At 42.8% G+C, this 144,179-nt stretch overlaps 1 protein-coding gene across 1 annotated transcript; it reads right to left on the bottom strand.

The window, feature by feature from the left end:
* Window positions 1-53,133: 53,133 nt before the first annotated feature.
* RAB18 (RAB18, member RAS oncogene family) lies at window positions 53,134-110,560 on the bottom strand. The gene is made up of 7 exons (XM_077491032.1): window positions 110,348-110,560; window positions 79,628-79,683; window positions 78,242-78,303; window positions 64,365-64,437; window positions 61,178-61,296; window positions 60,054-60,120; window positions 53,134-56,782 (listed from the first exon to the last, which is right to left on the bottom strand). The coding sequence occupies exons 1-7, from the start codon at window positions 110,413-110,415 to the stop codon at window positions 56,610-56,612; spliced, it is 618 nt and encodes a 205-aa protein (XP_077347158.1). The 5' UTR covers window positions 110,416-110,560; the 3' UTR covers window positions 53,134-56,609.
* Window positions 110,561-144,179: the final 33,619 nt, after the last annotated feature.

Genomic DNA, 144,179 nt, shown 5'->3' with positions numbered 1-144,179 from the left:
ATACTCTTTCCATTTTCGAATGATGGATTGAACAGTGCTCTGTGAGATGTTCAAAGCTTGGGATATTTTTTTATAACCTAACCTTGATTTAAACTTCTCCACAACGTTATCCCTGACTTTTCTGGTGTTTTCTTTGGCCTTCATGATGCTTTTTGTTCACTAAGGTTCTCTTACAAACCTCTGAAGGCTTCACAGAACAGCTGTATTGATACTGAGATGAAATTACACACAGGTGGACATAATTTACTAATTAGATGACTTCTGAAGGCAATTAGTTCTACTAGATTTTAGTTAGGCGTATCAGAGTAAAGAGGGCTGAATACAAATGCACGCCACACTTTTTACATATTTATTTGTAAAACATTTTGAAAAACATTCATCATTTTCCTTCCCCTTCACAATTATGTGCCCCTATGTGTTGGTCTATCACATAAAATCCCAATAAAATACAACGTTTTTAAAATAAAATTTACGTTTTTTGTTGTAAGCTGACAAAATGTGGAAAATTTCAAGGGGTATGAATACTTTTTCAAGGCACTGTATCAGATCACCCTTGTGTGGCATGCAAATCCCCTCCCATGAATCATATATGCCCACCTCCAGACATTGACCAAATCTGAAATCAGGGTCATACACGTGTGTGCCCCTTCATGAACTAGACACCCAATGGCTCCTGGTTTCTAGTACATCGGCTCCCAGAATAGCTCCTTCACTCCTCCTCTCTCCTCATGCATAGATATGCAAAAGGAATAAAACCCAACAGTGCTCTCCGTACAATTCAACACATTTATTAAAAGCTAAAACAGAACAATGCACACAATGTGCCAGGATCTGCACATTGTACATATATAGGCAGCTTCTTTACACCACCCGGGAACTGCTAGATACTGTGTTGGCATGGTCCCGTCCTATACGCGTTACACCTCTGTATTAGGCTTCCTCAGTAGCCTCACTAGCATGTATAGCCTACTGATTACCCAAGATGGCTTGTAACTTAACCAATATAAAGTGACATTACTACGGCAGGAAGCACAAAGTGCTCCAGAGAATTATTTGAATCTTCATTTACAGTGTCATGAAAAGTTGTTTTTGCCCTTACATTATGAAATTCAAATGACCTCACTTGTTTTGCCTTCCTCTGGATCTACAGTATTATAAAGAATAATATAATAACATGGTGAGTTTTTGGTGTGTCTCTGTACTCTTAGTGAACTTCTTTCACAGGTAACCAGTTTAAAAATCATTAGTAGCATAAAGTATATCCACAGAGAACAAGAACAAAAATAAAGATTCATCTTAAATTCAATTATTCCATGCCCCCCACGTCATAAAATACAATAAAATTGTTTAGCCTAAAACACTATCCAAAAGATGTCATCAAAAGGGAAAAGACAAAAGTAACAAACATAAAAATGGGCCAAGGTTTAGCGAATACAGATGTGCTTGCTTCCTTTTCTCAGTATCAAAGCCACATCTTCAATGTGGATTTTATTAATGCTTGAAAGACAACACAGAGATAGTTACAAGTTCAAGATGTTATTGGAAAAGTCTCTCCACATTTTTTGTTTACCATTTGTTTTAAGTTTTGAAACCTTACATAAACACTGCTTATCCTTCAGGTGGCACATTTAGATTTGAAATATTTTTATTTTAGATTACGGAAGGCTCCAAGAGCGCGGAGCGAGGCATGGGCTAAGCTGTAACGCATATCAAATCGTTTTTTCTTGGGCAGAGATATCATATCAACGGCTGCTGGGGTCAACCAAGTCATTGGGGGTCAGACAATAGCCTCAGTTAACATTTGCAAAACAATGGAAAATCCTAATCCCAATTATACACTGCTGGCAATGCTTCCTTCACGGACATGGACGCCAGCTTCTTTGAAACCATGGCTTAAATATTAAGCTAAACGTGCATCATTTCTACATTACGCTTTGCTTTTTTGTTCATGGGAAGATTAATTATTTAGTCTGAGCAGCTAGCAACAAACAAAACGTTATGTTTTTCAAGCTTGTTAGGGGTGGGAATGGCATGCTTGTCTGAAGTCATCTAAATGTTTTGATCATACATAGTGCTGTACTGCAAGTATTGTACAATAACTGTGTACAAGATGATTACAACCAATGGTATCATGATTATAATTACTATGGTAATATTTTTTCTTTCTAGAAAAATATTCCATCTGCCTTTTGGCATTAAGAAGGATGGGTTTTTTTTCCCGATGTAAAGGAAAAGGACCAAGGACAGCTGAAATGAGAGGAAGGTTGAACTTTAGGAATTTTATTTGTTCAACTAGATTGATTTCAGGGCTGTTTGTTGTGTCAAAATGCTGTCTATAAAAGACCACCATAACCATAAATTGACTAGACTTTTTTTTTACTTGGATATATTAGATCAGCCATTCCCACTCAGGGTTCTGTGGAGCCCTATGGTTTCTTCAGAGGTTTCTAGGGGTCACTGGAGCTGTGGCTGATTGACTACCCACCTGATAGTGCTTGCATGGTTCTGGGTCCAACACTACTTGGCATGGACACCTACATGACACAAATGCTTTTTAGTTGTCTGTAAGTGTGAGATTCTGACCACCAGCATTAAGGGGTATTCTACCCACTGTCCCCCGATGCAAAAAGCATTCTTCCTACTGACCCTTGATTTTTTTTTTTTTTTTTTTTACTGAAAATTTTAGAGCATGCCCCATATGTGTGAAGCATGTGGCCTCAGGCTGTGGATAGCTTTATATTAAAGTCAATGGAAACTACAGTATGTACACACACAGGTATTGCTCTGAAGCATTCTGAAAATTTCAGACATTAACAAAGTTATAGGGTAGGTTTTGACATACTTCGAAAAAGCTAGTGTGGGGAGGTGAAAAAAAAAAAAGAGAAGAGCACTAACGGTGCACTTACCCTTTAAATCTGATGGGTGGCCTCATTGACCAATGGGGTTCAGTGGTCTCTAAACTGCAGTCCAGGGGGCCAGAAGCGGCCCATTGTTTGCCTCAATCCAGCCCTTGGAGCACTATTCCTCTCACTGATATGAAACAATATTCCTCCCACTGACACCAATAATAAAGCATAATTCCTGCCGCTGACACCAACAATGGGGCACGATTCCTCTTCTTAATACCAAAGATGGGACATTGTTTACTCCCACTGACACCAGAACATTTACTCCCACTGGCCACAGTCCAGCCCCCTAAAGTCTGATAAAAAGTAAACCGCACCTTTGTTTAGAAAGGCTGCAGTTCCGTGCTCTACATCATCTGCTTGTGTTGACAAATGAATCTCACTAAAGGCAATCCTTGCTGGTCCAGGTTTTAGTGCTTAGTATGAATTAGCCAGGTTAGTGACAGGTTGGCTTAAACAACAGATAGATAAAATGCCATTATAAACATGAGGGACTAGAAATGTTATTTTTTTAGACACATTTAATGCTCAGCACAGATAATATGGACATAGCTTGGCCTATCTGGAAAATCAAATTTAACATTTTATGGCTAAGCCATTAATTATATGGACATTGCGGGACATCACTGTAACATAAGATTTGATTCATGTGCTAAAGCTGTAACCTAATCTAAGATAGCAATAAAAATGTTAAAACTTAATAATGTACAGGATTAAAATAAATACTTTGAGATATTACGGTCATCTACATTGCTCTAACAGTGTTAATATGTGGGTATTCTAATAGAGTTGTAATAGGAAAAGTATTTTCGGGCTATCGTGTTCATTTAGATGACAGGTCTGAGCACTGATGATCCACACTATATAAAGAAATCGACTTCATGCTCATGAAAAAGAATAATGATGATGTTTCTAGCCCCAGGAAGCCAGGCAGCCGCCCATGGTGCCAGCAGGACTTTTATTCTTAAATTTTTTGCAGGTAGGTAGATTTTTAATATGGTCTTCCCTTGTCAGACCTCAGCTGCTACAATGACAATGATCTGCCAATGAATGTCTGCCGACTCCTCCAAGTTCACGAGTTGTTTTCATTAATTTGAAGGTTGCTGCAGTGTCAGCTAAAGACTGACCATATGCTATACAATCTGATTGTACAATTTCCTTTAGATCTACCATTGAGGGAGGACAAGGAAAGGTATTATCCGTGTACAGCTTTAACTCATGTGTTCTATTTTCTACTATACAAGAAAAAAACGTTCATATAAAAGAACATTTTCCCAGAACACTATTGCCCCGTACAAATGATCGGACTTTCTGCCAACAAAACCGTGGAATTTTGTCCAAAGGGTGTTGGCTCAAACTTGTCTTGCATACACACGGTCACACAAATGTTGGCCAACAATTACGAACGTAGTGACGTACTAGACGTACTATGTGTTTTTTCAGCTCTTTAGCGCCACCCTTTGGTCTCCTTCTGCTAGTTTCGTGTTAGTAGAAGTTTGGTGAGTGTTGATTTGCGCTTTTCTTTTCACGATTTTCATTTATCGCTTTTTGTTTTGTGCTTTTCAGTTCGTTTCCGAACGGCCGTTCATCAACCAGACATGTTTCAGAATCGCAGGAGATAACGTGTTATTCATTATTGGCCTTGGAATTATTGCTTTGACATTATTTTTTGGGTTGAATAATGATTTGATTTGGTAAATTTTCTATATTTTTGAATGCATAGAATGCACTTTTTGGTTATTTTTTATTTTTTTTGGCTGATAGCATGTCTTTTTTTTTTTTCTGTTAATGCACAAGAACAAAATTGTGGAGAATAATACTTGGCTGTTTTACTTAAAATTACAGTTTGGGGGTAGGCAGTTACATTTTAAAAAATAAAATGTAAAATTGACAAGGGACACCAACATAGTTGTATCTTTGTTCTTAAAAACTACGGGATAATGGTGTTGTGGTAACTTGCACAAATAAAAAAAAAAAATAATAATAATAATATTATTCTTGATATCACTAGAAAAAAAAGCCTTTGAAAATTTGTTTGCAATAACTTCATTAGAATCACCAGCAAAGCAGCTTCATTATTATCCCATTAAAGAAGAGCTTGTGCGCTGCATTTGGTGATTTCATAATTTGCCATGTCACGAATGCTAATTCTCAATTACAAACGCTAGTTTACAAGTCTGGCCCCTTCTGTTTCCAAGCTTGCGTGTTTGTACTTTTGACTTTTGTCCGACAGACTTGTGTACACATGATTGGAAAGTCCGACAACACACATTTGTTGGTGGAAAATTTGAGAACATGTTAGCCAACATTTGTTTTTGTTTTTTTCATTAACTTTATTGTCTGCCTATGTTGTCCCAAGCATGTTTGAAACCATTAACTGTTGTCTGTTGAACGACAAGTATCAACCACCCTTTCAGTAAAATAATACTTTCTACTCTCCTCCAGTTAGTTTGAGGTCATGTCCCTGTGTTCTTGATTTTGGTTTCATATTGAAAAAACTGCCATCCTGAACCTTATTCTCCCCCTAAATGTATTTAAAGGTTTCAATCATGTCTCCCCTTTCCCTTCTTTCCTCCAGACTGTACATATTAAGTTCCTGAAGTCGCTCTCGATATGTCTTATCCCCCAAACCTTTCACCATTTTTGTTACCTGTCTCTGGACTTATTCTATTTTATCAATGCTTTTCTGTAAGTGAGGTCTCCTGGACTGGACGCAGTATGCTAAATGAGGTCTCACTAAACATCTATGTAGGAAAATCAGAACCTCCTTCCTCCTGCTGGTGACCCCTCTAGTTATACAGCCTAGAATTCTAGAAATCTTTTTCTTTTATAGTTCTGGCCAACACTGTATCCCCAATGATGTACTCTCTTGGGGGATTCTTTTTCCCTAGGTGCATTATTTTACATTTAGAAACATTGAACTGCAGTCTCCACTGCTTTAACCAATGTGTTAGCCAGGCAGTCCAAAGTTCAGGGTGGACAATAGCTTTCGGCCTTGCTGCACTCCAGGATAGGGATATCCTAGCAATCAGACAAAAAAACTGAAAAAAAGGATGCACCAGTCTTGAGCATTATCCTTTGATACATTTATTAAGAAGAAAACATAATTAAAAACTACTCACAAAGTTAGAGAGAAAATCACACTTGTAACGTTCTTTGGCTTGTGACAGTCCGTGTACTGATGGCAGTCTCCAGATCCTGAAGAGAGGACGTAAGAACCACTACTGGCTGACGTGTTTCAAAGGTTAGCCTTCTTCCTCAGAGCCTAGCAATGCTATCTCTTACAGCTACTTATATACATGTGTTGATCTAAGAAGTACATCCCAAATTACCTCCGATGCCCCTCCCCCACTTGCAAGTCTGCCCTAAATATTTATCAACCCCTCCTGCTCTCATCACTGGGTTAAGCCCTCACTGATTTGCAACTCTCTTATACTGGCTTTAGATTATGAGTTTTTTTCAATCAGCCAGCTGGTTCATCGAAAAAAAAATCAACAGATTTCTCCATCTACACAAGCGAGGTGGATAGAGGAATCCTCCCCACTGAGACTATTGGATTGATTTACTAAAGGCAAATCCACTCTGCACTACAAGTGCACTTGGAAGTGCAGTCACTGTAAATTTGGGGGGGTGATCTGAAATCAGGGGAAACTTTGCTGATTTGATCATCCAATCATGTACAAGCAAAATTGCAGTTTTTAATATTCCTTGCATGTCCCCCACGGATCTACAGTGACTGAACTTCCAAGTGCACTTTCAAGTGAACTTGCAGTGCACTTGTAGTGCAAAGTGGATTTGCCTTTAGTAAATCAACCCCATTGTATTCAGACAGCAGGGACTTTCCACTGTCAGAATATACTGATCAGAGGCTGCAGTCGTTGATTGAGGAAACTTTTCCAACATTCCCGTTCAGCAGACGTTAATTATTAAATCAACCTCTTTGGAGCAGCAGGGTCACACATGGATCCAAGTTTGATCCATCTATTGCCAAACTTCTGAACCTCTGAGTCATTCTGTTGTGGATTTCAACAGCCTAAAGTATATTTGAATCTAAAATTTCTAAAATTAAGTAGGGAATGGTTAAAACCCCTGTCAGTTTTTTTTTTTTGTCATTGCAATCATATTCAAAGAGTTCCCCTCTATTCTTGTCCCAGTGACTAATGTAAAATATTGGGTGTCCCATCACGTGTTCTGATGGCAATGGTCACCAGTGCAAATAGAGGGCTAACTTTACCAAATGGGACACAGACAATAAAAACCTTACAGAATTTTTAACACTCTATCCAAAACAGGAAATAAGTTTAGCTTTTACATACACTTTAAGTTCAGAATGTGCTCATGCCTCTTCACAGAAGGTGTGTTCATAAAGTTTACACTAATGCCAGCCATAGATAGAGCTAGAGGCTATAATAGTCACTAGCAATAGTCGCATCTAAAATTAGACAAGCTGGTTGTAACCAAGTTGATCATTTGATCAACTTGGGTACACATTCAGCCTGCCCACACCTGGTTCGAATCTTGGCTGATCCCTCCTGAACTTGCCAAGATTTGAACCGTCTTAATTCAGCATTGAATCCCAGAGTCATTACTGAATTACCGTACTCACAAACTTAACCCCTTCATGCCTAAGCCTTTTTCTGACACTTGTTGCTTACAGTGTCAGAAATTCAGTATTTTTTGCTAGAAAAATTACTTAGAACCCCCAAACATTATAGAATTTTTTTTAGCACAGACCCTACAGAATAAAATGGTGATAATTGCAATATTTTATTTCACACTGTATTCTTTCAAATGCAATTTGTTTGGGAGAAATACACTTTCATGAATTAAAAAAAAAAGCATTAAAGTTAGCCCAATTTTTTTGTATAATGTGAAAGATGATGTTACACCAAGTAAATAGATACCTAACATGTCATGCTTTAAAATTGCGCACACGCGTGGAATGGCGACAAACTAGGGTACTTAAAAATCTCCATAGGTGGCATTTTAAAATGTTATACAGGTTACCTCTTTAGGGTTACAGAGGAGGTCTTACACAAGAATTATTGCTCTCGCTCTAACGATCGTGGCGATACCTCACATGTGTGGTTTGAACACTGTTTACAATTGTGGTAGTAACTTACGTATATGTTCGCTTCTGCGCTCAAGCATGGAGGGATGGGGCGCTTAACTTTTTTTTTTCTTATTTAATTAATAATTTTTTTATACTGTCCCCTTAATTTTTAATTTTTTTTTATCACTTTTATTGCTATCACAAGGAATGTAAACATCCCTTGTGACAGTAATAGGCGGTGGCAGGTACTATTTATGGAGAGATCCCTCCTTTGCACTTAAAAGCATTCAAAACGCCAAATTTGGCTGTTTTGAATACTATAATTTTTTTAAATCTGGAACCTTTAAGTCTTCAGTAAACCAGAAGTGATGTCATGACATCACTTCCGGGTTACTATATCGGAGACCCGATCAAAGCCAATTCCGGCATCGTTCGAGTCTCCAGCCAGCCGGCAGAGGTGCTGGCTGGTAGTTAGGGTCCCCCCCCCCGGTGGTGGTAATAACAGCTGAACGTCTCATTAGCTGCATTGGTTGTTATTACAAGAAAGCCGACGGTTGGTTTTAATAAATGGTACCGGTGTGATGTCTGCAGCAACTCCTTAACCACTTCAATACAGGGCACTTTCGCACCTTCCTGCCCAGGCCAATTTTCAGCTTTCAGTGCTGTCACTTTTTAAATGACAATTGCGCGGTCATGCTACACTGTACCCAAACAAAATTTTTATCATTTTGTTCCCACAAATAGAGCTTTCTTTTGGTGGTATTTGATCACCTCTGCGGTTTTTATTTTTTGCTGAACTAATAAAAGAAAACCAAAAATTTTGGAAATAATGTTTTTCTTTGTTTTTGTTTTCCCTGATGGCCATTCATAGGTGGCACTGATGGGCGACACTGATGGGCTCAGAAAGGTGCACTGATGGGTACTTATGGGTGGCACTGATAGACAGCACTGTTGTGCACTGGTAGGTGGCACTGATGGGCACTGAAAGGCAGCACCGATGGGCACTGATGGCTGCCACTGGCACTGGATTTCACTGATAGGCATCACTGGCAGGCATTTTTCAATGGCACTGATTGGAAGCTGCTTGGGCACTGATTGGCAGCTGCCTGGGCACTGATTGGCATTTCCCTGGTGGTCTATGGTGGCATACCTGGTGGTCCAGTGTGGTGGACATCCCTGGGAGGTATCCTGGTGGTTATGGGTGGGCATCCGAGGGGGGGCTGCACTGATAAACAATCAGCACAGACCTCCCTGTCAGGAGAGCAGCCAATCGGCTCTCCTCTACACGCGTCTCTCAGACGTGAATGAGGAAAAAACGATCAACGCCTCCACCTGTATACATCGTGATCAGCCGTGATTGGACATGGCTAATCACGTGGTAAAGAGTCTCTGTCAGAGACTCTTTACTTAGGGGGCGTGCAGCAGCTTGATGTCCTGGCAACATCATATGCGACGTCCAGTTAGGACATAACAACCACTTTGCCAACGTCATTTTGCTATATGGCGGGCGGCAAGTGGTTAAAGCCGTGGGCCACATATTTGCGATATGTCGTTGTCAAGGGTTTAAAACTTTAGTCTTGATTTGCATGCTTTTCTTGGTTCACGATGTAAATATGCTGTGGTATCAGTCATTGAAAGCTGGTATCACCTCTACCAGTATGTAGAAAACAAAAGATTTATACATTATTATACAGAGGGGTTTTATCAACACCTTCATTCTGTTTTATGTACAGAATGTTATTTAGCACAGGGAACTTCTTTAATGAGACACTGTCATCTCCCTATTCCAGGGAAAGGTATACACACTGATTCATACCTGCTCGCAGCTTCCTTGCTGCAGAAGTCAATCCTGACTGAGTAAGCTTCATTGCCAGAGGTTTTAGAAGCTTGTACAGGTAGATGATATGAGAAAGCTTTGAGCCTGGCAACTGACCGCTGAGGCCCAAACACTCTCACATGAGGAAGGTGACATGATTTCCCATACCCAGAATCCCTTCTGTTAAAGCCAAGAAGCAAAGGTATTGACTGAGCAAAAGGTATTGAAGGAGCACAGATGAGTAATCCTTGCTTGGGCAAGGAGCTACTGGAGGCACAGCCACTTCTGCTCTGAATAGGCAAAGTGTCAGTGTCTCTTTAAGTTTGGTGAGTTTGAGTTCAAATGAAAGCACTCTCATAAACTCTTCTTTGTTCATATTACCCGGCTCTATAAATGACAGTTAAGTATGGAATCATTTAAGCTTATTTTGTTACATTTCTAAGCTATGTGAATCACAAAGGATTTAAGACAAATATATTTGCTCTTGACCTGACCTACAAATGTTCTCTAGCTTCAGTTTTTTTGATCACGCCAGCCAATGTTTGGTGTTTTAACCCAACTATTTGTTTGAAAGAGAATCTGAACATGCTGTATTGTTTAGGTAAAATATGATATAACAAAAACATAAGCCAAAAGGCATTATAAAAAGTTAAAAATATATATTTAAGCAGTACCTGCTATGGAGGAGAGACCTCAGACTTACAGCCAAACTTTAAATTATTTCCCTGCGAAAATGATTGTGCATCTCTCTGCCAACTACAGAATCACGTCTGCCAGTAGTGCCAATTTTAATTGTAACTCACTGGCCCGGAGTCTGATATTTCAGAAGCAGCAACTGGGGAGGGAGAAAAAGGGGCTGAGATGTCAGAACCATTATTCCTTAATGTGCAAAAGAACAAAAGATAAACTATTCTGTCAGGATTCTGCCCACAAGAGACATTGACTTTTTCACTTCAAGTTTCTGTGCTAACATGAATATACATCAGGTTGAGTCTGTTCGTTATCTGTAAGAATTATTCAGCAGAAAGGCTCATAAAGAATTCCCCCAAGTACTATTTACCTCTAGACTGGTCACATTATTCCAATGCTTTCTGTTTATGCGTTCCATTTATGCATTCCTCTAGTAGTCAGTTATTTGAAGGCGATATTCAAAATGTTAGAGTGTGTATTTCTGCTACTTCTGAGCCAGCTGGCCAGATACAGGGGATAAAAGCTTAGCCCCCAATAGCTATTTCCTAGTCTGAAGTGGCGGCTCCAACCCCCCCCAGTCGGTTGGTCACCACCCCCACACTTACACTAGGTGGCCAATAGGATTGCTTCTCCTTTTTGGCCAGGACAAGACTGAGGAACACAATAGTGATTATTAATTCGCTATTATCACATAACTGCGTCCCGAGTCCAGCCTTTTTTGAAGCCTATTAGTGCCTCTGGCTCTAATCACAGGCTTAAAAAAAAAAACCCATTGGAATCCATGCGTCCGATGACCCGCATGTAGATTAGGGGGCTGGATGCATGGATAGGGTGGCAATCCCCCTTCACCCTGCATTACAGCCCGTCACTGCTAAACTGCACTGTCAAACTGTTTCAGTTTTCCTGGGTGCCAAATACTAAAGTGTTATATCAAGTAGTGATTTGTCATATTAAACTGAACTTGTTCTGTAATGCTAAAGACATTATGCAGTTTATAAAAATAGTTTCTTCAGTTCTGATCAGTGTCTGTGTAGCCAAGCCCCGGATCTCTCCAGGCCTAATGGTGACTTCCAAAGTTAGGGACAGCTGACATCCTTCAGTGTAGAGTGGGTTAAAAGGCACGGTGAGTGTAATGTAAGAAAGATTCAAGGGTGCCAGACACTTCTTGAATGCAAAGAGATTTATTGACTCTTAAATAGAACTGTGGGCGAGAAGTTTAGGGCCAGGACACCCTTTAGTGTTGCAATGTTATTTAGCAGACTCTGAGACTTCTATAGGTAGACAGCCATGCAGGGAAAGGCATCCAGCAAGACACCACATCTGCATGGGTAGGACCGCTGTCTACTATGGCAACAATCTTGAAACAGTTTCTAACAAAGGTTATAATGAACTTCTTCTACAATCTCCTATTGTAGATCTTCACTCAACTGAGCTCCCAGTCTTTCACTAGACTTGCTGATCCACTGCCATTGGATCCCCTGATCTCTTCCAATCTTCTCATTCAGTGTCTTCCTCAAGCGTCACCCACGTGTCCCTGCTGTGTCTCTAGCTTGGCACTCACCTTTACTCCTCCAGCGTCACCCTACAAAGCCTGCTTGGTCCCTGGCTTGGCACACAATATTGCTCTGCAAGCGTCACCTCCACTAGCTGGGGCCCTGGCTTGACATCTGCTGAAGTTTCCCAATTCTTCACCGTTCCCGGTTGGTGAGAATACTGCACTGGTACTTGCTTCAACTACTCACAGTGACCCTGGTAGTAAGATGGATGGTCCCTTAGTGGCTACAGCTTCCCCTCTACCTCTGACCATGACAGGTTCTCCAGCCGGCAGAACTGTCACTTCTGGTTGGACTGCAAGTTGCAATCCCATCCCTATGCTGCTCTCTTGCTTCTGGATAGGCCCTCAGACAGCCTAGCAGCCAGCCCGGGGAGGCACAACACACGTCCACCCAAACAGCCATCCAGGTGGTAAAGAACCTTGATCACCTGACCTCACCCAAATAAATATGCTCTCCCAGCAGGCCAAGGGACCCAAGAAAATCCACGCCCATTGGCTGAGACACCCCATTCATTCCTAATCTGTCCCTGTGATGCCCTTGTCTTATCTAATGCCACCAGATACCCAACCATCTAGTGGCAGAAGAGAGAAGTGCAGTAATTCCACAATTAGGGTGAAATCAATTGACCTCCTATGAATTGGCCAAGGCAACTATCACTTGGCAAATAAATTTACTAGCAACCCAGCCTAAACATCAGGGTGCTACATCTGTAGAAAACATCAGCATTTATAGCCACTCAGGTAATTCAGTTATCTAAATTCAGTCATCCTGGAGTGTGTCAAGGCTGATGCTGATTGTCCAAGAATAGGATGACTTAGCACCCTCCTAAATAGGTACTAGGATTAGGTAGATCTAGTGCTGGCTTACTGAGTTCAGTGGAACAGTGTGTGTATTTTTCAGGTAAATTTAGCTGTGCTCACTGTAACCAGTGCAGCTGCCTATGATTAGACCTGTTCAGTGTTTCAGCTGTTGCTAGTTTGACTGCTTCCTTTACTTTCCAGAGAACTGTAGAATTTTCTGGAACATAAGTGTGGGGAAATGCAAATGGCATAAATATTTATACAGCCCTGGCCAATCCCAGGGAGGATGGCAATGAAAGCTTCTGGGAGTCTGTACAAATACTCTGGGCACACTGAGCTTGGGGTCTTTTTATTGCAGAGGATCAGTCTAGCCTAGAAGGCTTCTGCCCTCCATGGCACCACTGCCATATACTTGCTGTTCGTGAGGCGTCAGGTGTGTGACCTGGGGCCCTGGATGCTGAGATCTACAGATCTACAGATCTCTCACAGCAGTCTGTACTGACAAATGTCCAAGGATAGTTGGTTGCCTCCTTCCAACATCCATGCAACACCTTTCTCCTGTGATACCAGACCAGGCCTTCAGCAGGCAGCCCCTCAGTCAACTCTCTGTATCCTCAGCATCCAGGGCCCCAGGTCACACATCGGAGGCCTCTGTAGCAGAGTGTCTCAGAGGGAGCTTGGAAAAGCTCTGTTGGGGGTTTACATGTCTCCTAGGCTCCTCTCTTTTAGTGATCTCTGGTCTTTGCCCCGGTTTGGATTTTACTCCTCTCCCCTGTGTCAAATTAGACTCACCTGGATCATGCAGTCGGTGTTCAGAGCCTGGGAAACAGACAGATTGTGTCTGTTAGGCCTGATACATACAATGAGATTATCGGAAGAATGATCTTTTTTTTTTTGCATGCTAGTCTCATATCAAAAAACAGAGGTTACTAAAGTTACAAAAATTATCGTATGACAGAATAGAGAAATCGGAAGTGACATGTTTTGTATTGGTATTGTATTTTCAGATGACAACTGTACTGATTAAATGAAAATGCTACGATCTGGTATCGTACGAGGAAAATTTTCATGCTTGCACCATTGGATAATATCGGATGAACTGTCATGATCGGCTATTGAAAGCTGTGCACTAACGATCAGATTATCATACGATCACTTAGACAGCGGTATTTTTGTACAATTATCGAATTGTGTGTACGGGTCATTAGAGCTGCAAGTTTGGTTGGTGAAAAGCAAACAAGCTTTGTATGAGGAGGCTGGCAAGCGTTAGGCTTGGTTAACCTGATATTCAGGGTTGTGATTTGAGTAGTTAATGCCAGGACACGGCTAGGATTTTGTTTTGTATGTTTTTTAACAATATCTCTGTTTACCTCACTGTACAGCACTTGTATATAGCACCAATAAACATACCACTGTTTGCTACTACTCCATCAGACTGGTATCTGTGCATGAAAGTGTGCACACCCCAGGGAGCGTTTGCATCTGCTGCCTATCCTCAGCTCACAACATATATATATATATATATATATATATATATATATATATATATATATATATATATATATATATATACACATACATATATACATATACATACATATATACACACACATATATACAACACCAGCTTGTTGTCCAGAAAGAAATGTTGCCCAATAATACAATAAATATAGTTTGGCAAGTACCAGCAAGAGTTTGTAATAATCAGCAAGGCATTGTGACTGAGTCTAAAATATCCAGGTGCACCCCTAACTGGAGTGATCAAAACCTCTTTAGGCATCATTGACCCATAACATATACAGAAAATGGAGACAAATGTTTAAAATGTCCAGGGAAGGCATAGTCAATACAAATCTTGTTTATCTCACTGTTATCTGCCTTAATACAGTCATCTCATAGCTAGGAAGGCACAAAAGAATATCCACAAAGTAACTATTAGGGGTGCACCAATACTGTTTTTTAAGACCAAGGACAAGTACCAATACTTTTTTCTCATGTACTCACTGATACCAATTACTCATTTGCTATTTGCTGTGCCTCTGCCCCGGTGATGTAGTGGTAGGCCAGCAAACATACAGTACGATCAACCATTCATTGCCCTTGGATGCATCTTTTTTTTTTTACACAACGCCCAGCTCACCTGCCTCTGCCCCGGTGGTGTAGCGGAAGAGCACTTGCCAGAGCTTCTGCGGTCCAGGTGTCATGTCTCACACTGCTATGCCCTCATGCAATATTTTTCTGCATCTCTCTTCATAAAGGCAGCAGTTACAGTCTGCAGACTTGACAGTATAAATTTTAGTATTGCAGCATTTGCATAAGTACAAGTACTTGTGCAAATGCTAAAGCCCCATATACACTATCAGATTTTCTCCTGATTTTTTCCTTCAGATTTACCAAAACCATATAATATGAGGTCAAACCTTAGGAGTTTCAATGTGTATGCAATCAGGTAGGCCCTTGCACTACATGGTTTTGCTAAATCTGAAGACAAAAATCAGCAGAAAATCTGATAGTTTGTATGGGGCTTTAGTATCAGCACAGATACCAGTTTGTGCAAAGCTAGCAATTATGTAGATACAAAGCTGGTTAATAAGGCAGGCAACCCCACATTAGCAAGTACCACCACTGTATTGTAGTCAAAGTATGGGAGTGTTTTAAAGCTTTGTTGAATGCAGCTCAGTGCCATACAAGCACTTTATATGTTGCCAGGAGCTTTTAGAGTCATTGTGCAAGAAGTTCACCATCACCTAGATCTACTGCATAAGAAAAATAGGGAATACGCTAGTGGGAGACTTAAGTGAGGAACATTTGCAATGGTAGAGCCTTTAATGGACTAACAGATGCTTAATTTCAGGAATCTTTAAAATATATGGAACTCTCAGGTCTGAACAGTGGGCGGGAATCTATATAATACTCAGTATGTCACTCACTACAATTCCTGCATCTAAAGATGTTGGAATGGGGTTACTATCCTAACCAATATTGTTTGTACTGGGCCCCCTGTCCTCCTGCCTCCCAAATCCCAGTCTGCCACTGATGGGACTTGGAGTTCACATGGTGTACAAGGCAGGAAGCACATTGACAGGTTAGAATAGCCTTTATCAACCAGTGTTCTATGGAAAGCTATTGTTCTTCCAGAGGTTGCTAGTATTTCCTAGAGGAGTTAGCAATTTTGCCACCCAGATATGTAACCAATGACATCAATGATTTTATTTTAGCTATCTGTAAGGGTGCATTCTTCCCACTGACCACAAATGTACAGTGAGCTCACTGTACATTTGTAGTCAGTGAGCAGAATGCCTACTTACAGATAGCTAAAATAAAATAATTGATGTGGTTACAAGTTAAAATCATTTTTTTTTCTAGAAAATTACTTAGAACCCCCAAACATAAAAAAAAAAATTCTAACATCCTACAGCAGGGATATGCAATTAACGGACCTCCAGCTGTTGCGCTGTCTGCGCGCGAGCTGAGGGAGACAGGGCGCTTTACAAAATGTTTTTATTATTTATTTTATTTTTTTATTTTGACACTGTCTTTTAAAAAAAAAATTTTAGGTCACTTTTATTCCTATTACAAGGAATGTAAACATCCCTTGTAATAGAACAAATGCATGACAGGACCTCTTAAATATGAGATCTGGGGTCAAAAAGACCTCAGATCTCATATTTACACAAAAATGCAACAAAAAAAAAAGAGTACTTTGAAAAAAAAAAAAAAAAAAATTCTCCTTTAAGAGCATTGGGCGGAAGTGACGTTTGACATCGCTTCCGCCAGTCAATGCTATGGGGCCGAGTGGGGGCCCTCTTCCCCTCACTCGGCAGCCAGCCAAACAGGAGAGAGGACCCAATTGTCTGGCGGCTCTGGTAAACAGCAGAGACCACCTGAGCGTGGCAGAAGGGGGGGCTCTCTCCCACTCCCGATAAAAGGTGATCTCGCCGCAAATCCGCCGCCGAGACCACTTTTATCTGAGACCTTCCTTTGAAGAAGAGGATACCAGGGTTATCAGGGTTATCTGCTGCCATAACAACGGTATACTTCTTCAAACAGCCATCGTATAACGATGGCGGGCGGTCCGCAAGTGGTCAAGGGGGTTGTTTAAAACAAAAATGTCGAACCTGCTCTGTGCAAGGGTTTTGCACAGAGCAGCCCCAATCCTCCTCTTCTGGGGTCCCTCAGCAGCGCTTCTGGCTCCTCCTCTTCTCATGTGCCCCCACAGAGAGTCACATTCTATGGGGGCACTCACGGGGGTGGGCTCCCAAGTCTTGCTGCTGCATCCATTGACACAAACAGCAGGACTCGGCCCCACCCCCATTTCACTTGATTTGATTGACAGCAGCGGGGGCCAATGGCTCCCGCTGCTATCGATATATACAATGAGAACCCGAGACAGAGGCTGGAGCTGCTGTGCTCGTCCCTGTCGCTGCAATGACCAGCTTCATATAAGTAAAAGGGGGGCTCTGGGGGGCTGCTGCACTACAGAAGGTTTTTCACCTTAATGAATAGAATGCATTAAGGTGAAAAACCTTGAGGGCTTACCACCCCTTTAAAGTATACCTCCCAGATTTCTGAAATGATAAAGAGGGACACCTTTTTAGCACAGTACTGTGAGGGAAGGTAATTGATCCCCTGCTGATTTTGTATGTTTGCCTACTGACAAAGAAATGATCAGTCTATAATTGTAATTGTAGGTTTATTTTAACAGCGAGAGACAGAATAATATCAAAAATATCCAGAAAAACGCATTTCTAAAAAGTTATAAATAGATTTGCATTTTAATGAGTGAAATAAGTATTTGACCCCTTTGCATGACTTAGTACTCGGTGGCAAAACCCTTGTTGGCAATCACAGAGGTCAGACGTTTCTTGTAGTTGGCCACCAGGTTTGCACTTATCTCAGTAGGGACTTTGCAGATCCTCTCCAAATCCTTAAGGTTTCAAGGCCATTTGGTAACTCGAACCTTCAGCTCCCTCTGCATTTTTCCTATGGGATTAAGGTCTGGAGACTGGCTAGGCCACTCCAGGACCATAATGTGCTTTTCTTAAGCCACTCCTTTGTTGCCTTGGCAGTGTGTTGGGTCATTGTCATGCTGGAATATCCATCCATGACCCATTTTCAAAACCCTGGCTGAGGGAAAGAGGTTCTCAACCAGGATTTGACTGTACATGGTGCCATCCATCGTCCCTTTGATGCGGTGAAGTTGTCCTGTCCCCTTAGCAGATAAGCACCCCCAGAGCAAAATGTTTCCACCTCCATGTTTCACGGTGGGGATGCTCTTCTTGGGGTCATAGGCAGCATTACTCCTCCTCAAAACACGGCGAGTTGACTTGATGCCAAAGAGCTCAATTTTGGTCTCATCTGACCATAACACTTTCATCCAGTTCTCCTCTGAATCATTCAGATATTCATTAGCAATCTTCAGACGGCCTATACATGTGATCTCGGAGCAGGGGCACCTTGTGGTTCCAGGATTTCAGCCCTTCACGGCGTAGTGTGTTACAAATTGTTTTCTTGGTGACTATGGTTCCAGCTACCTTGAAATCATTGACAAGATTCTGCCATGTAATTCTGGGTTCATTCCTCACCGTTCACATGATCACTGAAACTCCACGAGGTGAGATCTTGCATGGAACCCCAGACTTTGGGAGATTGACAGTAATTTAGCGTTTCTTCCATTTGCAAATAATTGCACCAACTGTTGTCACCCTCTCACCAAGCTGCTTTGCAATAGTCTTGTAGCCCATTCCAGCCTTGTGTAGGTCTACAATCTTGTCCCTGACATCCTTGGACAGCTTTTTGGTCTTGGCCATGGTGGGGAGATTGGAATCTGATTTTATTGCTTCTGTGGGCAGTGTCTTTATACAGGTAACAAGCTGAGATTAAAAGCACTCCCTTTAAGAGAGTGCTCCTAATCTCGGCTCGTTACCTGTATAGAAGACAACTGGGAGCCAGAAATCTTGTTGACTGATAGGAGATAAAATACTTATTTCACTTATTAACCACTTGACCACTGGGCACTTAAACACCGTTAATAACCAGACCAATTTTCAGCTTTCGGTGCTCTCACATTTTGAATGACAATTACTCAGTCATGCAACACTGGACCTATATGAAATTTTAGTCCTTTTTTTCATACAAATGGAGCTTTCTTTTGGTGGTATTTAATCACCGCTCGATTTTTTATTTTTTGTGCTATAAAAGAAAAAATACAGAAAATTCTGTAAAAAAATGAATTTTTCTTTGTTTCTGTTATAAAATTTAGCAGATTAGTAATTTTTTCTTCATAAATTTTGGCCAAAATGTATACTACTACATATCTTTGGTAAAAATAAGTACAAATTGGTGGATATTATTTGGTCTTTGTGAAAGTTATAGAGTCCACAAGCTATGGTGCCAATATCTGAAAATTGATCACACCTGAAGTACTGATGGCCTATTTCAATTCTTGAGACCCTAACATGCCAGAAAAAGTACAAATACCCCCCAAATGACCCCTTTTTGGAAAGAAGACATTCCAAGGCATTTAGTAAGAGGCATGATGAGTTTTTTGAAGTTGTAATTTTTTCCCACAATTTTTTGCAAAATCAAGATTTTTTTTACTTTTTTTTTCACAAAATTGTCATATTATCAGTTTATTTCTCACATAGCATATGCATACCACAAATTACACCCCAAAACACATTCTGCTATTACTCCCGAGTATGGCGATACCACATGTGTGAGACTTTTACACAGTGTGGCCACATACAGAGGCCCAACATGCAGGGAGCACCATCAGGCGTTCTGGAGCACCCAGGACAATTCTGACATTTCTCTCCTACATGTAAAAATCATCATTTATTTGCTAGAAAATGACATAGAATCCCAAAACATTATATATGTTTTTTTAGCAAAGACCCTGGAGAATACAATGGTGGTCGTTGCACCTTTTTATCTCGCATGGTATTTGCGCAGCAATTTTTCGAATGCTTTTTTTTGGAAAAAAAACTGTTTTGTGCTTAAAAAAAAAAAAAAAACACAGTAAAGTTAGCCCAATTTTTGCATAATGTGAAAGATGAAGTTACACCGAGTAAATAGATACCTAACATGTCACTCTTCAAAATTGCACAGGCTCGTGGAATGGCGGCAACCGTCGCTACTTAAAAATCCCCATAGGCGACGATTTAATTTTTTTTTACTGGTTATATATGTTTTGAGTTACAGAGGAGGTCTAGGGCTAGAATTATTGCTCTCGCTCTAACGTTCGCAGCGATACCTCACATGTGTGGTTTGAACACCGTTTTCATATGTGGGCGGGACTTACGTATGCGTTCGCTTCTGCATGCGAGCACATGGGGACAGGGGCGCTTTAAAAAAAAAAAAAAATTTATTGTTCATTTTACTTTATTTATTTTAGTTTGTCATTTTTTTTCCCCAAAACTACATTTTTTGATCACTTTTATTCCTATTACAAGGAATGTAAACATCCCTTGTAATAGGAATATGGCATGACAGGTCCTCTTTACAGTGAGATATGGGGTCAATAAGACCCCGCATCTCACCTCTAAGCTGGGAAGCCTAGAAAAAAAAAAAAGATTCTGGATTTGATCATATTGGCGAGTCGGTAGAAGCACCGGAGGGCGGCGGGAGGGGAGTATTGCAGAGTATTGCAGGGTATTGCAGGGTAATGCAGAGTATTGCAGGGTATTGCAGGGTAATGCAGGGTATTGCAGGGTAATGCAGGGTATTGCAGGGTAATGCAGAGTATTGCAGGGTATTGCAGAGTAATGCAGAGTAATGCAGAGTAATGCAGGGTATTGCAGAGTATTGGCAGGGAATTGAGGGGTTAATTTTCGGTGAGCAGTGATGTGGGCACTGCAGATGCAGCCCACATCGCTGCTGACACCGATCTCTTCCCCCTCCGCTGTTCCGATCGGTACAGAGAGGGGGAGGGAGGAACCATTGCAGAGTGTTGCAGGGTATTGGTGGGTGTTGCAGAGCATTGCAGAGTGTTGCAGAGCATTGCAGAGTGTTGCAGGGTATTGGCGGGTGTTGCAGAGCATTGCAGAGCGTTGCAGGGTATTGCAGAGTGTTGCAGGGTATTGCAGAGTGTTGCAGGGTGTTGCAGAGTATTGCATCGTAATGCAGAGTATTGCAGGGTAATGCAGAGTATTGCAGGGTAATGCAGAGTATTGCAGAGTATTGCAGTGTAATGCAGAGTATTGCAGAGTAATGCAGAGTATTGCAGAGCAATGCAGGGTATTGCAGAGTATTGGCAGGGAATTGAGGGGTTACTTTTTGGTGAGCAGTGATGTGGGCACTGCAGATGCAGCCCACATCGTGCTGACACCGATCTCTACCCCCTCCGCTGTTCCGATCGGTACAGAGAGGGGGAAGGAGGAACCGGCGTCATAACATGACGCCGGTTTGTTTACAAGTGATCACTCCGTCATTTGACGGAGCGATCACGTGGTAAACGGCCGCTATGAGCGGCCATTTACCGTGATCTGTGATGCGCCGGGTCCACAGGTCATGGATGCTCTCAAGTGCGCGCCCCAGGGGAGGACGTCATATGAAACCGCCCTGTAGCCTTCATTCGGCTATAGGGCGGTTGTTAAGTGGTTAAAATGCAAATCAATTTATAATTTTTTTGAAATGTGTTTTTCTGGATATTTTCGTTGTTATTCTGTCTCTCACTCTTAAAATAAGCCTACCATTAAAATTATAGACTGATCATTTCTTTGTCATTGGATAAATGTACAAAATCAGTAGGGGATCATATACTATTTCCCCTATTTCCCCTCCTGGTACATAGGGAAAGGAAATGGCCCCAGTTACATGAACCATAAAGATCTAATATGCTAAAAATGATTGGCTAAACCGTACAAATGCTTTTCTGAACTTTATATTGGCTTTTCAAAAGAACAAATGCAGTAATATAGAGTTTGGATAAAACGTTTTGTACAGCATAAAATCTTTGGTAGTAAAGTAGTACATTTTGTATAGAGATGTACATATCAAACCAAAAAGGACAACTAAGGCTGCATAAGGTACAAAGGAATTTGGTCTCCAAATTAGACAGTTGGGAGATATAGTAATCATTAGCAGAGGCTTCCTGGTACCAAAAAGTCATTTTAAAGGTTCGTCTTTGTTAAAAGGTTGAAAAAGGCTGGATTAGAAGGCTGGTTACTATCAGATTTTATTGTAACCTGGAAACCATCTGAAGAATACAAGTCACTCTACCCCTAGAACACACATACAACCATAAATTAAAGCATTTGGCAGGATTATTTTGTCAAACATTCCGGTTACTTTTTTCAAAACACAAATTTGTTTAATCAAATTGGTACTTTACTGCACATGAAGAGTAAAACATTCTTCCTGGAAGTTTAATTACGATTTACAATAACTGCAACTTGCACAAAAAATGAAAGTGTAACAAAGAAAGGAAACATTCTTCATTTTAATCTAGGTACAAAATGAACCTGTACAATCAATATAAAGAGATCAAAATGACTCTCTGCATCAACTGTTGCAGTGAACAACACATTCCTTCTCTCTGTCCTTTGCATCTTTCATTCTGTAACAGTTTTTGAGAGCGACAGAGAAGAGGGCCTTGTTCCTTCCTGCCATTACTGGGACTTGTGGGTCAGAGCATGGCGTGGGGAATCAGGTACACAATAAAGGCACCCTGCGTTGTTTTCAGATCTTTTTTTTTTGTCTTCAATGAGACCAGAAAACCAAAGAAACTTACCATCTTCTGTACTACAAATAATTGGAAAAGCTTCACTTCTCATCTCCAAACTCTTTTCAAGCTAGAGAACTAGAGATCAGAGAAAAATATACAGAAGATCAAAGTCTATGCAATTCTAATTTTATGGTCCCATTTAAAAAAAAAAAAAAACCCTAAAAAAGCAGCAGTCTTCATTGTTATTCCTGCTAACTCAAGCTTATTAAAATGAAAATGTAAAAAAAGGATAAGCATTTGTTATACCTATCAGGACATAAACTTTATATGTTGCTTTTTGCATACAAATGGAAGCATAATAGTTTATTTACACATACCTACCAACTGTTCCTAAATTTGAGAGAATTTTAATCTAGGTACAAAAAAGAAAAAGGATGGATCCTTTTTCTTTTACATACACTCACCATTCAGTGTCCCTAATGGCTGCCACCCCAGAAACAGTGTCCCTTATCACTAGATATTGTCCCTAATCACAGCCACACCACTGTGTCTATTGTCCTGGTGCTCCAGGGCTTAAGTGTGATAGGTAATCCAGAAAGTAGATGTGTAATTTATGCCCCTAGAACGTCCAAAGGTGCTCCTTGGATTTTGGGCCACTCTATGCGGCTAGGCTGTGAAAAACTCTCACACATGTGGTATCCCCATGCCTATGCTGTGTGTCAGAAACAAAATGACAACTTTGTGACAAAAATATAATTTTTTAATTTTCCAAATTGTAACAACAATAAAAAAAACACACCAGGACTCTTACTAAATACCTTGGATTATCTAATTTCCAAAATAGATTCATTTGGGGAGTATTTATCCTGTCCTGGTATTTTAGGGCCTCATGAAAACTCAAACTTTTACATAGCCTAAATAATGTACAATGGTGTGGTTTTCATTAAATTAAATTGTCATTAAAGAAATGTAGAAGAATACATTTTGGCCTACATTTATGAAAAAAATATTTTTTATTTGCAAAATATTATAAGAGAAACTAAGAAAAACTTTTTTTTTTTTGTTCTTTTTTTTGTTTTATAAAGCAAAAAATAAAAAAAACGCAGTGATGATTAAATACCACCAAACAAAAGCTCCACATGTCTCAAAAAATTATAAAAATCTAATTTGGGTACAGTGTTGCATGCCTGAAAGCTATAAATTGGCCTGCACTTGAGGTGGTTAATATTATTGATTAATGCGACACATACAATAACTGGGGATGCGGCAGATGGTGTGTTCTTTTCCTACATACCTTGTGTTATATGTTGTCCTTCTATCCAAACTCAGAAATTTGTGAGGTTTGATTTACATAACAAGGACTGGGGTGGCAAGTTGTGAGCAAAAACTCTCGAACCCTGGAATTCTTTTTACACAGTGCCCCCCAAAAAGAGAAACGATTATTTTTATTGTTTTTAAACAGAACTATCACAATACGGAACAAAAAGAACTTGCACAGTAATGTGAACTGCTCCCTCTACTAGTTCTTTGAATATCAAGAATGCTGATTACCTGTCTTGCTAAAGTGAGCCTGTTTTAATTTAAAGTGATATTAAACAATATCTGTATTCTCCAAAATGAATCCATGCACATCCACTACCTAATGGCCATGTCATGTTTTTCCTCCAAGAGCTTCCAAACCTCACCTTTTTCTGCCATACTTACAAAAAAAATGAATTTGGAGATTTGAGAGAAATAGAAGGTACTGTTTGTCAATAATTGTTGTGTAAGGCCCTATATATATATATACAGCCACAATCCAGGTATTGTTTTTTAGAGCTGGTGATTGGCTTTTACGTAAAAAAAAGGGATCCAAGCAGCTCTACAGTCGTCTAATCACTTTTACAGGGGAAGGAAAGGGGCCTCACCTTCCCATCGCTGCAAACCACCAGGCTCTCATATTTCTGTTGCACGTAGGTCCCACACGCATATGGAAACAGTGATTGTAACACACGTGAAGTATCACTGCAAACCTAAAATTGAGAATAATAATTCTAGTTCCTGAGCTCACGTTTAACTCTAAATCTGTAAAGACTTTTCAAGTGTTGCCTATGGATACTTTTAGGTACCCTGGTTTGTTGCCATTTCACAAGGCTTATGGTCTACTATGTCAGTGTGTGAAATAGATATTAAATGGTAAAGAGATACTAAATAATATTGCATCTTAGTAGCAAAGGATCTCCTTTTTCAGTGCAATCAACTGAAGCAAACGCCTTATTTCCTGGCATTCAGTCATTGCCCCGGAAGCACTGGCAACACAAGTGATGGTAATACATTTGTAATTTTGATCCATCTCTCCTTCCCATCCCCTTGTAGCCCATCCTGCAGGTGTTATGCTCTGCTTACCTGGTGAAGGCAATTATACTCTCCAAGTACCCCCATCCAGGTCACTTTTTACCACAGTTCCCACCTGTGGGGATTGCTAATCTTGTACCACACATTAACCCTCATCGGCAGCTCCCCTTCACTCCTCTTGGCCCAACATTAGTCCTCTTCTGGATCCTGAGGGAGCCCCTTCTGCTGTCTGGCCAAAGGGAATTGTGCATGTCACCCAGAAGAAGGACCCCTCCAGGAAGAAAATAGAGAGAGGGACCAGACGTTGGATGATCACATGACCACAGCTTAAGCTAAGTGAAAAATGCAGATTTACTGAGCTTTTTTTTTTAAACCCAGCAGTCAGATAGAGGGGGTGGGAGGAGAGTTAATTTTATCCTAGAGTTGGGCTTTAAGGCTTATCTATCTGCTGGCAACTGGCTAAACATGCACACTTGGCATGTGGCGGTAAGATGAAAAGCAGTTACCAGACACCTTTGAGGCTGACTTATCAAGGGGTAGGATCAAGAGCAGTTGTTCTAACAGGAATGATCAGTATTTTCCCCCAGATGTGTTGCCCAGAGGTAATCGGCAGCATCTGCTGCTGTCCATAGAGATAGGAATGATGCTCCATCTAGCCGAATCAGGCAAATGCCATGTCACATTTATGGTTATTGCTAGTTTAGTTGTTTGTATATAAATAAAACAGACAAATTAGGCTTACAGGCAGTTAACAGCCAACATCAAACTTGTTTCCAATTTTTAATGGTGTTGATTGAAGATGCTTAAACTTTAAAAAAATAAAAATAAATTCCTTTCAGAAAAAGTGTATTTTTTCTTTATACCCGTCTCCGTAGACCTAACAGATCCCACTCTCCCCATCCACAGATGTATACTTGCTGAGAGCCAGTGGCCTCAGCCTCCTGTGTTTGTTGCCACCCTGCATCGAGAGCCCTCTTCCTGGCTGTGCCTGCACAATAAAGCCACATGGAAGTCTATGGGGCTTATCTTTCTACCAGGACAGTGGGGTGATAGATGAGCCCTACAAAAAGGCTATGGGGATCTACTGTGCAGGTATAGCCGGGGGGAAATGCTTGCAGAACTGGATGTCAAACACAGGAGGCTCTAGGCATCGCATCTTGGAGTATGCATCTGTGGAAGGCAATAGTGCAAGTAAAAAGCCCTCTCTCTGTGAAGAGCGCTTATTTTTAAAGCTAGCTATACATACATAGATTTTTCTTGTTCAGCCCATGGGCTGAACAAGAGAAATCAAACTGAGCCCCCATCCATGCTAAAAAGCCTGAATGGAGGAATCTCTCCTGCTATTTATTGTATCCAGACAGTCAGTACCGGCAGATATCTGAATACCTGAGCAGTGACTGCACCTGATTGGATGCAGTCACTGTTCAGCTGACAATATTCCGAGAGTCAGGGTCACCCCTGGCACAAATGATCAGCCCATTCAGCAGGAATCCTCCAAAATTGGAGCCCTGTCTGCCCAGCTTTATGCACAAATCTAGTTCGCCATGTGGGAAGAAAACATTTATAGCATGCATTCTTCAATCAAGCAATTCAAACTTTATTGACAAAACATGTCCAATGCAACATCTGTTAGCCAATACCCATAACGCAGACATCTTCATAGCAATAATTTTCAACAGAAAGACCCTGTGCTAATTGTGGAAATATCCACCGCATATAATTGTCACAAAACTTAAGTGTTTAAGTTGTAGATACTTGACCTCATGAAATGTATATGTCCTATCAATCTGGATTTTGTAGAGCTCAGCTAATTTTGTGCTCTCTAACATTTGCTCCTGAATTATAGCTATACACCAGTGCTTAATCTGATTTACAAAGCAGTTTATTGCTTTTACGTTCTCCAAATGCCTTTATCCAGGTTCTTTAGTATCCACACTGACAATGAAGCCAAGAGGTTTCTACTCGTTATCATTTTTAGAATGTTCCTCATGTGGACAAATATGGTTTTAATTTTTCAGACATTTAGGATGCTGTATTTCTTTTCTACAGGTTATAGTGTCATTCGGAGTTATATGTACATCACAGTACAAAAAAAGCTCTCAAATGTAATCCAGCCATGGAGCCAGGGATAGCATGTGGTTCTGATAACATGTCCAACACAACATGGTTAGGTGCATAGGCATAAAACAGACAATGCAGAAAATAATTCCAAATCATTCACAGTTCAGGAATCATTGCAGGTATACTCCATCAAATTCTAAATATGGTAAAACCCTCTGCAACCCTTTATATAGTGCATACACACTAATACATCAGATGTATATTGATATTTAAAGTGGTTGGTTATAAAGCTTTAATTTTTTTTTTTTGGTAAAATAACAAACATATTATACTGACCTGCCCTGTGTGCAATGGTATTGCACAGAGCAGCCTCGATCCTCCTGTTCTGGGTCCCTTACTGGTTCTCTCAGCTCATGCTTTTGTTTTGGCGGAGCCACTTCCTATGATGATACACCAGCAGGCTCCCTCCTGAACCAGGCTGTGTGTGTCTATTGACAAGCACAGTGCGGCTCAACGTGCACTCTGCCCCCCCAGCTCTCTGATTGCTGCATTTGCTTGACAACAGCAGGAGGCAATGCCTCTGACTGCTACTAGTGAGAGAGGAGAGAGCTGCTGCAGATGGGCACAGTGCTGGATTGATACAGAACTCAGTTAAGTATTTGACATTAAAGTGGTTCTAAAGGCAGAAAGTTTTTTATGCATTAAGCTAAAAAGACCTTCTGCATGCTGCATGTCCCCCATCCCTTATACTTAACTGAGCCCGATCTCAATCCAACAATGTGCATAAGAGCAGAGGCTCTGTCTGCTCTCTTCCTCCTCTGGCTCAGAGACAGCAATTGGAGCCATTGGCTCCTGCTACTGTCATTCACAGACAGTGAGTGGGAGCAGGGTGGGGAAGATGGCAAGGCTCAGGATCGTTCTCACGAATGCCCTCATAGCAAACTGCTATGAATCAAGAAGACCCAAGAAGAGGAGCATCAGGGATGTTCTGTGCAAAACTATTTGCAAAGGTAAGTCCATGTTTATTATGTTGAAGAACAGATAGTTATTATAATCAGTTTAATGCAGGGAAAGCATTAAGGTAAAAAAAATGCTTTGCCTTTAGAACCACTTTAAGGGGAGATAAAGCATATCTGTCCATAAGGGGTTCACGGGCCACACCCCGCTATCCATGCATCCAGCCCCTAATCTACAGGCAGGGCACCAGATGCATGGATTAAAATGGGGGGAGGGAGGATTTGAAGTGCGTGATTAGAGCCATATGCTCTAATAGGCTTCAAAATAGGGTGGCCTTGGGGCGCAGAGCACTGAACTCTGAGCCCACCCAGTTGAGTGTTAAATTCGCTAGTGTCACACGAATTCACCTCCCAGCCAATCAGGAAGCGGGTCTGAGATCCGGTTCCTGACTGGCCAAAAGTAGAAGCTACGCTGGCCACTGGGAGGAGGGAGGAAAGCCCAGGATAAGTGTTGCGGGCAGGTGACTGATTGACCGGGGGGGGCTGGCTGTGCACTGTTTGTGTTTTAGATTACCAGTTCTTGGATGAAGTGGTTATATTTGTTTTTTTCCAAGTTTTACATAGAAATTTGATGGCAGAAAAAAAAGTGGTCCATCAAGTCTGCCTCTCTCCCTTTTTATAACCACCTTTCATCTCAAGTGTGTTTGAATTTACCTTCTGTTGACCCACTCACTACCTTTGCTTGAAGTCTATTCCAAGCATAAACCACACTTTCAGGAAAATACATTCTAAGGTTAGTTTTGAACTTTGCTTATTAGATCATTTTGAAAACACTGAAACTCAGAACAGGCCTCGGCATGGTCGACCAAAGAAGTTGCGTGCGTGTGCTTAGCGTCATATCCAGAGTTTAACTTTGGGAAATAGACGTATGAGTGCTGCCAGCATTGCTGCAGAGGTTGAAGGGGTGGGGGATCAGCCTGTTAGAGGCCATATGCTGCACACTGCATCAAATTGATCTGCATTGCTGTCATCCTAGAAGGAAACCTCTTCTAAAGATGATGCACAAGAAAGCCCGCAGTTTGCTAAAGACAAGCAGAGTAAGGACATTGATTACTGGAACCATGTCCTGGGGTCTGATAAGACCAAGATAAACTCATTTGGTTCAGATGGTGTCAAGCATGTGTGGTGAAAACCAGGTGAGGCATACAGACAAGTGTGTCTTGCCTACAGTCAAGCATGGTGGTGGGTGTATCATTGTCTGGGGCTGCATGAGTGCTGCTGGCACTGGGGAGCTACAGTTCCTTGAGGTAGCCATGAATGCCAATGTGTACTGTGACATACAGAAGCAGAATATGAACCCCTCCCTTTGGAGACTGGCCTGCAGGGAAGTATTCCAACATGATAAAGACCCCAAACACACCTCCAAGATGACCACTGCCTTGCTAAAGAAGCTGAGGGTAAAGGTGATGGACTGGCCAAGCAAGTCTCCAGACCTAAACCCTATTGAGCATCTGTGGGGCATCCTCAAATGGAAGGTGGAAAAGCGCAAGGTTTCTAACATCCACCAGCTCCGTGATGTCGTCATGGAGGAGTGGAAGAGGACTCCAGTGGCAACGTGTGAAGCTCTGGTGAACTCCATGCCCAAGAGGGTTAAGGCAGTGCTGGAAAATAATGGGGGCCACACAAAATATTGACACTTTGGGCCCAATTTGGACATTTTCACTTAGGGGTGTACTCACTTTTGTTGCCAGGTGTTTAGACATTAATGGCTATGTGTTGAATTATTTTGAGGGGGCAGCAAATTTACACTGTTATACAAGTTGTACACTCACTACTTTACATTGTAACAAAGTGTCATTTCTTCAGTGTTGTCACATGAAAAGATATAATAAAATATTTACAAAAATATTCGGGGTGTACTCACTTTTGTCAGATACTGTACATGGAGGGGTATTCGCAATAAAAGCAAAAGAGAACAAAACAAAAAGAGGAGGGGGGGGGGGGAACAAAGGAGGGCATGTGTGCCCCACGAGAGGGAGAAAAATGTAAACCTCAGTAAGTAAAACAAGAGAGCAGTTCTCTGGTCCGTTCACTTAGGCCATCACATGCTTGTTAACTTGAGCATTACCTGCTCTCCATACAGAACTGTTCTGCCTGCTGCCTGTGGCTGTGCTATGAGGCGGATAGCAATGATGGCTGGGGGGGATCACCTCCTAAGTGACGCAATAGTAGTGGGCTGGATGGGACAGTTACTCGTCTATCATTTAATGATGTTTGCTTTATGCAAACGAGTGGCCCATACACAAGATCCGAATATCATAAAACCTTTTTCGCTTAATAGTCGCAAGTAGAAATTGAATAGGTAACTAAAGTCACGATAATTCTTGACAAAAAAAAAAAAAATCGGAAGTCATATCATGTGTTGTAATGTATGTGTATTGAAGAAAACTATACTGACTAAATGAAAATTTTTACGATCTGGTATCATACGAGGAAACTTTTTGTGCAATCGAATAATAATCGGATGAACGGTCGCGATCGGCTATCGAAAGTAGTTTACACATGATCCGAAAATCATACGATTCTTCCTCGGACGGCAGTTTTCGTACGCTATTCAGATCATGTGTACGGGCCATTAGTCTACTGATACCCAACAAGCTATAGAACGTTTCCACTTTTCTTAATATTATCAAACCAGACTATTAACTAATGACCCTCCAACTGATCTTTCATCCCCTCAGCTAAACTATATTTTATGATCTATTAACTAATCCTTTTCTCCAGTTACTTGATAACAGACCACCACCCTCCACCCAACACTCACGGCTTAGTGTCCACTACTGGACTTAGTACTGTTTGTGATTTAGTTAGTGTTACCATCAGAAAGCATACTGTTATTCTGCCATCATTATATTGGCCAAATGGTGTAGCCACTTGTTAACTGTATGCACATGCCAAAAATATAAACGTAGTAGTTTTAAAAATTTCTTGACTATAAATACTTTATTATAGTACTATACAAAACTCTGGTTCGGCCACATCTTGAATATGAAGTCAAGTTTTGGCATCTCATTTTCAGGAAGGATGTCCTTGAACTGGAGAGAATCAAGAGAAGGGCAACAACACGAATAAGGGGGCTGGAGGGACTCAACATACAACACACACAGGAGTTGATTTCCTAAAACTGAAGAGTGTAAAATCTGGTGCAGCTCTGCATAGAAACCAATCAGCTTCCAGGGTTTATTGTCAAAACTTAATTGAACAAGCTGAAGTTAGAAGCTGGTTGGCTACAATGCAATGCTGCAGCAGATTTTTCACTTTCCAGTTTTAGTAAATCAACCCCACATGTTGAACTGGGTGGCCTAGTGTCTTTATTTAACCTATGTACATACATATTAGGTTCCTGCAGTGTCTCCTGACATGTTCTATCCCTTTGACATTTTACCATTTTTGATGTGCATCTCTGGACTCTTATTTTAATTTTTTTATTTGAATGCAGTCCCCAGAATCAAATGGAGTAGTCTAAACAAGGTATAAGTAAAACATTAATATAATGGAATCTGTGGTGATCCCTCTAGTGATCCCTTTAGTGATGTGCCCCAAAATTCTGTCTGTTCCTCTAGCTGTCTGGTCCCACTTATCGCATTCTGTAAGCGATTGACATAAGGAGCCCAATGCTTTTTTTTTTCTGTAGTTCTGACCAAAACGGTACCCCCAATATTGTAAAAAATGCAATAATTTACATTTATAAACTCAACTATAGTTTCCACTGCTTTGATGAATCTTACAGCAATGCTATGTTCGATGTTGCAAATAGGTTGAATAGAACAGGACTTACCTTGTGGTACACTACTAGGGACTAGGGTTTATTCCCAATGATCCCAATTCATAACCACACGAAATGCATCCTTTAGGTAACTAAACCAAGGGTAAAGCCCACATTTGTTCCATTGTTTGATTTTCTTAAATATATCCTGCCAGTACCACACAATGGTGAGAGTGCTTACTGTATCTATGGAGAAAAAGCAGTAGAGTACTGTCAGTCTAGAACAGAAGGCATGTTAGGTCTAATGGACATCGCTCCTCACCTTATAGGAGTGATTTTCTATAATCCACAATGACTGCGGGTCAAGAACTCAGTGTAATTTTGGCAAGGTCAAAATGTATTTTTGTGCTTACTGAGCAGTACTTAAACACTATCAAATGTTTTTAGCAAACCAAACAGGGTGAAACCAAGAAGTAAATGGTTACAGTTCACATACACTTGAAGCATTTCAACAGTGGGGTTGATGTACTAAAGGCAAATAAGACAAGGGAATTTGCTCCAGAGCTTAGTGAATGTTGTGAAGTTTTACTTTGCATAGAATACCCAAGCATGGGGCGTGGCCTGGACATGGCTGAGTGAAGCTGTGTTTTACAAGAGCTCCCAGCCAGAACCCTCAGACCCTGGCATAAAACACTCTTACACCGGTATGAGCTCTGCCAAGAAATACAGGACCAGAGCAGCAATGAGGGGGACCCCCCTGGGCAAGTTTCCACGTGGGATCCACCGGTATTTCAGGCACCTTCAGGAGAAATCCCCAGGCGCTAGTGCGACAGCAGCACGAGGCCCAGCGCTGCACAGACAGCACATGCATCAGACTCCTGCACATCCCCACCCGCCACCGAATTGCTCCCTTGACATCTCCGTGGAACCTGTGCGGACCATGTCATCAGGGAGATGTTGCAAGGTCTCCCTACCCAGTCCGCCATAGAAGCGCTGATTCTCCGCCTGGAGGAGATTCACAGGAGGGACATGCAAGAGGTTAGAGGGGAAGTGTCCAACCTGGCAGACCATGTGACCACGGGGGAGTCGTCTGTGTCCTCTCTGGAGGTCCACGTAACAGCTTTGAAACAATCCCGCGACCAACACCGAGACGCCACGGTCACTCTCCAGCTGCATTTAGAGGACATCGAGGACCGGAGCCGCCATAACAACCTACGGCTCCAGGGCATCCCATGGCCAGCTGGATTGGAGGATGTCGGAGAGGTGGTGAGGAACATATTCCGATCTGTGCTCGAGGATCAGGAAGCTGAAATACTCCTTGATAGAGCTCATAGAGCCTTGGGACCCAAGCCTACCGACCCGGACAGACCGCGTGACATCATTTGTAGGCTCCATCGCTACACCCAAAAGGAGAATATCCTGAGGCGCCTGGGAGCGGGGGGACATGGAGGTAGACAGCTTGCGGGTTAGAATACTTCAGGACCTGTCAAGATCCACATTAAGACGCAGAGCCCTCCTGCGCCCACTCTTTGACCTGGCCAAGCAGCTCGGCTTCACGTAACGATGGAGGTATCCCTTCTCGGTGACCTTTCGCAAGGAGTCAGGAGCCTTCACTCTACAAACCGCTGCAGATCTACCAACGCTCTTTTGTTTTTTGGGTACGGAGCCATTACCAGTGCCAGACTGGCTGCAGCTACTGCCTCTCCAGCTGGGAAGATCAGGCGCCTCAGCAAACCGTGGTCCCCTTCCGCCCCGCCAATACCATGGAAGACGGAGGCAATGGTCAGTATCTGGAGGAGCGCCATGTGAGTAGGCCCTGGGCCACCCATCCCTGACATTTATTCCCCCCTATTACCCAATTCCCCAGCCCGTGTAGATAAAAAATACGGTTTGCCCAACCCCAGATGTCTGGGTCATTTAGCATTGGATCTGATGCCCGGTGGCTGTGGCCCTCCTTACCTCTCCGGCAGTGTCTTCCTGTCCTCTTGTAGGTGCCTACTGGGCAGCCTCTGCTGACATTTCACCGCAGGAACCACTTGAGACAGTTCCACAGGTTGGCCGCCCTGACAACCCCCGATGCTGCTTAGTAGCCGGTCAACGAACACCGGTTCCCCAAGGAGCAGCTGTCCTGCTTTCCCCTGATTTTTTGCATAGCGTTTGGGGATGGACCCCGTAGTGTTACCCCACACGCTGCTCGTAGGGGTGTGGATGGGGGAGGACCGCTGCATTATCAGGACACTGAGCGATACACGGCCGTGACGGTGTATACACCTCAGCACATGGGAGGTGACACCCAGGGACTTCCACCCACACAAGGAGGCTGTATGAATCTGGATACCAATGCTCATCTCCCTGAGGGCCTGCTGGTAAATGAACTCATCCACTCCGGTCTATAAACTTCACTTGCAATACCCAGGAGGGAGAACTACCAGTCTATCCAGTGCTGCATGGGTCCTCAACCCTTTTGCAAGCTTGCTGCAACACGGCAACAGAAGAGGGGGAGGGTGGGTTCATGTTTTTTTTCTTTGTTCTTTATATTTTTCTTAAGTATTTTTTTCTCCTTCTGGGATGGGGAATGAGTCTCATTTATCATTGACACTGCGTTCCTGTCTTGCTGCATCATGTTACTAATTGCACTGTTATATTTTCTTATTTTTTACTACAGTTAAACATAGAGCTTTAAAATTGAAAAGTTTATTGTCTGTCTAGTCATATAAGGACGTGATGGTCCACTTACTTTACTTTGCTATATTGGTACTTATCTAATCTTTTACTGTAACTTGCTGGGGGTGTGTGGGGAGAGCCAGGGGGCTCACTTCCTGGCTCTGTCTACCCACTTAGGACTGCGCTCCTTATTCAGAGTTCTCTCTGACGAGCGCCCTAGCCAATAAAGCTATAATAGACACCCTTCTAGAGCTGCACACCCTCGTGACAGCTTCCTAACCTCCCCGGTTCACCACGGCCCCCACACTCATTTTTCAATCAGTCATTCACTGGGGACCCCCACTTTGTTTCACTGTTATCACTTTTATCACATCTCCAGGCACCCTCTTTGGTTTTCAGCCTTCTTTCCCAGCATCCTGTCATCATTAGCTCACTCCCATTCCGTGGTCACTTTTGTGTCACTTTTCCCACTTTCAATCGGTTTCTACTTTTTCACAGGGTTGCCCTGGTTCTCATATAAGGGATGGAAACGCATGACCTTACCAGGTCATGATTTCATTTAAAGTCCCAAGGGATGGAAATACATGACCTTACCAGGTTTTGGCTTCCCTAAAGTCCCTAACACTTTTGTTCTCGTTTTTTCTCAACATAATTAGGGATGGAATTACATGGTTTTGCTCTATAAGAAATTCAGATTTTATAATTTCTGCACATAATGACCATATGTTTAGCCTCCCCTGTTCTACTAGTCCTATTAAGTTACAATTTTTTATCTTTTTATCTGACATTATGGCTATGGACAAATTTTGTTTGTTTGGGGCATGTTTTGGTCTAGCCTCCCCGGCTTCCAGCTTGGTCTTCTCACCTGGGGGCCGTGACGTGCCCCCGCCTCTTTAGATGACTGGGGGGACGCTTTGTCAATGCGCGTCACCGTCACGTCATCCACACTGAGCGCGCAGCATCTTAATTGCCGCCGTTACGTTCATGCTGCTGGCTTTCCATCTTGTGAGCAACGGGGGAGTTCTTAGATGCCGTCCGACCGGAGACTATCTCCAGCTGGCGGTGTCCTCCCCCCATTATTTGCCACACGGCGTGACGTTGGTGGGCAGTCCTGTGATGGCCTATAACTGGACGTATCCCCGGGCTGGTCTGTTACTCAAGGCACACTCTCTCTGTCACTCCAAATGCACATGGAATACTCTCCTTCCGAGCTGGTCACTTCGTTCTATTGAACTAGTTTTCCTCCTTTCGGTTCACCACGCCCCCCACACTCATTTTTCAGTCATTCACTGGGGACCCCCACTTTGTTTCACTGTTATCACATCTCCAGGCACCCTCTTTGGTTTTCAGACTTCTTTCCCAGCATCCTATCATCATTAGCTCACTCCTATTCCATGGTCACTTTTCCCACTTTCAATCGGTTTCTACTTTTTCACAGGGTTGCCCTGGTTCTCAGGCCCGCCGGGTGGTCGCCCATGTGGGTTGTTTCTGGAACCTGCCCGCCTTAGCTCCCAGGTGGAGATGTCTCCGGATGCCTGTCTTGCCTGACCATTACATCACCAAACACATCTACCATAATTAGTAAGTATGCACCTCGGTGCAGGGGGCTGTATACTCCACCCCCCCCCCCTATACCCTTACTAACGATTTACATAATATGTTTATCTTAGATAAATCACGTGCATGCTCCTGATGAGTGGCGTGGAAGCCACGAAACGCATCAAGCTATCCGATGCCGTGCACCTCAACCTTTATACATCTTTTCCAATTATTGAATTTCATGCAACCTCAATCTGTACAGATTTAGGGAGGCCTTAGGTCCTGCAGATACTATTGTTAATATTACTGCAATTAACTCCAATTTCTGGTGACTCCTGGAATTTATTACAAATCTGATTATATGAATCTCTTATTATCATTATTATTAATGATCTTATCCATATTTATTGTTTATTTATGGTAATGATTATATTGTGCGACTGCATGTTATCATTGTATTTATTGGCAATGGTTACATTGTAGGATTCTACGCTACTATCATGTTTATTGTGAATATTATGTTTATTGTTTTTCCTAATATCAATTTTGTTTGTATATTTTATCCAAATACATACCCAGTGTTCACCTATTTGCAACCATGTTCTTCATATAAAGTCCCACCCTCTGTGCTCTCTTCTTTTGACTCAAATAAGGGATGGAAACGCATGAACTTACCAGGGCATGATTTAATTTAAAGTCCCAAGGGATGGAAATACATGACCTTACCAGGTTTTAGCTTCCCTAAAGTCCCTAACACTTTTGTTCTTGTTTTTTCTATACCTGAAAGGGTTGATCGGGGACACAAAGGTCACCCTGGCAAATCTATACTCGCCCAATGATCGCCAGGACACATTTCTCAAGAAGCGACTGCCACTTTTATTCCTTTTACAAGGAATGTAAACATCCCTTGTAATAGAAAAAAAAACCATGACAGGACCTCTTAAATATGAGATCTAGGGTCAAAAAGACCTCAGATCTCATATTTACATTAAAATGCAATAAAAAAAAAAAGGCCCTTTAAGAGCTATGGGCAGAAGCAACTTTTGACATAGCTTCCACCCTGCAGTGATATAGAGATGGGTAGGGCCGATCTTCACTTCACTTGTCTCCATACCCAGGCAGGGGTCAGACGCGATCTCCTTCGCCGATGGCTCCGGAGCGTGGCGGGAGGGGGGCCCCTCACCTGCTGCTGACAAAAGTGATCTGGCAGCGAATCTGCCACAATCACTTTCATCTTAAACTGGACCACTAGCTGCTGCCCTAACAACGATATCCTCCTTCAAAAGTACAACAATGGTGGGCAGTCTGGAAGTGGCTAGAATTGTCACTTGGTATCTCATTACAAAGATGTATGTATGGCCACAATTCTTGGAAAGCACCCATTGGAATCACTCCAGTGTTACAATTTAGCTTTGTTTGTTTTTTCCGGAATAGAAAGGAATGGTAACTTTCGGGAAGCGTTTACCTTAAAAGTGATTATTTAAAAATAATAAAACAGGAAGGTTTACAAACATGTCATACTTACCTCCACTGTGCAGTTAGTTTTGCACAGAGTGGATTCGATCAGCCTCATATAAATATACCAGCCCATATACCCACAGTTGATCCAGAGGAAGGCAAAAAAAACCCCCAGCAGAGCATGATCCAATTTGCTAAAGCAGGGGAAAAAATTCCTTCCTGATCCCCCGAGAGGCAATCGGATTTTCCCCGGATCAACTTTACCTATAAATTTTAGTACCCAGTTATATTACGTACACTTAGGAAATAATCCAGGCCTTTCTTAAAGCAATCCACTGAGCTGGCCATAACCACCTCTGCAGGGAGTCCATTCCACATTTTCACAGCTCTTACTGTGAAGAAACCTTTCCGTATTTGGAGATGAAATCTCTTCTCCTCTAGACGTAAAGAGTGCCCCCTTGTCCTCTTTGTTGATTTCAAAGTGAATAACTCGACACCAAGTTCCCTATATGGACCCCTTATATATTTGTACATGTTGATCAAATCCCCCCTTAATCTCCTCTTATCAAGAGTGAATAAATTCAGTTCCTCTAATCTTTCCTCATAGCTGAGTTGCTCCATGCCTCTTATCAGTTTGGTTGCCCTTCTCTGCACTTTCTCCAGTTCCCCGATATCCTTTTTGAGAACTGGTGCCCAAAACTGAACGGCATATTCCAGATGAGGTCTTACTAATGATTTGAACAGGGGCAAAATGATATCTCTCTCTCTGGAGTACATACCTCTCTTAATACAGGAACGGACTTTGCTCGCTTTGGAAACCGCAGCTTGGCATTGCATGCTATTATTGAGCTTATGATCGACCAAAACCCCCAGATCCTTCTCCACTATGGATTCCCCCAGTTGTACTCCCCCTAGCGTGTATGATGCATGCATATTCTTAGCCCCCAAGTGCATAACCTTACATTTCTCAACATTAAACCTCATCTGCCACATAGTCGCCCAATTAGACAGAGCATTGAGGTCGGCTTGTAAATTGGTGACATCCTGTAAGGACGTTATTGCACTGCATAGCTTGGTGTCATCTGCAAAGACGGAAATGTTACTCTTGATCCCAGACCCAATATCATTTATAAAGATATTAAAAAGCAAGGGTCCCAGCACTGAACCTTGGGGTACACCACTCATAACCTTAGACCATTCAGAGTAAGAATCATTAACCACTACTCTCTGAATTCTGTCTTTTAGCCAGTTTTCTATCCATCTACAAACTGATGTTTCCAAACCTGTAGACTTTACCTTACACATGAGCCGTGTGTGCGGAACTGTATCGAACGCTTTTGCAAAATCCAAATATATCACGTCCACCGCCACCCCTCTGTCCAAGGTTTTACTTACCACCTCATAAAAAGAAATCAGGTTTGTCTGACAACTCCTGTCTTTCATGAATCCATGCTGTCTGTTGCTCAAAATATTTTTTTCCTGCAAGAACTCGTCTATGTGGTCTTTTATTAATCCCTCCAGTATCTTCCCAACTATAGAAGTTAAACTAACGGGTCTATAATTACTTGGTAAAGACTTTGTTCCCTTTTTAAATATAGGCACCACATTGGCCCTGCGCCAATCCAGTGGTACTATTCCTGTCATTAATGAGTCCCTAAAAATTTGATACAATGGCTTTGAAATTACAGAGCTCAATTCTTTTAGGATCCGTGGGTGGATGCCATCGGGTCCAGGTGCTTTATCCACCTTTATTCTGTCCAAATATTTCTGGACCATATCACTTATGAGCCATTGTGGATTAGGGGGCTGCGTCAGTACCACCCCCATTGTGGACATGAGCTCCCCCATGCTCCTTTGTATACACAGAGCTGAAGAAAGTATTTAATAAGTTAGCTTTCTCTTTGTCCCCAGTCACCCACTCCAGATTATTTTGCAAAGGGCCTACATGCTCAGACTTAAGTGAAGAGCTCTCCCGGGGGAAGTTTGGAGTTACCGTGCGGATGTGCTCCCGAGTACAGCATTTACATCCATAGACACGAATCTGGACTTGACCCCACCCCCGCATCATTGGATTTGATCGACAGCAGCGGGAGCCAAGGGCTGCGCTGCTATCAATCTATCCAATCATGAGCCAGGAAGCCGTACAGAGAGGGATAGCGCGTCTGTGCCAAGGGAATTACGGGGGTCAGGTAAGTAAAATGGGGTGGTTGGGGGGCCAGTCACTGCCAGAATATCTTCACCTTAACCACTTGCCTACTGGGCACTTAAACACCCCTCCTGCCCAGACCAATTTTTAGCTTTCGGTGCTCTCACATTTTGAATGACAATTATTCAGTCATGCAACACTGTAGCCAAATGAATTTTTTGTCCTTTTTTTCCCCACAAATAGAGCTTTCTTTTGGTGGTATTTGATCACCTCTGTGGTTTTTATTTTTTGCGCTATAAATGAAAAAAGACCGAAAATTTTGAAAAAAAATCATTTTTTTTGTTTCTGTGATAACATTTTTCAAAGTATTCATTTTTCTTCATAAATTTTGGCCACAATTTATACTACTACATATCTTTGGTAAAAATAACCAAATGAGCGGATATTATTTGGTCTTTGTGAAAGTTAAGCCCCATACACACTATCAGATTGTCTGCTGATTTTTTCCATCAGATTTACCAAAACCATATAATATGAGGTCAAACCTTAGGGGTTTCAATGTGTATGCAATCAGGCAGGCCCTTGTACTACATGGTTTTGGTAAACCTGAAGGAAAAAAAAAAAAAAAAAGCAAACAATCTGATAGTGTGTATGGGGCTTTAGAGAGTCTACAAGCTGTGGTGTGAATCGCACAAAATTGATCACATCTGATGTACTTGTGGTCTATCTCATTTCTTGTGACCCGAACAAGCCAGAAAGAAAATACCCCCCAAATTACCACTTTTTTGAAAGTAGACATTCAAAGGTATTTAGTAAGAGGCATAGTGAGCTTTTTGATGTTATTTTTTTCCCACAATTCTTTGCAAAATGAAGATTTTTTATTTTATTTTAATTTTTTCCACAAAATTGTTATTGTAATAGGTTATTTCTCTCACGTGGCATGTGTATACCACAAATAATGCCCCAAAATAAATTCTGCTACTCCTCCTGAGTATTACAATACCACATGTGTGGGACTTTTCCACAGCCTGACCACATAGAGAGGCCCAACATGCAGGGAGCACCGTCACGTGTTCTAGGAGCATAAATTACACATCTAACTTGTTGACTACCTATTACACTTTTGAAGGCCCTGGAGGACCAGGACAATGGCACGTAATACCGACGTGGCACTGATGACAGATGGCATTTATACGTGGCACTGATGACACATGGCACTAATATGTTGCACTGATGACACGTGGCACCGATACCTTGCATTGATGACACGTGACACTGATAACAGATGGCACTAATATGTGGCACTGATGACAGGTGGCAGTGGGGGGCAGATGACAGTGGAGGCAGTGGGGACAGATGGGCACTATTTACCTTTATTTAGTTATTTTTTTACACTAACCGCTGTGAGATCTCACAGCGGTTCATTTCTCCCTCCTCACACGCTGTCTGTGTGAGGAGGGAGAGCGGCGATGAGAGATGATCTCATATGTTTATATATGAGATCATTTCTCATTGGGCATGCCGATCGCACTATAAACGGCTGCTGTGATTGGCCGTTTACAGCGATCTGTGAGTGGCTGCGTCCGGGGGACATGGCCAGCACAGAACTTCCCCGAAGCGCGCCCACGGCGGTGGGCAGAGGGGAAGTAAACAGGAGGACATCCAGGGACGGCCTCCTGGCAGTTAGCGTCTGCTCTGTAGCCGTCTTTCAGCTATAGGGCGGGCAGGAAGTGGTTAATGCATGGGATGAATTAACGTAAAAATATTAAAAAGAAACACAAAGGGATAACAACTCCTTTAACCTTTTACAAAGTCCAAAAGTTAAAATTGTATTATTGTGCCTGGTGCTTTCCGTACCAACCCCCAATCCACAAGAGACAAGTATCAACTTCCTGGAAAGATACCTTAACCGCTTTTGGACTGCCCACCGCACATATACTGTGGCAGGGTAGCCCAGTTGCGTGAAACAGAGTACCTGTGTGTATTCTCTGGGGCATGGGCACACGCGCCGGAGACCCACCCCCTTTGTGAATTGGATACAACAGGAGCCAATCAGCAGGTCCCGAGGCTATGATGGGCGCCGGAACCCGCCGGTCGTTCGCTGAAGAGACAGAATGGTCTGCCTATGTAAACAAAGTCGACCGTCGTTCTGTCAGACAGTGAGAGAGAGAGAAATGGTGTTCCTGCTAATCAGGAACACAGAGGTCTCTCTTCCTCTAATCAGTCCATCCCCCACAGAGGTAGAAAGCATTTCCTAGGAGCACGTTTAACCTTTTGATAGCCCAGATGTTAACCTCTTCCCTGCCAGTGTAATTTATACAGTGCATTTTTTTTCCAGCACTGTAATAGTGTCACTAGTGAACAAAAAGTATTAGTGTCCAATTTGTCCGCTGCAATGTCGCAGTTCCCCTAAAAAATTGCTAATCACCGCCATTACTAGTATAAATAAAAATGCCATAAAAATATCCCATACATTGTAGACGCAATAGCATATTGATTGGTTTATGCCAAAGTTAATTGGGTTTTTATACCAAAAATATGTATATATTGGCCTAAACTGATGAAGAAATTCGATTTTTTATTTTTAAATTGAATGTGTATTACAGCAGAAAGTAAAAAATTGTAATCAAATACCACCAAAAGAAACCATTCATAAAGAAGAAGAAAAAAAAAATATATAATATATATATATATATATATATATATAACTTGCATGACCACGCAACTGTCAGTTAAAGTAACGCAGTGTTGTATCACAAAAAATAGTAGTTATAAACACAGCTTACCTGTAAAATCCTTTTCTTTGAAGTACATCAGGGGACAGAGTTATAGTAGTTACTCTGTGGGTTATAGGCCACCTTCAGGTGATAGACACTGGCACACCCTAAGACAAAAAAAATGCACTCCCTATATAACCCCTCACACTTTTGGGAGTACCTCAGTATTGTAGCAAAGCCAAAAAAGTGTATACCCAGAAGGGAGGGACCTCTGTGGCCCCTGATGTACTTCAAAGAAAAGGATGTTACAGGTAAGCCGTTTTAAAAATCCTATTTTCTTTTCATACATCAGGGGACACAGAGCCAAATGAGTTACTATGTGGGATGTCCCAGAGCAATGTCAACTGAAGGGAGGGAGACACAACAAAAGTAGGGCACCAAGAGACTAGAGTACACTGCGCCCAAAGGCGATATCCTTTTTACATTTACTTGACAGAATCTGGTAAATGTATGAATTGAAGACCAAGTTGCGGTCTTGCAGATCCAAGCCATGGAGGCTTGGTGATGCACTGCCCAAGAAGCACTAACAGCCCTGGTGGAGTGCGCTTTAATATGAAAAGGAGGAATTTTCCTCTTTAAACCATAAGCTTGAACAATCAATCACTTGGCAAATCTATTTAGAAAATGGTAGATTTCAACGCCGCCTGTACTCTTTCAGGATCGTCTGGCAACACAAACAAAAATCTGTTTTACGAATCGGAGCAGTCGCTTTTATATAGACCTTGACCAGTCTCACCATATCAAGAGAACGTAGTGACTTTTCTTGCACAGAACGAGGTTCTGGAAAAAATTAAGGCAGAACAATATCCTGGTTTAAATGAAAACCTAACACTACCTTCGGTATAAAATTAGGTAGAGGTCGCAATACAACCTTATCCTTATGAATCATCAAATATGGCTCTTTGCAGGAAAGAGCAGCCAACTCTGATACTCTCCTTGCAGAAGATATGGCAACCAAGAAAACGATTTCACTCGTCAAGAGGATCAAGGGAATATCTTGAATCGGTTCAAAAAATAGGATTTTTAAAACAGCTTACCTGTAAAATCCTTTTCTTGGAGTACATCATAGGACACAGAGTCTCAAGTAATTACTTGGTGGGTTATAGGCCTACCTTCAGATGTTGACACTGGTATAACCAATACAGGAAGTTGACTCCCCTATATAACCCCTCCTCCTTCCAGGAGCACTCAGATTTTGTAGCCAAGCAATATACTCTCACCCCATAAAACAGAGGGGCGGGGGCTCTGTGTCCTATGATGCAAGAAAAGGATTTTACAGGTAAGCTGTTTTAAAAATCCCATTTTCTTTATCGTACATCATAGGACACAGAGTCAAGTAATTACTTGGTGGGATGTCCCATAGCAATGCTACTTGAGGGGAGGGAGACACAACCCGTAGGATAACCCCCAGACCTGCAGCACACTGCACCCGAAGGCGATATCCTCATTCCATCTTACATGCACTTGATAAAATTTTGCAAATGTATGTACTGAAGGCCAAGTCGTGGCCTTGCAGATTTGAGACCTGGTGCGCACTGCCCAAAAAGCACCAACCGCTCTGGTAGAGTGCGCCTTAACTTGAAAAGGGGGAATCTTTCCCTTTAAATCATAAGTTTGAATTATAACTTGCCAAATGCACTTAGCGACAGTGGATTTTGACGCTGCCTGTCCCTTCTTAGGACCCTCTGGCAGAAGAAATAAGACATCAGTCTTACGAATCGGAGCAGTTTTCTTAAATACATTTTCACTACTCTCACTATATCAAGACAATGTAGTGACCTTTCTTCCCTGGAACAAGGTCTTGGGAAAAAACCTTGGCAGGACAATATCTTCATTCAGATGAAAGCCTGAAACCCCTTTTAGCAAAAAAACCTGAACGAGGGCGTAACACCACTCTGTCCTCATGAATAATCAAATATGACTCCTTAGAAGAAAGAGCAGCCAATTCTGAAATCCTCCTTGCTGAGGATATAGCAAAAGAAAATATCAGCTTCCTAGTCAGAAGGACTAAGGGAACATGCTGCAACGGTTCGAATGGCTGTTTTTGTAACACTGACAAACTAAAATTTAAGTCCCAAGGGCTTAAGAGTGATTTAACTGGCGGATTAATCCGCAGCACTCCTTGCATGAAACCCTGGACTAAAGAATGCATAGCAAGCAGTCTTTGAAATAAAAATTGATAAGGCCGAGACTTGGCCCTTAATAGTACTCAGGGCCAACTTCATCTCTACGCTTAATTGTAGAAAGGTAAGAATTCTGCCTATGATATATCTCTGAGGGTACCAACCCTTGGACTCACACCAGGAAACAGAAGCTTTCCAGGCTCTATAATATATAGCTCTAGAAGCTGGCTTCCTAGAATTAATCAAAGTAGAGATAACTGACCTGGAAAGCCCACGTTTATTCAGAATGTGGGTCTCAATAGCCAAGCCATTAAATTTAGCGTTTGTAAATTAGGTTGGAATATCGGCCCCTGAGATAGCAGGTCTGGCCTTAGTGGGAAGAGCCCTGGACCCTCCACTGCCATCCTTACGATCTCTGCGTACCATGACCTTCTGGGCCATGCTGGTGCCACCAGTATTACCGATTTTCTTTCTAGCTTGATCCTGCAAAGAACTTGAGGTAGCAACTGAATTGGGGAAAAGTGCATAGATCAGTAAAAACTGATCCCACGGGGTCGCAAAAAGGCATCTGTTCCGTATGCAAGTGGGTCCCCTGTCCTGGATGCAAAGTTGACTAGCTTAGTTTTGAATCTGGGCGCTAGAAGGTTCTACGTCCAGAGTCCCCCATCTTTGGCAAACAGCCTGAAACACCTTGGGGTGAAGAGACCATTCTCCTGGGAATATAACTGCCGGCGACTTAGATAGTCCACCTGCCAATTCTCTACTCCTGGAATGAAAGCAGCCGATGGACAGAAGGGAATGTCCCATGCCTAAGTTAGAATCTGGTTCACCTCTCTCTGAGCTGAGACTCTTGGTGACCCCTTGTGATTGATATATGCCACAGTCATGGCATTGTTGGACTGGATCCTGGCAGGACAATTCTTTAACCTGGGAGGTCCAGGTTTCTAGAGCCTGATACACTGCCGAAATCTCTAGGATGTCGATGGGCAAGGCTCCTACTCCCCAGCCTGAAAAGGCTGGCATCTGTCGTTACTATCTTCCAGATAATTGATCTGAAGGACTTTGCCCTCAGCAGGTTCCAAGATAGTAACCAACTGAGGCTTTGGGACACTCATGGGGACAGCCACATTGGCAAGTCCAAAGCTTGAATCGTTTTGTTCCAAGCAGACAGAATACTGCTTTCAGTTTTGAATGGAATTGAGCATAGGGGACTGCTTTGAATGAAGCTACCATCTTCCCTAACAACCTCATGCAAAGGCAAATTGAAGGATTTCTTTTCGACCTGATCATCCTCATCAGCTCCTGTATGGAGCTGATCCTTGCGGGAGGCAAGAACACCCCTTTTGTGGGCTGTGTCTATGATCAGGCCCAGATACTCCAGCCTTCTTAGTGGCTTTAAGGAGGATTTCTTTAGGTTGAGAATCCAACCCAAACCTTCCAGGTAACTGCTTGGGAGGGCTACACCTTGCTTCAAGCAAGCCACTGACTGGTCTATTAACAATAGATCATCTAAGTAAGCCAAGACAGTTATGCCCTGTGCCCTTAACCTGGCTAGAGGTGGGGCTAATACCTTAGTGAATACCCGAGGTGCTGTAGCAAGCCCGAAGGGCAAGGCTATTAACTGAAAATGCTTCTGTTCTACTTTGAACCACAGAAACCTCTGGTGAGGAGGAAATATATGGACAAGCAGCTATGCATCTCTGATGTCAATGGACGCCAGAAGTTTTTCTCCTTGCAGGACAGAAACGACTTGATTGACTCCATGCAAATGGAGTGGATTTTCAGGAACCGATTTAGGATTACGTAGATCTAGACTTGGTCTGATATCCCCATTTGGCTTTGGCACCATAATTAGGTTTGAGTAAAACCTCAAACCTTGCTCTTGTTTGGGAATCTGTCTGATCACCCCTTGAGCCAATAATCGGTCTAATGCTTGCAACAGGTATTGCCTTTTCCCTGGATCCTTGGGAACGTTTGATCTCAGAAAACAAGATGGTGGAAACTCTCAAAGCTCTAGCTTGTATGCTAGAGACACTGTGGAGAGAGTCCATTTGTCCTGAATCTCCCTTTGCCAGACTTCTGAGTACATCAGAAGTCTCTCCCCTCCCCCCGCCCCACCTTGGTGAGGGGAGATGCCTCTTCATAAGAAGGTCTTGTATTCTGCTTTGCAGACTTGTAGCCCCAGGTCTTCCTTTATGCTTGGTCTGATGGCAGAGGCTGAACAGTTTAAATGAAAGATGCTTATATTTTCTTTTGACTGGCAAAAGAGTATTTATCCAAACTATCGTCAAATAATCGTTCTCCCTTATAGGGGAAACTAGTTAGAAGGTTCTTACAAGGCGCCTCAGCTGACCAACCCTTTAACTAAAGGGTCCTTCGCATATGTACAAGTACAAACACAAGGCGTGATGCCTGGTGAATAGAATCCTTCATAGCGTCTACATGCTTTAGGTAGCTCGGCTAGTTTTTTTTTTTTTTAAACCACAGAAGCATAGAGCGTTTCCCAATGTTACTAGGTGGAAGTGCCGGGTTGTAATTAAACCATGCAGCTAAAGCAGCTGCGTCAACCAATCAGCCACCACCCATATAGAAGTTTATACACATCTCTGTATTAGCAACTGCTGTATTTTTTACCAAATCCCACAAGATCTATAGTAAGAACCCCCTCTGCCGCTGGGACCACACATGTTCTGAGACAGAGCTGCACCAAGACATCATAGGTAGTGTAATTTACTCCTTATAGAGGAGACATTTATAAGGCATATAAGGTATACAAGGTATATTGAAGGAAAAAACAAAGCTTCTTCCCTTACATTGTCCTCGCTGCAGGATACTGCTGATTTAACAGATTTCAGACAGATCCAACTTTCCACATCCAACTTTCACGGCGGGCTGCGTTTAAACACACTCAAAGACTGGGGCCCTTTTAAAAGGGGTTCCGCTCTTTTGGGCTTTGTATAGCACCCCTCAGGACAACTTTAGGAAATGTAGCAAGACCAAAAAGCTTCCTGGTTCCTAGGGTCCAGCTCTCAAAGAAGGATTACAGGCAAAACCTCGTTCTTGCAACGAGGTCCAGGTACCACATCCTATGGCCTCAGTGGTGAGGATGGATCTGATTGTGGAGGTTTCTTTAAATCCAGCATGGATTCCTCCTGGAGCTCCGCAGAGCACATCTTCACTCGTGACCAACACCTTAGACACTGGCGAAAAAACTGAGTGCTCCTGGAAGGAGGAGGGGTTATATAGGGGAGTCAACTTCCTGTATTGGTTATACCAGTGTCAACACCTGAAGATAGGCCTATAAACCATCAAGTAATTACTTGAGACTCTGTGTCCTATGATGTACGATAAAGAAAGGCTGTTTTTGTAAAGCCGACAGGACTAAATTTAAGTCCCAAGGGTTCAGGGCTGACTTAACTGGGGGATTAATCCACGTTACCCCCTGGATAAGGTTACGAACCAGAGAGTGTGAAGCAATTGGTCATTGAAAAAACACAGATAAGGCTGACACCTGGCCCTTGATAGTGCTCAAGGCCAGCTTCATTACTGATCCCATCTGTAGGAACTCAAGGATCCTACCTATGATATATTTCCTGGGGTGCCAACCCCTGGATTCACACCAGGAGACATATGCCTTCCAGACTCTACAATATATGATTCTGGAGGCCGGCCTCCTAGCATTAACCAAGGTAGAAACTACTGAAGTTGACAGCCCATGGTCCTTTAGAATATGGGTCTCAATAGCCAAACCGCTAAATTTAGCGTTGGTAAGGTAGGATGGAACGCTGGACCTTGTGAGAGAAGGTCTGGCCACAGGGGCAGGGTCCAAGGGTCCCCTATCGCCATCCTTATGATCTCGGCAAACCAAGATCTCCTGGGCCATGCTGGGGACACCAGAATCACCTCCTTTCCCCTCTTGCTTGATCCTGCATAGGAGACACGGAAGCAGAACAGGAGGGAATGCATAGATCAGTGAAAACTGATCCCATGGAAAGACCAAGGCACCTGTTTCGTATGCCATTGGGTCCCTTGTCCTTGACACAAAGTTGTCAATCTTGTTGAATCTGGACACAAACAGATCCACTTCCGGAAATCCCCATTTTTGGCATATTGACGAAAGACGTAGTGAAGGGACCATTTTCCTGGGAACAATTGTTGGCTACTCAAGTAGTCCACCTGCCAATTCCCAATCCCTGGAATGAAAACTGCTGATAAGCAAGGGATGTTCTCTGCCCAAGACAGAATACGATTCACCTCTCTCTGGGCCACACAGCTTCTTGTGCCTCCACTGTGATCGATATAAGCCACAGCTGTTGTATTGTCAGATTGGATCCTGACAGGATAATTCTGTAGTCTGAGTGTCCAGGCTTTTAGGGCCAGATGTACTACCCGAATCTCTAGAATATTGAAGGGCAAGGTCAACTCTGATTTGGATCACTTCCTTTGGACAGATTCTTCTTACAGGACTGCTCCCCAGCCCAAAAGGCTGGCATCTGTTACTACTTTCCAAGTAACCAGTAGAAAGGATTTTTCTTTTTGAAAGTTTTTGGATATTGACCACCAATTGAGGCTCTGACACACGTTGGCAGATAAACGCATTGGGAAGTCCAGAGTTTGGACCTTCTTGTTCCAAGTTGACAGGATACGGTTTTGCAGCAGTCTTGAATGAATGAAACTGCGCATAAGGAACTGCCTCAAAAGAAGCCATTTTTCACAATAAACTCATGCAAAGATGAATAGAAGGATTCTTGTTTGTCATAAAATTTTGCTAATTAGTAATTTTTCTTCATACATTTTGGCTAAAATTTATACTGCTACATATCTTTGGTAAAAAAATAAACCAAATTAGTGTATATTATTTGGTCTTTGTGACAGTTATAGAGTCTACAAATCAGTGCCAATCACTGAAAATTGATCACATTTGATCAGGATTTCAGTACCGCGACCGGACTCACAGGGGTCCCGACCGGCAGGGCGGCAAATGCAAATGGACGTACCTGTACGCCAGTTTGCCTGCCCATGCCATTCTGCGTGGGTCGGAAAGCGGTTAAAAAAAAAAACAAACTCACCATGCAACTTAATACCTTGGAATGTCTACTTTCTAAAAAGGGGTCATTTGGGGGGGTATTTGTACTTTGACTTGTGTCTCAAGAAATGAGATACAGCTGATGTTCTGAAGGCCTGATCAGATGTGATCAATTTTCAGTGATTGGCACTGATTTGTAGACTCTAACTTTCACAAAGACCAAATAATATACACTAATTTGGTTTATTTTTACCAAAGATATGTAGCAGTATAAATTTTGGCCAAAATTTATGAAGAAAAATTACTAATTAGCAAAATTTACCCACAAAATGACTCCATTTTGGAAAGCAAACACCCCAACATATATTCTATGAGGTATGGGCTGCAAATAGGTACTCGGTACTCTGATGGGGTGGTGGAGGAGGATGGAGAGGGGAAAAAAAAAAAAAGGCGACTGGAACTCTTGGAACTTCAGCTTGTACCTTGGAGCTATTGAGGAAGTCTCCTATTGATCTTCCGGTCAGATCCTTGAGAACTGCAGAAGGTGTCAGTATCTTGGAGGTTTCCTCCCCGACGACCTCTTTTTAAATCTGAGGATTATATTTTGAACCGAACAATGGAAGCCATCGTGACTGCCTGGAGGCGGATGCCCCTGCCACAAAAGAAGGAGCTTTAAAAATGAAAATATATTTACTCCTTACTTAAAAATGGTAAGAGGGGGTACTTTTCCCACTAGAATTTCTTTGGATGAATTATCCAAACATTCTCAAATAGCTGTTTCACTGGAAAAGGAAGACTAGCCAGGAGCTTCTGCAAGGTGAAAGGAAGTTTATCCACCACTGATGTGCTTTCCTGCACTCATGCGTTTAGCTGTTGTGTTAGCAACAATGTGCACAGAACAGTGTAAAGAACATGTTATTCCCAGGCGGTCTCCCATACAGATACTAACCAGGCCTGATCCTGCTTTAGCCTCTGACAGCAGATGAGATTGGGCGCTTTCAGGGTGATGTGGCTGTAGGTTGTAGCAGTTGCGCGTTTGGCTAGTTTATAAGCAAGCACCTGCATGAGAACCTTGTGGAGGTTCTACAATAGAAACTCACAAAGCAATTATTGCAAACATAAAGCTGCCAGATCCTGGGCCTGCTGAGCAGGATACCTGAACATCTGTTAAACTGGCCTCACGATGATTAAGCAATTATTGTCAGCGCATGCTGCTGAATCTGCCAGAGAGAAAAAAAAAAAAAAAGTGTTTTTATTTTATTTTTTTTAACAGGAATTCCAACATTTTATACGTTGGATGCCTAAGCATTTGAGCATTGTCTGATGAACAAAAGCTCTTAGTCACAGATGATGTAGCATCATTAATTGCTGGTACACAGTGAATTTCCTCCACCATAGGATAAAGTGTAAAAAATAGTTTTTAGGAGGAAAAAAATTTGTTTTTTTTGTATCTGAGAGATAAACTTTTCCAACAATAAATGGACAGGTAAAGGCATGCACAGTTTGAGGAGGCTTTAGTGAACCCAAACACTCAGTTAAGGGAGCATAAATGTGGAGCGGACCAAACAAGAAATTGCACTATCAATCTTAAGATTGAAACCAGCTGATTCTCCCACATTTGGCACCTCGTATGAAGAGTCATCAGCCTCACCATGATCCCCTGAGAGGATTTAGTCTTCTCCCACCCCTAGATTCTCAGTTTAAAGGTCCCGGGGCAATTAAAGTCACTAAACTTTTTTTTTTTTTTTTTTATAAAAACCCATCATGGCTGAGGGAAAAAAAAAAAAAAAACATCTTTTGTTAAAATACACAGGGACAGCAGTTTTGAAAACAGTTGCAAACATTTCATGGCCCCGATGCTCATTCTGACCAGCCACTCCCTCTCAGGGAAGGATGGCATTTTTAGAGACGAGTAGGCTTTCCAGAGCTTGAGGGGAACCCTTTTAGCTCTATATTGGGGGTGTTTTAAACCCCCTTCTGACCTTAGCCTGAGGCACAAAGCAGAGGTACTATCAGAAAGAAAAAAAAAATCACATCCACTGCTTGAGCAATAGTCCAGCCACTCCTGCTGCTATTAAAGCTCAGTCTCATGCAAATAGTAAATGTGTTAAGCAGGAAATGCCTGTGTCACAAAAACCTCTTTCATTGCTCCCATGTCTCTGTGATAATTTTTCACACCTGCGTTGGAGGACGCCAACGCCACACTAAGCCTCGCCCCCACCTCGCATTGCGCCCCCCTCCTTTCTCTTTCAAAAACAGTTTTCCCGCGCAAGCATGGGCCGCCGATCCGACGGTATCGGCATGTGAGGGAGGGAGGGATGGGGTGAAGGAGACCTGGAAGCTGCCTCGTGTAGGGGCGGTGAAAAAAAAAACAGCATTGCCGATTGTCTCTGTTCTCCCTTATACTCCGCATCATGAAGAGGGGAAGAGTTCAGCCCAGGTGGGGGTGTCTGGAGAAAGCAAAAAAAAAAAAAAAAGAACTTACCGGAGGTCTGTCTGCTGGCTGGAGAAAAAGAGTCTGCTGCTTTTGTGACAAAGTGTGATCTCCGAGCAAAGCATGAGAAGGTAGGTGCTCCATACAGCCCCCAGTGGTGACACATATGCATAACAACATTTACGTTAAAGGAGACAATTCTAAATAAAATTTTAAAAATTTCTAAGAAAAACTCCTCACTTTTCTCGCCGCAGGGTTTTCTGTAGTAAACCAACAGACCCGATCTTCACCCTTCACGTGGGTTCCCTTAAACCTTCAGGAGCTGGGGATCCTTGAGGAAACCCACAATCCTGGAACTGCAATAGCACACTGGCAGTAAACTTTGTGGCCTTAAAATACCAAAAAATACTAGATTCCAGGGTCCAGCTCTCAAAAGAGAAGCATTCACATGCAAAAACCTTGTTTCCTCAGAGACGAGGCCCGGGTACCATTCAATTCAGCCAGAAAGACACCTTGAATGGATCCATCTGCATAGCTAGCCCCAGCAAGGATTGTTCCAGAGGAGCTCAGATCAGCACATCTTTACTCCGCGACCAACACCTAGACACTGGAGAAAAAAAAACTGAGGTACTCCCAGGAGTGGGACAGGTTATATAGGGAGTGCACTTTTTGTCTTAGGGCGCTGCCAGTGTCCATCACCTGAAGGTGGCCTATAACCCACATAGTAACTACTATGGCTCTGTGTTACCTAATGTATGAAAGGAAAACGGCCTGTTCATTAAAGGGGGTAAAACCTTCTGGGGCTGAAGTGGTTAACCAGGATTTTTTTTTTTTTACCAGAACACAGAACCAAACACCCCACACCTCCTCCCTACCTTTATATTTCTGTCTGTCTATATGAGAGGAAGTGAGAGCCATACTAGAGCATAAGACAAAGTGGGAGATGATCTCCCACTTCCTGTCTGACAGGTGTCAGAACAGAAAGTGAAGCAAAACCCCTCAAAAGTGTGACACACAGCATAAAAATGTTTTCTAGAAGTATGCAGAAAGTTAGAGACCTCTGGACCGAATGTAAATACTGCATGTGTTACAATAAAGGAAGAAGATTTCCCTTCACTCCTTCCCAGGTAACATGTCAAAACAGAAAAAAAAAAAAAAAAAAAAAAACACAAGGACACACCAACAGCATACTGTACAAAACATGCCAAGTTCTAACCCTTAAATGTTACATAAAGTTGGCCTTTAAAGCTATCTTTAGGCACAAAAACAAAAAAAGCACACATTTTCAATTCAAAAGGTTATTCATACTTAAGGATTATTGAGGATGTGTACCATCACAGCAATATAAAGCACATCCACACTTGTATTTAAAAGTCTTTTTATACACAATATGAACAGAAATCTTGTATCTACAAAGTTTTCCCACAGTAGGCCACATGCTAACTTAGTAGATAAATGAAGAGAATCAATATAAACATGCTACATATTAAATGAGCAGCCAAAAAGAGAAAAGCAAAGCCAGCGCATAAACAGTTTAGAAATTCATATTGTTTTATCTGAAGTTTTATTCATAAATGCAAATAAGTTAGAATGTGCTTTCAGTAAATGGAATAAGTCTTATTAAGGTGAAGGCAATCCTAGGTCCATTGTAAGTCTTAAATGGTGTAAACATTTTCAGCAAGACAAATGGAGTGAAGCTTTTGGTATTAAATAAAAAAAAACGCAAGTCCATATGATTGTTATAAAAACGCTCCTATCCAACCAGATCAAAAACTACCAATAACTGGGAGTTTTTTTTTTTTTTTTAACACAGTGCTTTCACCTTGCAACAATATTGTTAGTGAAAATATTAGCATGTTCTTGATATGGCAGGGTTACAAGCCTTAAAAAAAAGGTTTTCCCTATAACCATTGTCTACATTTATTGTAATAAGACTGTAAACCACGCAAAGTGGAGGAGAGATACTTTTCACAACATGCAATATAAAGATATCATTCAATTTAGTGCTACAGTAACATAAAGAAGCATTTTTCAGTAGACCTATAATTTTCTGAAAAAAAAAAAAAAAGTTACTAATGACACAAATTATTTGGTATTCCCATAGCTATGCATAACACGCAAAATAAAAAGTAGAGACACTTGCTTAGAAATATTTCAGTGTGAGAAGAGATTTTCTCTTAGGATTAGAACATTTCATTTAAAAAGGGACACGAGTATCATGGAAATCTCCCATTTGTTTGTCATACTGCAAATAGGTAATATGCAGAGGAAAAAACTCGTTCCGCTGTCAAATACAGTCCTCAAAGAAATACTTTTGCCTGGCTACCATAAACATATTTATATTTTAAACCACAGAAGGCACTACGTCAATTTTCACCAGCGAGTAGCACTGAATATAAAGATTGGAATTACAACTTTTCATCTTGGTAAACCATGAGAGTTAAGAGAGGAGAGGGAGAACCTTTCTAGGTCAACAAACAGAATGGGCAAATCCAGAGATTTACATAAAATTTAGGACTACAGCCAAATTGATATGGATTGAGCAGAGATTTGTTTTGCTGTGGAGGATATTTCCCCACTTCTGCACCTCACAGTCCTCAAGAGCACATCTTTCAGATGAACTTTGTTTACCTTCTATAGAATGCATTCTCCATAAATGTCTTCAGAGAATCCACTGAGGAACCAAAAATATCCATCAGTCCCTAGTGAAATCTTCTAATACATAAAGAATATACTCCAGTGATGAAGGAAAACAAAGTCTGGTTCACAGCAATGCCTGGAGATTCCTATGAGACAAAGTGACATCACCTTAAGGGGACAGAGGCACCTAAATAACACTTTCACGCGCTATTCAAAGCGTAAAGTGGTTGTAAACCCTTACATATACCCAGTAAAGTGACTACACAGGGATGAAACAAATCCTACATAAGTTGCCCTTGTTTATCTACAGCCATTTGCCCTGTACAGCCTTACACAACACACAGGTGAAAGGATTTTTTTCTCAGCAGCACAAAGCAGGTGGCAGGAAGCAGATATCACACAGTGCCAAGTGTAATCTGTGAGCTGATTGGAGGAAAGTGAAATGTGTTCCTCTTCACACACTCAGAGAAACAGAGCTGAGGGTATCTGCTGTGTGGGGGGAGTGGGCATCTCCTGGGAGGCTATAGCGTTGGCTTAATCTATTAGGAGTGAGTCATGCAGATATACAGAGGAACCACACTCAATGCTTAGGATTTAAGTTAGTACACACTATAGTGGATGTGTTTATTAATTTTTCATTTCTGAGGTGAACCATCCCTTTAAAGTGGAACTTCCACTCATCGGAACCCTCTCCCCCTTCGGTGTCACATTTGGCAACTTTCAGGGGGGGGGGGGGGGGTGCAGATACCTGTCTAAGACAAGTATTTACACAAACTTCCGGGCATAGACTCCCACGGGAGTTTATGCCTCTTCCTGTCCCGATGCGCTGTCTGCTGGGACACACATGGGTCCCAGAGACAGCGCGGACCATGCGCATTATGCTGCGCGACTCGCACATGCACAGTAGGGAACCGAGAAGTGAAACCGCAACGCTTCACTTCCCGATTCCCTCACCGAGAATGGTGGTGGCAGCAGCCGAGAGAGCGATCGGCCGCCGACATCGCTGGACCCCAGGAAAGGCAAGTGTCCATTTATCAAAAGTCAGCAGCTGTAGTATTTATAGTTGCTGGCTTTTAATATATATTTTTTCGGGTGGACTCCCTCTTTAAGTGTTGGGATTCTCTTGAGACAAGTGCATTTGATTTTGTGAATGTCACTTATTGCTCTTCTACATGAACCAAAAAGTAAAGTAGGTTTACTGGCCCTTACAGATTGACACGATAGAAATGGCTTTGATAGAACTCCTTCAATCATTTTAACTTTTTACTCAGGAGACAAGCGCAAAGGTGACAAATTCTCAAGAAATCAGTGTGTCGAGTACAAGCATTTATATGCTACAACATAAGTCATTTATCAAAAAGAGATTGTGATTTTTTTTTGTCAATATAATAGAAATTTGCTCAAACATTCTTTTATGTGCATCTAGAAACAGGAGGAGGTTTGGCTCAGCAATAGTCTCGAGTATTTAAAGAGAAACTTCACAGCCCCTTTTCTTTTCTTTATCCCCTTTTATGCAGTATTGTCTTCATAAAAACATACTTGCCCAGAAATCTAGTGCTATCCTGCTGTTATCTGCTTCCAAAAGCCACGCCCTGCAACTCAACCTATCCTTCATCAGGAGATATCGGTTTCTTCCAGGTGGTTGCATCAGGCCCCCAATGACACATTGCCAGGTCCACCCTCCAACCACTGCATGTCCCTGCTCCATAGCCTCCTTAGGATATGGCAGGGAGAGCAGAACTCATCCATCTCACCTAGGCAAGAATGGAGGATTGGGGGAGGGGGTTCATCTTGTTTGTGTTTTGTTGAAGAGTGGAAAAAAAATACATTTTGGGACTGAAGGTGGTCTGCTTTTAAGAAGCTAAAACAGATAAAGACAGCCAATGCGTAGAGGGGAGAAAAAAAGAAGACATAGAACACAAAGCTTCGAATGGTGCAGTAATGTATAAGTGTTAAAAAGTACATGAACAGGTGGCACTGCAAATGATGCACTGGCTAATGCAGCTGGCCACAAATAAAAATTCAAAAAGTTGTGTGTTTGACTGCAAACTTGCTGGACAATATTCTACAAATATCTGCCTCATGATACAAATATGTGCACACTGAAAAGGTCCCTAGATTAGCCATGAATGAGTTTATATATACAGGAAACTGGTATGACTAGATTCAGATTAAATAGAAGGAAAGTACAACTAGTTTATAGCATGGAGCAATATCCGCCGCATGTTCCTCCTCGGCCTCCAGCTTCATCGGACAATCTGACGCCTTTGTTATGGGACTCGCTTTCCCAAAGTCCTGGAGTTTGTATAATCTTTTCAACAAGTTCTTCGAAGGCACACTGTACACCATCTCTGGTTTTTGCACTGGCCTCTAAAACAAGAGACAAAACAATTATTAGGACAGCAATAGGTTGTTCCAGCTTCATACAGCAAAGTGATCAGTCTATAAAGCAGTTACATACCATATAAAGCAATCCAAACACAATCTTTGAGGCAATAAAAATGCTTAATTGACAATGTTAAATATTTTCAGGTGAAAATCTTTTGATTATGTTGACTTAATCAGGCGTAGAGCTGACTTTGTACTAAATCTGCACACAAGTGGAAGGCAAAAGGCAGGTTCCCGAAGACGAAAAAAGCTGCTTTCAATAATCAAAAGAAAACACATTAGATATCGTTAAAATTTACAGCTACAGTTTCTGGGGGTCAGCATTGTGATTCTTGGCATAGGGCGGAACACATTTGGCATCAAACATGAAACCATGAAAAATGGGTGCTGGACCTGGAGGTTAAGAGCCTGACCTAAAGAATTCGGAATAGGTATGAGAAAGGTGTTTTGCTTTGGCTAGCATAAGAGTCTTGTTTCTGGTAACTCAGTCATACGATGAATGATGGGGTTTAACAATAAAGTAAGCTAAGGAATTACAAATAGCAGCCGATACTGTGCCAAATCACAGACTGTATGTAGGCAAAAAAAAAAAAAAAAAGAAGAGTACAAACAAAGCGGAAAATTATAGGAGATGTTTAACAGCCCACCAAATGAACCTGAGGGAAGACAGACCAAGACAAACCACTGCATTATTTGCATGAAACTAATCCCAGCTACAGACCAAGATTGTGAACACTGCAACAACAAAGGAGTGAATCATATAAGAGATCTAAGAATCAGTCCTAAGTGTGATGTCATGCCCAACTTTGGCCAGCATTGCCCCAGGAAAAAGGATATCAAAACACACAAGGCTCAGGAAGTGAGTCTATTCTTGGAAAAGGTGAACTTACATTGTGTCAAAACCATTACACAAATAATGTCTTTAGGGAGCTGTAGGCACCAATATGAGTTATGTGCATGTTTCTCAAAAGACAATCAATAACATATTGTCTTCTCCAGATGCTGTCCAACAACAGAAAAGATGATCAAATGAGGATGTAGAACATACAAAATTGCTGTGGGTAATTCAATTTTTTAGTTTTCCATTATAAATGAAAAAAGGTTTTACAGTCTGGAGATCCTATTTGAAAAATATTACATTTTTTTTTTTAAGGCCCTTTTCCAGTTAAAGCACACATCTCTCCAGACTGTGACCAATAGGTTTTACCTTTAAATGTGCACAGCCATCTGCAAGTGAAATCTGGAATTAAAAGCACCAGTTCTGCAGGTTACCTGGACTGAGCCATAGACTTCTATTATATCCTGTGGATTTGGTACACTTTCTGAAAGCTCACCAAAACTCCTGAATGCAGGCATTTTGGTGTGTTTTCAGAAAGTGCACCACACCCCGCAAGATGTAATAGAGGTCTATGGCTCTGTGCAGCTAAGCCATTGGTGCACTGCATCCACAGTGCAGGTAAACCGCAGTGCACCAGTGTGAATGGGCTATGGAGGAGCAGCCGACTCAAGCTCTTAGCGGCTTACCGAGAGGCTGAGCCAGGTGGCAGTCAATGCTCCTGGGTGGATCCCGACCATATGGTTGTGATCTTTTCACAGCCAGGACTGGCTCCACGATGTCAACTGCTGTCAGCTGAAATGGGTCACAGGAGTGCAGAACAAATAAGCTGCTTTTCGCCTTTAAGTATCCATTTAGTACAACAGAGGTAAAAATCTATTCAAAATACCTACACAGTGCAGTCCATAGGGGCCCTAAACATGGCTAGGCTAGGTCACCATAGTCTGCCATACAACAGTATGCAAGTGAGACAATACCAGAAAGACCAGGTCAGGAACTACAGAGTAGGAGGGGTTAATGGCATACACTAAGAAATCTTCAGGGACAGGGATACATCAGGGAACAGTAACATGGTGCTGAACAAGTATAGCAACTTGTGACTAACTCAACATGTTGAACCACATGCCTAGGTAAGCAGCTAGTGCATGACCCTGCAGTGCCGAAAGCAAAATTACAGGCTAGTCCTGAAGGCTCAACAGAGGAGTTAACCAATCTGGAAAGCAGCAAAGTGGGAAGTCATAGCAGCTTGGAATCTTGAAAGAAGTGTCTTGAAGAAAAAAAAATTAAAGAAAAACATTGTCTTCTCTATACACTTACAATCAAAAAGAAAAAAAAATGCTTGCTGGGACTGAGAGGGGTTATATTGGGGCTGTTCTTTGTCAGTGTTCTGTAACCTAAAGGCAGCATGTAACCCAATCATCCAAGACTAGGTTTCTGTCATTTATGATAAAGATTATTATTTTCCATGAAAAAATATGAAAGATGAACATTTCTAAATGCTTTGCATTTAAAAGAAGAGCAGCGAAGCAATAAGTGCACAAGCACATGTGTGCCATTTAGCAGATTAATCACGATATTAAAAAAAATTTATTGATTATTTACTACACAGACAGTACTAATGGCTCCCTATGGTGTGAGCTACACCAAGTAGAATGTGGAAGTGATTAATCACACACACACACACACACACACACACACACACACACACTTGCAGTATTGTGAAATTATGAATGATAAAAAGTTAACATGTTACCTGTGTATCTGGAACCAAAAGGTGCCATTTGTTCCATCTGTGTGGTGATCAACTTACTATAAAGTTTCACTTACACCACTGTGCTTGCAAATGTTACATGCAGTGATGTACTGTGTTGCCATCGATTGTAAATGACAGCTCAAAAACGCAGCACGGCACAACACATGGTATCTTATCTATTGAGCAATGATAGACCTTAACCCGTGTGCTCCTATGAGGTCGATATTACAATTGTCAAACTTGAGTGTGTGTTTAGAGGACATTTCTAAATGCATATAAATAAAATGTAAGGATTTTTCAACAGTGCCATTCACACTGTGCAATTGCCTGTATCCAGTTTAGCTTTGTTTAGAAAAATAGAATTCTGCGCATCGAGGATCTGATTACACACCTAAACATGGGCAAAAGCATAAAATGAAACTGTCAAAACATGTCTAAATTTGCCTTAGGTCTCATGATCACGGGGGTGGTTAGGCCAGCAGCCTGTAAAACTCTTTGGTTAGGAGGTGCACCGAGTAGTACTAATGCTTAGGGCCGTATGCACCCAGAGATGAAAACCTGTAAAAAGCAACCAGTCTGAGTTATGGGCAATCACCCCTGCCCTAAACGTTAGAAACCAACAGGCATGATTGACAAGTGTGTAAAAGATTTACACAGCTTCTTACCTATAAACAACATTGAATGTTTTCGCGCAAACTTGAGGCCTTCATTTCGGTCTACTTCTCGGTTGTCCTAAAAGAAAACAAAATGAAAAATTATTGAAAAATCTAAACAAAAACAAATCATGATCATTCCAAAAAAGTGTAAAAATGAAAAATACAAAAAAGTGAGCCCATCACGAATTTTCCACATATGCATTTTTTCGTCCAGAATACGTTTAACCACTTAAATACTGGCCACTTTCGCAAATTTTCAACTTTCAGCACTGTCACACTTTGCGTGGTCATGCTACACTGCACCCAAATAAAAAATTTTGCTTTTTTTTGTTTTTTTAAATAGATAGCTTTCTTTTAGTGATGTCTAATCACCACTGGGGTTTTTATTTTTTGCTAAACAAACGAAAAAAAGACTGAAAGGTTAAAAAAAAAAAAAAAAAAAAAAAAAAAAGTCTTAGTTTGTTATAAAATGTAGCAAATAAGTAATTTTTCTTCTTCACCGATGGGCGATTATTAGGCGGCACAGAGAATTATGGCACTGATAATCAGTGCCCTGATTTTCAGTGTAAACTATCTGCTGACAGGCTTGTCGTCAGTTAATGGCTGTGGCAGATAAGGACCAACGATAACCAGCAAGTCTGTTTACATGTGATCAGCTGTGATTGGAAACAGCTAATAACATGGTAAAGGGCCACTGTGACTGGCCCTTGACCCTGATCAGCTGTGTCTGAAGAACAGGAATCACGCAGGGGCAGGGTTTTGGGAGGATGTCCATGGACTGCCTTCCAGAACCGGACAGCTGCGCTGTAGCCGTCTTTTGGATATAGCATGGTCCGGAAGTGGTTAATGGTACACTCCAATATGCAGTGTTATTTAACACTTACCTCTGTGCTGTTCTTTACCAGATATTATAGAAAAAGAATTGGCCCATACCAAATGGTAACCCCATTTACTACTTACTATTGCAGTGACTAATTCCATTCATAAAACAGGGACAGGAATTAGAGAGCACTGTCCCCAGTACCTGAAATTGTCAGATAATGGGCCAACACCAACATATTACTACCATTTTCATACATAATGAAAAAACAAAAGCAGCCCAGTATGTCATTAAACAGTTAGCTGTGACTTACTTTGTCTATCTTGTTTCCAACTAACATTTTTACTAGGTCATTTCTTGTGCAATATGTCTCCAGCTCATTTAACCAGTTATCCAGTCTTACGAATGTGTCTCTTCTCGTGACATCATAAACTGAAGAGATAAACAGAAGAAGAACATGGTGACTTTCAGAATGAAAAATACAAAGGCTGGCACTGTCCTTACACATACTGACCACAAATGCCACTCGTGTACCAGTAAACTAAATCCAACAAAAATGTTTTGATAAAACCGAGAAAGTTAAAGTCTCGGTTTTTACTGCCACTTGCGGCTCTGCTGGGGAAATTTTCCCTAATTTCTTGTAAGGGCAGAAGGTGATGGGAAATGTCTCCAACAGAAGCATGGATAAAAAAAATTAAAAATTAACATGCACTGGCAGAGTGAAGAACAGTTAGAACTTGTGATAATGTTTTAATTGTTGTCCATGCCTTTCTGTCCAATAAGCGACTGCAAATCTTTTTTTGGTAACACAGACAGGAAGTAAGGCAAAAGCTCCCAATGGAAGCACCAGAAGGAACAACAATCTAATCAAACTTATTAAAGTGTCCCTAAACCCACATCATTAAAAATGGTCCATACATCCTGTATTGCACGCTGTTAACACTCAGTACCTATGAGAATCATTTTCTATATTCTGCAAAAAATAAATAAAAAGATTGCCCTGCTGTTCATGGTCTCCCCACCTCGTCTTGTGTCCCAGTTGCAGCCTAAGATTGCTTTTGCCACATCTACTGAACATGCTCCAGTTTCAGTCCCCTTCTAAGTAGTTCATTACCTTCTTTTTATTATCTGACTATAGAGTCACACCTGCGAGTGTCTACTCTCCAGATAAATGACAGCACACTAAGGGATCCCTCCCTGTCCACTAAACAGCTAAATACAATGAGGGTGGGATATTACATGCCAATTGATGGAGGCTTCACCTCCCTGTAATTCTAAGAACATACAAAAACAATAGACAGGCTGGAAGGGGTCATGAAACAGGCTGTGATTGGCAGAACCTCCCCCTAGATACAAAAATAAAGATTTTAGTTCAAATACATATTTGTATGATTATTTAAAACATTTGATATTACTTGTGCATTTTTTATTTGTATTTCAACGTTTTTTTTTTTTTAACATGACCGACAGAGGACCAGAAGCTTCAACTGTTGATTTTTCCCCGCAGATGGACAGAGAAGGAGCAGGGTAACGCGACAGCTGTATATAGATTTGGTTGGTTGAGGACCTTGAATGGGAAAAGCAGCAGTGTCTTTTTAAATAGATATGAACAAAAAGACAATACTGAAATGTGTACGTGCACCATTGTTTGCAAGCCACGTTATCCTATAGCAGGGCTCAAACTTTGGCCCTCCAGTTCAGGAACTACAATTCCCATTATGCCTAGCCACGTCTGTGAATGTCAGCATTTTACAATGCCTCATGGGATGTGTAGTTCTGCAACAGCTGGAGGGCCATAGTTTGGAGATCCCTGTCCTATAGGATCAAACTATCGCAATGTGTCCCAAGTATTTCAAACTCAGCAGACAGATCCATTCATATACCAATGACTACTCTTTTCTCTCCAAGCTTTTCCTATATAGATTTTTCATAAATACCTTTCCTTGTATTCTCTTTGGTGTTAAATCTACTCAGCATTAAAGCACTTTCAAAAATGAATAACTTGCTGTTCTACAACTGAACTTAAACACCCCTATAAGAAACGATTTACAACAAAAGGCATGTTCTTCACTAGTGGTATAGTATGTGCTGTGTCTCCAACAAAACTCAGGATATGTAGGACACTCAAACACACAGATACTGCCAATAATATTAATAAATGCAAATACACGCACACAAACGCACAATATTTGTCCATCATTTGAGGCTCTCAAGGGGAACAGAATATGACAGAGCTAAAAAGCACCAAAATACATATAAAACATCTTCTAATTCTAGAATCTCCAATCCCATTTTCAAACATCTAACCACCAGCCTGATGGCAGGCTAGTTGTCAATACCTCTAAAAAGAAGAAAGAAGAAAAGAAAAAAAAAAAAAAAAAAAGAAGAAGAAGGAGAGACATCCCCATGACAGATACTGAATAAAGGGAACTTAAATAGCACTGTATTTCAATTTACATGCTCCAAGTTAAATCCAATTTTGTGCATTTAAGGGATTGTACATTTTATTTTATTTTTTAAACAAGCAGGCATCTTACTTACCTGCTCTATGCAATAGAGCATGGGACTTGCTCTTCTTGGTCCCCCTGCTGGTGCTCCTGGCTCATCTTCTCTAAGGCATGCCAGTATTGAAAGACGATTTCTATGGGGGGCACTTGTGTGGGCTCACTTCTGAGTCAATAGATGCAGACAACCCCAATCACTTGCTTTGATTGACAGCCGTTGGCTCCTGCTGCCTCAACAAAGCCTGAGAGACCAGGAAGTGAGAAGAGAAGTGCTGCAGATGGGCAAATGCTGAATCGAATGAGGGCTCAGGTAAGTAAAAAAAGGGATGAGGAGTGATACAGATACCTAAACATTTTTACCTCAAGGAATGCGTTAACATAAAAAAATTAAATAAAAAGTTTCTGGTTTATATTCACTTTAAAAGGGGTTGTAAACCATCATGTTTTTTTTCACCTTATTGCATTAAGGTGCAAAAACACCTGGCAGTCACCAGCCCCCTTGCTTTACTTACCTGAGCCCCTTAATCTCCTCGGCGGGTGACACGCTGTCCTGTCCCTCTCTCCATGGGGTCCTGACTCTTGATTGGATAGATTGATAGCAGCGCAGCCATTGGCTCCCGCTGCCGTCAATCAAATCCAATGATGTGGGCGCCGGGGGGGGGGCAGATTCCGGCATTCGTGTCTGTGGACGCAAATGCTGGACTCGGGAGCGCGCCCGCAAGGTAATCCCTCTGGGACAGCGCTTCTCTTAGGGGGTTTTCTGTTCCAGTGAGGAGCCACAAGAGCCGCCGGGGGACCCCAGAAGAGGGTACTCGAGGCCATTCTGTGCAAAACGAGCTGCACAGTGGAGGCAAGTATGACATGTTTGCCATTTAAAAAAAAAATAAAAAAACAATCCTTTACAATCACTTTAAAAAAAGCAGAATTCTTAATGTGCCATCAATTAAAAAAAACAAAAAAAAACAAACAAACCACACACACACTCACACTCCTTACCCAATATAACACCTTGTGCACCCCTGTAATAGCTTGGAGTTAGGGTTCGGAAACGTTCTTGTCCAGCAGTATCCTATAAAACAAAATAAAGATAATATAATTTATCTTCAAAAAAGTCACTTTAACAAGCGAGCTGCGTTTATATATTGTACCATACCACCATCTAGTGGACAAACAGTATCACTACAACCAATGAAAAAAGTCATGGTAAGATGAGAAATAAGGACCCATAAAATCCACCAACAAAAATACAGTGAATTAGAACACTGCCTTCTTGAAAACAAAAAAAAAAAAAAAAAAAAAAAAAAAAGGGGGGGAAACATTTGTCACACATTAGCAACACAAATTGGGGGGGCCTTCACTAAAAGTAGTGCACACAGAATCTGGTGCAGCTATGCACCAATCAGCGTCTAACTTCAGCTTGTTCAATTAAGCTTTGCTAGCAAAACCTGGAAGCTGATTGGTTACCATGAACAGCTACACTAGATTCTGTGCGCACAGGTTTTAGTAAATCTCCCCCCAATTAGTCATAGGTCAGGCTGCATCTCCTTTAGCAAGTTTTTCTGGGCAGCCATATTTGACAGTTTGCAAAGTTCCGAGACAGATTTAAACATTTTATTATGGAAAATGAGAGATTTTCACTCTGAATAGCCAGTGGTCAGGGTTATGTCTCATTAAGGCACATTGTGATTTTAGAGCGGAGGAAAATTTAGGATTTGGGCTGTAACCTTGCAATAATTCTGTCAACATGATTGATAAATGTGTTTTTTTTGGTTTTTTGTTTGTTTTCTACTCGGAATCATTCCTTTCACAAAAAGTGCACTGAAATTTTACAACCGTTTCACAGAAATATTCAGAACGGTCAGCACCCCTATATATCTTCTTCGGACAAAACCCCATGTTCTTTGGTTACCCACAGAATTCAATGTCCCCATCAGCCACTAGATTGGGGCTTTTCTTGCTACATCTGTGTGTGCATCCTGACCAGAATTTTCTCATGCTTGACGTTAGGGCCATTAGAAGACAAGGACACAGACAACTTGTTGACATTTTGGTAGAAGGGCAAACATCTGAGCAATACCCATCTCCCAAGACAAATAAAAAGCACGCAGGAAATGAAATGAATGCTTTTATCTGAATGCAGACTTTTCATGCCTTTCTGGAGCATGCGCTGCACTTAAGAGACACAAGGGAAAAAACGTGGTAACTCACATCCATGTCCTACACCTGTAACATTTCTCCACTGAAATACTTTATTGAACATTCAACCTTCAGAAAATGTCTTGTCTATACTTTAAAACCTTGTCAAAGTGAAGAATTAGGATTTCTAACACCCCTAAAGTGTTAAATGATTAGACATTTTGAAAATGTATCTCACCACACTGTACAGAATGTACTATACTGTACAGTGAGATTAGCAAGGGTCAAGTCAAGCAAAGAGTTTTCCCTGAAGTTTATGTTGCACAGAGAACAATATCCAATTGTAAGTTAGTCTGCCCTAGGGGAGGGATGCCCGAGGTGTGCTTATCAGATAAACATAGCAAACAAACCCGTACTACAAAATACAACTAGGGAAACTTCAATAGTACACAATTAGAGAAAATAATAATAATATAAAAATTTATATATATATATATATACACATACATACATACATACATACATACATACATACATACACACACATATATACATATATACATACATACACACACACAGGTCCATAAATATCATCGGCTCACAATTCTAAACTTTTTGGCTCTTATACACCACCACAATGGATTTGAAACGAACAAGATATCCTTTAACTGCAGACTTTCAGCTTTAATTTGAGGGCATTTAGATCCAAGTCAGGTGAACGGTATAGGAATTACAACAGTTTGTATATGTGCCTCCCACTTTTTAAGGGACCAAAAGTAATGGGACAATTGGCTGCTCAGCTGTTCCTTTGCCAGGTGTGTGTTATTCCCTAATTATCCCTTTCACAAGGAGCAGATAAAAGGTCCAGAGTTAATTTCAAGTGTGCTATTTGCATTTGGAATCTGTTACAGTCAACTCTCAATACAAGATCCATGGAGCTGTCACCATCAGTGAAGCAAGCCATCATTAGGATGAAAAAAACAAAACAAAAAAAAACCCATCAGAGAGATGGTAAAAACATTAGGTGTGGCCAAATCAACTGTTTGGAACATCCTTAAAAATAAATAATGTACCAGTGAGCTCAGCAACACCAAAAGACCCAGAAGACCACGGAAAACAACTGTGGTGGATGACCGAAGAATTCTTTCCCTGGTGAAGAAAACAGTTGGCCAGATCAAGAACACTCTCCAGGCAGTAGGTGTATGTGTGTAAAAGTCAACAATCAAGAGAAGACTTCACCAGAGTGAATACAGAGGGTTCACCACAAGATGCAAGCCATTGGTGACGCTCAAAAACCAGGAAGGCCAGATTAGAGTTTTCCAAACATCTAAAAAAGCCTTCACAGTTCTGGAACAACATCCTATGGACAGTAGAGACCAAGATCAACTTGTACCAGAGTGATGGGAAGACAAGAGTATGGAGAAGGAAAGGAACTGCTCATTAACCAAAGCATACCACCTCATCAGTGAAGCATGGTGGTGGTAGTAGTGTCATGGTGTGGGCATGTATGGCTGCCAATGGAACGAGTTCTCTTGTATTTATTGATGATGTGACTGCTGAGAAAAGCAGCAGGATGAATTCTGAAGTGTTTCAGGCAATATTATCTGCTCAGATTCAGCAAAATGCTATAGCACTCATTGGACGGCACTTCACAGTGCAGATGGACAATGACCTGAAGCATACTGCGAAAACAACCAAAGAGTTTTTAAGAGAAAGAAGTGGAATGTTATGCAATGGCAAAGTCAATCACCTGACCTGAATCTGATTGAGCATTAATTTCACTTGCTGAAGACAAAACTGAAGGGAAAATGGCCCAAGAACAAGCAGGAACTGAAGATAGTTGCAGTAGAGGCCTGGCAGAGCATCACCAGGGATGAAACCCAGTGTCTGGTGATGTCTATGTGTTCCAGAATTCCGGCTGTAATTGACTGCAAAGGATTTGCAAACAAAGTATTAAAAAGTGAACGTTTGATGGGTGATTGTTAATCTATCCCATTACTTTTGGTCTGTTAAAAAGTGGGAGGCACATATACAAAACTATTGTAATTCCTACACCCGATTTGGATTTAAACACCCTCAAAATTAAAGCTGAAAGTCTGCAGTTAAAGCACATCTTGGCAATTTCATTTTAAATCCATTGTGGTAGTGTATATAGCCAAAAAGATTAGAATTGTGTCGATGTCCCAATACTTACTTACGGACCTGACTGTATACATGAGTATAGGTTGACCTGAATATAAGCCTAGGCACCTAATTTTACTACAAAAAATTGGGAATTATTGACTCGAGTATAAGCCTAGGGTGGGAAATGCAGCAGCTACTGGGAATACAATGCCCATCTGCAGCCTCACTGTGTCCATCTGCAGCTGTACCTGTGATAACTAAACCAGTGTGTCATACAGTCTGTTCGGCGGCCGTCCATTTAGACAAAGCTCCGTCTCCTCCCCGTCTGTGATAGACGGAACACCGATAGTTTCCCCAGCAATGTATCAGTGTTCCTCTATCACCCGCTGTTTTAGTAATCACAGGTACAGCTGCAGATTGGCACCCTCACTCGAGTATAAGCCGAGGGGGGCTTTGTCAGCATAAAAAACAGTGCTGAAAAACTCAGCTTATACTTGAGTACATACAGTAATCATTTTTAAAAGAAACCTTGAGGCTGCTGCCGACTTCTCATTCGCTAAAAGCTAGCTGCCTAGTTATGAGTGGCATCCTCCGAACTCTTCTCTAGTCAAACTCGGACTTTGTTTTTACTCCAATGATACAAGGGCTTTTTCATGCTCTCCTCACAGCTCATGTAACCAAACGGCTTGCAGTGGGAGCAGACACAGAAGAGCAACAGCAAAGAGTGCTGGGGGACCCGAGGAGGAGGATTGGGGCCACTCTGCAATTCCATTGCACAGAGCAGATAATTAGAGCACATTTGCTATTTGAATATAAAAAAATATAAAAAAAATTGAGCCTTTATAATCACTTTAAGATATTGTTACAGCTTGACCGAAATCTGATTTTTCAGAATGACTGACGTTGGTTCCCATCCCAAGACAGGCTGGGGGTGAACCCCTACATGTTCCACAGACCCAAACAAACAAGCATGTTCATACAACAGTGGTTAACCGGAAAAATCATTTGGCAGCCATATGGTGCCTGTACAGTTTGTCACCATACAGAGTACATAGGCACCTGAATGTGCGCATTACCAGAGCATTTTGCACTGCTTTGCAAATTCAGAATAAGTGCTTTTCCTCTACCCAATAAGGTCTTTCATACTTCCTGCGGCAGAGGCAAATGAACTTGTGCAGTAACTATTATGCAATGTAAAGCTCACGCTACCATTTTGTAAACATCATTACCCACATGTACAACATATCCGATTTGTTTATTTACAATGAATATATATATATATATATATATATATATATATATATATATATATATATATATATATATATGCAGTAATCAACTAAACAAATATTTCTGTGTAAATTGAGTAAGATAGAAACAGAGAACAAGCATTAGACACCACCACTCAGCATCTACTTGCTCTTCTTGTCCTCCCTCCACTGACAAACATGCAAACTGGGATGATCTGCCAACTTCCACTTTAACATCAGAAATAGATCACAAAACACTGACCTTCACCCTAAACAGGAAGTTCTGCTTTATGCCCTCCACCCACTCTCCTCTTCTGTTATTGCCCCTTTTTGACAGGCACCTGCTCCCACTTCCGGTTGGATCACCCACGGCGATCCACCAAAAGTTCACCCCCCATATCCTTCTGGGACACACAAGGCTGCGGGACTTTTCACAAAGCGCAGCTCACACTTGCACAGTGGGAAGGGAACTGTGAAGCTGCAAGGAATCCAAGTCAGCTGCCCACAGTAAACATTCCACCGCAGGAACCCAAAGACCGGTGAAGAAGCAGTTTGGATGAGCACAGAGCTCAGCAGCTACAGCATTTTTAGCTGTTGACTTAATTTTTTTTTTAACACAGGGCAAAGAATCGCTATAACTGCACACGGGCCCTGGATCCTTAAAACATACCTCCCAACTTTTTGAGACGGGAATGAGGGACAACTATTAGCAAAAGTATGCAGGCATAGGACACGCCCACTTATGGCAAAAAAAAAAAAAACACAAGCTTAGTTAACCCACAAGTGCTTTTTTTTAACCACCTTTATACTGCAAATGCAGCAATTTCGAATTTGGATGAAAGGTTTAGCACGTGGAAACACTTTTTGAAAGATAAATAGTGCATTTTATATACAACTGTATAGATCAGACCAAAATGAGGGACAAATGAGGAAGAAAGAGGGACATTGCTCCAAATCAGGGACAGTTGGGAGCTATGTTAAAACATCTTCATGACTTATGAATGCATACAGGAAGAAGATAGATTCAGTTTATACGACACCTAGCCAAGACCACCTGTTGATTAGATTTCTATAAATTCCTTCTAAGGCCCATCTCTTAACATTTCCTGAAGTATATCTTTTCACATACCATTAAACTTACGTTATGTGTACTTTGGCATATATTCCCTTTCCCCTTTTGCACTGAAAATTTATCTAATGCTGTTTGATATCAAATATTTGCTCAAGAGAAAAGACAAAACATCAGGTTCATGTTAAACTGATCTGTCCTACAAAAAAGGTAACAAGTAGTGTGAAGTTCAGGCACTTTGTGGAACCTGTAAGAACGTCTTATTCTGTAGACCTATCCTTGTGTCCTTCAGATCCCATGCTCAGGCTGGACAACAGCTTCTCTCCTGAAACCCATGCATTCCTGTTCATTGTAGAAGTTGGTCTAACAAACATTGTTAGCGCAATATGAACTTTCTGTGCACAATCAATTTAAAGGCATTGTACACTGTCAAATGTTTTCATCGTTTTATTGTATTAGTGTACTTATAATCCCCATACTGTTTGTTTGCCTTGTCCTGTAAAGATTAACTCACATGTTGTAGATGATGTTTGTTGTGTCAAAGTTGATCAACTCCTTATGTCCATGCAGTAATTCACCTTGTCCCCATTTACCAGTGGGATAAGCAACTTCATGTCTTGGGTCACATGCATCCCTAGACATTTCTCTGTGCTGTATCAAATGTTTTATGAAACAAATACATCTTGGAGCAGAGGACATCCGTGCCCGCTCAGTCTCTGCAGAGCTCACACTGCTCTATGGGTGGCCGGGAGTAAAATGGACTCTGTTGTGGGATTAAACCAGACTACCCTACAATCTGATCTGCCTAAATGGAAGAGAACGATCCCTTTCTGTTTTTTTTTTTTTTGCGAACTGGATCAGACCTGGAGGTAGGCAGGTGCAACCGGACACAAGTCCATTTACACCCACCTGTCGATAGAAATGCATGGACCTTACAATCAGGTCTGCCTGAACAACTGACAGGCAGACCTCAACAGATCGCCCATGCGAAAGAGGCCTTAGACTACAGAGGTCATACATTTATCTCTGCAGCGCCACGCCACAGATTTCTACAGACATTTCTGACACAGAAATGTGATGATTTACTCTGCTATAGACTCTGCGTACATGCCAACAAATGACAGCATGAATTTACACAATGTAAATCTTATGCAGGTGAAAAGCACAAGGAGCAGGTAGGAAGGTTTGCAATGCCTGTAAAGCTCCACATCCCTTCATAAATCATTTCCTTCAATTATAGAGAGAAGAAAGTGTGCATACTTTCTTAGTTAACAGAGGCAGAATACTTTGCTGTCTCTAAATGGTCATTAACCAGATCAAGCTTTCAATGTGCCACTGATATTTTGCAAGTTGGATTGCGGTTGAGGCTTTATGGCAACACACAGTCAGTCAGGCATTCTTATATAAAAGTGAAGATAACAAATGTGAAGTGTGGTAAAGCAGGATAAAACATAGTTAAGAAATATCTTTACTAAATCTGGATTCAATGATCTGTAGCGCAGGAGGTCCGCTTTAATTCTATCACAATCCCTTAGCCCGTGTACACACGATCGGAGATTCTGATGGAATGTGTCCGATCGGAGCGTTTTGTCGGATAATCCGACTGTGTGTGGTCTGCATCGGACTGTTTCCGTCGGAATATCCGTCGGACCAAATTTTCCAACTTGCCGGAAATATTTTCCGACAAAATGCTCCGATCGGACATACTCCGATCATGTGTAGAGAATTCCATTCGGACAAAGTGCCACTCATGCTCAGATCAAAATTCCTACATCAAAGCTATTGGCTACTAGCCTGAACGTAGCCCCGTCGTAAACGAAACAACGTCATCACGTTCTGAACGATTGTATTTTCCCGACAACTTCGTCCGACCGTGTGTATGCAACAGTTTCGGACATAATCCTTCAGGCAAAATCCGACGGATTTGGTTGTCGGAATCTCCGACCGTGTGTACAAGGGCTAACTGTGATGCACCAAAACAGACCAGAAATTGGACATGTAAAAATGATATTACAATGTATTGTACTGCGTTACACTGCACAACAGTGAGCTGAAACACATGTACATCAGACGATGCATTGGCCACGCCAATGCAAAAGAATGAAATGCTTCCATGGCTACTGCAACACACTGCACTGGTCTAAATAGGCCCCAATAGTGACAGCCTTGGCAGAAATATTAATCTTCTAAAAAGGCATCGTCTAAAAAAAAGGTACCTACACAAGTATTATTGTTACTATGTGACCTGTAGAGGAGCTGCAGAAATTCAATAAATCTAACTGACCATTAAAGCGGTAGCAATTTATTTATTTTTTAACACCTGCAAAGCAAAAGGCATAATGAGCTAGTATGCAAATACTTACCTTAGAACGAGGCCCCGACATCTGGCCCGATCCACGCCGAGGGAGCTGACATGCTCCCTCGGCGTTTCTTCCGGGTATCGCGGCTCTGGCGCTGTGAGTGGCCGCTTGCGCGCGGGAGATTTCATTCCGGCCGGCCGGCCACTGCCGGATTTTCAGGCCGAGAATCCCCTTGTGCGCATGCGCCGCTGCAGTCAGCGGCGCATACCGAGGGGAATATCTCCTAAACCGTACAGGTTTAGGAGATATTTTTTTTACCTACAGGTAAGCCTTATTATAGGCTTTCCTGTAGGTAAAAGTTAAAAAATTGAGTATACAACCACTTTAACCACCTTCAGACCGGACCATTTTGCTGGTAAATTTGGCACTGCGCTGCTTTAACTGGTAATTGCGCGGTCATGCAATGTTGTACCCAAACTAAATTTGCGTACTTTTCTTCCCACAAATAGAGCTTTCTTTTGATGGTATTTGATTGCCTCTGCGATTTTTATTTTTTGCGATATAAACGTAAAAAGACCGAAAATTTTGAAAAAAAAATGATATTTTCTACTTTTTGTTATTAGAAAAATCCAATAAACTCAATTTTAGTCATACATTTAGGCCAAAATGTATTCAGCCACATGTCTTTGGTAAAAAAAAAAGTCAATAATTGTATATTTATTGGTTTGCGCAAAAGTTGTCACATCTACAAACTAAGGTACGTTTTCTGGAATTTACGCAGCTTTTAGTTTACGACTGCCTATCTCATTTCTTGAGGTGCTAAAATGGCAGGGCAGTACAAACCCCCCCAAATGACCCCATTTTGGAAAGTAGACACCCTAAGGAAATTGATAAGTGGCATGTTGAGCCCATTGAATATTTTATTTTTTTGCCTCAAGCGATTGAATAATGACAAAAAAAAATAAAAAAATTTTTTTTTTTTTTTTTTACACAAAGTTGTCACTAAATGATATATTGCTCACACATGCTATGGGCATATGTGAAATGACACCCCAAAATAAATTCTGCTGCTTCTCCTGAGTACGGGGATACCACATATGTGGGACTTTTTGGGAGCCTAGCCGCGTACGGGGCCCCGAAAACCAAGCACCGCCTTCAGGCTTTCTAAGGGCGTAAATTTTTGATTTCACTTCTCACTACCTATTACAGTTTTGAAGGCCATAAAATGCCAAGATGGCACAAAACCCCCACAAATGACCCCATTTTAGAAAGTAGACACCCCAAGCTATTTGCTGAGAGGCATGTTGAGTCCATGGAATATTTTATATTTTGCCACAAGTTGCGGGAAAATTACAAACTTTTTTTTTTTTCACAAAGTTGTCACTAAATGATATATTGCTCACGCATGCCATGGGCATATGTGAAATGACACCCCAAAATAAATTCTGCTGCTTCTCCTGAGTACGGGGATACCACATATGTGGGACTTTTTGGGAGCCTAGCCGCGTACGGGGCCCCGAAAACCAAGCACCGCCTTCAGGCTTTCTAAGGGCGTTACAGTTTTGAAGGCCATAAAATGCCAAGATGGCACAAACCCCCCCCAAATGACCCCATTTTGGAAAGTAGACACCCCTAAATTTAGGGGTACACTAGTGAGACTAGGTAATAAATGGCGGGTGCCCTGAAACTATAAAAAAAATAACTAACCAACCAGCGTCACCTGTAACAGTTATATGGTGATCACTGGTGAAAGGGTTAACTAGGGGGCAATCAGGGGGCTTTATGCGGTAGTATATGGGGGTCCCTGGCGCTATAAAAAGCTGCGGCGAACCTAAATACCTACCTGCCTAACTAGCGTCACCTGTGACACTAATACAGTGATCATAAAAAACGATCGCTTATTAGGCTGGGTTCACACTGGAGCGATGCGGGAACGCCACGAATCCGCGGCGGGTTCCCGCATCACATGCCTCCTGGCGGCAGTTCACACTGCCCTATGCGAACTGCTGGGAGTGTCAGTGAAATGTTAATGACACCCCCAGATCAGTTCGCATATCGCAGTGCAATCTGCAAACTCGGATCGCATGGTGTGAACACCCATGCGATCCGATTCTGCTGCGGACCAAAAAAAGGGTCCCGTGCGAGTTTGCGGCGGGTGCGACACGAATTCAGCCATACTATCTGTATGGCTGAACTCGAATCGCACAGAGATCGGATGTGATTTGCACTGCAGTGCGGTGCGAATCACATCCGTTCTCATAAACCGCTGCAATGTGAACCCAGCCTTAGTGACACTGGCGACGGGGGGTGATCACGGGGTTAAACCTTTATTGGGGGGGGGTTAGGGGGGTACCTTAGAACTAAAAGGGGGCTAACCCTAACTGCCCTAACAGTTATTACAGTCACAAATGACACCCGCCGGGTGATCAGGGGGTTAAACCTTTATTGGGTAATAAATGGCGGGTGCCCTGAAACTATAAAAAAATTACTAACCAACCAGCGTCACCTGTAACAGTTATATGGTGATCACTGGTGAAAGGGTTAACTAGGGGGCAATCAGGGGGCTTTATGCGGTAGTATATGGGGGTCCCTGGCGCTATAAAAAGCTGCGGCGAACCTAAATACCTACCTGCCTAACTAGCGTCACCTGTGACACTAATACAGCAATCAGAAAAACTATCGCTTATTAGGCTGGGTTCACACTGGAGCGATGCGGGAACGCCATGAATCCACGGCGGGTTCCCGCATCGCATGCCTCCCGGCGGCAGTTCACACTGCCCTATGCGAACTGCTGGGAGTGTCAGTGAAATGTTAATGACACCCCCAGATTAGTTCGCATATCGCAGTGCGATCTGCAAACTCGGATCGCATGGTGTGAACACCCATGCGATCCGATTCTGCTGCGGGCCAAAAAAAGGGTCCCGTGCGAATTTGCGGCGGGTGCGACACGAATTCAGCCATACTATCTGTATGGCTGAACTCGAATCGCACAGAGATCGGATGTGATTTGCACTGCAGTGCGGTGCGAATCACATTCGTTCTCATAAACCGCTGCAATGTGAACCCAGCCTTAGTGACACTGGCGACGGGGGGTGATCACGGGGTTAAACCTTTATTGGGGGGGTTAGGGGGGCACATTAGAACTAAAGGGGGCTAACCCTAACTGCCCTAACAGTTATTACAGTCACAAATGACACCAATGCAAAAAAAATAAAAAATAAAAATAAAAAAGCAATTGGTGTCACTGTGACTGGGGGGGCAGGGGTAATTGGGGGGTGATCGGGGGGTAAAGGGGGGGTGTGAGTGTGCCTGGCATGTTCTACTGTATGTGTGGTGTGTTGGTGCAACTCACCGAACCTCTCTCCTCGGTGCCGGAACGAAAAATACAGACACTGAGGAGAGAATACATCACTTCCTCTCCTGTGTTTACATTACAGGAGAGGAAATGATGTCACGGGACATTTTCATTCGTCGGGAGCGATCGCGAGGGGGTGGCCATGAATGAATGGCCGTCCCCTCGTCCGGGATCGCTCCCGAACGAATACCGACCGCCGCAGGCACCGGGCGGGGGCCCGATCGGGCCCCCGACCGGCGGGCAGGCAAGGACGTACATGTAAGCCCTTATGCCTGCCCGTGCCATTCTGTCGACGTACATCGTCGTGCGGCGGTCGGGAAGTGGTTAAGTGTGGATGTTTGTTCACAAATCTTTTATAGAATAGTTGTGCAACTAAAATGCTATATCACAACAGTGCCAACAGAAATAAATCAGCATTTGCACATTTGTGTCACAAGTGTCACAATTCTCAAAACCAGAACAAGTATGCAGCTAGGAAATCATAACTAACCAGCATACAGAGTTGGTGACTAGCATATTTTTAAACTGGAGAGCACACAGATTTCTCGAAATACAGGTTCCATTTAAAATGGGTCAGATTCTAGAATTTTTCAGCAAATCGAACATCATTAGGATTGTATGCTGAGAAAGGAGCTTTATTGCTGATCACAGTACAAGCAATGTTTTAGAGCACATGGTCCCTTCATCAGGTAGGCAGTGACAGAAGTACAGCATAGTGCTCCTTAAATACAGGCACAGACCCTCCCATGATGCTTAACCACTCCTGCAAAGATAGTAATTAGCTGATTAACTCATCCAGTTAATAAACACCATGAATCCCTCTATCAAATGGGCCAGCAGACACGGTTGGGGTTTCAGGCCTCATACAGTAATACAAAAAATGAAGTGAAAAAGAGGTGGACTTTGCAACTCATAACAGTGTTGGCACCGTTTGCACCATGAAAATGACAGCAGGAAGTTTAACACTTTCATGTGTGTACCATACCCAGATCCGAAGCAAACCATCATCAAAACGAGTTGTTTTAATTTGATTAAGCTGAGGGACGGAGCAAACCACTTTGAGGGCATGGCCTGGTTGGAGTCTAGGTTGAGGTTGCCATGAACATCGATCAGAGGGATTGTTCAGATGTATGGCTAAAAGGAGACCTTTCTTTCTCATAGCCTCTGGTTTTGACAATGGCGCATACAGCACATGAAATTCCAGCTGCCCATGGCACCAACACTATAATATATTATATATATAATTTTTTTTTTTTTTTTTTTATACACACACCCTGAGAACCATATCTACTGGCCCAGGTGAAGGGGAGATTTCAGGGTGCTTATTACTACTAGCTTATGTAATTGTTAAAGTGGATGTAAGCCCTCAAAATATACCCAGTGACATGAGCAGCCTCAGATGATACACAGAAAAGAAAAATCTCGCTACAAGTTTTACAGGTATATCATTTGTCTTCAGCTTTCTGCACTCTTTAGGAAGTGCATGTTAGAAATTTTGTTTCCTCCTTCAGCCCTGGGAGTGAAGTCTTATACACTGTGTATGAGCCGATTGGAGGAAAGGAACAACCCCCACCCCACATAGGCAGAAGAATGAAGAAACTTGCAGAGCTGTACTGTGAATAGGTAAGCTGCCTGCTAATCTAGCTCTAAGTTCCCTCCCTGACACAAATTTTCAGCTGCTTTATCTCAAGTGTCAGAGAACTTGTTAGATGTTATGCTGATAACAGAGGAACGGAGCAGGAGAAAGCTAGAGAGATAAGTAACACTACAGATATATGTGTCCATGTCAGAGTTCAAGAATGGGGTTTACAACCACTTTAAAGCGGAGGTCTGCCCACCCCTGCAAATATTAAGAGCCAGCAGCTACACATACTGCAGCTGCTGACTATTAACAATAGGACACTTACCTGTCCTGGAGTCCAGCAATGTTGACGTAGGTGATGTTTCTATCAGCTGTCGGGTGCTGCCGCCACCATTGCCAGTGAGGGAACCCAGTAGTGAAGCACTATGGCTTTACACTGGGCCCCTACTGCGTATGCGCGAGGCCCCGCTGCACTCTCCCACTGGGCCAGCAGCGGGGAAAGGAGGAGGAAGAAGGGAGCCGAGCTGACCTAATGCGTCGTGGCCTGCCCTCCCAGAAGTGAGGACAGGATGCCTGTAAAAGACATGTATCCGTTCCCCCCCCCCTCCAGCCCGAGAGGTGCCAAATGTGGCACCAGAGAGGGAGAGGAGACAAATGAGCAGAAGTTACACTTTTGGGTGGAACTCCACTTTAAGTATCACTATGGGAGTAGTCATGTATTTTGTGGGAGGAGGCTCTCTGATTGGTCTGTATATAATGGACTCTGTGTGGTATCACTATTTGCTGTGAAATGTTGCTTGTACTGTGAATAAAACTCTTTGGAGCATACAATGTACTGGTGAGATTGGATTTCTTGAAGATTTGTGGCAAGCAGCGCCATCAGTTTTATATCACTGCAGCACTTGTCAGAGTTGCTCTGCTCCCTTTATAACCTACTGATTCTAGAATGTTTCTTGCTGCATCTTGAAAAAAAACAAAAACGAAAAAAAAAAAAACACACACACACAAAAAAAAAAAACCCACTTCATATAGGCAAACTATTTTTCTTTGTACTTACCCAAATTGCCAACTTTGCTTTATTACCATCAACTGAAATGGTTTTCACCTTAAAATCAACACCTACAAAATAAATCATAGTTATAGAATTTGTATTGCAAATAAGTGGCTATTTTTTTTTTCAATCCCTGCACTATGACACAATAGATCTATGTGTGACTTATTATGAATAGACAAGTCCTTTCACGTTCTTCCATTAGGTGTTATTCATGGATGAAAGCAGAGTTGGATAAGGAGAATAAAGCCCTATTTGTAGAAGTATTATTTATGGAGCAGCTCTCTCTTTGATTTAATACGTAAAAACAAGGAGAGAGGAAGGCGCAAGCACCTAGTGCATTACCGCAAAAGATTTATTTGAACAAATAAAATGGATAAATATTGGATACTTACAAAAGTGCTACTGGTAAAAACACTTGGGGGGGGTTGATTTACTAAAGGCAAATCCATGGTGCACTACAAGTGCAGTTGCTGTAGATCCAAGGGGGGCATAAGGAAAAAAAAAAACTGAATTTTTGCTTGCATGATTGGATGATAGAAATCAGCAGAGCTTCCCCTTGGATCTAGAGCAACTGCACTTCATCCACACTATACATAATGTATGAATGAATCTCCTGCTGTGGCTATTGTACTTTGACAGCCAGCCTTGTCAACATTCAAAACAGCGGCTGCATCTGATTGGTTTTCAGTTTTCTAGGAGTCTAGTGCAGCGTTTCTCAACTCCAGTCCTCAAGGCTCCCCCAACAGGTCATATTTTCTGGCTTACCATTATTTTGCACAGGAGATTTGATCAGTTTCACCGCCTTAGTAATTACCACAGCCATTTCATCTGAGGGAAATCCTGACCTGCTGGGGGCCTTGAGGACTGGAATCGAGAAACACTGGTCTAGTGTCCAATAGCTCCTCTAGGCAGCATTATAAAGATGGGGTTCCTTAATTATCTTTAAGCCGTGCCCCTCAACGGGTGATAAACAAAAAATAAATAAATATGAGCAGGGCCCTCCAATTCCTCCTGTATTGAAATGTATCTGTGCAGCACTTTACAACATGAGGGCAGACAGTACAAACTGTTGGCGCTATATAAATCCTGAATAATAATAATAGGTTTAAGAGGGAAACCATATTTGCTCATTACATACAGATTCGGTTTCTGTTTTTTACCATCATGGTTGTCCAACAGGCCCATGAACATGGACAGCTTGCAAAACGATCCTGTTAATGTGAGTAATTGAATGAGAAGGTGCTGACAAACATCTGGAGCCAAGTGTCTCAGGAAAGGGGTGTGTATGAGTTTAATCATAGCGATCAAATTAGATTTTATAATTAGTCCAATCTATGTTTGTCTACAGGTACCTTTACAAAAAGTAATACAGCCTGAAAAATAACTTACCAATGGTAGCAGCAAGTTCTGGGTCAAAAGTGTCATCTGTGAACCTCAACAGAAGGCTGGAAAAAAAAAAAAAAAAAAAAACAGAATTTTAAATAATTAATTAGTTTAAAAGGTGATATTAAAAGATGAAATAAAAAAAGTACCTGCTCTGTGTAATTGTTTTGCACAGAGCAACGCCAATCCCCCTCTTCTCAGGTCCCCCATCAGCGCTCCGTGCTCCTCCCCCCTGCTGAGTGTCCCTGTTTCTTATAGGGACTTTTGTGCATGCTCGTTACTGAGCCCCGTTCCCTCCTCACTGGCTGTGATTGAACGCAGTGGGAGTCAATCGCTCCCGTTCTTTATCTGTGCCAATGAGGAGGCAGAGAGCTGGGAGAGAAGCTGCTCTTGTGCACATTGCTGGTTCGAAATCAGACTTGGGCAAGTATTTTGGGGGGGGGGGGGGGGCTGTGGGGGTACCTGCACGCCTAGGTTAAAACCTTCAGTCTTCAAAACAACTTTAACTAAATGACATAAAACGTTTGGAAATATAAATTGTGAGCAAGCAGAGGATCTAGGATTCTAGGTCAAAACATCTATTTTTAAAGTGCCAATAAATCCCCCCCCCCCCCCCCCCCCAAAAAAAATCCATCATAAAAGGCTCCCTATTAAAATAGTAAAACTTACACGTTCTTTATTTTTAAAATGTTGTAGTCATTTAAAAAAAAAAAAAAATACCTGATTTTGCTCATTATTTGGACTTTTTACCTGGTGTCAACAATCAGCAGCCTTATCTATCCTGTGCAGCAATGTCACCATGGTGTGGCATAGCCGCACAGGTTTCTGAGAAAAAATAAAGAAAAGCTGCATCTTGGCACAGAGTGCTCTGTTCCATTCCATGTAATAGCAGCTCCTCATATCACAAGCATGCTGTCAGATATGTAGTTAGTATCGTCCTCACTGGGGCAGCAGTCCCTCCACTGGCAGTCAGTCTGCACAGCGACCAGCAGAGGAACTCTCCACTGACAGCACGACACACACAGGTCTCTCACACTGGAGGTACACACTTGCTTTATCTGAATCAGGAGACAGATGGGATGTCCAGAATGATCCCTCATTCTACGGAGACTTGAGAGTTCAGTGTGAGTGAGAAACTTTGACTCACAAATGTTTCAATAATTTCAATGAGCAGCATAAACGTATGCTGTTTATACCCATGAAAATGATCGCTCTGCTTTGCACAACTAGGGGCAGAAGTTGTGAATGAGAAGTAGCAATGTCATGTGACCGGCTGAAGCCTAGTCCCACCCACAACCCAGCCTGTGCAGAGTGGAGGAGAAGAGCAATATCGATGAGTGACATGCACAAATTGCAATAAAAAGAGAGCATTTTTGCAAATAAATGTAGCTGTGTTTTAATCGGTAAATTATTTGTGGTTTATGTCACGCACAGCCTAATGGCCCATACACATGATCCAAAAATCGTATAAAAAATATTGATTTCAAAGCAATTGTACGATAATCGGATCATTAGTACAGAGCTGATCACAACAGGTCATTCGATATTATCCGATTGGACAAGTATGAAAACTCATTTGATACCAGATCATACAATATTTGTTTAATCAGTACAGTTGTCGTCCAAAAATACAATACAAATACATTACAACACATGACATCACTTCCAATTTTTTATTCTGTCGTACGAGATTTTTCATAACTTTAGAAACCTCTCCATTTTCAATATGTGACTAGCATGCAAAAAAAAAAAAAACCCGAACGATTGGTCGTCCGATTTTCGGAATGTGTGTGTACGGGCCAGAAGTCTGGACATCCATACTCCGGCTTTTCACTGTGCACTGAAGCCTCATCATGATTGTGTAAAACTCATGCTTTTGTTTTTTGACTCCACTTAAAATGACAGCTAACAAAAAACAAAACACTGCCCTTAAAGTGATATGAAAGCCTCTTATCCATTAAAAAAATTAAAAAATAAAATAAAAACCATGCAATACTTACCTGCCCTGTGAATTGGTTTTGCACAAGGCAGCCTAGATCTTCCTCTTCTCGGGTCCCTCTGACACTCCTGGCCCCTCGCTCCTGTTGAACGCCCCCACAGCAAGCAGCTTGCTTATGGGGGCAACTGAGCCAAGCTGCAGCTCCGTGTGTCCATTCAGACATGGAGCCATGGTTCACCCCAGCCCCCTCTCCCCTGATTGGCTGAATTTGATTGACAGAAGCGTGAGCAATAGGCTCCGATGCTGTGTCTCAGCCAATCACGAGGGAGAGTCCTGGACAGCGGAGGCACTCATGCACATCTCTGGATAGAGATGGGGCTCAGGTAAGCATTGGGGGGGCTGCTACACACAGAAGGTTTTTCATCTTAATGCACATAATGCATTTAGATAAAACATTTACAACCACTTTAAACCCAAGTCCCAGGCAGAAGAAAAGAAAGTCGGTCTTGTGCAGCTATTTGATGATTATTAACCACTTCCCACCCGACCAATGCATATATACGGCCGGGTGGGAGCCGTCTACTCCTGATAGGACGCTCAGGAACGTCATTCAGGAGTAGCGGGATCGCGCGCGCGCCCGCGCAGCGGCGCGATCCCGATGTGCTCGTGTCACCCGGACACGGCACATCTCAGATCGGCAGGAGGGCTCTGTGATTGGCCCTCCTGATCACATGACGGCCGTGTCCAATCACGGCCGTCATGTGATGTAAACAAACAGCCGGTTGCTAGGCAATCGGCTCTCCTCTCCTCACACGGAAGTCACCGCTGAGGAGAGGAGAGCAGAACGCTGCAGCCGGCTGATGATCAGTGAGTATGGGCTGCTTTTTACAGCTTTTTACTCACTGATCATCAGTGTAGTGTAAACACACAACACACCACACAGTACAAACACAGTCCCCACATATGTCCCCAAAACACACATGTCCCCAAAACATACATGTCCCCAAATAATAAAAACACATGTCCCTAATAATAAAAACATGTCCCCCACATATGTCCCACTAAAATCACATGTCCCAATGATTATCTGCACACATATGTACGTGATCACCTGCACACATATGTACATGATCATTTGCGTACATATGTCTGTGATCACACAAACCAATTATTATACACTTAACGGATTTTTTTTTTACCAAAAACATGTAGCAGAATACATTTTGGCTTAAATTTATGACAAAATTTGATTTTATTGGATTTCTTTTCAAATAGAAAAAAGAAAATATTGTTTTTTTTCCAAATTTCCGCTATTTTTGCGCTTATATCGAAAAAAAAAAAAAAACGGAGTCGTGAATAAATAACACCAAAATAAAGCTCTATTTGTGCGAACAAAATGATAACAATTTCATTTGGGTACAGTGTAGCATGACCGCGCAATTGTCACTGAAAGCGCTAGAGCGCTAAAAGCTGAAAATTGGGCTGGGAAGGAAGGGGGTGAAAGTGCCCTGTATTGTAGTGGTTAATAAACAAAGCTTTTACTGTTGGATTGTTAAAACAGAAGCGATCTGAATTGTTCAAGCTTGATGTGTTCATTGCTTTAACATGACGATAATAAAAGCAGCTATTAATAGGCGCTCCGTATTACTGGAATAGTAGCATAAGTGAGATCCTTGTTTATATGCTGCCTGTCACTCAGATTAATAAGGAGCGGCTTCTTTTTGTCTGTAGCAACGCAAACAGAAAAAAGTGTAACCAATGCCAGACAAGGTTCCACAGATGTTGAATTATCACTCCAGCCAAAACTCTTTGTGAGTGGTATAGTGTTAAAACTACTATGGTTTTTACTTCTGTGTCCTGGCTGGGGAGATTTCTTCTCACTTTGTCATCAGACCAGAAAATAAAAATAAAAATCTAGAAATATAAATTTACATAATGTAAGCTTGAGCAACACCAAGATGTTCCAGAGTGTGATGATCACATCAGTAAACACTGATCTGTAAAGCAGAGAGGTTACGTATGTCATTCCTCTGGCACAAGCAACATCAATACCAAGAAATGTCCTACCCCACCCAGCCAGAATCCAATCGATGGGTCCTTCACAGTGAGCAACACAAACACAAAGTGCATCTCCCTAAATGTCAACTCTGAATGCTTACTTAAAAAATGTTCTGTCTTCTCTGATCCTCTCCTTCTTCCATGATCCATCTGCTGATAGTACAGAGCCTTGGGGGCACTCTGCACATGCGTGTGTATTACTAGAGTTAAATTTTGTTCTTGCTAGTGCATGTGATTGGCACAGGGCTAATCAGCACTGTCCAGACAGAGGGTCAGGTGTCCTGCAGCCTCATAGGACAGTCAGAGAATGAAAACTCCTCCTACAAGCTTTAACCAATGCTCAGAAAGACACTGATAGAAGTCACAAGACTGCTATATACTGCTGATGAGAAAAACGCATTTAGCATTTCTATTTTTTGAAAATGATTGCATTTTCATGTTGTGTGTACTGTGGGAGACCAGATATAGCGAATGCAGGGTCCTTGGTTTAGTAACACTTGAAGAAAAAAAATTTTAAAAAAATAATACCCACAATGGCTGCCCAATCTTCATACTCATACCAGAAAGCAGGCACCAGTACTTGTGTGGGGAAAATTTCAAGGTATGTGAATACTTTTTCAAGGCACTGTATATAGCTCACTCAGCTATAGAATTTCTATGACTACTAGAAAAAAAAAAACTACACTCAATAAGGCCTCATTCACTACATCGTACACCTGAGCGAGGGCGACTTACCTGTACGGTTATATTCACATCAATTGGGATGCAGAAGCTGCACAGTGTGTGCATTCGGGGCCGTAAAGCTGCACAACTGTCAAATTGAGAGCAGCAGCTGTGTCCTGACATGAATGGGACTGCCTACACGAGGGTTGCATGAAACACTTGTTTATCCCTGTGTGGGTAAACGCATCCCTCACAAGCATGTACCCTGTATGTACCAGCACTATGTAGCTTGAACTCTGAAGGAGTTGGTTGCCTTTGCAGTTTTTTCAGCTAGCTACAGAATTGCTACAGTAACTACTCATGTTATTCTATGCAGCTGATGACCATGACAAACTTCAGCCTTGTAGATGGAGACATACTGTAGCCAGACACACTACCTCAGGGGTCTCAAACTGGCGGCCCTCCAGCTGTTGTGAAACTACAAGTCCCATGAGGCAGTGCAAGGCTGACAGTTACAAGTATGATTTCGCACAGGCAGAGGCAAGATGGGACTTGTAGTTTTGCAACAGCTGGAGGGCCGCCAGTTTGAGACCCCTGCACTACCTACTTTAAAGCCAGTTACACGTTACCAGGGAATTTAACCTGAAGGAGGTTAAAAATCTCTTCTACAGTCACTAGTGTGCCGTGGCCTTTCTGCGGCAGGAAGAATTTCTAGGGATATATCCCTGGTTCCAACACCATGGAAGTAAATCCACAGGATAATGTGATTTTTTTCACTGACAAAAGTATCACTGGAACAGATCACCCATCTAATATGGGTGTTAAGGTGTAAATTCAAAGGCTTTGGACTACTCTCCAGTTTATTTTAAAGTATAACTTAAGGCTCCTTCACACGGACGTGTCCGTATATGGAGCACGCTCTGCTCAGCGGGGGGATCGCTCCATCACAGACCTGTCAGAGCACCGCTCTCCCCTATGGTATGGGGGATCGGATGAGGACGGACCATAGAGTCAGTCGTCACCCGGTCCGACGACTGATGGAAAAATAGTTTTTACTCCGTCACACTTTTTCAGATAGGAGTGGGTCAGATGTCAGCGGACATGTCATCGCTGACAATAGTGCCCCATCATTGGCATCAGTGGGGGGAGGAAATAGTACCCCATCATTGGTATCTGTGGGAGGAATAGCTCAGAGATAGGAGTGAGCTTCTAGACGCCAGTAAAAATTCACTTTCGGTATATGATTTTATAATTTGGAAACATTTATGCTATGAAAAAACTCATACAAGGATGCCTACAGTTAAAAGTATAACTAAAGGCAGAGTCCTCCAGTGGATATGCCTCTCCATGGATCCCTGCTGAGCAGTAGGATGACAGGTCCCTGTCCGCTCTGCTGATGCAGAGGACATGAACACAGCCCACTATGGGCTGCCGGATGGAAATGGACCACCAGCCTGTTTCCATCCGAATGTCATCCAAGCCGATAGACGGATGGGGAACCAATCTCGATTTTTGTCTGTTTTTCGGGGACACATGTCCGTGACATCCACCCCTCCATTGAGAGCAATGGATGGTCTGATAGGGTCCACCTTAAAAATGGATAGACGAACCCGATTAGGCCTCGTTCATACTGCAGGACCAATGTTTCAAAAATGGGCACATACATGACATGGCATGATATAATCCTGCAAAGGGAATTTCATAATGCCACAATGAGACTAAAGAAACTATTACAACATGAACTTGGCTATTCATCCAATTTAAATATAGAATGAACTTTGGAATAATAAGCCAAGTGTTCATAGGAAGTACAGTGAAGTCTCAGCATTTAATTGTAGGCAGTGTAAAAAGGTTAAAACACACACACACACACCACACTGATTGAGTTCCTACGAAAAGTAAAAAAAAAAAAAAAAAAAAAGCATATACCGCATTTACAGCGTAGAGCACGCACTTTTTTTACCCTTAAAATCAGAGGGAAATAGTGGGTGCATGTTATACGCCGATCCCCTGCCGTTTCGAATAGCCGAAAGCCTCAGAACGGCCGAGAGCTACCGAGCGCTGCCGAGTTACACATGACATTCGCACTATATCTCGGCTGCGCCATTTTTAAACAGTAAAGACACTGACAAGGCTGCAATGCAAGGCTGCAAATGACACTGACAAGGCTGCATTAACGGGCATTTAAATGTAAGTTTTTTTTCCTTAACCACATAAGGACCGCCGCATGGCAATGTACGTCGGCGCAATGGCACCGACAGGCACAAGCACGTACATGTACGTGCTCGCCTTCCAGCGGGTGGGAGGTCCGATCGGACCCCCTCCCGCTCGATCCGGCGGTCCGTTTCACTGCAGGAGCGATCCGGGATGAGGGGATGGCCGTTGGTTTCTGGCCACCCGCTCTCGATCGCTCCTGGCGAATGAGAAGCTTCCCCCCGCTGTGTATAGTAAACACAGGGAGGGAGGAAGAGATGTCATTCTCCTCGGGGCAGTCTTTTTGACCAGACTGCGAGGAGAACACAGAAAGTAAGTGCACCAAACACTACACTGACATGTAGGTACACAAATCCTCCCCCCCCCCGATCACCCCCCCTCCCAGTCACAGTGTCACTGATTGCAGTGATCATTTACTGATCACTGCATTTAGTGTCAGTTGTGACAGTAAATACTGTCAGGGCAGTTCGTGTTAGGTCCAGGGTAGCCCCCTACCCCCCCCCAATAAAGGTTTAACCTCCTGATTGCCCCTAGTTAACCCTTTCACCCCCTTTTGCCAGTGTAACTAAGCGATCGTTTTTCTGATCGCTGCATTAGTGTCACTAGTGCCGCTAGGTAGCTAGTTATTTTTTTAGGTTCACCGCCAGGTTTTTATAGCACTAGGTACCCCAATATACTACCCAATAATGGTTTTAACCCCCTGATTGCCCCTAGAGTTAACCCTTTCACCAGCGATCACCGTATAAGTGCCACTGGTGACATTGGTTAGCCAGTTATTTAGGTTCCCCGTCAGGTTTTTATATAGTGCCAGGGACCCCCATATACTACCTAATAAAGATTTTAACCCTCTGATTGCCCCTAGTTAACCCTTTCACCAGTGATCACCGAATAAGTGTTACGGGTGACTCTGGTTAGTTAGTTTGCTTTTTATAGCATCAGGGCACCCACCATTTATTACCAATAAAGGTTTAACCCCCTGATCACCCGGCAGGTGATTTCAATTAGGTTTTAGGGTCAGGGTCTGCGTCGCCCCAGGCAGCGCTAGGTTAGTGCCAGTACCGCTAACACCCACGTGCAAAGCATACACCTCCCGTAGTGGTATAGTATCTGAACAGATCAATATATGATCTGATCAGATCTATACTAGCATCCCCAGCAGTTCAGGGTTCCAAAAAAACGCATTGTTAGCGGGATCAGCCCAGATACCTGCTAGCACCTGCGTTTTGCCCCTCCGCCCAGCCCACCCAAGTGCAGTATCGATTGATCACTGTCACTTACAAAACACTAAACACATAACTGCAGCGATCGCAGAGTCAGGCCTGATCCCTGCGATCGCTAACAGTTTTTTTTGGTAGCGTTTTATATTTAAATCCTGAAGGCAGTACTTGGTTTTCGGGGTCCCGTGCGTGGCTAGGCTCCCAAAAAGTCCCCCACATGCGGTATCCCCGTACTCAGGAGAAGCAGCAGAATTTATTTTGGGGTGCAATTTCACTTATGCCCATAGCATGTGTGAGCAATATATCATTTAGTGACAAAAAAAAAAAAAAAAAAAAAAAAAAATTGTAATATTCCTGCAACTTGTGGCAAAATATAAAATATTTCATGGACTCAGCATGCCTCTCAGTAAATAGCTTGGGTGTCTACTTTCCAAAATGGGGTCATGGGGGGGGGGGGGGGGTTGTGCTATTTTGGCATTTTATGGCCTTCGAAACTGTGAAATAAAAAATTTGCACCCTTAGGAATCATGAAGGCAGTGATTGGTTTTCGGGGTGCCGTACGCTGCTAGACTCCCAAAAAGTCCCACATATGTGGTATCCCCGTACTCAGGAGAAGCAGCAGAATATATTTTGGGGTGCAATTCCACATATAACTGTGGCATGTGTGAGCAATATATCATTTAGTGACAACTGTTTGTAAAAGAAAATATTCAATGGGCTCAACATCAGCCATGCCCCTCAGCAATTTCCTTGGGGTGTCTACTTTCCAAAATGGGGTCATTTGGGGGGGGGTTTGTACTGCCCTGCCATTTTTAGCACCTCAAGAAATGATAGGCAGTGAGATAGGTAGTCATAAATTAAAAGCTGTGTAAATTCCAGAAAATGTACTCTAGTTTGTAGACGCTGTAACTTTTGCGCAAACCAATAAATATACGCTTATTGACATTTTTTTTTACTAAAGACATGTGGCTGAATACATTTTGCCCTAAATGTATGACTAAAATTGAGTTGATTGGATTTTTCTTATAACAAAAAGTAGAAAATATATTTTTTTTCCTCAAAATTTTCGGTCTTTTTCCATTTATATCGCAAAAAAATAAAATAAAATAATCGCAGAGGCAATCAAATACCATCAAAAGAAAGCTCTATTTGTGGGAAGAAAAGGACGCAAATTTCGTTTGGGTATAACATTGCATGACCGCGCAATTACCAGTTAAAGCAGTGCAGTGCGAAATTGTAAAAAGACCTCTGGTCCTTAGGCTGACAATTGGCTCGGGGCTGAAGTGGTTAAACTTCCCTTAAATACGGTAAATATGGAAGTGGCAGTCCATTTACATTATACACTCATGTGGAATTAACAGCTAATAAACCATGGGCTCATTGTTTTATGAGTCACTCACGTTTTTACAAACACTTGGATTTGACTCTTCAATAATAACAGTAATTAAAATGTCTTTATATACCACTTGTTGTTATTGGGTTCTTTTATTGTTGAATTATTCATCAAGCCTATAGGTTGTTATTTGAAAGTCTGTTTTTATAGGAGTTCCTTTGTCAGCTACTGTAACTGTTTAACTCTTGAAGCTTTGCCTACAAGCCGGAATCACAAGGTGCCTACTATCAGCCATGTAAGCCAAACATCCGCCATGAGCCTCTCTGGAGCTGGTTTCATGTACAGTGACTTGCAAAAGTATTCACACCCCCCCCCCCCCCCACTTGGCATTTTCCATGTTTTGTTGCCTCACAACCTAGAATTAACATGGATTGTTTGAGGATTTGCTTCATTTAATTTACAGAACATGCCCACAACTTTGAAGATTTTTTTTTTTTTTTTATTGTGAAGCAAACAACAAATAGGACAAAATAACATTAACTATTAACTACTCACCCCCCTAAAGTCAATACTTTGTAGAGCCACCTTTTGTGACCATCACAGCTCCAAGACACTTTGGATAAGTCTCTATGAGTTTGTCACATCTCACCACTGGGATTTTTGCCCATTCCTCCTCGCAAAATTACCAGAGTTTTCCTTGATGGGCAAAAAGTTCAATTTTAGTCTCATCAAACCAGAGCACCTTCCTCCATACATTTTTGGAATCTCCCACATGCCTTTTCACAAACTCAAAACGTACCATTTTGTTTTTTGCTGAAAGTGATGGCTTTCTTCTGGCCACTTTGCAATAAAGCCCAACTCTATGGAGGGTACGGCTTATTGTCGTCCTATGTACAGATACTTCAGTCTCTGCTGTGGAACTCTGCAGCTCCTCCAGGGTTACCTCAGGTCTCTGTGCTGCCTCTCTGATTAATGCCCTCCTTGCCCGGTCCGTGAGTGTTGGTGTGCGGCTGTCTTTTGGCAGGTTTGCTGTTGGGCCATGTTCTTTCCATTTGGTTATGATAGATTTGATGGTGCTCCTATGGATCAAAGATTTGGATATTTTTTTTTTTTTTTATTACCTAGCCCTGACTTTTACTTCTCAACAACATTGTCCCTTACTTGTTTGGAGAGTTCCTTGGTCTTTATGGCAGTGTTTGGTTAGTGGTGCCTCTTGCTTAGGTGTTGCAGCCTCTGGGGCCTTTCAAAAAGGTGTGTATATGGAATGACAGATCATGTGACTTAGATTGCACACAAGTGGACATTATTTCACTAATTATGTGACTTCTGAAGGTAATTGGTTACACCAGAGCTTTTTATGGGCTTCATAACAAAAGGGAAGGAATACATCCACACATGCCAATTATAATTTTTTTATTTCTGAAAAATAGTTATGTATATATTTTTCTAATTTTACTTCACCAACTTAGACTATTGTGTTCTGATCCATCATATATAGACATTGAACTAAAGGCTGTAATGTAACAAAATAGGTAAAAAGCCAAAGGGGTGAATACTTTTGCAAGGCACTGTACACTCAGTAGAAAGATATTGACATCATGCTGAGGAATTAGAACCAAACCTCAAATATGCAAGTTGTTTCACCATCCTGGGACAATCAGCCCCTTCTATGTCTTGTCATGTTTTAACTTGTAGCCTAGATTTCTTGCACCAAGCAGTGTTTCCGTCTATAACTGGGCAGCGTGCTAAATATTTTCTACACTTCACAAGTGTCACATGACTGCGTTCTATGTAACCTTCCTTTCCTGCTCCAACATAGGGGAAGAGCTGCAGAGTGCTGAGAGAGATCGGCATTCACTGACAGAAGTTATTGCAGGTTAAAGCGGGAGTTCCGCTGTTTTTTTTTTTTTTTTTTAAAGCCAGCAGCTACAAATACTGCTGCTGCTGACTTTTAAAATAAGGACACTTACCCGCCCAGCGTGCCCGTGATGTCTGCACCTGAAGCCAATCTCTCGATCGTCTCCCCGGTGCTGCTGCCATCTTGGGTATGGGAATCAGGAAGTGGAGCCTTTCGGCTTCAATTCCCGGTTCCCTACTGCGCATGCGCGAGTCGCGCTGCGCAATAAGGATGGACCCCGCTGCCTCTGGGATCTGTGTGTTTCCCAGCAGGCAGCGGGGCACTTTCGGAAAGGGGCGTAATCTACGTCCCTTTCCGCAGAGAGCCATCCTGGAAGTGGGTGCAGATACCTGTACTGTACAGGTACCTGCACCCCTCCCCCCCTGAAAGGTGCCAATTGTGGCGCCGGAGGGGGGGGGATTCCAATGAGCGGAAGGTCCACTTTAGGGTGGACCTCTGCTTTAAGATGCAGGGCCACACTCAGCAGATGAAGATTCTGCTAGGATTCATGTACCCCGGCCTACATTTATTGCAGAACTTTGGCAAAAAAAAAAAAAGCTAAAAGCTCCTAAACTCAGTTTAGGAGCTGCCAGTGTACATGAAGCCTTAAAGTGGACGTAAAGCTTTACATATACTTAGTGAAGTGACTAGCCTCACACAGAGATGAAACAAATCCTCCTACAAGTTGTACCTGTTTATCTGCAGCCATCTATTCTCTGCATCCGTTCAAAGTCCAGTATCTATCCAGCTGGTCTAAGCTGTCAGAAAAGAGGGGGGCAGAGAGCTGAAGGTATACACTGGAGAGCTCAGAGCAGATTTGAGGGACACACCCCTCCTTCACACAGTGCACAGGAACAGAGCTGAGGCGGTCAATCACAGGCTGTGTGTGTTAGAGATCTCTCCCCTGACACCTTTCTTCTCTTGGTGTCAGGAAAATTTGTCAGAAGTGTTTTATGCTCATAGTAGAGGAATGAAGCATCAGACAGGAATGAAACTTTGTGCTCTAAATTGAGAACACTATAGAGCAAGGTTTCTCAACTCCCATCCTCAAGACGCCCCAACAAGTCATGTTTTCAGGATTTCCCTCTGATGAAACGGCTGTGGTAATTACTAAGGCAGTGAAACTGATCAAGTCACCTGTGCAAAATAATGGAAACCCTGAAAACATGGCGTGTTGGGGCGCCTCGAGGACTGCAGTTATAAGAGATAAGCTTTGTTCATATTTCATGTCTGAGGTTAATAACCACTTTAACCACTTGCTTACTGGGCACTTAAACCCCCCTCCTATCCAGACCAATTTTCAGCTTTAAGCGTTGTTGCACTTTGAATGACAATTTCACGGTCATACAACACCGTACCCAAATTACATTTTTATCATTTTTTCCCCCCAAATAGAGCTTTCCTTTGGTGGTATTTGATCACCTGTGCAATTTTATATATTTTTTTTTAATTAAAAAGACCGAATTTTTTAAAACATTTATTTTTTTGTTTTAAAATTTTAAAACGGGTCATTTTTGTCTGTCATTGATGTACGCTGATGAGGCGGCAGTGATGGGCAGCAATAGGTGGCAATGATGGGTGGCAGTGATGGGCACTGATAGGCAGCACTTCTAGGCAACACAGATTGGCACTACTGGTGGGCATCAATAGGTGGCACTTGTGGGCATTGTTGGTTGGTATAAATGAGGCATAATTGCCTCTTCCTCTTAGGGACCGATGTCCCTTTAAGATAAGCCGGTAATCTGCTTTTTTTCACCTCCGCTGTCAGCGTGAGGTGAAAAAAAAAAAAAAAAAAAAAAAAGAACACTAAGCTTTTGTTTACATCATGTGATCAGCTGTCATTGGCCGGGACCGGCCACTTACTCAAATCAGTGATCACCCGAGTCTTGGTGACTCGGTGATCACAGTGCGCTCCCTGTAGGGTGCGTGCAGGGAGCATGCACAGGAATTCAGTTATTCGGCCATAGCGCGGATGTCAGGTAAAGAGGAGGTTGGGGGCTGCTCTGTGCAATACCCTTGCACAGAGCAGGCAAGGATAAACTTTTTTTTTTTATCCCCCCCCCCCCCCCCCCCAAAAAAAAAAAAAAAAAAAAAAAAAAAAGCTCTAGTATCGCTTTATAAACACTCCCAATCTGACAAAATGAGCAGGACTTGTGGTTTCTGATAAATACAACCCATGCAGTGGTTCTAAGGCAGGGGTAGGCAACCTCGGCCCTCCAGCTGTGGTGAAACTACAAGTCCCATGAGACATTGCAAGACCCTGACGATCAGAGACATAATGGGATTTGTAGTTTCACCACAGCTGGAGTGGTGTTCTAAGGTCTAGTTAGTGCAATCCCTGCATTCAGGTAAACAAAAAAACAAAGACATACCACCTCTAGTATCTTTCCTACCCACCCCCATCCCCAAATACTTACCTGACTCTGGCACTGTCCCAGGTGCAGCGCCGCTCCTCTTAATTCCTAGTCTCACAGTAGACACAGAGCAGTGTGTGCCTATGAACACACACAGCCTGGATCAGGAGCGCACATTAGTGCCCCCATAGCACACAGCTTGTCAAGACGACTTCCAAATGGGAAGGAAAGCAGACAGCACTGACAGGGACCTGCCAAAGAGGAGGTAAGGGACCAATCTGTGCAATACCATTAAAGTGGTTGTAAAGTCAGATTTGTTATCTTAAAAAGGGATTGTAAAAGTAAAAGTGTATTAAAAAAAACAAACACGTTATACTTACCTCCACTGTGCAGCTCGTTTTGCACAGAGTGGCCCCGAACCTGCTCTTCTGGGGTCCCTCGGCAGCTGTCTCTGCTTCCTCCCGCAGGTACTTCTCACGTTCATGCGAGCTCCCTCGCATGGTGAGAAGCATCTGCGGGCGCGCTCCAGTGATACAGCAAGTGGCTACAGCCGCCGGCTGTATCACATGGCTCCGCCCCCCGGCACGCCACGTCATTGGATGTGAAAATTGACAGCAGCACGAGCCAATGGCTGCTCTGCTTTCAATCCATCCACTCCAGCCAATCAGCAGCCAGGCTGAGCGGCGAAGAGGATGGCGGGGGCAAGCGTAGGACTTTCGAGGGGTCAGGTAAGTAAAATGAGGGGACTGGGGGTGCCGGCAGTGTGAGATGTTTTTTCACCTTAATGCATAGAATGCATTAAGGTGAAAAAACATTTACCTTTACAACCCCTTTAATGCATTCTATGCATTATTATAAAAAGCCTTCTGAGTGCAGCAGCCCCCCAATACTTACCTGAGGTCCATCTAGACCCAGCGATGTTGCAAGAGAGATTCAGCTGTCCAGGACTCCCCACCTCATTGGCTGAGACAGCAGTGCAGCGCCACTGGTTCCTGCTGCTGTCCAAGTCAGTGAGCCAATGAGGAGAGAAAGGGGGTGGGGCCTGACCATGGCTGTGTGTCTGAATGGACACAGAGCTGTGGCTCGGCTTGCATGCCCCCATAGTAAACTGCTTGTTGTGGAGGCACTCAGCAGGAGGGAGGGAGCAGAAGCAGCGAAGAGGGACCTGAGAGGAGGAGGATCTGGGCTGTTCTGTTGAAATCCACTACACAGAGCAAGTAGTATAACATGTTTGTTATTTTTACCACTTGCTGACTGACACACGGCGATATTCGTCGCACAATGGCAGCGGTGGGCAAATGGGCATACAGGTACTTCCTCTTTAATTTGCAGGCTAATGGGTGCACGCGTGCCTGCCACGTACTGCGTGACTGCGCAGCGGACTCTATGTCCGCTGGTGTCCAGTGATCGTGTCACGGAGGCATTTCCCTGTTCTGCCTAGCAACATGACAGATCTACTGAAGTAGTGCTCTCTGTCATGTTCTAGAGAGCCCATCGATACAGTTAGAATCACTCCCTAGGACACACTTAACCCCTTGATTGCCCCCTAATGTTTAACCTCTTCCCTGCCAATGTCATTCACACAGTAATCAGAGCATTTTTATAGCACTGATCGCTGTATGAATGACAATGGTCCCAAAATAGTGTCAGAAGTGTCCGGCGCAATGTCACAGTCATGATTAAAAAAAAAAAAAAAATTTATCGCAGATCGCCGCCATTACTAATAAAAATTATAATAAAAAAAGCCATAAATCTATCCTCTATTTTGTAGCCGCTCTAACTTTAGCGCAAACCAATACTTATTGCGTTTTTTTTTTTTTACCAAAAATATGTAGAAGAATACATCAAACAGCCTAAACTGAGGAAAAAATTATTTTTGGATATTTATTATAGCGAAAAAAAAATGTGTTTTTTTCCCCCAAAATGTTCGCTTTTTTTGTTTATAGGGCAAAAAAAAAGCCCACAGGAGGTGATCAAATGCCACCAAAAGGAAGCTCTATTTGTGGGGGGGGGGGGGGGGGGGGGAACCAACGTTAAAATTGTCAGTTAAAGCGAAGCAGTGCCGAATCGCAAAAAGTGCTCTGGCCAGGTAGGGGGTAAATCCTTCCTGGGCTGAAGTGGGTAGTGGGAAAAAAAAAGACTTTAGAATCACTTTTAACCACTTGACCACTGGGCACTTAAACACCCTTAATAACCAGACCAATTTTCAGCTTTCGGTGCTCTCACATTTTGAATGACAATTACTCAGTCATGCAACACTGGACCTATAGGAAATTTTTGTCCTTTTTTTCCACACAAATGGAGCTCTCTTTTGGTGGTATTTAATCACCGCTGGGTTTTTTATTTTTTGTGCTATAAAAGAAAAAATAAATACAGAAAATTCTGTAAAAAAATTAATTTTTCTTCATTTCTGTTATAAAATTTAGCAGATTAGTAATTTTTTCTTCATAAATTTTGGCCAAAATTTATACCACTACATCTCTTTGGTAAAAATAAGTACAAATTGGTGGATATTATTTGGTCTTTGTGAAAGTTAAAGAGTCCACAAGCTGTGGTGCCAATATCTGAAAATTGATCACACCTGAAGTACTGACGGCCTATTTCAATTCTTGAGACCCTAACATGCCAGAAAAGTACAAATATCCCCCAAATGACCCCTTTTTGGAAAGAAGACATTCCAAGGTATTTAGTAAGAGGCATGATGAGTTTTTTGAAGTTGTGTTTTTTCTTCCCACAATTCTTTGCAAAATCAAGATTTTTTTTACTTTTTTTTTTTCACAAAATTGTCATATTATCAGTTTATTTCTCACACAGCATATGCATACCACAAATTACACCCCAAAACACATTCTGCTATTACTCCCGTGTACGGCGATACCACATGTGTGAGACTTTTAGGCCGCGTACACACGCGCGGACTGTTCGCCCAACCTTGTCCGCTGAACAGTGTTTGGGCGGACAGTCCGCTCGTGTGTGGGGCTTCAGCGGACAGTTTCAGCGGACAGTTGGCCGAACAAGGTCTTACGGAAATTCCGAAAAACTGTCCGCTGAAACCTTGTTTCAGCGGACTGTTCGCTCGTGTGTAGGCTTGTTCGGGCAACTAAGTCTCGCGCATGCTCAGAAAGGATTTCCACGTCGGAAGGTTGCATTGCAGTGTATAGGACGTCGTATTTTTCGTCCCGTCGTACGTGCCGTTCACGTCATCGCGCACGGTTTCAGCAAACTGTTCGTCCGTCGTGTGTGGCCATGTCCGTCCATGCTAAGTTTGAGCGGACTGTTCGCTCAAACTGTTGGACGGACAAAGTTGGGCCAACAGTCCGCGCGTGTGTACGCGGCCTTACACAGTGCAGCCACATACAGAGGCCCAACATGCAGGGAGCGCCATCAGGCGTTCTGGAGCACCCAGGACAATTCTGACATTTCTCTCCTACATGTAAAAATCATCATTTATTTGCTAGAAAATTACTTCGAATCCCAAAACATTATATATGTTTTTTTAGCAAACACCCTGGAGAATACAATGGTGGTCGTTGCAACTTTTTATCTCGCACGGTATTTGCGCAGCAATTTTTCGAATGCTTTTTTTTGGAAAAAAAACTGTTTTGTGCTTAAAAAAAATAAAAAAACAGTAAAGTTAGCCCAATTTTTGCATAATGTGAAAGATGAAGTTACACCGAGTAAATCGATACCTAACATGTCACTCTTCAAAATTGCACAGGCTCGTGGAATGGCGCCAAACGTCGCTACTTAAAAATCCCCATAGGCGACGATTTAATTTTTTTTTTACTGGTTATATGTTTTGAGTTACAGAGGAGGTCTAGGGCTAGAATTATTGCTCTCGCTCCAACGTACGCAGCGATACCTCACATGTGTGGTTTGAACACCGTTTTCATATGTGGGCGGGACTTACGTATGCGTTCACTTCTGCATGCGAGCACATGGGGACAGGGGCGCTTTAAAAAAAAAAAAAAAAATGTTATTGTTCATTTTACTTTATTTATTTTAGTTTGACATTTTTTTCCCCCAAAAATACATTTTTTGATCACTTTTATTCCTATTACAAGGAATGTAAACATCCCTTGTAATAGGAATATGGCATGACAGGTCCTCTTTACAGTGAGATGTGGGGTCAATAAGACCCCGCATCTCACCTCTAAGCTGGGAAGCCTGAAAAAAAAAAAAAAAAAAAAAAAAAAAGGATTCTGGATTTGATAGTATGGCTGGGTATTGCAGGGTATCACCGACTATGGCTGGGTATGGCTGGGTATCTCAGAGTATGGCGTTGCAGAGCATTGCAGGATATTCGAGGGTGTTGCAGGGCATTGGCGGGTGTTGCAGGGCATTGGCGGGTGTTGCAGGGCATTGGCGGGTAATGCAGGGTAATGCAGAGTAATGCAGAGTAATGGCAGGGTATTGCAGAGTATTTGCAGGGAATTGAGGGGTTAATTTTCAGTGAGCAGCGATGTGGGCACTGCAGATGCAGCCCACATCGCCGCTGACACCGATCTCTTCCCCCTCCGCTGTTCCGATCGGTACAGAGAGGGGGAGGGAGGAACCGGCGTCATAACATGTTTGTTTACAAGTGATCACTCCGTCATTTGACGGAGCGATCACGTGGTAAACGGGCGCGACGAGCGGCCGTTTACCGTGATGCGCCGGGTCCCGTGGACCCGGCGGTCACGGATGCTCTCGAGTGCGCGCCCCAGGGGGCGCGCGAGAGCGGAATTCCGGGAGGACGTCATATGACGGCCTCCCACAGTTAAGAAACCGCCCTGAAGCCGTCATTCGGCTATAGGGCGGTTATTAAGTGGTTAAGTGTAACTTTTTTTTTTTTTTTCCTTCAAATAAAACATTAAATAGAACATGGTTAAAAAAATAAATTTATATATAAAATTTCTAATTTATTTCTACAATAAAAACAAAAGACAAAAAAGCAGTGTAAGAAGACATCTACTAGCATGTAGAGCCTCTGACGCACAGAACGTCTATTCATGGTCATGGGACTACAAGCAGCATGAACAGGTAAACAAAGTTCTCCAGCACAGGACACGAATATCTTCACTGCAGTACTGAGCACACTTTCCTTTAATGCCACATCACCAAAGCTGTACTGTGATATTTACTTTGAGAGGGGGATTTAAATGTCTTCTCTGTTGAGCACAGTGCTTCAAAAAGCATACTCCTCTGATTATCCCCAATCCATACATTGAATATTAGAAAGTCCTGGTAAAAGCAATCATTGGACGATTCGGTATCAAATTAAAAACTGAACGGTGTGCAATGCCAGATTTTGAGGCCAATTCCTACAGTCGTCCACAAACATACAAATATAGTAGAAGGCCTCGTTCACACCCAAGCAATTTTATGCTTGAAGCTCTAAAAACGCTCAGCAAGCCAAATATAATTTATTTGAATGGCCCCTGCTCACATCTGAGCGTTCTCCCTCCTGAAGCTCAAATATAGTACACAAGCGTTTTTTGCCCCATAGACTTCAATAGAAGATGACTGACTTGAGCGTTTTACAAGCGTTTTCGGCTCATACAGCAGCTTTCCATCCCTAATTTCTTCTCCCTCCCTTCCCCCTCATGCTTTGTATTGGCCAAACAAAAATTCTTAACACAACAAAACACCTGGAAAACACCAGAAAATCAATACGCTCAGGTGATAATGGAGCCTAAAGGATATCCGATTATACCCATTTGTTGCATACTGGTTCTGGTAAATGACTAAGACATATAGAAGCCACACACAACCAGGCAGCTCCTATTTTCAGAAGAAAGCCAAAAATGTACTCTTATTGGTTCCTTTATCAACTTAGGTTGATAAAGGAACCAATTAGAGTTCCGAAACGTGTCCCTTTCTTATGACCACATCCGCTTTGCAGTCCGCGCTGGTTGCTGTCCCTTACCGCTGACGTCACTTCCGGGACCCTTTCCTTCGGGCTCGGATTGTGTTACTTCCGCCGGTGTCCCGGGTTCTGGACACTCCACTGATGATTGTATTGGAGCCTGGGTCGCAACACACGAGCAGTCCCGGGAACCTTTCTACATACTGTGGACCCTCCTGATGTTGGATTACCTGCATTTTGAATGATGATATGCCTTCTGTATCTCCTGATCTTGTAAGCGTTTTTAATCCCGCTGGGGATATTAAACAGTTTTTAACTATAAGTGCTCATGCACACGGACGTTTTAAAAAACTGGCTGCAAAGCTAGCTCCGATGCCTGGAAAAATTGTTGTTAAAAACGTAATTTTTACCGCGTTTTGCATTGGCGTTTTTGCGAGTTTTTTAGCGTTAGCGTTAAGTAGCTTTTTTTAAGAAACACATCTCTTGGCTATAGGACTCAGAAAACAAAGAAAATATGTTGCGCGTTTATGCGCGTTTTTGCGCGTTTTCCCGCGATTCGCGTTTTTACAGCTCTAGCTCCACGCCACGGAACGCACTGGTCCTGGGTTTTTTTTACAGCTTAAAAACGCCTATGCCATTTGCAGCTCAAAAACGCCTAGGTGGGCATGAAGCCATAGACTAACATGGACAGCCGTTTTTAAGCTGCAAAAAAAGCTCAAAAAAGTGGCTGTAAAAACGTCCGTGTGCATGAGGCCTTACACTTAGAGGCGCCTTTTTTTCTGCTTGTATTTTAGAGACTGCATCTATCTGTAAGTTCCAGCCCTAAATGTTAAAGAATTATTATAATCACCACCATCACCAGACTCTTATTTTTTATAGACATTGTCTGCTTTGTCTTGAAGCTCTGAGCGCCCTTTTACACATTTATATTGTACTTAAAAGGAGTTGTAAAGGCAGAAATTTTTTTATCTTAATGCATTCAGATAAATAACCTTCTGTATGTAGCAGCCTCTCCAGGACCTGCCAATTACCCACCTGAGCTCCTTCTCTTTCCAGCAATGTCCACGATTCCCTCAGCCATCCAGTACACTCCTCCTGATTGACTGAGACAGAATAGCCATGCTATTGGCTCCCGTGGCTGTCAAAAATCAGTCAGCCAATCAGGGGAGAGGCCAAGCCAGGACTCCGTGTCTGAATGGATACATGTAGCTCTGACGCAGCTTGGGTGACAACCTGTAGCAAGCTGCTGGCTGAGAGGCACTCAAAGGAGGGAGGGGCCAAGAACAGCAAAGAGGGACCCGAGAAGAGGAGGATCTGGGCTGCTCTGTGCAAACCAACTACACAGAGGAGGTAGGTATAACATGTTTGTTAATATATATACATATACACACACACACACACACACACGCCTTTATAATCACTTGAAGGGTTATTTATTGATACTTCGTATTAATTTATTGCATTTTTTTTATTTGTGCATTTTACATTTATTATTCAAAAAAAAAAAAAAAAAATTATATATATATATATATATATATATATATATATATATATATATATATATATATATATATATATATATATATATATATATATATATATATATATATATATATATATATAATTTTTTTTTTTTTTTTTATTAATAAAATATTATTAATAATAATAAATAACTCTAACTCCTAATCCTAACCTAAACTGAACTCAAACCCCTTACCCCAACAAAAAAACAACATTATAATAAATGAATAGTAATAAAAGAAGTAATAAAAGCTAATGGAAAAGCTGAAATACATAGAAATAAATGATGCAACAGATAATAGTTCTCTATTGGCTAATAAAAAAACCAAAGCCCAAAAACACTGCATGCAAACGTGCTAAAAAACGCCAGAAAAGTGCTCAGGTGTAAATGCAGCCTATCTCTTGGCGCTAAGGCATGTTAATTAAAAAAGCCAGCAATGTTTAACAGCTCTGGATGGCTTTGCACTGGTCACATAGAATCGAGGAAATGTTGGGTTAATATCATGAGGGGGGCTGAATCAAGATCACAATCTTTTAACAATTAATCGTGCAGCTCTAATAAATGCCAATGCAAAAAAGCATCTGCATTTACAAAAGTACAGCCCTTCACTTTTCTAGCAGGCTGTAGATGACACATGGGGCTCCCCGGGCACAGGAAGGCACTGGAGGTTTACGGTAGGCATAAAAGCCATCTTACAGTCTGTGTGCACAAACCCTGAAAGGCCATCTCCATCCAAAACTTATATTGCAGTATTTTCATTGGTATTAACTTTATTTAATTGAGACGATAAAAGCTCTGATCATTTTTTCTGTCTTCAAGCTCTGCCACAAGGCCATTATAAAGGTGTCACTCTCTTGCACATAAACAACCTATTTGCTCTAAAATTACAGAGAACCTCTTGGCTGAAGTTGCCACATCTGCAGCATCTAGTCAGAATAGGAATTTGAGTGAACTTTGTTTGCAATCCTGAAGAGAAACAAAGTCAAAATGTAATGTAATGTACTACCAACCACACAGTACTGGGACAGTTCTCTGTAAACACTGGTCACACTGACAGTTCCCATGACAGAGATGTCCTACCCCTGACTATTTTTTTCCCCCTTCTCCCTATCGAGATTTAAATAAATGTGGGGGGGGGGGGGGGGTGTTCACTAGCGCCCACATCTCAACTAAACATCGAGCAGTTATACTTTACAAAGATGTGATTTTTGCTTTTTCAAGCAGTGGTGTGACCGCACAGCGAGGTCATATCGCTGCATTTATACTGCGACCTAAGTGCATGGAATGTGAAGAAACCACCAACATAGCACTGAACTCAGTCACACAGATTAAGCCTCAGGCTGGAAATATTTTTTAGACTTCTGTTCAATCGCCTCCTTTAACACATAAAAACAGAACATACAGTATTGTCCAGCAAACAAAGTAGAACCAGGCAAAACAAACGCATCGCTATTTTTGGACCACAAAACAAACAAAAAAAACTCATTCAGCTGACAACCATCAACTTCTTCTCACTTCCTGTACAGGGACATGGATAGATAGCAAAAACTGACATGAGCTTTTAATTATTCTTTGTTACACCAAAAAGGAAAAGAAAAGTTTTGTCTAGAGTTCTACTTTGAACACTACAGTTTGGAAGGAATGGTCCTCAAAATGGAGAGAACAAATGACACCCCACAGCCAATTTGTCCATACTACTTCCACCTAGATGCTCCTACTATATGGGGGGGGGGGGGGCACAGATCTGTGGTTAAAGGATAAGTTCACCTTTGGAAACAAGTTACATGTTCCACCCTAAAAACGGGTGGAACGTGTAACATGTTCCCAATACTGCAGCTGCTGCCCGTGACAGCTCTCTGTGACAGCAGTACAGGGAGAAGTTCCCTGTACTAGCGGTCACTTTTTGAAATCAGTGTGGCCAGTGGGGGCTCTACCCACATAGCCACATCATTCATTCATGCAGCTCTGTGTGTGAATGAACTACAGGCCGACATCCTTTGCGGTTGTTGGTTTGTAGTTCTCAATGAACCATCATGGTGCTGTGGAGCACTGTGGTAGTTAATTTATTCTTCCTGTCAGATTGCATTTGCTTGCCCAAACAGGATGTACGGCAAACAGATACACTAGCAGACCTGCTGATCGCTGGTGCAACGTTTTACAGGCTCCAAAATAAATTTAACAAAAATTGTGCATTTCTCTTTTTTTTTCCAAAAAGTTAACCCAAAAGGGGAAGCTCCACTTGTTCACACCCTCCACATTTGGCACTTTTTTTGGGGGGGGGGGGGGGGGGGCAGATGGATACCTGTCAAATTTATGGCCCCTCCTCCTTCCCCCCACTGCCTTCTGGGCGACAGAGGTCCCAGAAGACAGTGGGACCATTCAGAATGCGCAGCAGGCCTCGAGCATGAGCAGTAGGAAACAGGCTGTGAAGCTGCCACAGCCGACGGACGAATTGGCTAGGGGTGCCAACATCACAGGGTACCTGGAAAGGAAAATGCCCTGATTAGAGATGCGCTGAAATGTTTTGGCAGAAAATTGTATTAATCTGCAGAATGCAGATAAAAGAAAAAAGGTGCTGATAATAGCACCGAACACACGCGTGATTTTTACAGCGAATTTGCTGCAATTTTGCTGTGCTTATGGAGTGTTTTTCATAGGTCATGTGACCCCAAAAACCCTGTCAAAAACGTAACACAAGTGCGTTAATGATGCGTTCTTGCTGCGCTTTCAATGCATTTCAACTGGAAGGTGTGTTTTTTGTGCTTTTTTTTGTGCTTTTTTTTGTTATTTTTTATTTTTACCAAAAAAAAAATAAAAAAAAATTAGAAAGCAGGATTTTTAACACCACAATGGAGGCGCAATAGACCAGTGTGCAGACATACATAGAATTTAAAAAGGGATACATTAGTCTTCTAAACATGCCAATAATGGCCGACGATAAATTCATAATCATTTAAATTGATAAGTGATTGTAAAGGCTTGTTTAAAAAAAAAAAAAATAATAATAAAATTAAAAAAGAATAACCAACATGTTATACTTGCCTCCTCTGTGCAGTTTTTTTTTACAAAGCAGCCCAGATCCTCCTCTTCTTGGGCCCCTCTTTGCTGCCTCTAGACCCTCCCTCCATCGAGTGCCCCCAAAGCAAGCAGCTAGTTACAGGGGGCACCCAAGCCGAGTCAGAGCTCCGTGTATCCATTCAGACAGGGAGCCCCGACCTCTCTCTCACAATTGGCTGACTCACAGCCGTGGGAGCAAATGGCGACTCTGCTCTATCTCAGCCAATCAGGAGGAGTGTCCTGGATGGCTGAGGGGGATCATGGACATCACTGGAGAGAGAAGGAGCTCAGGTAGGTAATTAGAGGGTGCTGGGAAGGCTGCTACACACAGGTTTATCTTTGTGCATAGAATGCATTAAGAAAGAAAAACCTTCTGCCTTTACAACTCCTTTAATTAAAAACTCAAAAAAGCACATGAGCTTCTTTTGGCAGATTGGGCCCCATAGGCTTCAATCGAAAGGCCTAAAAATGTGCGACATAAGCGATTTGTCGCTTGTTTTCCACTCGAAAAAACAGCCCCCCACCACTAGTGCTTTAGACTGGCTAAACAAACACCTGAAGCTGTAAATAAAATTGTAATATGCTTCTAAAACCTTTCTAAAAACATTAAAAAATTCTCAAATAAAAAAACACCTGGAAGTCGCTCTGCTCAGTGAATGCAGCCCGATAGGAGTGTCAAATCAAAAAGGTCAAAGTGCCAACTTAAAACTTTTATGCATTACATATTGAGGGTGACATTAAACAGCCTACATGTTTCAGAGGCTTTCCACATGATTTTAGGGTAGACCATGTAACATGTTCCCAATGCTGCAGCCGCTGTCCGCTCCCCCCCCCCCCTCCCCGTGGCAGCAGTACGGGGAGAGGTTCCCTGTACTAGCTTTAGCTGTCACTGTTTGAAAGCTGCCCCCCACACGGCCACGCAATTCAGACAGACAGCTACATGTGTCTGAATGAACTACAAACCCCAACATTCTTAGCAGCGGTCGGCTTATAGTTCTTGATGAACTACCACGGCGCTATGGTACTTCATCAAGTCTTCCTGTCAGGGAGTATCGGCTTAACCGTGCGGCATGTACAGGTAAGGCCATAACACTGACTGTGTGCAGGAGATCTGCTGATTACTGGTGCAATGCTTTTCAGGATCCTGCAACAAAAAATAAATGCCCTTTTGTTACCTGCAAAAAAAAAAAAAAAAAAAAAGGTGCATTTGTTTTTTCAACTGAACCCATTATTATTATTATACAGGATTTATATAGCGCCAACAGTTTGCACAGCGCTTTACAACATCGGGTAAGACAGTACAATGCAGGAGAGAACAGAGGGTCCTGCTCGTTAGAGCTTACAATCTAGAAGGGAGGGTCATGTGGAACAAAGGGTTGGAGCTGTGGGGGATGATCAGATGGACAAAATGAAAATACAGTTGTTAGGTGTGGGTAGGGTAGGCTTCTCTGAAGAGGAGGATTTACAGGGATCGTCTAAAAGTTAATAGAGTAGGAGATAGACGGACAGATTGGGGTAAAGGAGTTCCACAGGCTTGGAGAAGCTCTGGAAAAGTCCTGGAGACAAGCATGGTTGGAGGTGATGAGAGAGCAGGAGGTCTTGAGAAGAACAAAGAGAATGATTAGGTTGGTTTTTTTATGACTAGGTCAGTGATGTAGCTGGTGGCAGAGCTGCGGATTGCTTTGTAGGTAGTTAGTATTTTTAACTTAATTTGTTGGGTGAGCGGAAGCCAATGGAGAGAGTGACAGAGACGAGTAGCAGAGACAGAGCAGTTGGTAAGGTGGATGAGTCTGGCAGCAGCATTCATGATGGACTGAAGGGGGGATAGGAGTATGTAGAGGTAAGCCAATGAGAAGGGAGTTGCAGTAGTCGAGGCAAGAGATGACCAGCGAGTGAATTAAGAGCTTTTTGTTGTGTCATTGGTTAGAAAGGGGCATATTTTGGAGAAGTTCCAGAGGTTGAGGCAGCAAGATTTGGACAGTGATTGGATGTGGGGCTTAAAGGAGAGTTCAGAGTCCAGGACTACTCCTAGGACCTTGGCATGTGGGGATGGGCGGATAGTTGCGCCATTGATTTTGACAGAGAGATCAGGGGAAGAGGCACGTGGGGAAGGAAAAATTATAAGTTGGGTTTTAGATAGATTAAGCTTGAGAAAGTGGTGCGACATCCAGACTGATATATCCGATAGTAAAATAGTGATACGTGAGGAGACTGAAGGAGTGAGTTGAGGGGTAGAGAAATAGATTTGAGTGTCGTCAGCGTAGAGATGGTATTGGAAGCCTATCAGCTGACCCAGGGAGGAGGTGTAGATTGAAAATAGTAGGAGAGGTCCGAGAACAGAACCTTTGGGGACCCCAACAGAGAAAGGAAGAGGAGAGGAGGAAGTGGAATTTCTAGGTAACGCTAAAGGTGCGTTTAAATAAGTAGGAAGAGAACTAGCGAAGAGTACAGTCACGGAGACAAAAGGCGTGGAGTTTTGAGGAGAAGGGGGTGGTTAACCGTATTGGAAGCAGCAGAGAGGTCCAGGAGTAGAAGTACAGAATAATGTCCATTAGTTTTGGCCGTTAGTAGATCATTTGTTAGTATTAGGAGAGCAGCTTCTGTGGAATGTTGAGAACGATGTCCATACTGAAGGGGATCAAGGCCATTATCAGCAAGGTGGACGCTCAGTCAGTTCGATTAGCAGGCGCTTCAGAAGTGCTGCCCATTGATTTCACTGGCAAGGGCAGTTTACACCGCTCCCGCACCACCCCAAAGATGCTGCTTGCAAGACTTATTTTTTCCTGTCCTGCAAGCACACCGCCCCAGTGTAAAAGGGAGGCTTAAGAGGCGCTTTTCAGGATCTATTTTTAGCGCAAAAACGCCTGAAAAGCGACCCAGTGTGAAAGGGGTCTAAGCCTGTCAGGAAGTGGTCCCTGTACTGGTCCAATCATAAGCAGCTGAGGCATTCCCACCCCGTAGTCATACCTATACATGTCCCTTGTATATGTGCAGTTGTGGGGTGGGGAATGCCTTAGCCTGACATGATTGGCCCGTACAGGTGACAACTTCCTGATGTGTTCGCTCAGGTGGGTTTGGAATGGTATTCAAACACACCCAACCTCAGCGGCAAAAATGAACGCCCTGGTAAACAATGTTTCAGAACTTCTGTAACATCCAAACTCTTTACTTGTCACATCCATAGCTGTAGAATGTAAAAGTGTCACAATTAAAGTGGACATTTACCCTAAATTACATCTTGGGTTGCCCTGCCGCCTCCCTCTTACCAATGGACATAATTATTTTTCAATACACTTTATTCCTGCTGCAAAGCAACACTTTGCCTCATCTAGGCTAGAAAAGACCATTCTCACAATGCCCTCCCCTCCTGTGTGCAGATGAGTCACAGGGCTCGGGTACTGTTGGGACCCTGCAGCATATTTGTGTTCAGTGAAAAACACATCACCTCCTGGGCCCCATACCTTGTCCTTGTGGCTGTCCATTGTCGTGTTTTGGAATTAAACACGTTGGATTTTTTTTTTGGTGTGCAGCTGTTTTCTTCTGTTCATCTGCACCAGGGGGGGGGGGGGGGGGGGTAGATCTTGTCCAGAGCAAACTGAAGTTCCAGAACTAAACCGATTGGTTTAAAGAGCAAGTAAACTTTCCTCTATAAAACAATTACATTAGGGTTGCACCAGTACTAGCATCGGTGCAGATACCGAGTATTTGCACAAGGTTCGGTACTCGTGCAAATGCACCGATACTTGAAACCGATACTTTCAGGTTCGGCTCTTTGAGCTGTCAGTCGGTCTCCCCAGTGTTAAAGAAGTCCAGTAATTGGAGCTGTCAAAAAAATAAAAAGCAGCCAGAAATGTTTATTACCAACATTGCTCAGTCTTGAAACACTAAAATAAAAAGAAACATTGTTTCTTTTTTTTACATTTATGTTTCTTCATCTGCAGAGCAAAGGGATGAACAAATGTTCCTCTGTTAATAACCTTTCATTTACTCTAATCAGCCTTAATTAACTCCCTATTCTCCTTCATTTAATTATTATTTTCCTGCTTTTGTTTTGTTCATGTCTATTTTATAAATGATAAACAATTAAAACTTTTTTTGTTTGCTTTGTTAGTAAATATTTTTTACACATATACAGTAACATTTACACATTTCACATTGAAAAAGCACTAAAGAAAAAAAAACTATTTCATTTGTAAATAACTTTTCAATGCTTTGTACCATTGCTGACAACTGAAGTTAAAACAAAACAGTTGCGGTAGGTATCAGTAATTGGTATCGGCGAGTACTAAAAAATAAAATAAAAAAGGTATCGGTACTCGTACTCATTGTAAAAAAAATAAAAAATAAATAAAATAAAACGGTATTGGTGGATCCCTAATTCACCTATAGGCAAGTCTATAATAAGGCTTACCTATAGGTAGTGTAAAAAAAATGTCCTAAACTTGTGCCGTTTAGGAGATATTTACAGTAAATGCAGCCAGTGACATCACTGCAGCATGCTCTCAGCAGAAATGGACAGCCGTGCCATTCCTTCCGAGCCCCGTGACGCAATCAGTGGCTCCCACGTGCAGGAGTGATGTTATTGCGGCTCCGGCCAGTCACAGAGCCTGAGTCCGCGAACCCAGAAACAAGGCGGTTGAAGATGGAAGCCCTCTGCAGCTCTGAGATCTCAGTGCGGGAGGAATTCATTTTAAAGCGGTGTTCTGCCAAAAGAAAAAAAAAAAAAAATTAAAAGCCAGCAGCTACACATATTGCAGCTGCTGGATTTTAACAATAGGACACTTACCTGTCCTAGAGTCCCACAATGTCGGCACTGCAGCCGATATTTCCATCAGCTGTAGGGTGCTGCCACTATTGCGAGTAAGGGAACCCGGCAGTGTAGCCTTATGACTTCACGCCGGGAACCCTACTTCACATGCGCGAGGCCCCGCTTCTCTCTCTCCTACTGGCCCAGCGACAGGGAGACCGAGGGTCATGTCACAGGCCGCGGCCCGGACTCCAGGAAGTGGGAACAAGATACCTGTCAAAGACAAGTATCCTGCCCCCCCCCCCCGAAAGGTGGCAATTGTGGCACCGGAGGGGGGGGGGGGGGGAGCAGACAAATGAGCGGAAGTTCCACTTTTGGGTGGAATTTAGCTTTAAGGCAAGTTTAACATAATGTGCTAGTATGCGATGCACATTATTATAATACACGATTTATATAGCGGCAACAGTTTGCACAGTGCTTTACAATGTAGAGGGGGGACAGCACAATTACAATACAGTTCAATACAGAAGGGACAGGAGGGCCACGCTTGTAAAGCTTACATTCTAAAAGGGAGGGGGGGGGGGGGAATAGTACAAAAGGTAAAAACTGCAGGGGATGATTTAAAGGGGGGTGGCTCGGGTACAGTTCTTAGGTGGGTGTGGGATAGACTTCCCTGAATAAATGAGTTTTCAGGGATCTCCTAAAAGGTGTACAGGTTAGGGGCTGATCTGACATACCGGGGCAGGGAGTTCCAGAGGATGGGAGAGGCTCTAGTGAAGTCCTGGATGCGAGCATGAGAGGTGGTAACAAGGGAGCTAGAGAGCAGGAAGTCCTGGGAGGAGCAGAGGGAAGGATTTGGGCGATATCTGCCGAGGAGGTTGGTGATGTAGTTGGGGGCGATGTTGTGGATGGCCTTGTATGTTGTGGTGAGTATTTTGAATTTTATATGATGGGGTAGGAGGAGCCAGTGAAGGGATTGGCAGAGAGGGGCAGCAGTCCCAGATATCATAATATAATAGACTGAAGAGGGATAGCCTGTGTAAGGGTAGGTCATTAAGAAGAGAGTTGCAGTAGTCGGGGCAGGAAATAATCAAGGAGTGAATAAGTTGCTTTGTGGCGTCGTCAGAAAGGGGCGAATTCTGGAGATGTTGAGGCGGCAAGATTTAGCCAGTGCTTGGATGTGGGGTCTGAATGAGAGGTCAGAGTCGAGGATTATACCCAACCTTACATTATACCTTTACCTTGCAGAGTGTGAAAAAAAGGTCCAGCGATTTACAAACGCTTTTAACTGCTTCCCAAAACGATTAGACTGAAGGCATGCTGTGCATTTTCGTTGTACTTTGTCATACCTTCCAAAGACCCGCTGTCCTAACTGATTACATGTGCGGACCCATGGCAACTGCAGATCAGACCAAGATGGCAGCTTCCTTGGCTGTAGAGGATCGGAGGGTTTAGTTCCACTGGCTGAATTTGTGGTTGGACTTTCTAATCTGGTTATCACATCAGTGTAGGAACTATTTAGTGAACCGCCATTAGAAGTGACAGACTATGGGCGGCCACTAAAAAGGCTAAAACCGCGGTCACGCCATCAATTCGCACAGTCAGACCATACGTGGCGCCAACATGGAGGACAGGCCATCAGATCTCCTCACCTGGTGTATGATGGGAGATATCTGCTCTACTAGGACCACCCTAACCTGTACATGATCTATATATGAGACATACAAACATGACACACAATGTACATCCAGTGCTACTACAACCCCCATCAGGCTCAGGCCCCAACCCCAGTGTGACCAGACATGACACTGACAGCTGCCTGTGATAGGAGCCCAGTCACTGCCCAGGCCCTGTCCGCCCATGGTGGCTCTCCTTACCTAGACTTGCCCACCCCGCTCTCCCCAATGATGAGGATCTTCAGGGTAGTCAGGATATCTTCCTCCATTCTTCCCCTCTGCCGCTCTGGCACTGCGCAGCTCCAACACTGCGCGCTCCCGGCAACCTTCTACCCCTCGGCGCGCGTCCACAAGCGGACCAACCTGGACTCGGAAGAATGACAACAGCTGGGGAAGGCACGCGCCCGCAGCCAGACGTCTCTTCAACAACTCTCCTACTTCCCCCTTTCCGTGCTTTGCGTGCGCGCTCTCGCTGGTGACGACAAAGCTGTGTCACTGCTTAGTTCCGGTCTCGCGGCCTTCGGTGACTGAAGTTGAGGCTGTCACCTCTGATAGCTGACGCTAGGTGGCGCTGAAGGCTTATAATATAAAAAATAAAAAAGAGAGCTTCGACATTACCTCACCATTTCCCTTCACGAGGTGTGCTGGGGGGTGAGGTGCTGAAATGAAATAATATCACATGGTAAGGAGAGCAGTACAGCTGGCCATACACGGCTCAAACGTTTATAGCAAATTTATTTGTCAGAACATTTATCCTTGTTATCTAAACCTCGTAGAGTAACGCATGGACGTCTGCAGAACTTTTTTCAGGGGGAGCATCATTTTAAGGTCACCTATGCTCTGCCCATTTTCAACGATACATTACAGTCACCCACATACATTACACCCCCTATACACCCACATATATTATACACCCACATACATTACACCCCCATACACCCACATACATTACACCCCCATACACCCCGATACATTACACCCACATACATCATACACCCACATACATTACACCCCCCATACACCCACATACATTACACCCACATACATTACACCCCAATACATTACACCCCTCATACACCCACATACATTACACCCCAATACATTACACCCCCCATACACCCACATACATTACACCCCTCATACACCCACATACATTACACCCCAATACATTACACCCACATACAGTACACCCCCCATACACCCACATACATTATACCCCCCATACACCCACATACATTATACCCCCCATACACCCATATACATTACACCCCCCATACACCCCGATACATTACACCCCCCATACACCCACATACATTACACCCCCCATACACCCACATACATTACACCCCGTATACACCCTGATACATTACACCCCCATACACCCCGATACATTACACCCTCCATACACCCACATACATTATACCCCCCATACACCCACATACATTACACCCCCATACACCCCGATACATTACACCCACATACATTATAACCCCCATACACCCACATACATTATACCCCACATACATTACAGCCCAATACATTACACCCGATACATTACACCCCACATACATTATAACCCCCATACACCCACATACATTATACCCCACATACATTACAGCCCAATACATTACACCCGATACATTACACCCCACATACACCCACATACATTATACCCCCCATACACCCACATACATTACACCCCAATACATTACACCCCCCATACACCCAGATACATTACACCCCCCATACACCCACACACATTATACCCCCCATACACCCACATACATTACACCCTAATACATTACACCCCCCATACACCCAGATACATTACACCCCCCATACACCCACATACATTACACCCCCCATACACCCCAATACATTACACCACCCATACACCCACATACATTACACCCCGATACTGATACATTACACCCCCCATACACCGCGATACATTACACCCGCCATACACCCAGATACATTACAACCCCCATACACCCAGATACATTATACACCCCGATACATTACACCCGCCATACACCCAGATACATTACATCCCCATACACACAGATACATTACTCCCCCCATACACCCAGATACATTACACCCCCATACACCCAGATACATTACACCCCCCATACATCAAGATACACTACATCCCCCATACATCCAGATAAATTACACCCCCTATACACCCAGATACATTTCACCCCCATACACCCAGATACATTACACCCCCTATACACCCAGATACATTTCACCCCCCATACACCCAAATACATTACACCCCCCATACACCCAGATACATTACACCCCCCATACACCCACATACATTACACCCCCTGTACACCCAGATACATTACACCCCCCATACACCCAGATACATTACACCTCCCATACACCCCGATACATTACACCCCATACACCCAGATACATTACACCCCCATACGCCCAGATACATTACACCCGCTGTACACCCAGATACAATACACCCCCTATACACCCAGATACATTTCACTCCCATACACCCAGATACATTTCACCCCCATACACCCAGATACATTACACCCCCCATAAACCCAGATACAATACACCCAGATAGATTACATCCCCATACACCCAGATACATTACACCCCTCCATACACCCAGCGTAAGGTAAACCGGACCTCCACCACTAAAAGGCCAGTGTGGATACCTGCTCATGCTCGCACACATTGCACACGTACTAATATTCATAAGCAAAGGAGCAACATAATGCCCGCATTGCCAGTTCATCGCGCACGGATATGTGCAGGTGCGCACATTGGTGTGCAAACGAGTGTGCATGTGCGCGCATGCACACAGCAATTAGCACTTGGCTTCCAGTGGCCTATTTAAACTGCTCTGTCACTGCAAATAAGTAGACATGTGCATTTCGTTTCGTTCCGAATCGAAATTCGGACGAATTTTCATTATTCGGACATTCAGATGCAACCGAATTACCGAATTACAATTCAAACGAAATTCGAATCAAATTTGAAAAATTAAATTTTGCGACCCGAATTTGGGGCCACGTATCTCGGGGCCACTTATAGCTAGAAACCCCAAATTTGGTATGCAAACGCAGTAGATCTAGCACTACAACATCTCCAATTGGAGTTTCTAGCTCCAAGTGACCCCGAGTTACAGGACCCCAAAGTCGGGTCGCAAAATGTCATTCTCTGCTGCAGAAAAGTGCTTGACATTTTGCAACCCGAGTTTGGGGCCCCGTAACTCGGGGTCACTTGGAGCTAGAAACCCCAATTGGATATGTTGTAGTGCTAGTTCTACTGTGTTTGCATACCAAATTTGGGGTTCCTAGCTATAAGTAGCCCCGAGATACGTGGCCCCAAATTCGGGTCGAAAAATGTCATTCTCTTCTGCAGAAAAGTACTTAACATATTGTCCATATCTCAGGGTCACTTGGTGCTAGGAACCAACTTGTGGCAGGTGATGTGGCAAGTGGACAATCCACAACTTGGTCATGTGGCACTTGTGGCCGGTCACGTGGCACTCGTGGCCGGTCACATGGCACTCGTGGCAGGTGTCATGGCAAGTGGACAATACACAACTTGTGGCAGGTGATGTGGCAAGTGGACAATACACAACTTGTGGCAGGTGACGTGGCAAGTGGACAATGACATACAGCATATGTACTTGCCTTGCGATCGATATCCGTGACTTCTTCAATCAGGCACGCTGACTTCATTGATGTGATAAATATAAATGAAATAAGATGTGTGTGTTTTTTTGCATTGTACACTGCAAGTATGAGAAGTTGATGTGACAGATGTATAGTGCCTTTGCGAAAGTAAAGCCCCCTTGAACTTTTCAAACTTTTGCTACATTTCAAGCTTCAAACATAAAGATATAACATTTTTATTTTTTGTGAAGAATCACCAACAAGTGGGACACAATTGTGAAGTGGAACGAAATCTATTGGATTTTTGAAACTTTTTTAACTAATAAAAAAATGAAAAGTGGGGCGTGCAAAATTATTCAGCCCCCTTGCGTTAATACTTTGTAGAGCCACCTTTTGCTGCGATTACAGCTGCAAGTCGCTTGGGGTATGTCTCTATCAGTTTTGCACATCGAGAGACTGAAATTCTTGCCCATTCTTCCTTACAAAACAGCTCGAGCTCAGTGAGGTTGGATGGAGAGCGTTTGTGAACAGCAGTTTTCAGCTCTTTCCACAGATTCTCGATTGGATTCAGCTCTGGACTTTGACTTGGCCATTCTAACACCTGGATACGTTAATTTGTGAACCATTCCTTTGTAGCTTTTGCTGTATGTTTGGGATCATTGTCTTGTTGGAAGATAAATCTCCGTCCCAGTTTCAGGTCTTTTGCAGACTCCAACAGGTTTTCATCCAGAATGGTCCTGTATTTGGCTGCATCCATCTTCCCCTCAATTTTAACCATCTTCCCTGTCCCTGCTGAAGAAAAGCAGGCCCAAACCATGATGCTGCCACCACCATGTTTGACAGTGGGGATGGTGTGTTGAGGGTGATGAGCTGTGTTGCTTTTACGCCAAACATATCGTTTTGCATTGTGGGCAAAAAGTTTGATTTTGGTTTCATCTGACCAGAGCACCTTCTTCCACATGTTTGGTGTGTCTCCCAGGTGGCTTGTGGCAAACTTTAGACGAGACTTTTTATGGATATCTTTTAGAAATGGCTTTCTTCTTGCCACTCTTCCATAAAGGCCAGATTTGTGCAGTGTACGACTGATTGTTGTCCTATGGACAGACTCTCCCACCTCAGCTGTAGTTCTCTGCAGTTCATCCAGAGTGATCATGGGCCTCTTGGCTGCATCTCTGATCAGTCTTCTCCTTGTCTGAGCTGAAAGTTTAGAGGGACGGCCAGGTCTTGGTAGATTTGCAGTGGTCTGATACTCCTTCCATTTCAAAATGATCGCTTGCACAGTGCTCCTTGGGATGTTTAAAGCTTGGGAAATCTTTGTGTATCCAAATCCAGCTTTAAACTTCTCCACAACAGTATTACGGACCTGCCTGGTGTGTTCCTTGGTCTTCATGATGCTCTCTGCGCTTTCAACAGAACCCTGAGACTATCACAGAGCAGGTGCATTTATACAGAGACTTGATTACACACAAGTGGATTCTATTTATCACCATCAGTCATTTAGGACAACATTGGATCATTCAGAGATCCTCGCTGAACTTCTGGAGTGAGTTTGCTGCACTGAAAGTAAAGGGGCCGAATAATTTTGCACGCACCACTTTTCAGTTTTTTATTTGCTAAAAAAGTTTAAATTATCCAATAGATTTCGTTCCACTTCACAATTGTGTCCCACTTGTTGGTGATTCTTCACAAAAAAATTAAAATTTTATATCTTTATGTTTGAAGCCTGAAATGTGGCAAAAGGTTGAAAAGTTCAAGGGGGCCGAATACTTTCGCAAGGCACTGTATATAAGTAACTAACCATCTTCCAAAATTTCTAATTCAAATAGAAAAGATTAGAAAAAAATATAATTTAATAGAATAAAATAGAAAGAATATACAACCATCTTCTGAAATTCAAATTTCAAATAGAATAAATTAGAATTTCGAATAGTATGAATTCAAATTTTTTAATTAATTAATTTTAAATTTGGATAGAAAAGATTATAATAAAATAGAAAATAGACTAGAAAAACGATAGAACAGAACAGAATGGAATATATTATATTTTATTCTTTTCTGTTCTATTGTTTTTCTAGTCTATTGTTTTATATTCTATTAAAATCTTTTCTATTAAAATCGAAATCATTATATACTAAATTCGAATTTCGGAAGATGGTGGTTTTATAATGTATATATATATTTCTTTCCGACATTCGAATTTGAATAGAAAAGATTAGAATAGAAATAGAGAATCATTATACACTAAATGTGAATTTCGGAAGATGGTTTCATATATATATATATATATATATATATATATATATATATATATATATATATATATATATATATATATATATATATATATATATTTTTTTTTTTTTTTTTTTTTTTTTTTGACATTCGAATTTCGTATAGAATGAATTAGAATTTGAATAGAAAAGATTAGAATGCAAATAGAGAATAGACTAGAAAAACAATAGAACAGAATAGAATATAGATACTATCTATTTCATTTTTAATTTCTTTTGCAGATTACTATTTGTTTCCATAAGATCTCCTGCAGACTATTAGCATCTATTTCATTTTTTTGCAGATCTCCTGCAGACTAGCACCAAGTGACCCCGAGATACATGGCCCTAAAGTCGGGTCGCAAAATATTTTCGAATCCAGTTGAAATAGTTTCGAATGCGGTTGAAATAATTTCAAATCATGTTGAAATTATTTCGAATTCGGTAGAAATATTTTCGAATTTGGTTGAAATATTTTTGAATGCGACCGATTTTTCGAATTCGGTAGAAAACGAAACGAAATCCGAAAACGAATTTAACAAATTTAACGAATATAACTAAACGAAATTAATTAATTAACGAATTAAAACGAAACGAAACTAAACAAATTTCTTCATTTTGCACATGTCTACAAATAAGTGCTGGATGATTTTCAGCTCCTTCCTGACCCACCAAGTCCTGATCCGTTGCTCCTGTTTGTTCGTGTATGACCCGGCTTGCCTTTGGACTTTCCCTCTGCTTGCTCCTTTACTCTGTTACCTGGTATCCTGACTTCGGCCTGTTTATTGGACTTGATCTGCCTGCTGACTTGGTACCACATTGCCCGGCTGTTACCCGACCTTGGCCTGCCCTCTGGACTTGCTTTTGTCTGCTGATTCGGTACTCTGCTGCCCGGTTGCTGCTGACTGCTGCTCTTCTGGTTTCACTTCTGTCCACGCTCTGGTGCCCAGCTGCTTCTACTTCCTGCTCCAAGGACCGTGACTGCCAGCTCTACCCACCTTCAAAGGGGACATCACCAGCCAGCTACCTGCAAGGGAGGCCACTATCACATTCCAGTCTCCACCAGGTACGTGATACCCAGATACATTACACCCAGATACATTACACCCCCATACACCCACATACATTACACCCCAATACATTACACCCCCCATACACCCACATACATTACACCCCCAATACATTACACCCCCATACACCCACATACATTACACCCAGATACATTACACCCCCTATACACCCACATACATTACACCACCCATACACCCTGTGACAGACTCACCCGGGACAGAGGATTTTGGAGAGGACTAAATGCCAGCCTCTTGCCTTGCGATTATGGTCCCTGTCATTTGGGGGAACGGTGTTCTATGTGAGCTGTATGCCCGGGAACCCCTGAGGTGGTGTTACTTTGAATTCAGGTCCATGCCCCCCCCCCCCCCCAAGACACACACACTCTGGATATGTATATGCCATATTAGCAATAGTGGCTGAATCATACTGTTTGGACACAAACTGTTAGATGCTAATATCATCAACTCCAGTCACCTGTTTGTTGTCTTCTATAATGCAAATGAGTCTAGTCTGGTTTGACAGAGTATTTCACCTATTGTGTGTGTTAATTAACATGCTAATTATATAGTTGTCTGGTAATGCCACGTACAAACGATCAGAATTCTTGTCGGGAAAATCTCTGATGGTTTTCCCGTCGGAATTCCTAGAATTCCGCTCAAACCGTCTTGCCTATACACGGTCACACCAAATTCCGACCGCCAAAAATGTGGTGACGTACAACGGGACTAGAAAAAGGAAGTTCAATACCTAGTAGCCAATAGCTTCCATCTTGTAGTTGAATCTGAGCATGCGTGAGTTTTTGCGTGTTGGAATTGCATACACACGATCGGAATTTCCGATACAAATTTTTTCCATTGGGAAAATTGAGAACATGCTATCAAATTTTTGCTGGCGGGAATTTGGCCAGCTAAATTCCGATGGAGCATACACGCGGTCGCATTTTCCCATGAAAAGCTCTCAATGGTCTTTTGCTGGCCGAAATTCCGATCGTGTGTATGCGGCATAAGTGTTTACTAGAGGGGAGGGGGGAGTATCCAGGAGCCAGCCCTATCTCGTTATCTAACCCCTTGTGTTAAAAGTGTATAAAAAGACTGTATTCTGGTTCTAATAAAAAGTCCATGTCAGCAGTGAAACAAGTCTCGTCTTGTTTTGTGCTTGGAAGCGGTTGGAATATCTGATATCTATATTTAGACTGGGAGGAAGTGGTATATGACAAAAGCACTCAAGCAGAGTGTAGGGACGTTTCATTACACCCCCATACACCCAGATACATTACACCCTGATACATTACACCCCCATACATCCAGATATATTACACCCAGATACATTAAACCCAGATACATTATACCCCCATACACCCAGATACAATACACCCCCCATACACCGAGATACGTTACACCCCCATACACCCAGATACATTACACCCAGATACAATAAACCCCCCATACACCCAGATACAATAAACCCCCCATACACCCAGATACATTACACCCCCATACACATTACACCCCCATGCACCCAGATACATTACCCCCCATACATCCAGATATATTACACCCAGATACATTACATCCCCCCATACACCCAGATACATTACATCCCCCATACACCCTGTGACGAATCTCAGATACCCCTGCTGAGCATCTCCACCAGACCTGTGTCTCCTGTCCTCCAAACGCACACACACCCGCAGCCTGCAGGTTCGCCATAACCAGCCCTTAACCCCTCAATCACGAGACAAGCCTCACAGGTGTTGAGGGTTAAACATCCAGAGCATAAACTGTTTATTAAGTTTCAAAATTACACTTTTAAACATTTAGGGACACTCCTCTTAGCCTTGTCATATAGAGGGGTAGGGGACAAGGAAGAACCAATGGAAACTCAACACTTGTATATTCAAACAACTACAGTTAAAACACATGAAGGGGTTACGATAAGCAGTCAGCCCCTCCTTACACATCCCCTGCTGAGATGTGTTTCCAGTCCAGACCTTTTGTCTACATGACCCAACACAATTAAACAAAGCAACGGGGGGGGGGGGGGGGGGGTGGAGAAGGGATGCAGTGTTACATTACATTATCTCAATGCCACTTTGTCCCCAAGTCTTTTAGCCCCACGCTTTGGGAATACTTCTTGTATATGTCTTTATCAGCTAAAAGTACATTGTTTTTGGAATAAAATTATATATTTAGTCCAGCCGGGCCAATAGGTTTAGGTAGCCAGGAACGACTCCACAAGCCCAGCCACAGATACTGTGTTCACCCGGTTCTGATGAACTGGCGATTCTGGTCACAAATGTCTAGAGGTGGCATCTTATCCATCAGGGAGATGGCAAGTAGCCCTCCAAATCTCATGTTCTCTGCTGGGCCATAGTCTGTGGGTATGAGGCGAGCCCACAGCCCCCTCCAAAACACACAGTGACAGTGGGTTCTGTCACATTTCTCCCCTAATAGACTAACCAAGTCCCTGGCCTTCAACTGGTCTGGACGTGCGTTAGTCACAAATTCCCACCCCAGGCAAACAGGAAAAGGAAAAGTATGACTCTGGTGCTGGTGAACAAAATCGCACATACGGTCTCTGAATAAAGACAGCCACTGCAGAGTGGGAACAGCTGTCCGCACTCCCCTGATCCAGGGCTGGATTGTAGGTATTGAGGGGAACTGAATAATCCTCTGCCCTGATGCCAGCGCTTCAGCTGGTAGGGAGCGTAGGCTGGTAGTGCTAAGCCATTGGGGAGGAAAAGGTGCTTGATTTTCTCCTGGTGTAGTTACCACCCACTGGGGAGGTTTCTTGCAGGGACTATCTCCCGGACTCTCCATCTCTTTTTCTGATGCTGGGCAGAGACCAACAGCGCTCTGCCCTATAGCCGATGCTTCTCCTGGGGGGACATATACAAAGGAGTTCAGCCGCTGGAGAGGGAGAAGGGTTTTTCCCCTCCCGGTTCTGTGACCAGCCACTGGGGTGACTTCTGACAGGGGCCGTCTCCCAAACCCTCCAAAAACATATTGAGGGCTGGGCAGGGGCCAGCGGCACTCTGCCCCATAGCCAGCACTTCTGATGGGGGATAAACACTGGTAGTGTCCAAGTGCTGGAGAGAGATAATTGCTTTCTCCACTCCCAGTGGGGATATCTGCTGCTGGGGAAACAGCTCCCTCAGACTCCCTGGATCTAACTCTGAGGGCGGGCAGAGGCCAGCGACACTCTGCCCCATAGCCAGCGCTTCTGCTGTGGGGATGAACATTGGGGTAGTGTCCAATTGCTGGCGAGGGAGAATGGCTTTCTCCACTCCAGGTGGAGATATCTGCTGTTAGGAAAACAGCTCACAAAGATCATCTCTTGGACTCTCTGGATCCAACTCTGAGGGTGGGCAGAGGCTGGTGATGCTCTGCTTCGTAGCCATCGCTTCTGCTGGGGCACCGGATGCGATACTCTGGCCTTGCTGCTGATCGCCATTTACCAGTCTTCCAGCGCCCATCTCAACTCCCCCTTCTGAGACCTTTATCCTATTAGCTTGTCTCGCTGCCTAGGGAACCTCTGATGCATTCCGGCATTCTAGCACTCGCAGTGCTCTCTGTGTCATTGCTGCTTCTTCCATTGTGGTTAGGACGGGAAAACGTAGGGGCACCCCTGGCCCCATTTGCTCCACATCTTCGCGACTGTCTGCTATTTCTCCTGGACAGTCCCAGGCAATGGGAGTCATGCCAGGCTGCTGATCACCATCAAACAGCCGCCTGTAGGCATTCTCAAGCTCCCATTCCTGCTCAACCAGGAACTGCAATTCCTCCAGGTCACATGCCTCTTCGGGGAGGTCCAGCACCTCATCTCGGAAGTCCAGGATGTCTTCCAGCCACCACTCCTCATCGCTCCCAAATTCTGGGTCTCCGTACATTTTTTGATGGAGCAGCTCCGCGCTGCCATAGCCAAAGCCTTCTGTCAGGCTGCCATCTGATGTGATTGGCCACAGTTGAGCCGCAAACCACCGGAGGGCTCTGTAGCAGGCATCCAGCCTCATCTCCTCCTGGACCAATATTCCGTGGTCGTTCCCTCAGGAACACCTCTCGTGCACGGTACTGCGTCCTGTACATCTCTGTAGAGGAGGGAAGGATCTTCCCCTGATGGTGCCACTCATGGCTTAGCATCTGTGACGGAACGTCACTTGCCCTGTTTTATACCAGAAAGCTGGAGGGCTCCAATCCAGAGCTCCACCCAAATCTGCTGCCTGAGCTCCAGGTATTCATCTTCAGACACAGTCCTGGTGTATGCTGAACGATCCGCAGCATCCCCGGGAACTCTGATGCCAGGTCCATATCTTTGCTGGAGTGACTGAAGTCTGCTATCCTGATCTTGGATCCAGGTGGAGGTTTGGATGCCCCATACTGCAGGAAGCGTCCCACTGCTTGCCACCAATTGTGACGGAACCTCCCCCACATTCCGCTTGAGTGCTTCCGTCAGTATACCGCTTCCTAAGTCCTGGAACACGAGTCCAATGGATCTGGCTATAGGAACCCCCAAGAACCAGACAACACCAGTCTTTGAGTACATCAGGAATGAATCTTTATTGGAAGGAATACAGGTCTTATGTACAGTAAAAGAGGAGGTGCATACCTCCTGCTCATATTACTCTTAAAATACATCGGTGACCAGACCTAATTAACATGCGCTAATTACTAATCCTTTAGACAGCCTAGATGACTCTAGGCTGTCTAGAGTCATAGATAATGTTACACCGAGTAAATTGATACCCAACATGTCACGCTTCAAAATTGCGTCCGCTCGTGGAATGGCGACAAACTTTTACCCTTTAAAATCTCCATAGACGACGTTTAAAAAATTCTACAGGTTGCATGTTTTGAGTTATAGAGGAGCGTCTAGGGCTAGAATTATTGCTCTCGCTCTACCGATCGCAGAGATACCTCACATGCATGGTTTGAACACCGTTTCCATGTGCTACTCATGTATGCGTTCGCTTCTGCACGCAAGCTAGGCGGGACGGGGCACATTTAAAATTACTATTTTTCTTCTTATTTATTTTAACTTTTATTTTTTCACTGTTCTTTTAAAAAAAAAAGACACTTTTATTCCTATTACAAGGAATGTAAAAATCCCTTGTAATAGAAAAAAGCATGACGGGTCCTCTTAAATATGAGATCTGGGGTCAGAGAGACCTCAGATCTCATATTTACACTAAAATAAAAAAAAAATTGTAATTTGAAAAAAAAAAATGTCCCTCTAAGAGCTATGGGCAATGACTTGGAGACAGGTGGGGGGGGGGGGGGGCCATCTTCCCCTCATTTGTCTCCATGTCAGGCCAGGGAAAGGTCCGGATCGCCGTTACTGACCTGGCTCCTAACTTTTTTTAGCTGGCTCCTAGATTCCAAGCTAATTTGTTAAAAATTACAATACAAAATACAAGCTGACACACTATGTTTGAAGCAGGCTGAGAGGTTGAGCTCACAGTGCCTCTCACTTCTTGTCAGAGGCACTGAGCTCAATAAACAGCTTGGAGTCTTGGACCAATGGTAACATACCATTGGTCCCAGCTGTCCAATAAAAATGCACCAGTGGAGGCACGCCTCTCACTGCAGCATCATAGAAGCTGCGCTCTAGTGACCTCTGCCACTTACCGGAGGCAATCGCGTCCTTTCCCCTGCTTGAGTGAGGGGAAGATGGTCCCCACCTTGCTCCATACCATTGCAAGGCGGAAGCAGTGTCAAAACGTCACTTCCGCCCATAGCGCTTAAAGAGACATTTTAATATTTTTCAAACTTTTTTTTTCTTATTGAATTTTAGTGTAAACATGAGATCTGAGGTCTTTTTGACCCCAGATCTCATATTTAAGAGGTCCTGTCATGCTTTTTTTTCTATTACAAGGGATGTTTACATTTCTTGTAATAGGAATAAAAGTAAAACAATTTTTTTTTAAAGAACAGTGTAAAAAATTTTTAATGCACCCTGTCCGACGAGCTTGCGTGCAAAAGCGAACGCACACGTGAGTAGCACCTGCATATGAAAATGGTGTTCAAACCACGCATGTGAGGTATCACCGTGATCATTAGAGCGAGAGCAAGCATTCTAGCTCTAGACCTCCTCTGTTAACCTGTAGAATTTTTTAAACATTGCCTATGGAGATTTTTAAGGGAAAAAGTTTGTCCCATTTCACGAGCGGGCACTATTTGAAGCATTAAATGTTGGATATCAATTTACTCAGTGTAACATCATCTTTCACAATATAAAAAAAAAAATTGGGCTAACTTTACTGTTGTCTTATTGTATTTTTTCCCCAAAAAAGTGCGTTTGTAAGACCGCTGCGTAAATATGGTGTGACAGAAAGTACTGCAACGACCTCCATTTTATTCTCTAGGGTGTTAGGAAAAAAAATCATTTGGGGTTCTAAGTAATTTTCTAGCAAAAAAAAATGATTTTAACTTAGCACTATTAAAATTTATATATATTATTATTATATATTAAAGTCCATAATCTCATAAAGTCCCAGAAAAACAGTGCTCAAATGATCACAGGGAAAAAAAAGATTACTGAAGCCACTGGTTGTTGAACACCGCAGTGCACATGCATGAACTCCAAAAAGTGCCCAATCACCGTAGGTGTAAATTGTACTTACCAGATGGCAAGCATTAAAGGCAGTTGGCTAAACCCAGCCTAGGGCCTTTAAGCTTGCAGATGTCCACACCTCAACTGAGAACCATGTACAAAGTTATACACTACGTCCGTCCGGATGTCCATATACTTTCATATATTGCTTGAAGTTCCCTTTTGGTCACCTATCCTCATGTGTAGGGATGGCCGAACTGTTCGCCCGGCGGTCAGTTCGCGGCAAATTTTGCATGTTTGCGATTCCCCCGATTGGCGGACTATTGCCGCTGTTCACCCAGCGGACATATGTGTTTACAGTGTGAAAGAACTTTGACCCATGATGACACATCCATCATGGGGTACAGGACAACCAATTGAGACATTTCAGCACATGGACAATTGGACATACCCCCTACCTTATAAATAGACCTGATCTTGCGGCCATTTTACATTCTGTCTTATGTCAATGTAGGAAGAGGTTGCTGTGTGGAGCAGGGACAGACTGTAGTGACACAAATCGCTAGCTATTAGGTCCACAAAAGTCCTTTTAAGGACTGGTATAGGTGTAGTACAGTATATAGGGTTCAGTGCACTGTTGTGCTGGTGATTGCAGCAGCCTGTCTTTTGTCAGTGTAGGGACAGGACGCTCTGTGCAGCAGGGAGAGACTGTAGTCTAACTACTAGGTCCACAGAGATCCTTGTAAGGACTGGTATAGGTGTACAATATATAGGGTTGTGGTGCACTACTGCTGCCCTATTCTGCAGCAGTCTTTTTTCAGTGTAGGGACTGAGGGACAGTCTGCAAATCACTAGCTACTAGGTCCACAAAGGTCCTTGTAAGGACTGGTATAAATGTACAATATATAGGGTTGTGGTGCACTGCTGCTGACTGCTACCCTATTCTGCAGCAGTCTTTTATCAGTGTAGGGACTGAGGTACAGTCTGCAAATCACTAGCTACTAGGTCCACAAAGGTCCTTGTAAGGACTGGTATAGGTGTACAATATATAGGGTGCTGGTGTAGGGCTGTGCTGCAGATTACTGCTGGTTTCTGCAGCAGTCTTTTATTAGTGTAGGGACTGAGGTACAGTCTGCAAATCACTAGCTACTAGGTCCACAAAGGTCCTTGTGAGGACTGGTATAGGTGTGCAATATATAAGGTGCTGGTGTAGGGCTGTGCTGCAGATTACTGCTGGTTTCTGCAGCAGTCTTTTATCAGTGTAGGGACTGAGGTACAGTCTGCAAATCACTAGCTACTAGGTCCACAAAGGTCCTTGTAAGGACTGGTATAGGTGTACAATATATAGGGTGCTGGTGCACTGCTGCTGACTGCTGCCCTATTCTGCAGCAGTCTTTTATCAGTGTAGGGACTGAGGGGCAGTCTGCAAATCAGTAGCTACTAGGTACACAAAGGTCCCTGTAAGGACTGGTATAGGTGTACAATATATAGGGTTGTGGTGCACTGCTGCTGACTGCTGCCCTATTCTGCAGCAGTCTTTTATCAGTGTAGGGACTGAGGGACAGTCTGCAAATCACTAGCTACTAGGTCCACAAAGGTCCTTGTGAGGACTGGTATAGGTGTACAATATATAAGGTGCTGGTGTAGGGCTGTGCTGCAGATTACTGCTGGTTTCTGCAGCAGTCTTTTATTAGTGTAGGGACTGAGGTACAGTCTGCAAATCACTAGCTACTAGGTCCACAAAGGTCCTTGTGAGGACTGGTATAGGTGTACAATATATAAGGTGCTGGTGTAGGGCTGTGCTGCATATTACTGATGGTTTCTGCAGCAGTCTTTTATCAGTGTAGGGACTGAGGTACAGTCTGCAAATCACTAGCTACTATGTCCACAAAGGTCCTTGTAAGGACTGGTATAGGTGTACAATATATAGGGTGCTGGTGCACTGCTGCTGACTGCTGCCCTATTCTGCAGCAGTCTTTTATCAGTGTAGGGACTCAGGGACAGTCTGCAAATCCCTAGCTACTAGGTCCACAAAGGTCCTTGTAAGGACTGGCATAGGTGTACAATATATAGGGTGCTGGTGTAGGGCTGTGCTGCAGATTACTGCTGGTTTCTGCAGCAGTCTTTTATCAGTGTAGGGACTGAGGTACAGTCTGCAAATCACTAGCTACTAGGTCCACAAAGGTCCTTGTAAGAACTGGTATAGGTGTACAATATATAGGGTGCTGGTGCACTGCTGCTGACTGCTGCCCTATTCTGCAGCAGTCTTTTATCAGTATAGGGACTGAGGGACAGTCTGCAAATCAGTAGCTACTAGGTACACAAAGGTCCCTGTAAGGACTGGTATAGGTGTACAATATATAGGGTTGTGGTGCACTGCTGCTGACTGCTGCCCTATTCTGCAGCAGTCTTTTATCAGTGTAGGGACTGAGGGACAGTCTGCAAATCACTAGCTACTAGGTCCACAACGGTCCTTTTAAGGACTGGTATAGGTGTACAATATATAGGGTGCTGGTGCAGGGTTGTGCTGCAGATTAATGCTGGCTTCTGCAGCAGTCTTTTATCAGTGTAGGGACTGAGGTACAGTCTGAAAATCACTAGCTACTAGGTCCACAAAGGTCCTTGTAAGGACTGGTATAGGTGTACTATTTGGTGTGCAGTATATAGGTGTGTAATACACGTATAAAATACTTGCACATATAGAAAGCATAGTATAGTACATTTCCACTGTGCAGCATTGTGACTGCTGAGCGGTTCTGCAGCGATACTACAAAGAGTGACAAACGCAATAAAAAAAAAGTATTATAACTGGTGTGATAGACCAGTGGCCCCCAAAAACGACAGATTGAAGCAGGGTGTTATATACCTTCTTCCACATACATACTACACTTCTCTAGAGACTTTTGTCACAGGGCCATTTAAAAAATGACAGGCAGAGGAAGAGGCAGGCCCTTCTGCAGGGGTGGTAGGGGTAGGGCAGGAGCAACAGGCAAACAGGAGCAAAGTGGCAAATTGCAGAAGGTGCGTGCGATTACGTCAAAAGACGCACCAGACTTGGTTGAGTGGCTCACTCAGCCTTACTCTTTCTGCACCCTCCTCATCCTCTCGATCTGCACCCTCTTCTTCACTCTCTGCTGTGTGCACTCCCAAAGACACTATCACCAACACCACCACCGCCATATACCTTCTGCTTGAGTCACAGGAATTATTTTCTGATCCATATCAAGACATTTCCGATGCTCAGTCACTCTTGGCATTGGATCAGGAAGAGGAGGTAGCAACAACCGCCACTCAGCAGTCTGATGACAGTACCCAGATCAGCCCAAGGAGGAGGTTGGTCCCCGCTGTTGCTGCCTACTCCGAGATCTCTAATTATAGCGGTGGGGAAGGTGATGTCGATGATGACGTGTCTAGTGATGTCACGTGGGTGCCCAGAAGAGAGGAAGAGGAGGGGAGTTCAGAGGGAGATATGGACCAGCAGATAGGGAGGAGAAGCAGGAAGAGGGACAAAGCAGACTGCTAATGTATCAGGAGCGAGGCATCAACCATGTACGGTCACATCTGACGCTCCCAGGACGCTGGCACATGGCTCCGCAGTGTGGGCTTTCTTTAACGTGTCCACTGCTGACAATAGTGTTGCCATCTGCAATCTTTGCAGTCAACGCATAAGGCGCGGTAAGCCCAACACTCACCTAGGGACGACCGCCTTAAGAAGGCACATGAGCTGCCATCACCGAGCCCAGTGGGAGCAACGGAACCCACAAAGCCACACTCCAGGCTCTCACCGTCCAGCCTCGTCTTCTACTTATCCTTCTCCTCTCTCCTCACAATTGTCCTCCACTCCACCTTCCATCACGCCATCCTCACGTTTTTCTGCAAAAAGGCAGGCTTCCGTGGGCCAAATGTTCAAGCATAAAAAAAATAATGACGCTCTTGCCCAACGGTTGACGGCTGGCTGGTCAGAACTGATAGCCTGCCAACTACTGCCATATAAACTGGTGGACTCAGAGGACTTTCGAAAATTTGTGGCCATTGGAACACCACAATGGAAGGTCCCAGGAAGGAAGTATTTCTCACAGAAGGGCTTCCCAGAGCTATATGGCCATGTTCAGTGGCAAGTGAATGTATCTCTGGCACACAGTGTCATTGCCAAGATACATCTGACCACAGACATGTGGTCTAGCAAACACGGGCAGGGAAGATATATCACTTTTACTGCCCACTGGGTGAACCTTCTGACGGCCGTCAAGCATGTAACCCGTGGCACCCATGTAGATTTGGTTTTACCGCCAAGGATTGCATGCAGGCCTGCCTCTTCTTCTCCTACTCCATCCTCCTCCCTCTCCTCCTCGGCTGACTCCTCCTTTTCCGCTGCTAGCATCTCTTCAGCTGCGCCGCCCAAGCTCCCCAGAACCTATTCGACATGCCAGGTGAGACTTTGCCATGCTGTGCTGCTTCTGTTGTGCCTAGAAGCCAAGAACCACCCTGGCCCTGCACTCCTTTCAGCTTTGTGCTCACAGGCAGATCAGTGGCTAACACAGCTCAATTTGACAGTTGGTAAAGTGGTGTGTGACAACGGTGCCAATCTGCTTAGCGCATTGAAACAGGGCAAAATTATGCATGTGCCATGCATGGCACACATCTTAAACTTGGTCGTGCAGCGATTCGTTGTCAAATACCCTGGGCTCCAGGATATCTTGCGGCAGGCAAGGAAAATCTCGGCCCATTTCAGAAGATGTTACACGGCCATGGCTCGCCTTGCTGACATTCAGCGGCGACACAATCTGCCGGTCAGACGTCTTATTTGCGATTGCCCGATGCGATGGAACTCAACCTTCTATATGCTTGATAGGCTGCTCCAACAGAAACGTGCAGTTAACGTCTACCTGTACGAACTCTGCGGCAGAACAGGTTCTGGGGAGCTTGTTTTTTTTTCACCGTGCCAGTGGCTGCTCATGTGCGATGCATGCAGACTTCTGCGGCCATTTGTGAGATCACCAAACTGGTCAGTCGCAGCCATGGCACCATCAGTGACATGGTACCTTATGCCTTCTTTATGGAGCGTGCATTGCGTGGTGTCATTGATCAAGCTGTGGAGGAGCAGGAGCAGGAAGATGCGGAAGTCGCAATGCTGGATGAATTCCCAGGGGGGGCTACTCTATCTGAGACAAGTCAACAACAGGAGTCTGCAGAGGAGTCAGAGGAGGACGGTGCCGAGGCGGATGAGGAGGACTAAGAAGAGCATGCTTTAAACCTTTCTGGGATCCCTGTTGTTGTGCGTGGATGGGTAGAGGAGAACGAGGAGGACGACATTATCCTGGATGATGAGCAGGAGCCAGGCCACCACACCGCTTCCAGTTTAGTTCAAATGGAGGCCTTCATGCTCCAGTGTTTTAACAGGGACCCCTATAAAAAGTATAAGGGTTAAGGACCAGTACTGGGTGGCAACGTACTTAGACCCCCGATACAAACACAAAATGGCAGAAATGTTACCACCGTCAAAGAGGGCTGTCAGAATGGAGCACTTCCAGGCCTTGCTTCGAGAAATGCTACATTCTGCTTTTGCGTGCGCTGGCTGAAGAGGAATTCTCACTCCCAGAGAAAGAGTTGCGGGTACCAATCTAACAGCGCTTGCAAGAAGAGGGCGGTTTGAAGATGTGTTGGGGACTTCTGATATGAGGTCATTCTTTCAGCCGACCCATCGACAGGTCTCATCCGGATCGAGCATCAGGGAACGCCTAGACCGACAGGTGTCCGACTACATCGGGTTAACGGCTGATGTGGACACTCTGAGGAGTGATGAACCCCTGGACTACTGCGTGGGCAGGCTTGACCTCTGGCCAGAGCTTGCCCAATTTGCAATGGAACTGTTGGCTTGCCCCTCGTCCAGTGTCCTGTCCGAAAGGACGTTCAGCGCAGCAGGGGGGATCGTGACCGATAAGCGCACTCGCCTAGCTCACGACAGTGTTGACTACCTCACATTTATAAAAATGAATGAGGCATGGATCTCGGAGGAATTCAACACGTGACCAGTAGACCATGTATATCTCTATAAACTATTTATTTAATCAAGCACACAGACCTTTTTTCTACCTTTGGCTCACTTCCTTGTACAAAAAAAGCACACCATACTATATGCCCATACCCTCCTGTTTGAAGAGGTTGAGCGGTGTCATATTTTTGGTGCCCAGCAGCGAGTTGCTGGTATCAGTGCTGGTGTCAGTGCCCTCTATCTCGTGCTGGTGTCAGTGCTCTCTCTCTATCTCGGTGCTGGTGTGGTGTCAGTGCTCTCGATCTCGGTGCTGGTGTGGTCTCAGTGCTCTCTATCTCTGTGCTGGTGTCAGTGCTCTATATCACGGTGCTGGTGTCAGTGCACTCTATCACAGTGCTGGTGTCAGTGCTGTATATCACGGTGCTGGTGTCAGTGCTCTATATCATGGTGCTGATGTCAGTGCTCTCTCTCTATGTCGGTGCTGGTGTGGTGTCAGTGCTCTCGATCTTGGTACTGGTGTGGTCTCAGTGCTCTCTATCTCGGTGCTGGTGCCGGTGCTCTATATCATGGTGCTGGTGTCAGTGCACTTTATCACGGTGCTGGTGTCAGTGCTCTAACTCGGTGCTGGTGTCAGTGTTCTATATCACGGTGCTGGTGTCAGTGCTCTCTGTCACGGTGCTGGTGTCAGTGCTCTATATCATGGTGCTAGCATCAGTGCTCTATATCACGGTGCTGGTGTCAGTGCTCTCTATCACGGTGCTGGCGTCAGTGCTCTATATCACGGTGCTGGTGTCAGTGCTCTATATCACGGTGCTGGCGTCAGTGCTCTATATCTTGGTGCTGGTGTCAGTGCTCTATATCACGGTGCTGGTGTCAGTGCTCTATATTACGGTGCTGGTGTCAGTGCTCTCTATCACGGTGCTGGTGTTGGTGCTCTATATCACGGTGCTGGTGCCGGTGCTCTATATCACGGTGCTGGTGTCAGTGCACTTTATCACGGTGCTGGTGTCAGTGCTCTCTATCTCGGTGCTGGTGTCAGTGCTCTATATCACGGTGCTGGTGTCAGTGCTCTCTCTCTATCTCAGTGCTGGTGTGGTGTCAGTGCTCTCGATCTCGATGCTGGTGTGGTGTCAGTGCTCTCTATCTCGGTGCTGGTGTCAGTGCTCTACATCACGGTGCTGGTGTCAGTGCACTCTATCACAGTGCTGGTGTCAGTGCTCTCTATCGCGGTGCTGGTGTCAGTGCTCTCTATCACGGTGCAGGTGTCAGTGCTCTATATCACGGTGCTGGTGTCAGTGCTCTCTATCACGGTGCTGGTGTCAGTGCTCTATATCACGGTGCTGGTGTCAGTGCTCTCTCTCTATCTCGGTGCTGGTGTGGTCTCAGTGCTCTCTATCTCGGTGCTGGTGCCGGTGCTCTATATCACGGTGCTGGTGTCAGTGCACTTTATCACGGTGCTGGTGTCAGTGCTCTCTATCTCGGTGCTGGTGTCAGTGCTCTATATCACGGTGCTGGTGTCAGTGCTCTCTTTCTATCTCAGTGCTGGTGTGGTGTCAGTGCTCTCAATCTCGATGCTGGTGTGGTGTCAGTGCTCTCTATCTCGGAGCTGGTGTCAGTGCACTCTATCACAGTGCTGGTGTCAGTGCTCTCTATCTCGGTGCTTGTGTCAGTGCTCTCTATCACGGTGCAGGTGTCAGTGCTCTATGTCACGGTGCTGGTGTCAGTGCTCTATATCTCAGTGCTGGTGTCAGTGCTCTATATCACGGCGCTGGTGTCAGTGCTCTCTATCACGGTGCTGGTGTCAGTGCTCTATATCATGGTGCTGGTGTCAGTGCTCTATATCACAGTGCTGGTGTCAGTGCTCTATATCTCGGTGCTGGTGTCAGTGCTCTATATCACGGTGCTGGTGTCAGTGCTCTGTATCACGGTGTTGGTGTCAGTGCTCTAAATCACGGTGCTGGTGTCAGTGCTCTATATCTCGGTGCTGGTGTCAGTGCTCTATATCACGGTGCTGGTGTCAGTGCTCTCTTTCTATCTCGGTGCTGGTGTGGTGTCAGTGCTCTCAATCTCAGTGCTGGTGTGGTCTCAGTGCTCTCTATCTCGGTGCTGGTGTCAGTGCTTTCTATCACGGCGCTGGTGTCAGTGCTCTCTATCTCGGTGCTGGTGTCAGTGCTCTATATCACGGTGTTGGTGTCAGTGCTCTATATCACGGTGCTGGTTTCAGTGCTCTTTATCACGGTGCTGGTGTCAGTGCACTCTATCACGGTGCTGGTGTCAGTGGTCTATATCTCGGTGCTGGTGTCAGTGCTCTATATCTCGGTGCTGGTGTCAGTGCTCTATATCACAGTGCTGGTGTCAGTGCTCTATATCACGGTGCTGGTGTCATTGCACTCTATCACGCTGCTGGTGTCAGTGCTCTATATCACGGTGCTGGTGTCAGTGCTCTATATCACGATGCTGGTGTCAGTGCTCTATATCACAGTGCTGGTCTCAGTGCTCTCTATCACGGTGCTGGTGTCAGTGCTCTCTATCACGGTGCTGGTGATCATCTCTTGCACCCTCTTTATAGCCTACCCTGACCTTTCCTCTCCTCCATTGCCTTCATGCGTTCCTGAGTCCTGAATTGTCAAAATTTCACAGATAAAAAAAGAATGCTTGTAGTTGTCGATCCCAGATTCACTTCATACATGTGTTATGTCAGTGGCCATGTGGTGGGACTATGTGTGCACAGCTAGTAAGTATTTTGTGGCTGAAAATAGGACCTGTAGGTTTTTACTGTTTGCCTGCCGTTGAAGTCAATGGGGCCCGCCTTGAACTTTGCGGTTCGCAAACTTTTGGCCATGTTCGTGGTTCAGGAAATGTCCCGTCGGAAGTTCGTCCATCTCTACTCATGTGTTCAGACTAAGACAAGTAATGTAGAGTCTCCTTACAGTGATATTTTTCTATCCAGTAATGGGCCCACACAGAGTTCAAAGGAAAATGTTTATTATGTGTTTATAAGCACTCTCACTTGTACACATAGTGCCTATGGAAGTGATTGAATTAACTTACAATATTGTGGATATTATTCATATACATATTGATATTTTGATTCTATTGACTGATTATTTATTTTTAGTTTTGCAGTATCAGGACATAAAGTACAATTATTTAAAACAATTTCTATTGTTTATTATGCTTTTTATTTGCTTTTAACTTGAACAAACCTAAAACAAAGAAACAATGGAAAGAAAAAGGAGAAAGGAACACAAAATAATTCAGAAATAATTCAAAATTAAATTGGAGGCTGGAAAGAGCACTTGGTCTTTAGTTGTCCCAAAATTGGAGTAAAGGTTTCACATTCCTTGCTATGTTTTTTTCAGTTTACTGATGTTTTTTAATCAAAAGGAACCTGTCACTGTGAATAGGAAATCAACAGGTTCTCTTTACTCCTCCTTTCCCATAGATGCTTTTGCTTTGCTCTATCTATTGTAGCTCTTGGAAATACCTGGTGATTCCGGGTGCAGGGGAAGCATGTGACCTTCTCCCCTTCCTCTCAGGATGCAGTGTTTGGGATCTGAGCAGCCAGTCACCAGAGCAGAAGACTGTCTCAGATGGGTAGAAGTAAGCTCAGGCAAAAACTGACAGGGCATACATTGTTATATGGTTAATCTGGTTGAAAAAAGACACAAGTCCATGCAGTTCAAACAACAAATAAAAAAAATAAAAAAACAACACTCTCAAATAGAAGAGGGTATGGGAAAGAGAGGCGCCAATATGCCAATAGCATAATATGTTTTTATTGTGTAACAAAATGTAAATCCAATAAAAAGATGCGCTCACAAACGTCCATAAGGAATAAGCTAACAAACACCAGAGCAATCATCAGTGGGGAATCTGTGCAGGGCTGTCAGAGGAGCTGTCAGATGCCCGTGATGAAGGAGCCAATCAGGAATGCATTTTGGAGGCTAGTTACTGCCTCCTTCATCAGCCAGCCGGTGTCCTATCATATATGGTCCCCCCATCGGATAGTGTCCGCTGTGTACTGCGCATGCGCAGTACACAGCACACACAGATTACCGAAAATAGCCGAAGATGAACAGCGCCTGCGCTGTGAGTCCAGGTTCTAGCCCCACCATCCAAGTGGACATAGAGTAGGAATAAAAAAGAGCCGAGTGCAGCGAGGCCGAGCCCGAAGCGTGGCGAGCGAAGCTTGCCCACGAGGGGCCCTCTAATTTTCACAACCCTATGTCCGCTTGGATGGTGGGGCTACCACCTCCACTCATGGCGCAGGCGCCGTTCATCTTCTGAGATTTTCCGAAGCTTCTTCTGCCCCGTACTGCGCATGTCCCAGAAGCGCATTCCTGATTGGCTCTATCATCACAGGCATCTGACAGCTCCTATGACAGTTTGTCTTCCTCGTGGAGGCTTTCCAGTGGCCCTCTGCATGGATCCCTGTAACAGACCTGTCATCTCGGAGGCTCCAGCCCTCCACAGATTCCCCACTAATTACTGGAGTTTGTTACATGATTATTCCTTATGGACGTTTGTGGGTACATCTTTTTATTGGATTTGCATTTTGTTACACAATATAAACGTATTACACTATTAGTGGATTGGCGCCTCTCTTTCCCCTACCCTCTTCTTTTGCAATGTCTGGGTTCCCAACTCAATCTTAGAGAGGCAGCCTTGATTTTCCTAAAAGTGCTAGTCACAGACTGGATACATTTTTTATATTGCCAAGCTTTTACCTTCTGGATTTTTCTTAAGATTTATTGTCTATTTGTTTTTTTTTTATGTACATCTAGCAGCTTAATGATTAGCAGCCTTGTATTTGAATTTATCTTTCACCCGCGATTACATTTTAATTGTATACAATTATCTATACAGTGGAACCTCGGATTTCAAGCATAATCCGTTCCAGGAGTATGCTCGTAATCCAAAGTACTCCCATATCAAAGTGAGTTTTCCCATTGAAGTCCATGGAAATGAAAATAATTTTTTCTGCATTGACTTCATGACTTCAGTGGGATGCAATACCGCATGCGGCCAGAGGCGGGGGACTCCGGAGAGCCTCGCAAAACGCCTGAAAAAGCCTGAGCACACTTCGGCTGACCTCGGCAAACCTCGGAAGGACTCCATTTACGAGCCTTTCCAAGGTTTGCCGAGGTCAGCCGAAGTGTGCTCGGGCCTTTCCGTGCATTTCCGAATGGTGACGATTGGCACTGTTCGGCTCCAGCGACCCCCACCTCAGGCCAAAAGCGGTACTGCACACTGCTTTTGGCCTGAATCCTGCTCATTTTGCGAGACCGAGTTAGGATTTTTAGAAATACAGTGCTCGTTTTGTGAAACGCTCGTTAACCACGTTACTCGCAAACCAAGGTTCCACTGTAATTGATAGAAAGTGCAGTGTTAGGCACAAAGTTGCTTTTTCGTTTACACTCAAATAGAAAACTTCCATATACACTAATGAATACCCACAGTTGATCCAAAGAAAGGCAAAAAGAAAACAATAAAGCATAATCCAATTTTCTCCAGGGGGAAAAAAGATGGATTGAACTAAGCGCTAGGAATCAGCAATGTTCTGCCTCCAACAGTTATATGGCACGGGGCAATGCTTTTACTCTTCTCAATGCAATATAGATATTCTTGGATGCCAAGTGTTGGTGAGTTCAGCTATCTGATGAAGATTGTCTGCAATGGTTCTCTCTGCTACATTCAGACCAGGCATAGAGGTCTCAGAAAGGGATGTCACTGTTACAGCAATTGCAGTCAGAAATACACACACTGGGTTTGGTTCCAAAACAGTTTTTGCAATCGCCACTGAAGTCTATGGCGGGTGAATCTTGGTCTTTGTTTCTTCTGCCAATTTGTAGGGCTAATCAGCAAGCTAATGTAAACAAAAGGCTCAAGAAAACAGGCATTGCCAGGTTCATAGCTACCAACAGTCGCTGATTTCCTGGGACATTCCCGGGAAACTGACTGTTGTCCCATGGAGTCTTTGTCCCGGCGAGAATCCTGAGAAATCATCAATATACCGGGCAGCAGCCAGCCTAGTGTAAAACCTTGCTGCAGTGTCAGGGTACACGCAGGTTAACAGGTGAGCTTTATTCAGATCCTCCCCCTGTCCCCTCCTCTCCAATAAACTTCACATGCAAGGAGGTCAGGGGGCACTTGCCTGTCACTGATTGACTGGAACTCGAAGAGGGGGCATGGCCAGCCTCTGAGAGGTGAAGATTAGTGTGGCCGGCCGACCGTAGCTGAACTGCAGCACGTGTGTGAATCCAAGCAGAGATATGGTTCTCTGCAGGTCTCTTGTGTCATGGGTACAATCTCTTGTGTCATGGTAGCAGTCTCTTGTGTCATGGTAGCAGTCTCTTGTGTCATGGGAGAAGTCTCTTGTGTCATTGGAGAAGTCTCTTGCGTCATGGGGGAAGTCTCTTGCGTCATGGGGGAAGTCTCTTGCGTCATGGGGGAAGTCTCTTGTGTCATGGGGGAAGTCTCATGTGTCATGGGAGCAGTCTCTTGTATCTGTTTGATGGGATCTGCCTGGGGGGATGGCGATTGGAGTATCTTTATCTGCTGATTGTTAAATGTTATGGCATACACATACTGCTATTGTGGTGATCTGGGCCTGCTCTTTCTTTTCTTTTTTTTCCCTTGCTGCTCTCTCCTTCCTTCCCTACCTTCTTTTTTTGTTCCTTTCTCTCCTTCTTTCTCCCTTTCTTTTTTCTCTTTCCCACCCTCTCTCTATTTTTCTTTCCTTTCTTTCCTCCTCAGACTCTAACTACACCCCTTTTAAGCCACACCCAATTTGCACAACGGCGCTCTGTGCCCCATTTTTTCTCTGCCTGTGAGCCATGCCTACAAATGAATAGCCCATCCCATATTAAAATAATGCTTTGTCTACAGACTGAAAAAGTGTCCCTACAACATTGTTTTTTTTTAGAATGTTGGCAACTATGCATGGGGGACATGTACCAATGGCAAAATAAAATAAAAAACTCTCTCCCTGGACAGAATTGTCAGCTCTCCCTAAGGGCCTGTTCACACCAGGAGGAGGTGTAAATGCAAAGTAATGAAACCCCAAATGCAGGTCGCAAATACAGTGAGTTGGTCTGCACCTGATCAGACGGGAGTACTATGAGATTCGGTTGCTGTGCGATTTTTAAAGTAGTGCATGCAGTATATTTTCTGTGGTCCAGTGTAATTTTTGGTGAGCTTTCATAAAGCGCACCAAAACTGCAGGACATAATAGAAGTCAACGATTAAGTGCAGCTAACCAGCACCAAACCCATAAGTACACTGCATATAGAATATATACATAAGAAAATGTATAGATAAAACTTCAAAAAGTCCACAATTCAAATATATATATAGCAGCGCTCAGTATGCAAAATCTTATTCAGATGTTTGTTCATATGTGCTCTTGAAAGAATGGTGATAGAGTCCAACACGTGAAGAAAAGAAAAGAGATCAAAGCCACTTTCCACCTGGCGTTTCTCCACCTTATGTGCTCTCCAGAAACGAACCCCCCAAGGGGATGCACTCAGCAGAAAATCAAGGATATATGAGCCTTCAATATACCAGACCACTGAATTTCTTTAGTCATGGGAAATCAAAGATATAGGAGCCTTCAAAAACTTCATATTCTTTGGTCGCTTGATGTCACCATAATAGGGTGGTCCAAAGCATATAAAGGAAACAAGATCGTACTGACATAGTGTGATACTGTTTTTAAAACCTTTATTATAGACCCCCCATACAAAATAGGCGTACCAAATATAATCAAACAATTCGCATAGAATAAGTGTACTGTGCCTGTGTTACTCGTGGTGAGCCCCTTCGGTTACCGCGAACGACCGTCCTGTACGTTCGGCTTACTTCCTGGTACCTTGGTAAGTTCACGATCGAGTCACTGGAACGCACACGAAACTTCCGGTGTGTGTTACGCCCTGACGCGTTTCGTCATTTCCGACTTCGTCTCGAGGGAGTAACACACCACGCCGGAAGATGATACATATACACATCGGGAACCAATGAAAACAAGTATTCGTTGAGAGCGACAAGAGCCAAGATCCGCCCAGACTGACCTACTGTGATCTGGGTTTCTCGTCACTCTGCAGACACCGTTCGACATAATCACTGAACCCGATGTGTGGTTAAATAACATGCAATACGATCTCATTAGACCCGATGTGCAGTTGAATGACATGCAATACAATCTCGCAAATGCATATGTATACACCAGGATCATAATAAAATCAAGTTAACAGGACCATGCTTATCAGTATGCCAATAAACTAGCAAATAAAATAACAAATAAAACCATGATCCATTAATGCGAGTTTCTTAACATATAAATATATAATATCTTAAAATCTAAAAACATAGAGACCAATAAGTAAAAACATCCAACAATGCTTAATAGATAAATCACGTTATATCCTATACCTACATGTATAGATATATGCGCCAATTAGTGTCCTATATTTAGCTCTAAAAATGATCTAATTTTTATTCTACATGGGGCATGCTTAATCAATAAGGTAAAAATTAATAAGGTAAAAATTAACCCTTTTATAAAATTTAACCCTTTTATAAAAACGGAAAAATGCCCATTAAAATTAAAATTAAAAATAAAAATAAAATAAAATAAAAATAAAAATAAGAATAAGAATAAAAATAAAAATAAAAATAAAAATAAAAATAAAAATAAATGTAAATAAAAATAAAAATAAAAATAAAAATAAATATAAAAATAAAATAAAAATAAAAATAAAAATAAAAATAAAAATAAAAATAAATATAAAAATAAAAAAATAATAAAAATAAAAATAAAAATAAAATAAAAATAAAAATGATGATGATAATAAAAATAAAAAATAATAAATAAATATACAAATAAAAATAAAATAAAAATAAACAAATAATAATCAAATAATGAAAAATAAACCTAATAAAATCTACAGGAGACAATCAGTTAGAAGCTTAAGTGTCACTGATAAAACAGTTTATATCCAATTCAATGTTTAAACCCTTAGGATTTAAAACATCAGTTAAAAATATCCAATGGGTTTCTTGTTTTGATAATTCGCGAACTCTATTAATTCCCCTCCAATAGGGTTTAACCTGTTCAATCCCCCAAAAACGCAATTCAGTTGGATCTCTATTGTGCTGAAGATTAAAATGCAGGGATACATTATGGTCTTTATAACCTATCTTAATGTTATGTATGTGTTCTGCTATCCTAACTTTCAATTTCCTCTTCGTCCTCCCAATGTACATCAGGCCGCATGGGCACATAAGGGCATACACAACATGAGTGCTATTGCATGTAATGAATTGGTTCAGGGTAAATTCTCTGTTGTTCGAGGTAGAAGTAAATTTAACAAGATTTCTAGTAGGGTTCCTAATTTCCCGACATGCTTTGCACTTACGACATGCAAAGAAACCATTTTTATCCCAGAATGTACGAGGAGGAGCCGGTGGATCTACGACTTTTTTTATTATTTTGTCGCCGAAACTCGGCGCTTTCCGATAAATGAATTGTGGTTGAGTTGGTAGTACTGGATTCAGTTTTTTATCCATTAAAAGAACAGGCCAATGTTTTTTAAAAATATTTTCCACTTCTTTATATTGTATGTGGAAATTAGAGATAAAACCCCATTCTTTATTATTTATAGGGTTCATTCTCTTGTCATCCACCGTCAACAACGGCCTTAGATGTTGTTCTTGCAGACATTCTGTTCTTGGAATCTGCCCCACATCTTCAATAATTTTTTGCATGTCCTGGGGACTATATCCTCTGGCAATAAATGTATTACTCAGAACAGTGGCCTGAGATATATAGTTATCGAAATTGGTACAATTCCTGCGGACCCTCATTATTTGACCCTTAGGAATATTTCGTAGCCAATTTGGATGATGTCCACTAGATATGGGCAGATAGCTGTTCCGGTCTGTTTTCTTAAAGAAAACCTTTGTTTCGAGTTTATCTCCCTTACGATATACAGTCACATCTAAGAAATTGATCTCATTTTTATTAGAATCTGAGGACAGAACAATATTGTGACTATTATTATTTAAATTATTGAGAAAACCATCTAATTGGGCTTGGTTACCGTTCCAAATGAAGAACAGATCATCTATGTACCGTTTGTAAAAAAGTAATTCCACGGGTCTATTATTAAAAATAACCTTATCCTCCCACTCTGACATAAAGAGGTTAGCTATGCTCGGTGCAAATTTTGCCCCCATAGCTACCCCTCTTTTCTGTAGATAAAATTCTCCATTATACCAAAAATAATTATGATTTAGACAAAAGTCCAAAGCATTTCTCAAAAAAACTTTCTGGGCATGAGGGAGATCATCCCTTTGACATAGTGCCCAGTTTAGTGCCAATAGAGCGTCATCGTGCTGGATAATGGAATACAAGGATGATACATCCGCTGTTACCAAGAGAATATTATCTTTAGCTTTAAGGTCTACTACATCTATGAGGTTTAAAAAGCTTTTTGTATCCTTCAAATATGCCTTAGTGCAAGTAACGCTTTTTTGTAAAAAAGTGTCAAGATACTGGCCTAATCTAGATGAGACAGACCCTATGCTGTTTACTATAGGTCTTGCAGGGGGATTTTCTAAGTTTTTATGTACTTTAGGCAGAGTATACAGTGTGGGAATACGATTACTTAAAGGGAGCAAATACTTTGCTTCTTTATTAGTGAGCACATTAGCCTTTTTCCCCAAGTTCACCAACTTTTCCAGGTGATTCTGATAGGGGCTTGTGGGATCCGTTTTCAATTTAACATAGGTTTGGTCATCAGATAGTAACGCCACTATTTGATTATGGTAGTATTCTTTAGTGAGGATTACCACCCCTCCACCCTTGTCAGCTGGGCGGATTATGATGTCTTTACGTTTCTCAAGTGATTTAATCCCGTCATTAATATGTTGATGGTGTGGTGTTCTGATTGGTTTCAATGCTTCAAGGTCTTTCAACAGCAGGCCTTTAAAGACCTCAACCTGATGATTTGGGTGGTTGGGGGGATTAAAAAGAGATTTATTTTTTAATCCACTATTTATTGCCTTATTGCTATGTACCTTGGGAATGTCTACCCGGGGATTGTTCCCCAAAAAATATTTTTTTATGTTTAATTTTCGTATATATTTATGTATATCTATATATACGTCAAATTTATTTACAGGTTTCTTTATCCCACATTTTAAGCCCAAATTCAGAATATTTTGTTCTTTAGGGGTTAATGTGACCTGTGCCAAATTAAAAATCCCTTCTACTCCGACTCGCGTCTTCTTTTGTTGGATCCTCCTGCCTGCTCTTTTTCCTCTTGGTTTAAATCCTTTCGTATTGGTATTGGTTTGGTGTTTAGTGGTGGATACTTTTTTGGTGATTGATTTTTCTGTAATTGATTTCCTCCTTCCCTCCTGTTCTCTGTGTCCCCGTATGGGATGTATCTTTGATGGGGGTACGGAGGCTTCCCTCTGTACGGAACAAAGCCCCGGCCTCTCCAGTGGTTCCCCCTGCCTCTCCCTAAAAAAGGAGGTTGAGGGTGGTAACCATAATTTTCATTTTGTTGATACAGGGGTTGATACCTATTTGAAGTGGTTATATTATAGGGACCCCTTCGTGGTGTGTTCAAGGTATGACCTTGATTATTATACCTATTATAAGTGGATGTTTGAGGATGATTATCATGTTGACCCTGGGTATGTTTACCTCTAGATGTCTTAAATTTACCCTTATTTTGCTTCATAGGGGTAGAGGAATGAACCGGAGATTCAAAATAAGAATTTTTTTGAGGGTTCAATACTTGTGTAATAACCGGGATCTCGCGAGGTTTTTTATTCACCTGTTGTTGTGAGGGGAATGGTAAATCTACCTCTAAACCTTCATTCTCTTTGTTAATTACTTGTTGTTGCCATGAGTATATTATATTACTTTTAAAATCATTCAAATCACGATAATATTTCTTAAGCTTCTTTTTCTGCGTGTCTTTATCTATTTTCTCAAGTTTTTTGTGTACCCTATCATTAAAATCCTTAATTTCTTGTGAGTCTTTAATAGGATCTAATTGTTCCTGTAAATTTTTAATTTTATTCTCAATGTTAAGCATTTTCCGTTTTTTTCTTTGTAAAACCAGCTGTTGTAACTTAAAACCTACCCCATTAAAAAAATCTAGCCACTCTTGCATTGATCCTGGATCGTTTAGACCATCCTGGGGGACAACGTCCCACCGTAAGCTCCTTAATATTATATTATCTTTAGCATATTGCTCTAAAATACATATGTCCCACCAAGCCCGCACCTGCTTTTCAAGTGTGTTACTCAGTGCGGACATTGCTCCACTATAATTAATTTCATTAGAAATCGGCTCAGAATTTACGAACAATGATTGAATATCAATGTTTCTATTATTTAAAAATTGTAGTACATCCATAGCTGCTGAGATAATTGACCTAAGTCACTAAAGATATTTCAAGCCTGCGTGCTGGAAATTTATCGTTCCCACCTACTAACCACACACTGCTCAGCGCTTGAGGAAAAGAAAAATGTAGCAAACTTTAGACTAAACCTTAGGATTGCTAGATTATTCTATCAATTAAACTAATAATAATAGTAGCTGCTGCTTGTTAAAAATAGCACTTCATATAGAATATATACATAAGAAAATGTATAGATAAAACTTCAAAAAGTCCACAATTCAAATATATATATAGCAGCGCTCAGTATGCAAAATCTTATTCAGATGTTTGTTCATATGTGCTCTTGAAAGAATGGTGATAGAGTCCAACACGTGAAGAAAAGAAAAGAGATCAAAGCCACTTTCCACCTGGCGTTTCTCCACCTTATGTGCTCTCCAGAAACGAACCCCCCAAGGGGATGCACTCAGCAGAAAATCAAGGATATATGAGCCTTCAATATACCAGACCACTGAATTTCTTTAGTCATGGGAAATCAAAGATATAGGAGCCTTCAAAAACTTCATATTCTTTGGTCGCTTGATGTCACCATAATAGGGTGGTCCAAAGCATATAAAGGAAACAAGATCGTACTGACATAGTGTGATACTGTTTTTAAAACCTTTATTATAGACCCCCCATACAAAATAGGCGTACCAAATATAATCAAACAATTCGCATAGAATAAGTGTACTGTGCCTGTGTTACTCGTGGTGAGCCCCTTCGGTTACCGCGAACGACCGTCCTGTACGTTCGGCTTACTTCCTGGTACCTTGGTAAGTTCACGATCGAGTCACTGGAACGCACACGAAACTTCCGGTGTGTGTTACGCCCTGACGCGTTTCGTCATTTCCGACTTCGTCTCGAGGGAGTAACACACCACGCCGGAAGATGATACATATACACATCGGGAACCAATGAAAACAAGTATTCGTTGAGAGCGTCTAATGAGATCGTATTGCATGTTATTTAACCACACATCGGGTTCAGTGATTATGTCGAACGGTGTCTGCAGAGTGACGAGAAACCCAGATCACAGTAGGTCAGTCTGGGCGGATCTTGGCTCTTGTCGCTCTCAACGAATACTTGTTTTCATTGGTTCCCGATGCATATACACATCGGGAACCAATGAAAACAAGTATTCGTTGAGAGCGACAAGAGCCAAGATCCGCCCAGACTGACCTACTGTGATCTGGGTTTCTCGTCACTCTGCAGACACCGTTCGACATAATCACTGAACCCGATGTGTGGTTAAATAACATGCAATACGATCTCATTAGACGCTCTCAACGAATACTTGTTTTCATTGGTTCCCGATGTGTATATGTATCATCTTCCGGCGTGGTGTGTTACTCCCTCGAGACGAAGTCGGAAATGACGAAACGCGTCAGGGCGTAACACACACCGGAAGTTTCGTGTGCGTTCCAGTGACTCGATCGTGAACTTACCAAGGTACCAGGAAGTAAGCCGAACGTACAGGACGGTCGTTCGCGGTAACCGAAGGGGCTCACCACGAGTAACACAGGCACAGTACACTTATTCTATGCGAATTGTTTGATTATATTTGGTACGCCTATTTTGTATGGGGGGTCTATAATAAAGGTTTTAAAAACAGTATCACACTATGTCAGTACGATCTTGTTTCCTTTATATGCTTTGGACCACCCTATTATGGTGACATCAAGCGACCAAAGAATATGAAGTTTTTGAAGGCTCCTATATCTTTGATTTCCCATGACTAAAGAAATTCAGTGGTCTGGTATATTGAAGGCTCATATATCCTTGATTTTCTGCTGAGTGCATCCCCTTGGGGGGTTCGTTTCTGGAGAGCACATAAGGTGGAGAAACGCCAGGTGGAAAGTGGCTTTGATCTCTTTTCTTTTCTTCACGTGTTGGACTCTATCACCATTCTTTCAAGAGCACATATGAACAAACATCTGAATAAGATTTTGCATACTGAGCGCTGCTATATATATATTTGAATTGTGGACTTTTTGAAGTTTTATCTATACATTTTCTTATGTATATATTCT

The sequence above is a fragment of the Lithobates pipiens genome, unplaced genomic scaffold (assembly GCF_037356315.1).
Source record: "Lithobates pipiens isolate NorthernLeopardFrog02 unplaced genomic scaffold, aLitPip1_a1.2 Scaffold_19, whole genome shotgun sequence".
Classification (NCBI taxonomy): Eukaryota; Metazoa; Chordata; class Amphibia; order Anura; family Ranidae; genus Lithobates; species Lithobates pipiens.
This window is presented reverse-complemented; position numbering and strand designations above follow the sequence as displayed.

Excerpts from the sequence above, each read along its gene's own strand:
- RAB18 (XM_077491032.1), bottom strand. The coding sequence starts at position 110,415 with ATGGAGGAAGATATCCTGACTACCCTGAAGATCCTCATCATTGGGGAG. Across the intron at positions 79,684-110,347 it reads AGCGGGGTGGGCAAGTCTAG|CCTTCTGTTGAGGTTCACAG; the intron begins GTAAGGAGAGCC and ends TTTTTTTTCCAG. Across the intron at positions 78,304-79,627 it reads AGAACTTGCTGCTACCATTG|GTGTTGATTTTAAGGTGAAA; the intron begins GTAAGTTATTTT and ends TTTATTTTGTAG.